The sequence below is a fragment of the Adiantum capillus-veneris genome, chromosome 30 (genome assembly GCF_014529385.1).
Source record: "Adiantum capillus-veneris isolate H3 chromosome 30, ASM1452938v2, whole genome shotgun sequence".
NCBI classification, from domain to species: domain Eukaryota; kingdom Viridiplantae; phylum Streptophyta; class Polypodiopsida; order Polypodiales; family Pteridaceae; genus Adiantum; species Adiantum capillus-veneris.
In genome coordinates, this window is record NC_140960.1 from 77,557,798 (window position 1) to 77,701,976 (window position 144,179).

At 39.5% G+C, this 144,179-nt stretch overlaps 1 protein-coding gene across 5 annotated transcripts; it reads left to right on the forward strand.

Moving 5' to 3' along the window:
- The first annotated feature begins 29,326 nt into the window (after positions 1-29,326).
- LOC147418249 (vesicle-associated membrane protein 721-like) lies at positions 29,327-91,621 on the forward strand. 5 transcript variants are annotated; one of them, XM_086507637.1, is made up of 7 exons: positions 29,484-29,621; positions 30,195-30,266; positions 56,535-56,685; positions 56,786-56,906; positions 82,643-82,723; positions 84,969-85,025; positions 85,133-85,411. In XM_086507637.1, exons 2-7 carry the CDS (start codon positions 30,233-30,235, stop codon positions 85,274-85,276), a joined length of 588 nt encoding a protein of 195 aa, XP_086363763.1. In that variant the 5' UTR covers positions 29,484-29,621; positions 30,195-30,232; the 3' UTR covers positions 85,277-85,411. The 5 variants fall into 5 exon arrangements, with proteins under 5 accessions (XP_086363759.1, XP_086363760.1, XP_086363764.1 ...); XM_086507633.1 differs by lacking the exon at positions 30,195-30,266 and having other exon boundaries at positions 29,327-29,621; XM_086507634.1 differs by lacking the exons at positions 30,195-30,266; positions 82,643-82,723 and having other exon boundaries at positions 29,327-29,621.
- The last annotated feature ends 52,558 nt before the right edge of the window (positions 91,622-144,179 follow it).

Below are 144,179 nucleotides of genomic sequence, written 5' to 3' on the forward strand. Positions count from 1 at the left end.
GATCTGCATCAGAGGAACGTCGTCGACTAGACTGTTCAAATTTTGCCATGATTCCACAATCTTGAGTAAAACGCTTTTTGTCGATTCGTTCCACCCTAAAATGTCGACCTTTACACCATGCTGCTGTGTATGACTTATACTACAACGAACAAAGATTATGAGTGGCCGTTCAAACGTTTATAAATAAAGTCACTTGCTAGTCGTACATTGCAAACTTACCTTGGTCGCGCAACCCCGAGAGTACTCCCACTCTTCTTCAGTCACTTCGTCACCGCATTGTTGTGCGCTTTTCAATTGGTTGTGCAACCATCTTAAGCTCATGAAGGTTGGTAGGCTCTCCAGAACCGCTGGATAGTGCATCGGTGGTCGTCTTCCCGTCTCCACTCGATCGATTCGTGCCCTTTGTCGCTCTTGCTTTGCATCCTCATATTGTGAAATCCACTTTTGCATCACTGGATTGTGAAGCATGCAAAATCGGTTGATTTTAGCCTCTAGATCTTCCGTCATCTTCTTCTCAACACCGAGATTGCACATGACAATCCCAGATATGCGCTCATCATCTATGGTTCGCCATAGCGTGTCCCGGGATTTATCAAATCCGTCTAGCCACTCTCCAATGTACACTAGGGACTCTGATACCAACCAACCTTCTGCCATGCTACCCTCCGGACGTGCCTTTTGACGCACATATCCCTTAAGCGTTTTCATGAAACGCTCTAAGAAGAACATCCATCTGGAATGAACTGTGCCAGCTATTTCCACCTCATCAACTATGTGAACAAGAAGATGCACCTGAATGGTTAGCATTGTAGTAGGAAAATGTTTCTCAAACATGCACACAAGCTCCGCAGCATTTAGTTTGGCGAATGGTATGGAGTCTACGTTGATCTCCTTTTGTGAGATCCATTGCACCAGCTTTGCAAGTTTGTAGATTGTGTTACGGATGTCGAGAGACAAACATCCCTCAATGGCAACCGGTAAAATAAACTGTAAAGTATGTGCAGCAATGATATTAAAGTCCACATTTTATGCAATGATATTAAAGTCCACTATGAACGTACCTGACACATTTTATGCCAATCGTGTGACTTCAAACCGGTAAGCTTTCCTTCTTTAGTAAAACACGTTCGGAGCGAGTGCATTACGCCAGTGGGGGTCCGCAAAGATCGAATGGCCTCTTTTACTTTGCGTTCTTGGGCTCCTGTGAAAATCCATGGTGCTTTAGGGAGTTTTATCGATCCATCAGACGCTGTTTGCGGCCAATATTGCTCCATACGATCCACATTTCTAAGGTCAACTCTGGCTCCCAAAGTATCTTTCTTGCCGGTCAAATGGTCCCATAGTAGATTACCCACATTCTTGAATATGTGCATTGGATCGAGCAAGTGATTGATCATGAGTCGGGGCCAGTATGGTAACTCGTACCATAGAGATAGTCTCTTCATCCCTGGAGGCAATCCGTCATCGCACATCTCCTTCTGCTCTAACCATGCTTGTGCAGACATCCTTGGTGGCTCTCTTCCCCAAAAAGCCGTCGCGTAACACATGATTCTCTGGAAGATACGCTTGATGACCTTCGTAGATTTGCTTCTTCAGTGAGGGTGCCCTACGTGCATTCAGTCTAGGTCCACATGTGACACATGCTCTGTATCCGCTTGTTTGAAGCCCTGCATGTATACACATGATAATAGATCAACTATGGGAAAAAACAAGATTTACAGTGTCTGAGTGAGGAGTGTCAATAGATCACCTGAGCATTCTGTTAGCCCGGGATAGTCATGCATGGTCCACATTAGAATGCCTCTGATCAAAGCATTCCGTCGTCCTGTGTGTCGGCTCATATCCACCACCTCTATGCCAATCCACAATTGTTGTAGCTCTTCCAATAGTGGACGAAGATACACATCCATATTCCCCACTTTATATCGCCCTGGCACAATCAAGCTTAGCCATAGGTGCCCCTTCTTCGTAGTCAACCACGGGGGAATGTTGTAGTTGACGATGACAACGGGCCATACACTGTAAGATGTTGATCTTTGACCAAATGGATTTACGCCATCCATAGCCAGGCCTAAGCGCAAATTTCGAGCTTCCCTGGCAAAATCCGACCATGTTCCATCTATATGTTTCCAGGCTGCGCAATCTGCAGGAATTCGTAGCACACCATCCGAAGATTTATTCTCCTCATGCCATGATGCTAGGGCGGCCATGGACTTACATTCGAAGAAATGCTTGATGCGAGGAAGCAGAGGAAAATGTCGCAAAACCTTTTGTGGAATTTTTGTCCCGTGGAGATCTACTCGATATCTTTCGGAATCACATTTCGGACACTTCTCCATGTCTGTGTATTCCCCTCTGAAAAAATGCAGTCATTAGGACAAGCGTGGATAGAATTGTAATCCATCCCCAAGTTTCGCAAAATCTTTCTTGCTTCATCTCGGGAATCTGGCATCACATTGTCAGCTGGTAGTATGTGCTCTTTCAGCAATCTACACAACATAAAAATATGATACAGTCGTGTAAAAATCTATCAGATCATTGTACATTTAAAGAGTTCTATTAAAGTAAACTAATTGTAATAGATCACCTGAAAAGCGCTGTGACGCTAGTGTCACTCCATCCAAACTTTGCCTGCATGTTGAGAAGAACCAGGAGTGCTTTCAATCTAGACATACGTGCTCCATTATACAATGGCGTATCGGCTTCACTTTTCATATCATCATAGATAAGCCTTTCTGAATCCATGATCGTCTCGATCATTTCATCAATCTCGGGCTCAAACATTGCCTCGTTGGGAATGTGCTCTGCATGATCATCCCCCGAGCTGTCAGAGGCTACATCTTGTGGCCTCACATATGCTGCTTGACCAAAGCGCCTGCGAACACGTCTATTGGGTTGCAAGATTGCTGCTTGTTGGCCAGCGTCAGAGTCCGACGAGTTATAATTGGCAACAACTCGATCTATAATAGATGGATCGAACTCGCCAAATTCGCGAACGTGCTGCAAAGAAACACGTCTTGTCCGTCGCACAGCATGCTTGCATTGATTACAAGGACATAAGACCCTCGTTGAGAGATAGGTGTTTCGGTTGGACGGTCCCACATCCTCGTCGCTACTCATAATGAGGATAAAAAACTTATAACCTGGACAACAAATTTAATATTCTATTGGCATTCTTCGTCTTATCTCTCTCTCTCTCTCTCTCTCTCTCTCTCTCTCTTTACCTCACATTCTCTAGTCATGTCCAATCCCCGCACACCTCGGTCTAGAGGTGCACGGAGATCAGAACCACCGGGTTATAATCTCGTCTTTATTGGTCAATACCTATATTTGTGGGTACAAGAAATCTACACACCCACGTCTACATGATACTGCATGTAGTGGACAAAACCCCTTTGCCTCTTCTCTAGCTGTAGCACTTCACTTCATCTTAACATCTTTTCACAGTAGATCTTTTCACTGTTCGTCTAACTCTAAACCCTAAACCGTAAGTAATTCTTGCGTGGACTCGATCTAACGTAAATAAGCGTAAATCTAAATAAACGTAAATCTAACTAAAAATAAAGCTAAATCTAATTTAACGTAAGTCTAATGACTAGAGGTTGTCTAGATGGTCATTGTGTCGGGGATGTAGTGACTCTTGCCGCCCTGAAGATCCACCTTCTTCCCTATCTTCTGAAGACATTTCACCAGTACTTTTGGATCGACGGAGCCCACCATGAGTGAAGGCAGCAATACCCTATATTCCATTGAGGGCTTTCTTCACCCGCTTCATGCAGGCATCGCAGTCTATGGAGACCTAAATCTAATCTAATATAACGTAAATCTAAATCTAGCTTAAATAAACGTAAATCTAGTTAAAAATAAACCTAAATCTAATTTAATGTAAGTCTACATATAACCTAATCTTTAACGTCTTTTAAGATAGTTTCCTACGACGTTATAACTCTCTTCTTCTTGTGTGTGTGCGCGTGTGTGGATGTGTGTGCCAATAAAAAGAGATAAATGGTATAACCTTTCTATCACCCATGCCAAGTATGATAGATTGATTATGCCATTTCCCTCTTGAATAATAGGTCTTGAGTTCAACTCCTCGTCGGCTAGATCTTTAGGTCTTTTAATTTTAATTAGTTTCCTACGACGTTAAATTAGTTTCTCTCTCTTTCTCTCTCAATGTGTGTGCGTTTTTTTGGATCGTATGCATGTTTTCTCTCTCTTTTCCTCTCTCAATGTGTGCGTTTTTTGTTTATGCATGTTCTCTCTCTCTTTTCCTCTCTCAATGCGTGCGTTTTTTGCTTATGCATGCTCTCTCTCTCTTTTTCTCTCTCAATGTGTGTGTGCATTCTTTGTTTATGTATGTGTGTGTGCGTTTTTGTTTTTGTTTGTACTCTCTCTCTCTCTCTCTCTCTCTCTCTCTCTCAAAAACACTATGTGTGTGTGTGTGTATGTGTGTGTGTGAGAGAGAGAGAGAAGGAGAGAGAAAGAGGGGAAGGGAACATGAGAATGAGGAGAGGGAAGGAGCATACCTGGCTCTCCTTCCTCTCCTCGTGTGTGTGTGTGTGTGTGTGTGTGTGTGGAGAAGAAAAAGAGAGAGAGAGAGAGAGAGAGAGAGAGAGAGAGTGAGGGAGAGCGTTACCTGCTCCTTGCTTGAGGGCGCCGAAAAACTCAGATCTGAGATCTGAGTTTTTGGGCGCGCTCGGTTATTTTTTTACCCCAGCCGGCGTCGCTATGAGCGTCGCAAATTTACAAAGAAATTTGCGACGCTCATAGCGACGCTTATAGCGACGCCGGGAAATTTTTTTTGGAGCGTCGTTGTGTGAGCGTCGCTAATATGAAGAGCCTCTTGTAGTGACTTACCTTACAAAAAGAAACATAGGATGACTTGAGCATTAAATAAAGGTCTAAAGCTCTTATTAATCTATCAATCTTACTTCACGCCTCAAACATGTGAAGAGGAAGTGATAAAAATCCAAGCCAAAGAAGAGTAGAAACAGAGGAAATGACAATTAGATAAATAGAGATTGAGCCAGAAGATAATATTTTCAAATATTGTCCTACTTTTTTTAAAAGTAAACTTTGATCTTTTAAATTTAGGAGGCAGTCTATCCATTGAAAACTTTTTTTTTTGTAGTGGATCAATATATAACAAACAATAAATATTTTGTTGATGATAAAATTTACTATATTGCGTACAAACACTTGCTCGGGTTTGTCTTTGCTCGGAAAAACTCGCTCGGAGCGTGGTAAGACTCCTCACACAACAAACGCTAACCCCAAAAGAAAGACACTTTAATCATATTTTTCTATACAGTTAGTGATATCTAACCATATACTCTCACATAAGTTTATGGTCATCTAATAGTTGAAATCAATTCACCAAAACAAACCTTAAAACATATAAAAACAGCTCGGTTAACTCATGACGTCATATGATACCCCCCTTGGTAGCACCCCTACACGTGTAGGTAAAACCAGTTATAGAACGATTAATAACTAACATTCTCGACGTGACAACGGAGACCTCAATTCATTATTCATCAAGTTTCATCAACCTTTTTCAATTGGTTAAGTCGTTTTTCCCATCTGGTGAATCTATTAGTGGTTCTCCAAGGAGACAAGAGTAAAAAAAGTTGGTTTTGTAGTGGGCAACAAACTGTTTTTTGACCATATCTCTTAGCTCCTGCAAGTTTTTCATATGACACCAAAGAGAGAAAATGTTCCAAATGATGTGTTTTATCTCTGGTATTGAGGATTTGGGCTGATTCATAGCGGTTTGTAATTTATGACCAAAACAGTGTTCCTACCGCCTCTATGACCTGAAACAAAAAGCGTTTTTTATGCACACACGTGACCATAAACGCATCATGTGCATAAATGAACGTGTTAAACATGATGAAATAATCATGGGGCAACTCCGTACGTACTCGATTGATCCATACATGCACTCGTATGCGAGAAAACAATCACCGAGAGGGTGAGTACTCAAAAGACCACATATATATGTATGTGTATATATATATATATATATATATATATATATATATATATATATATATATATATATATAGAGAGAGAGAGAGAGAGAGAGAGAGAGAGAGAGAGAGAGATGATGGCTATGGAGTTTAGAGATTCTCATCGTGCTTTCGAGTCGATTAGGAGCTATCAAAAGGCTTCTTCCTTTGCCACAAGAGAGCGGTGATCAGAGCTACGTGGAGGTATCTACCATGAAAGCTTTCAAAGAGTGCGTACACCGTGAAACAAGAGAGAAGATAGTAAGCAAGTAGAGAGAGAGAGAGTGTCCTTCTTCTTCTTCTCGAGAGAGAAGAGCTTATGGAGATGGTGATGAAGAGCTTGCACCACTCCGTATAATAGATACGAATAGCCTTACGGTAGTAGATGCAACAGATGGCACTGAAAACTGAGGCTTGCAGGTGAATTTATAGGCTCTACAGCTGGCTAGATTGAGTCCTAAGCTGAAAACTAGTACTAATTTTTGAACTAGGAATAGCTGTAAGCTTTTGGGGACTTTGCTAGAAAACATGCATTTGCTTTTGGTGGTGGTCAACTCTCTCACTTACCATTCAATTTTTACAACAAAATTGCCCAATTGAACAGTATCTGGTCGACTAATGGAAACCGTAGCTAGACTATGCCAGACGGTAATGTCCCAACATAATTATGACTTTCCCGTACTGCCCGGCGTATTCACGGTATCGCTTTTTATAAAAATAATTTTTGTAAAAATCCCGGCTGGTCCTGTTTTTGCTCCTGGTGATCATTTTTAAATCCGACGGAGACTAAAATTACTATTTTTATGTTTATTTAGGTCATCATAAAAAGCACATTGCTTTCAAAAACATTGAAAAGCACGAAAAGCTAAAAATAGCTTTTTTAAAAAAAGGAAAATTTTCTAAAATTGAACCACGGGTTCCTCTCGTCCACTGGAATAAGAAAGCGGACTCGCTTTTCATTAAAAAAACACTAAAAATCATGAAAATCTAAAAATAGAGTGAAAAGTACTCAAAAAGCAAATTTTTACAAAATTGAACCATAGCTTCCTTGGAACACGTAGATTAAGGATCCGGCCTTGCTTTTTGCAAAAAAAGCACGTACAAGCATAAAAGGCATGAAAAAGCTAAAAAATAGCGGATTTTTCCAAACTGAACCAAACGTCCGGTTAACCTACTGGAACATGGAAACGACCTTGTTTTTTACTTTAGAACCTTCCAATATTGTCAATCAAGCATCTTAAGTCAAAATTTGACAAAATAGATATTGAAAGCTAATTTTTTTTATTTTTAGAAGAGACCCAAAAATTGGGGATCTTACATCCTCACACTTGAAAATTCGAGGTGTCATCACCTCGACATGAAATCTAGTCTGATTACGTAGAGGCTTGGTTCTACTCTGAAGTATTACTTCGGGATATACTTCAAAAGAACCATCGGTAGAGGTAGATAATAGAGAATCGTCAAGAATATATTGTGGATCAGGTACATACTTCTTGAGTAAGCTGATGTGAAACATCATGTACCTTTATGTGTGGTGGTAACAAGAGTCTGTAAGCTTGATCATTAATACGCTCTGTGATTACAAAAGGTCCACAATGTCTAGCACTTAGCTTCTTACACTTATCCATTGAGACCTCAATTATTTTAGGATCGGTTAGTTGTGTTTGAGCAGTAGCTCCTACCTCCAAGAGACATAGATAATGGCAGGTGAGATGACTCCATCACTCATCTAGGTTGTCTTGAGCAAATGCTCTTTACCTCCTAATAGCCAGGAATGTCATATCCATCGGTGATTTTTCCTAAAATATTATCTTAACACTATTCATTCATCATTTTATATTAGCAAATCATATCTATAACCTTTCACCTTTCTCATTGCGCGATCATGGTGAGAAATTATAATCATAGTGTATCTATTGATTGTAGGATATATCTTGTTGAAGTAAGAAAGCACGGTACGAGGAAAAGAGTGTACATATGTGGAGGAAATAGAGAAAGGCAAAACAGTTTCGTTTGTGGAATGCACACATTATGGACATAAGTGACACGACAATGCAACTCACATCAAGGAACATTTATTTGGCACTAGCCCCAATGTGAAAGAATGTGGAGCACCGTCTAAATACATATGGGTCCATTTTGCAGGGTATGTAAAGCGATGCAAACATGCATGACTTCTTCCTAAGAGAAAAAAGGGTATGACAGGTGGGTCATCTATCAATGTAGAAGAAGTGAGTGTAGATCAAGAGGACGTGCGATCTAGCCAAGGACCTTCAATGGGAGCAACCCAAACACCTCAAATTCCTTATACTTTTTCAAATGGTGCCATGGGAGGGATGGATGCAAGTCCCGGGACATCCAGCAGAAGCGCTATGCTTGGGACTCTACAGGCAACATTCGCTTAGGACATGATTGAATTGCATCTAAAGTGGACACAAGCCTTCATGGCTTGTGGAATCCCATTCAATGTCATAAGAAATCCTATTTTCAAAGATGCACTAATGTTAATTGCAAAAAAAGGATTCATCTATCCTGATAAAAATAAAATGCAAACAGAGTATGCGGACAAAGTCAAGAGCAATACATAAGTGATTCTTAAGCGAATGGTGCTTGACTTTGTTCCAGCATTTGGCTATACCATAGTGCTCAACGGATGGACCAGTTGTCAAAAAATTCCATTGATTAATGTCATGGTAGTTTGTCTCGAAGGTGCAATGTTTTTGGAGGCCATTGATACCTCAATGAAAGAGAAGACAACTCTTTACTTGACAAAGGTATATGAGCAAGCTATCGCTCGATTGGATGGACCAAAGAATGTGACAGTTATTGTTACAAATAATGCTTCCAACTACACAGGAGCAGGTTTAGACATTATGGAAAAGTACTCAAAATTTACATGGCTTGGATGTGCAACACACACCCTAAATTTACTCCTAAAGGATATGGGCAGAGTATCATTCATAGAAAAGGTCCTTAATGACGTCAATCATGTAGTCAAGTTTATACGGGAACATTAGTTTACATATGCTTTATTTCGCTCCAAGTCTCCGTGTAAAGCACTTCAAATTTTTTGTGCCACAAGATTCGCTACAGCATACTATGTTTTGAATAATCTCATTGAAGTGCGAGTGACTCTTACAAAAACTGTTGTAGATCGCCGTTGTGAGGCTTGGCTCAGCAATAATTTGTCATTAGGTAAGGTCTTTGAATCATGTTTTAGGCATATCTTCAAAGCAAGAACTACAACCACTATAGTGCAAGGGAGAGAGCACAGATTGTCCAACTTGTGGAGAAACAATGGGCTCAAATGCACACACCATTGCATGGTGCTACATTTGTCTTGGATCCAAAGTTCCAGATGAATGGACAAGCTTCCAACAAAGAGGTACTGAGAGACTTTAGAAACGTCTGCTCGCAGTTGTTGCCAGAGGCACCGATGGCATGGATGCATTCTAGCAGAGGGTGGATTATACCAATAGGGAAGGAATTTTTGGAGATCCCTGTGTTATCAATAGTGTAAAAAGGTTTTTAGGCCCAGTACAGTGGAAAGAATATGGAGGGACGTAGTTGAGTTACAATACGTGGCGACCAAGGTGCTTTCGGTCGCGGCATCCAGTGGCAGCTATGAGCACAATTGGTCTTCTTATGACTTTGTGCACTTAGAGCACAAAAATTTCTTAAGTCCTGATCGTGCCGCAAACCTTGTGTACGTCTTTTGTAATACGTGTTTCATTCATGCACACAGGAAGATAGTCACACGAGAGACCAAAGTACACTTTGGAGTGCTTCAAACTCATGAAATGGTGGCAGAACAGAGGTGTAGTGATGATGAGATGGAGTGGGAAGTGGCTTTAGAATGTTCAGACAATGAAGATGATGATGACTTGCTGCCTGTGGATAGATGGCAAATGTAACATCTTTTCATGATAATGTATCTACTCTATCTCAATGTAGCTCACTATTGAGCTATATATCTCAGTTTTGTTGAATTAAGAGCAACATGCACACCTTTGGACAATGTATACGTCTTCTCCATTAAGGTTTTTTCAAGTATTGAGGAGAGTTTGCATAAACATAAGCATTAGGACATGATGTGGCAACCAAATAAACTAACTTTAACACATCCTAAACCAAATGACATCTACAAACCAAATCCTCAACAAAGTCATTAATTAGCAACTCCAAAACAAATTCATTACCATAAACATAGAGAGAATACAGTGCATCTCAAAAAAGGACGGGGTAATTTGCCATTAAAATTTCCAAATATAGTCTACAATGTCTTTAAGAAACTGTAATTTCTATTGCTTCTTCAAGATCTGCGTTCAATGCTTCCTCAACAATATCCACCGTTTCTTGAATATTTGCCTCATGACTTGGTCGTACCTCCTCAGGCAAGGGAGAGAGAGGACCATATCCTGCTTTGTGTCTGGCAAGTTTTTGTGATAAAACAACTACTTCTGCTTCTTTGACTGCCAACTTTTCTTGTAGCGAGAGAACGCTCTCTCCTTTGTTGGCTAGTGTAGCCCCTGAGACACAATATTAACAATTTGTTCATGCTCATCTGGTAGGCGCACCACCAGCTTCTTTCATGCAGGTGGATTTGCCTCCCTATGACATGCTTGTGCCCTTTCTTTAGCTCTTCCAAGTCCGACACCAGCGTTGAAAGGACGGTCTGTCCAAAGGATGCGCTTCTTCATTATATCTTGCACGAAGACTTGCTGGATGAAGAACATGGCAACTTGATTATTACTAGGTAGACTGTGCTCCTTTTGGATGAAGCGTAGAAGCAACATACACGTGAGCCCTTTGTGTTGCAGATATGAGATTTTTAATGGTGTCGTTGCCTTGGCACGACCTGACCTCCTGAACAATACATCTTTCAAAAAAAAGGAGGGACATCACTTGCGTACATCCTCCAATTTCATTGGTTCACCCTCCAAACCCTCGAGCTCCGCAGTTAAGACAAAGAATAAGGAGAGTTCTTGAGCCCCGCAATGTAGGCTCTCCTCTCTGAGGATGCGTTGAGACTCCACGTGGTCGAGCTCACCATCAACATTGGGAGGAGCGTATGGGGATGCCATTTCCTGTTTAATCACATGATAATAAAATATTAGATCAAAATGATAGATACACATTGATTAAAAAACTACAATCAATGGTAAAATCAATGTTCAATATACAAAATTTAAAAATTCACATATCTCTCATCACTTTGACAACACCAATTTAATAAAATAGTTGCATGAAATTTCAAGACAATGGAAATGAGACAAGACAAAAGTTTCATTGAAAAGTACAGAAACATTCTCAAATTACAAGGTATGATTTCAATCATTGAATGGCATCAAGTTTACGCTATTTGGGAGCGTGTGACCAACACGCTTAATGCCTTGTAGCACGCTGAGGAGATTATGTGAGGACTTGAGCTTGGTGGGATTGGGAGATACACAACTGCACAGGACTTCCTGAAAGCGTATGAGGAAAGCAATAGAATTAGTGTCATCATCCTTAGGTAAATATTTAAGCAGTTCTTGAATGAATTGACAAAGGGAGTAGATATCTTGGCTACGTGTGTAGACTTTAAAATTTGTGGATATACAAGCCACCCACCAATATCTCTTGCTCCAGGTTTTCCTTGTCAATGGGAGAGGATCTGGCAACTTTGGGAATGTGTTCTCTGTGGGAAACAAGGTTGGACTACCCCAATCACGTACACCCACATATACTCGAGCCCAACCAAAATGCAGCAAGATATTACATCCATGAACATCATTGTGAGTGATGTTATTCGGGTGCAAAATGATGAAGGTTCGGAGCAATCAATTAGTGATAGGCCATATATTCTGCTTGATGGCTTCAACAGTCCTCTTGACATCTTTGAAACCCTTGCTCATGGACACATTCTTCCCCTCCTTTTAAAGTCTCTCTAGCCAGTGGTCGAGGTTTACACCATTCCACATCTTGAAGATGAGGGTGGGAGCTCACGTGGCGTGTCTTGCCAATCCCAGAGCAGCAATGATTCCACTATGAGTGATATTCATAATTGTGGCCTCATGTAGCACTATGTCATTGGCACTCTTCTGGCCATCATCCTTGACTAGCTTGCCGGTGTAAAATTCATCTGTGAAGGTCTCATGATTGACTTTCACCTTTGTGACCATGCCGTATCTACCTTCTCTAATGCTTGCAATTTGTGGAAATTCAATGCAAGCCATGCGCATGATGACGAGGTTGCATGGGTCTAAACTTCCCATGTTGGGTGGCATTGGGACATTTCTAGAGATTGGTACTTCCGAAGCGGCAGGCACTTTGGGTACATCCTTGGACTCTTCTACATGTGGTCTCTTTCCCTGTTGCGTCATGCTTCTATAGAGGACCTCTACTTCTTTCATCATATCCATGAAGCCAGACTTCCCTTTAATTTGCTTGTCAAGGGTTTCTGCAACTCTGCATACTTGCCCTATGATTCGACTTACGTCGTGGCCCAACTGACCACCTGTAAGGACTTCAATCCCACTTGAATCACTATGGAATTTTGCAACTAGTACTGCATATGTAGCACTACATAACTCATCCAAAAATGATTTGTATGAGAACTCTTGCAAGACTTCCTGGAGGCGATCACTTCGTAATCCATAAAGATGAGTGCATACAAATTCTTTGACATATTTGCGCCCAACTTTCGTGATCTTGCCTATAGTACCCATGATGTGCGTAGAAGCTAAAACTAAGAAACAAAAAAACCATAACTTCTCATCAGTATAAGTGACATGTAATGCAACACATTCTAGTCATTCTTTGCAACCTATATAGGCAACACAACCATGAAGCAATCACCTTAAACCCTAAACCACAGGTCCACATGAATGTAATATATGATTAACATACACAAGAATGTCCACACAATTATGCATGATGTTAATTATGATTTTTCATATCTTAAAAAAACATGTTATGATATTTTGAATCAAAACCTCGCATGTATGAGATGCTATCAATAGGAATGTGAAGAAGTCATACAAATACACATTATTTTACAAACTACAAAGAACAATGTAAAGTATGGTGTCACGTGTGTATCCCTCTTATTGCAAGGATCTAAGAAAATCCTAAGCACCAGATGTAGTGGTTTTATTCCCGTTGTAAGAGCAAAGGATAAACGTTCAATCCAGACACCGAGAACGATCACATTTTAAAAATCAGTAGCTCATCAGATAATGGTTTTTTTTCCAGAAATTGTGTCTAAGAGAAACTCCTCCCATTGTAAGAACTGAAGATTGTGACACAGGGAGTAGTTTAAAGATTACACTTTTCTCATTATATAGATCTACAATGTAAATCTACGAATCATGTGGTCCATGAATACGTATATTGAAAAGTGTATAGCTTAATGACTCACTAGATAAAAAAATTATTTGCACATATCATGTCTAGGAGTAACTTCTTCGGTTGTAAGAACCAAGGCTTAGATGCAGGAAGAAGTATGATTTTTTGTAAGCTCACATTTCATTGGATATTATTTTACCTAAAGAATCATATAAAGTAAGAGTGTCGTGACACATATCAAACAAATGCACGTGCTATCTAATGGTCTCCTAAAACACCGTACAAAGTATGACTGCCGACAAGCATATCAAAACAATGTACGGTGTTATCTAAATTCCTAGATAATTGACTCAAGTAAGAGTGTTGTAAAGCATATCAGAACAAGAGTCAATGTTTTCTAAATTTTTTATAGATTTCTATGGGAGTAAGATATAAAATCAAACAACCCATAGTAATTTCTATACTCTAAATTAAAATGTTATGTGACTAAGAGGGCCTGAAGGCATATTAGAGACACATACAATTATATAATCACGTGAAAATTAAAATAAATATATTATTTATAAAAACATAAACGTGAAGAGAAAAGATGCTCACCAATACGTGAGGCTGACCTCCTGAAAAAACGACTACAACCTGTGTGAACTAAGAATAGAGAGAGAGAGAGAGAGAGAGAGAGAGAGAGAGAGAGAGAGAGAGAGAGAGAGAGAGAGAGAGAGAGATTAACAAGAGATCTCGATCAAAAACGTATTGAAGAGTGACGTTTAAAAAAAAATGATCTACCATATCGATCGATAATCTTTCGATCGATTTCCGTATCGAATGATATAGTGTTGATTGATATTGTTTTGATCAAAATACTATCGATTGAAAGAATAGAAATTATTCAAAAATACTACGTATTATATGAGAATACGCAAATAATAACGATTTATTCGGTATAAATTGCATTATTTGATCGAATAAATGCAACCCAGAACACTGTATGCTACACTACAATACTGCACATAAGAATACTGAAGAACACCATGAAAGAAGAAAAGAAGGTATTGTATTGCTCAATGATCATCATCAACACACGTTTACAAGTAGATCAAAAGCAGTCTGACTATAGGAAAAAGTGTCTAACTGCCCAACCATCAAGACTGCCTCAAGAACTGATCTGCACACCCCAAAATAACCCATCAACTTACACCCACATAAACACCAAACGTTTGTGTAAAGACACCCTTAAGGTTCAAAGTTCCAACCTCATTTACAAATAAAAAGTAAATAGACAGTCATTATCGACACTGATGAATCACCCGGTGGGCAATGTTTGCAAAAAATTGTGAGACCCCACAAAACCCTTGATAAAAACTTGAAACTCAAAATAAAGTCTTGCTTTAGGTTACTTCTTCTGAACACCTATATCTTCAATAAGAGCTGTTCCTCCTAAATGTGCATCCCCATGTACATCCACAATCATTTCCATCTTCAACCAATGTAAACTCAGTAATTGGATTTTTTGACATTGCTTCAACAATTTTCAATAATGGATCTTCAAGTTGTTGCCGATCACATGTATTATCAGTTTGTATAATTTCAGCTGTATCTGCATCCTAAACTTCAACTTGAACTGCATTCTGAACCTCATCCACTATTGCAGTATCCATTTGCACATCCATTTGTACCTGCTACTACAATTGTCCATACTGCTCCTTTAACTCATCATACTGTCTTTGCAATATCAGAATCTCCTCTTTTGTCTCCTCTTGTGAAAAATCTTGATAAGGTTTACTCACAACAGCATACATTTTGATCTTGATTTGTTCCCATACCCCTTCCATATATTCCATGACTTCATTTTTCATTTTGTCTATATCCTTTGAGCTGACATACCAACCATCCATAACCAACTCTTCATCTGACATTTGTCTGATCTTTTCTTCAACCTGCAAGGTGCAACCTTGCTCAACAACACCCTATTTATACTTTCCAAGGTAGCATTTACAATAGACATTTCAGTTAACTGTGATTGCAGAACCTGAAGCCATTCATCCTTCCATTGAGAAATCTTGTCTTTCTTTGGATGCCACCACCTATTTATAAGAATTCAATTCTTGTTGCATGAGTTCTTGAGTCCTAGTCATTTCTGAACCTTCTTGTCCAGAACTTCTATTTTAGTCTGTGCCTTTTTATCCTTTAGAGCTCCTTGCTTGATTTGTTTTAGTTCGGTATGCAAAACATTATTCTCTCTACCCAAGAATGTAAGGTCCATAGATTGCTGCTCCACATATTCCTTAATTAGATTTTGATGCAGTTTGCACTTCACCAAATGACACAGTAGAAAAATGATCCTTAGAACTTGTAGGCTTCTCCACACTAGGATCTCCAATCAATGCTACAGGTTCCTCCCATGCAAATTTTTCCTTCAACCTTCTAATCTTGAAGCCTATTTTAGTAGTTATAGACAAATTAGGTTTCTCAGTCAAGTCAATTGCATTGTCAATAAACAATTCCCCAAACTCTTTATCCATGTTGTCCTTTACTGCATCTAAAGACTCCTGTTTTGAATAGTCTGCAGATAAAAGGTCTTGTATATCTTTATTCATTTGCAAAGAATTGTGATCAAATTGAAGTTTTTTTCTTTTCATTAGGGCCAATTTGGATGAAAAAAGGGTTGTGTAAGGATCTAAGAAGGGGCAACCTGAAAAAGACCATGAAGATCTTACCAAAACTATTCAACATGGGTACTCATTGGATAGAGCTCATCAAGCGCCACCTATGGACCATTTGAGCACTAAATTTGGAGTTCATATGCAAAAGTTATGGCTAAAATAATGCAAAATATTCAAAAAGCAAGTGAAGGAGATCTTGACACGTGTACAAAAGTGCCATACTTTTGGAAATGTGGCTCCGCCTTGACCCTTAGATCAAGAAAAGAGAAACCCTAAACAGCCCTTATTTCATCCAAATTGGCCCTAATGTACCCTTTCTCAATGTAGATCTCACATCTTTAGTAATATGTCCAGGCATTTGCAACTATCACCCCTACAGAATAATCTTATTATTGACATACTAAAAGATATCAGCTAGATAAGGCCCAACTTTGGTAGTCCTGTCCTTCCTTCTGTGCTTTGTATAGATCTCAAATTTGATTCTATCGAATAGGATATTGGCCCATCCCATTTGTCTACCACTCTAAGCTACCAACAAAATGCCATAGTTTTCCCTACTGATGTATTCTGATTTCACCGACAAAAACACTCTCTCTATAAACCACTTCACTTGTTGCAGTTCTACTGAATTCTTCATGCCTGAGAGTTGATACTAATGTCTTTCCCCCTGAGACTGACCAAAGGCCTTGGTCATACCCTTTTAAGTTGCCTTATTGACTTCACTATCATCTGCAATAGAAAAATCAAATACCTGAGCAACTAACTCTTTTGTTAAGTACTCCTCTTTGAAAATCTGACCATCATTTGTGTGCAGGTGTTTCAGGTAGACTGTTGCCATCTAATTTTTTCTCCAACTTACCGAAGGCAATCTTGAGAAATCAAGCAATCCAATCCTTCTAAGCCATAACGTATTTGATTCACTATTCTCTAAATCATTTCCAAAGTTGATAAATTTGTAATTAGAGAATACTTCTTCCCTTGCAGGATGTAATATGTGGGTGGGAGTAGCCATTTCCGGCTCATCATCCGAACTCCGGTCTGATACCATAAGGCCTTGGTAGCGTGTCTTCCTTGCATAGCACATTAGTGCAAGTGTACCCTCATTCTCTGTTCTTGTATCCGGGCCAGCACTTGCAGAAGGATGTAATATGTGGGCAGGATGTAATATGTGGGTAGGAGTAGCCATTTCCGGCTCATCATCCGAAATTCGGTCTGATACCATAAGGCCTTGGTAGCGTGTCTTCCTTGCATAGCACATTAGTGCAGGTGTACCCTCATTCTCTGTTCTTGTATCCGGGCCAGCACTTGCAGAAGGATTACGGGATGTCAACATGGTAACCTCCATCATAAAACACAAAGGATTGTTGTACACAGTGTTATGACTACTTGTTACCACGTTGCATGCATAAGTAGTCACTATCCTAGGTTCATAAGGCATTATTAATATGATGCCCTCTTTGATTCCCAACAATTTGTCCATTAAATGGCTTGAGTCTAAATCCATTAATGGGTTTTTTAATTATTTTACCTTCCTGATCAGACAATATGAAAGTATTTGGTCCACTAGCCTGACTATTTGAAATGGCCCCACATATTTGAGTTTTGAGTTTACCAAGCCTCAATGCCCATTTGATGTTATACACCAACACCCAATCACTTGGAGAAAGAATTGTGAACTTGATATTTCTACTAAAGCGAGCTTGTCTTGTTTTTTGGATAATATCCGCAATGTACATGCTATGTATTCTGTCCTCTTCCAACCTCAGTAAAGCTTCCTTCCTGTAACTAACTGACTCAGGGGATAATTTTTCTTGAACTGCAACCCGGAGGTTTGGGACTAAAAATTCCATGGGAACTACTACTTCTAACCCATACACTAGCTTAAATGGTATCATGCCAGTAGTCACTTTATATGCTATCTTAAAAGCCCATAGTGCTGAGTCTAATTTCTCATCCCAGGCTGTCCTGTTTTGATTGACTAGCTTCCTGATAATCTTGATTAAAATCTTATTGGTACTCTCTGCTTGTCCATTGGCTTGAGGATAGTACACTGTTTAATTCTTATGCAATATCATATGCAGTTCAGCCAGCTTATTGATCATCTTATTAATAAAATGTCCTCTCTGATAAAAAACTAGCTGAATGGGACAACCAAACCTAGTCATAATGTTTTTGTCTAGAAATTTGGCTACACTTTTTGCTTTACTATCTCTTAAAGCCACTGCTTCTACCCACTTTGTATAGTAGTCAGTTGCAACTAATATATACGTGTTCTATGTAAATCTTGTAGGTGGTTTGATTGGACCAACAAAATCCAATCCCTACTTCTGGAATGACTCCAAAGGAAAAACTGGTTGCAATGGCACTATGTCTACATTCAGTGGCCTGCCATCCCTTTGGCACAACAAACAATTCTTACTGAACTCTTGAGCATCTTTGATTAGTGTTGGCCACCAAAGTCCTCCTTGAAATACTTTCCTTGCAGTTACCTCTCCTAAAAAACATCCTCCTACGTTACCTGCATGAGCTTTTGCCAATTTTGCTTTCTGCTCAAACTGAGGGATACATCTCCGTATCACCTGATCAATTCCTCTCTTATATAAGAGTCCTGCAATAACTATAAATGGTTTACTCCTCAATGCCATTATCTTCCTATGGTATTTGGACATTGTTTTAGGTAGCATCCCTTCAGTCAAAAATTGAAACATGTCATCATACCAACCCCCTAACTAGTTAGTCACCTGGACTAAAAACAGTTCTGCATCACGTAATTGATCAAGTACTCCTCAAGAATCATCCTCACCTGTTTCCAATCTACTGAGATAGTCCGTCAAGACATGAAGCCTCCCAAGAGTATGTATTACCACATATTCAAATTCTTGCAAGAGCAATATCCATCTGGCCAACCTTCTTGACAAATGTGGTTTGTTCACCAACAAATAGATAAGAGCCTGATGATCTACATGAAAGATTACCCTATTGGATGAAAGTTTATGTCTAAATTTTTGCAATGGCATAGATCATTACAAAGAATTGTCTCTCAGTCCTCACTGTATAATACTTCTCTGCAGGTGTCAGTACCCTGCTTGCGTAGTAAATTGGTCTAAACCAACCTCTTCTGGTTTCTTGCATCAATGCTTCACCCACTGCCACATGAGATGCATCCAAAAAAATATGGAATGATAATTTTCAATCAGGAACAATTAAAATTGGTGCTACGATCAAAATTTTCCTGAGAGTCCTAAATGCCTTGTTTTGCTCTTCTCCCTAGTTGAATACAACATCCTTCTTTGTTAGTTTTGTTAGTGGAGTGCATACATGAGCCAAATACCTCAAAAATCTGTTATGCCACTTCACTTGACCCAAAAATCCATCCAACTGCTTAATTATCCTTGGTTCTGGTGCTTTACCTCATTGCTTCCACCTTCCTTGGATCTATAGATACTCCTTCTTTAAAAATTACATGTCCCAAGAGAATTCCTCTCTTAACTGCAAAGGCACACTTCCCTGGGTTCAATGACAATATGAATTCCATGTATTTCTGAAAACACAACCTCAAGTGCTCAAGATGCTCCTGCTTCTTTCTAAAAACACTAAAATCATCCAGAAAAACTATAACATTTAATGTCCTAGTAACTTGCGTGTAGCGGAAAGTAGCATGAACATAGTGAGCATTTCTTTAGAATAGATTCCTAATGAAAATAACAAGAGTGCTTGGGTGGAGAGAGCAACAAAAAGTATAACACCTAGTTAGATAGCATGAACAATACTTCAAAAGAGAGAGAAATTAAGCTGTTGACAACAGTTGAGGACCGGATTTACATGGAGCCGGTCCCCCCTCCAAAAGGCTTTGTATTATGGTTTCTCCCATCAAGAGAGACATTTTACAATACAATTCTTTGTGTTACTTCAATACTAGCTAGTGCAATGAAGATAGAAAATTCAAGCACTAAGCAAAACACTTATTAAACACAACATCAATTCCCTCACGATCTCAAACCCAAGACCTCACACACCTTCGAAGATGCTGAGAGCTAGCGGGGTATGAGAGTAAATTGAGAGGAAGAAGGAGTAGTCTTACGAGAAAGATGTACATCTCATCACATAATCACTCATGTTAGCATAGATTAGCTTAGTAATTAGCATGGTAGAGGAGATGAGCATGCATTGAAGCTTGGCTCTTGGTTGGATTTGTATCACAAAGCCAAGATTTGTTGGTGTAGGCCTCCCTTGTCACTAGCTTGGAGTAGGTGATAAGCTTTCCATTAAAGCTTGATAATGAGAGAGAGAGAGTCTTATTACTCTACACATGGACTAGTGTGAGTGTGTATGCAATAATGCCTTTCAAAAATCAGCCCCTCTCTCTCTCTTGGTCGACCCTCTTTCTATTTGCTCATGCTCACACCCTATTGGCCCATGCCAGGCTTAGCCAATGAAATTTAAGCAGCATAAGTGATAGCCTTCTAACATGTATCCTCCTTTTCCCTTTTGTGAGATATTTAGGTAATTAATTAATGCAACTGAACTCTCATTGGACCCCTTTGTCTCCTGGCCAATAGGAATCAGGCAAGCCATTGGGGTGTTGAATGCTCATTGGACCCCTTGAGACTGTCCAATAGTCTTCTAGAGAGATTAATTCTTATTGGTTCTTTTATTAAGTGTTTTCAAATCAATTAAAGTAGATTTGATCTAGACTAATTCTCATTGGTCCACCTCCATGGCCATCCAATAGGATTTGAGTACACCTTGTGGGAATCTTGGCTAGGGAGCTGACATGTGTCCCTCTTTCCCTTTGTGTAAAGGAGCTTGTGAGTGTGTGTGTGTGTGTTTCTCTCTCATTTCCTACTTCTAGGGCTGGCACCTTCCTATGTAGGGATGCATGAAGACTTTTTGAGCACACACAAAGCATCCAATTTTCCTAGACTTTTGACCTTTGGACACAACCTTTGAATTTTGGAACCTTAGCATTTTGGAAGTCTTAATGGACTGAACCTTAAGGTCTTTTAAGTCCATTGTTGCACCTTGCTCTTTTGCAGATGGTCCCCCATTTGGATCCCTATTTTCCCTTCTTTGGATTCCTGTTGTGGCCGGCCTGCTAGGTTAACCAATATTCTAGCTTTTTCTCCCTAGGCACTTCCCCATATTAAATGATTATTTTAGCATGAGAAAATCATTTAGGAGAAATAGATATTAGTTATTATGACATTACCTCTCTCTTGAAATCATAGTCGTCCTTGACTATGAGGTAGACAAGATAAAGAATATTCATTAGTCCTTTTTCTAGCTGGTAGAGGATCCCTATGTTACCCTACGACATCGTTCCAGAATGGATGACTAGTCCATTTGGTGCTTGGGAGCCTAAGCTGCCGCAAGCATGTTTGCTCATTAGTCTTATCAATCTTCCATAGTAGAGTGACAAGCTCTACTTGGTGTTTGCAAGACGTCATCTCTGCAAACTTGATCTAAGCATTCATACTACTTCACATTTGTGCACATTAAATAAAAAGAGACTCTTATAAGACAAAAACTTTGTTCATTTTAAACATTTGTACATTTGCTTACTCTAGGGAAGCATTGTAAGCATTGACAAGGTTTAGGTTATCCTTTAATTGTATGCCTTGCATCCATCTAGCATCTTTAAAAGGATAATTCTCAAACTTAATAAGATATCATTGGATAGTCTTACCACCTCTTAGTACCTTGTCTTCATGTCGGAGAATGGAATCGGGATGCAACACCTCTTCTTGGTCCTTGATCTCCGGTGGGTCTTCAATAGTTGGTTCTTGTGGTCGCTCTCCTTTGTAAGGCTTTAGAAGGCTCACATGGAAAGCATTGTGTATGAGCCAATGGCTAGGCAACTTGAGTTGATAGGCCATCTCATTGATTGGCCTAAGAATATAGAAGGGACCATAGTACCTTTTTGCTAACTTAGCATAGTACTTTTGGTGTCCCGTAGGATTCTTTCCCGTCGTGTGCCTTAATCGAGCCTTGGGAAATTTAAGTAAGACCCAATCATTTTCTTTAAAGGCTTGTGCTCTTCTGTGCTTATCAGCAGCCGCCTTTTGCCTTTGGTGTGAGATAGAGATAGCATCCTTAATCTTTTGGAAAGATTCTTGTAGGTCTCGGCTATACTCATCTGCAGCGAAGATCTTCCCGTGTACCTTAAGTTGCAGGGGACTTTTGACCTTCCCTCTATTACCTCGAAAGGTGCTTTTCACATGGAAGTATGTACAATGTTATTGTAAGCATACTCCACTAAGGGTAAGTACCTCTCCCATTGGGATCTTTGATCTACTTCCATTACATAGGCTTTTAGTAGATCAAGAATTTTTAGGTTAGCTATTTCACTTTGGCCATCCGTTTTCGGGTGATAGGCCGAAGAGAAATTTAGCCTTGTCCCTAAATTCTCAAAGAGACCCTTCCAAAAATTACTGGTCATTCTAGGATCTATATCCAACACTATGGACATTGGCAAGCCATGGTACTTGAAGATTTGTGAAATGAAGAGGGTTGCCATTTGATGGGCTTTGATAGTCTTTTCGACAGATATAAAATGAGCTTTTTTATTGAACCTGTCTACTATCATCCATATTCCTGTATTCCCATGGATAGACTTAGGCAATCCAAAGATAAAATCCATGGATATGCTCTCCCATTGTGAATTAGGGATTGGCAATGGTTGAATCAATCTAGGTTGCTTCCCTCCATCAAACTTCGTCTTTTGGCATACCACACATTTTGAAACATACTCTTGTATGTTGGCTTTCATGATAGGCCAATAGAAATATGTTTCAATCCCTTTTGGGGTAGACTAAATCCCTCTATGCCCTGCATAAGGAGGAGCATGAGATTCATACATTACTTTCTCATGTAGAACGCATAGTCTATTCCCATAGAGAAGATAACCATCTTGTAAGGTAAATGGTTCCTCTTTCTTCCCTAATGTAAGGGCTGAAATCACATCTTTGAAATCAGGATCAATAGCATACTCATCTATCATAGAAGATAGATCATTGTGAGTTGCTATGGAAACCGCATTCACTCTCGATTGTCTTGAGAGTGCATCAACTACTTGATTATGATTGCCAGCAATGTGAGCAATATGAAAATGAACTTGCAAAAGAAAATTTTCCTACCTCATTTTTTTGTCGTAGAGCTTGGTCTAGGTCATGAAGTACTTAAGACTTTGGTGATCCGTTTGTAGAATGAAATGGGCCCCCAATAAATAGTGCTTCCATAAGTCTAAGGCATGTAGAATTGTGAGGAGTTCCTTTTCATATATGCCTAGAGATTGCTCAACAGGGTCAAGCCTTCGACTTTCATAGGCTATGTTGTGCCCTTCTTGGAGCAAAACAACTCCAAGGCAATCACCACAAGCATCACATTGGACCTCAAATGGCTTTGAGAGATCTGGTGGTGTAAGCACAGGTTGAGAGATAAGATTTTCTTTAAGCTTTTTAAAAGCATTGTTCTCCTTGGTAGAACATGTATACCTAACGTTTTTCTTTGTTAGGTCATGTACTGGTCCTGCAATTTGTGAGAACTTTTCTATGAAGCATCTATAGTATGCACACATGCCTATAAAGCTTCTTAGTTCATGAAGATTCCTTGGTTTAGGCCATCCTTTTATTACCTCTAATTTTTATGGATCCATTTGGATGCCATCTTGAGAGATAATGTGACCTAAATACTGAATCTCTTGTAAGAAAAATTCACCTTTCTTTTGATTAACATAAAGTTTATTCTCTCTTAGAACTTGAAATATTACATGGAGGTGTTGCTTGTGTTCGTCTAATGAATTAGAGTAGATGATGATATCATAAAAGAACACTCCAGTAAAGGAATAGCTTCTCCATCAAGCGATTGAATGTGGCTGGTGCATTGGTCAAGCCAAAAGGCATGACAATATATTTGTAAAGACCAAACATAGTGCGAAATACGGTCTTTACAATGTCTTGATCAACTATCCTTATTTGATGATAGACACTTTTTAGGTCAATTCTACTGAAGTATGTGGACCCTTGTAGCTTATCAAATAGGTCTTCTACCCGTGGAACGGGAAACCTATTCTTGATGGTGATCCTATTTAGTGCTCTATAGTCGACACACATACGATATGTGCCGTCTTTCTTTTGCACTAATAGCACAGGAGAACAAAATGGAGATGAGCTAGGCCTAACCATGCCCTTCTCAACTTACTCATGCACTTGCCGCATAATCTTCTCTTGTTGAGCTTCGGAAACTCTATAAGGAGGTTTATTAGGCGGTGAACTTCCTGGAAGAAGTTCAATTGCATGGTCATCATTGACTCATTTAGGAGGTAGCTCACAAGGGATGTCATCAATAAAGACATCTTGAAACCCCTTGAGAAAATTGGATAACCCTAATTCCTTGTGAGTGTGTATATTTTCTTTTGCTAAAACATTAGGTTCATTTTGAGAATCTTTAACAAACATCATGTACACGGAAATAGAGCTCTTTATTGACTTATTGAAAGCTTGCGTATGTACAATGGGTATGGCATCTATGTACATATCTTTTGCTTGGCATCTATGTACATATCTTTTTCCCTGAACCTAAAGTAGATTCTCCTTTCAGGGAATTTAACATTGGCAGCCATGCGATCAAACCATGGTGCTCCTAGGATTACATTCTCGTGCTTGAGAGGAGAGATAAAGAAGTCCTCTTTGTCCACATAGCTTTGGACATGGAGCCTCAATTTCTCGATTAAGGGAGTGACTGAAGCTTCTTGCCCCTTGAAAGCACCGTCCGCGGGTAGGACATCTCCCATCTCATAAGCTTGTATGCCTAGCTTGGTGGTCAACTCTATGGATATGAGATTGTGAGTATAACCAGGGTCAAAGAGAATAAAAGCATCATGTTCTCTTACCTTTCCCCAAGCATGGCATAAAGGAGATCCTTTGTGGTGAGTTTCCTCCTTTTGAATTTTGACCAAGGTAGCTCTAGGAGGGTCATGGCGGATGTTCTTTTGGGGACAAGCACGGTACGCATGCCCTTGCTCGTCGCACTTGAAACAACGGTTATACTTGCCATAATGCTCATGCTCTTCAGAAGAGAGTTTGTTTTTGCCTTTGTAAACTCCCTTCTCCTTAGCTTTGTTGGAATTGCCCTTAGGAGACTTTTGGACATTGTCCTTCCCCTTAGGCTCATTGGAACCCTTGTTTTTTGTGGGCTTAGAATTTCTTTTAGCCTCTGTTTGGAAATTGATTTGAGAAGCCACCATAGTATGGTGCATAACCATGGATATGGTGCATGGCCTTTGGGAGTTGACATACTCCACCATTTCTTCAGTTAAGCCCGCACAAAATTTTTGCTTTTAAACCAAATGGATAAAAAGCATAGGTACATCATTAGTAGACTGTTCATTAGCAAAATCGAAGTTATCAACATTAATTTCACTCTCTTTACTATTGTCAGCCATTCTAACAACTTGGGATCAAACTTCTATCATTGCACTCTCTAATGCCTTGTTCTCGCAAAAAAAAAACTCTCCTCCTACTTTTTCCTCTTCAACTACTTCTCTGAATGCAAACAAAATTTACAAAAACCTTCAAAGATATCTGGAGCTTTCCCATACCAATCAAGCATTCAATGCTCAGCTCGTTAGTGTTGCACCAGGGTCTATGGACAGGAAAGAGAGCCTTGACAACTGATATTGGCAATGGACAATGGTCAATGGTCAATGTCCTAGGTGTGGGGATCAAGAATATGTCATTCACCTCTTGATGAAGTGTGCAAAGCTAAAACCCCTATAGCTCAACCTCTTCAAAGCTTGCTGAACACACCATCCTCAACCCTTCTGTGTTTTGGAATTGTTGATTGGTGAATGCAAGTATCTTGATACTACATTGTGGAACTTTTGGAGAAATTCCTATATTTGGTTTTCTTGGATCCAAAGGTTGGATGCTCTGTACAATAGTTCTGAGTCTAACTCCTCTTATCTGTTCATAGCTGAGCTAAAGTTTTTAGATAATTACTTCCTTCATTACATTTGAGATGTACCACTACAACATGTTGCGCGAAACTCGACGTTTGTACCGACGCAAATAAATGTGGTCTAAAATTAAAATGCGTCGGAATAAGCATTCATTTACGCGTTGGAATCGTATCGTCGGTATAGGCATCGGTATAATCACTTTTTATACCGACATGTATACCGACGTCTATATCGACACTTATACAGACGCTCATATCGACGCCTGTACAGGTGCCTGTGCAGACGCTTATACCGACGCCTGTACAGACACACATAGCGATGTCTGCACCTACAATTTTTTTTTGAGCAGAGAGTAGTGCCATTTGTTGCTACATGTGCTGCAATAACAAAGGCACAATCTCTCTACTCAAAAGAAGAAGGAAAATGTAATCACACTTTGCATTAAGATAGATTGATAGTGCATCATAAAAAAATAAAGAACTGTTAAGCAATCGACCATTAATACGAAATTGAAAATTGCAATGATCAAAACCATGATAACCATAACTATTCCTATTGCCATAAATAAACACAAAACTATAAGTATAACCATAACGATAACCGTAAGATAAACCATAACCTTGAATTAAACATATTGCTTACCTTAACCATAAACAACAAATAACCTTAACCAATGTCAATGAAATAATCATAAAAAAAATCATGACCATTGTCACTATCATAACCATAAACATAAGCATAAGCATGACCATAAAAGGGTATCAAAATCATAACCATTGCCACTGACATAATATATAAATACATATCCAAAACCGTTGTTAACATCATAATCGTTGCCACTATCATAAGGATAAGCATAAGCATAAACATAACCATAACCATAACCATAAAAAGTTATCAAAACCATAACCATTGCTGCTAACAGGATAAAAAATAAAGAATAACCATTTTTAGTGACATAGCAAAAAATAAAGCATAACCATAAGCATAGACATAACAATAAAGGTATTGTTAGAACCATAAACATTTTCATTATATGCATTATTAGCTTAATCATAATCATAATTAGTGATTATGTGTGCAGTTATGCGTGTGTATTTATGCGTATGCATGTGTGTGCTTATGTGTGTGTGCATGAAAGTAAAAGAAGAAGCACTCACATTTAAAGAATGTGAGTGTGCGAAAAGTACGAAGAGTCAAACAAATACCTGCAAAAACAAAGCATAAACATTTTTACCCACACATAGAAACACAAATATCTATGTGTTCACTTACATTTAAAGAATGTCAGTGTGTTAGAAGTATGAAAGGTCAAGCAAATACCTACAAAAACAAATAAGCATTTTGTTATCGACACACCCAAACACAAATTTTCTCACACAAATACAACAAAAAAATATACCTTCTTTGTGTAGAAATGTGTGGATGCATAGATGAAAAATCGGAAGAGGCAACTCCATGAAGGTCTGCAAGGAGGGAGCAGGAGATGGGGAGGAGCTATGGAGGCGGCCGCAGTGTGGAGAAGAGAAAAAACACAGAAAATGAGCTCTTCGATATTGTAAAGCAGTAGGTCGTCGATATAGACGTCTATATAGATGCTGGTATAGATGTCGGTATACACATCGATACATGCTTTGATAAGAAAAACATTGGTATAGTTGTCGATATGGACATCGGTATATACGTTGGTAGTGGCGTCGATATAGGCGTTCGTATGAGCATCGATATAGATGTCGATATATGAGACGGAATTTAAAATTTGATTTTTGAATTGAGCAATGTCTCCCTCCATCTTTATCAACGCTTATATCGACATCCGCCATCGATGTTGGAAAATGACGTTGATAACCAAGTGATCCCTTGTAGTGTACCCTGTGAACCTCTTTATTTAGTCAAGAGATCTTTGTGCCATGTAACAAATAAAGACCTAAGCTTTTGTCCCTTTACTCCAAGGAGAGGTTTGATATGGAAAATTCATGTAGTCTATTGTAACCCCTCTTAATGGGCGTGCCTCTTTCCTTATCTTTGAGGCCATGTATTCTCTTGTCTCCTCTCTAAAGAACAAAATTTATGTTCTTTTCCAAAAAAAAAAAACAAACTATTTTGTTCCTTTACTAAACATTGAGTAGGAAAGGCTTGTAAACATTTCAATCATTGAACACCTTTTGTAGGTCATAACAATACATTCGACTCTCAAACAAGTTGAGAGAGAGAGAGAGAGATGTAAGCACTGCAATCAATGAAGACCCTTTGTAGGTCATAACAATATGCTCAATAATCAAACAAGTTGAGAGAGAGAGAGAGAGAGAGAGAGATAAGGGGTCTACTTGGAAGTTAAATAGTGACCTTCACTGTCGACATGAATCGCATCAAAAGAAGAAACCATTCTTTCCAAAGAGCAATGTTTGGGAAAAATCATTTCTCCACACATACAAAATTCTCTTTCTTGAATTTTTCGAGAGAAAATCTTAGAAAATTAGATTTATTTTTTAAGTTTTTACATTAATTTTTTTATTTTGGGGCAAAAGTTTTCCTTTTTCCCTTGTCTTCAACCTACATTTTTGAAATTGAAAACGGCACGATATTATGCTAAGACACATTTCTCCCGAACACTGCCAAACAGTGACCCTTTGTTATAAATATTGAAGTGAGTTTCCAGCACCCTTTTGCGACAGACTGTAAACCTTTTTTTTCCATTTTGTCAAGTTTTCGAGCCAATTAACTACTCTGTCTATTGATAAGATTAATACAATCTAACTCTATCTTTTGGAGAGAGAGAGAGAGAGAGAGAGAGAGAGAGAGAACTACACAAAAAACAAGGTGAAAATTCACTATGGCCTACATAAGGTTTTTTTGTGAGAGAAAAAATTAAAGTAGAAAGTGAGGCTGATATTTTTAAAACATGTGGTATCACGATAAAATAGTAAGTTTTTTTGAAAAAAAAAGCGTAATAATGGACTATTTTGTTTAAAATATATTTTAAAAGCATAAAAACACAATGCTCAATGCCCTTTTTAAAGAGAGAGGTACATTTTATAATTTTATCATTAACATGCCATCCAATGGTCCAAAGATGCACCCAAAATCCCAAAAAAAAAAGGGAAAAGTCCAATTCAGTTTTCTATTTGTCCTTGTAAAAGACACTGATTGGGAGAAAGGGTTTGAACAATGAGACAAACGGAATTAATAGTAGAAAATGACAAGCAAAAGAGAGAGAGAGAGAGAGAGAGAGAGAGACCACCTTTTATTCCAATGCTTTTGTTACAAATAGAAAATCCAACAATAAATTGACCTTTTCTTGAATAGAACTTGTGAGAGTGTAATCTTCAACCAAGGAGACTCGCTCACCAATACCTACATATGTAAGTTCTCTCTCTCTCTCTCTCTCTCTCTCTCTCTCTCTCTCTCTCTCTCTCTCTCTGAGTGGCATGGAGGGACGACATGAGCAATTGCTAGTTTACAACATGGTGGCACGAGAGAAGGTGGTGTTAGCAGAGTATACCCCCTTCTCCAATATGGCTTGTGCTGCCTTCTCCACCTTAGCCACCCATGCCTCCACCCTCGTCTCCTCCTCTACTCACACCCTACACAATCCCAATGGTTTCCTCTCCTTCACTTCTGACAATGTTCACACCTTTCACTTCCTCATTCAAGACGAGTTCAGTAAGTGTTAGCATTTCCCCCTTCATGCATGCATGTGTGTGTGTGTGTGTGTGTGAGAGAGAGAGAGAGAGAGAGAGAGAGAGAGAGAGAGAGAAGGGGGGGTGTTTGTGTGTTTGAGAGAGTGTGACAATGCAAGAGAGAGCTTGTGTGTGTGTGTGTGTGTGTGTGTGTGTGTGAGAGAGAGAGAGAGAGAGAGAGAGAGAGAGAGAGAGAGAGAATTGTGGTGCGAGTGTGTGTGTGTGTGTGTGTGAGAGAGAGAGAGAGAGAGAGAGAGAGAGAGAGGTTTCTTTGAAATTTTGAGATGAGAAGGAAGGCTTTTAGTGGTGGTTTTAAGAGGCGGGGCGGGGGGGGGGGGGGCGGGGCGGGGGCTCAATTTAAAAAAAAAAATCTACCTTTGATAAGGTCTGAGCTTTCTACAAGCAATGGGGTGCGTAGATGACCTTGTAAGTTGTGAGGCTTTAACACTAGTTCTATAATTGGACACTAGTTCTAAAGTGTCGTGTTTTTCAACAAAGTTTTGGCAATTTATTTGTCAAGCTAGAAAGAAGTTTTTACACCATGCTTCTACCATAGGTTGGTTATGAGGAAAAGAGAACATTGGATTTTTCTCCATGTCAAAATACAAGCCCTATGGAGAGAATTGTGGTAATTTCTAAGTGGTAAATTTTTGTAAAATTTCAAGCTGTCTTACCAAAAAAATTATAAAATTCTAATATCTTTTCGTAGAGATGAGCTTTTTTATGTTTTTAAAAGCCAATTGCTAGTAGTTAGTGTTACAAAACAATGGAATGAACTTCGAGAAATAGTTTCAAATTTAATTGCAAGTTATAAACATAATTACATACTTGAGTACGTGCTGACTAAAGCATAATTTTGGCCTTCCAAAGGTCCTCTCATATAATTGAAGCTATTCTAGTGAAATTTAACAACATCAAATGACTTTATAGGTTAAAGCCAAGAAACCACGTAATTTTTTGACTCCCTAACTTAAATCTTGTCGTCTATAGTCTATCTTTAAATTTTGATTGTGCAAAACTCTTGAAAATCTTGAGTCCTCCACAATAACATTGAAACTGAGGTGTTAGGTATCCCATTTATATTCATACCGTGCACTTTGATACATTTAGCTGATATGTGTGGAAAGTTTGAAGTTATTTGAGGTTTTGAATACTTATGTGTCAAGAATTAAAATATCAAAATTTTTGCATGTCCAATTTTGAATATTTGAAATGATTATTATTTTTTTCTTACCAAAGCACTTCTACTTGCCACCTTGAGTTCTCATTGGAGAGGGTAAGCAATGTATCGCATCTAAAACTGAAAAACACATCAAAAACATATTTTTTCTATGCATACAACGATGTTGAAATGGGCATATCAAACAAGTAGAACTTCCCATTATTTTATATACTCAAGTAATTTTTTTTGCACATGTAACTTGCAATTATCTATAGCACAATTGTAGAAAAGCTGTGTACAATTTTCCACAAGGTCGCTATATTTTTTCTTGAGCTTATAAAGTTGATGTCTTCAAAGCATCAATCACAGTCCTATGGGGGTCCACTTGTTCACTATATTTCTTGATCATGAAAGCTTCTAAAATGCAAGGTTATATTTATAAAAGACCCTCTAGCTAACATATTTAAGCATATCAAGAGGGTTTTCTTAAATGCACTGTATGATGCAAGTAGCATTTAATCTAAATTTGTAAAAAAAGGACACTTAAGTGTCCTTTTTTGGTACCAAACTAGTGTTAAGAGATAGAGGCACTCATTTCACGAGCCTTGGGGCAGTGCAGGTTCTAGGCGGGTCGGCGTAGATGGTAGAAGACCCCCCCTGCCTTGCCCTGCACTTAAGTATAGTTGGGGCCGAACTCTCCACCACCAACTTCTTGCATCTCGTGTCGCTCTGCCGCACGTACTGTTCGTGCTCGAAGGTACCAAATTTGCATGGTTTTGTTTTGCTCAGGGTACTCAGCACTTAGCAAACCCTCCACTTAGCATAGCAATAGAAATTCTCCCCTTTCTCTCTCGCTCTCTCTCTAGCTTTTTCATGATCCGGAAAGAAATTTCCCATCCGTCGACGCATGGTATCTCTCTCTCTCTCTCTCTCTCTCTCTCTCTCTCTCTCTCTCTCTCCCCCCCCCCCCCCCCCCCCCCTCCCATCAGTGCATCCCAGTAGATTTGCTTTGACGCACTGATAGTGTAGGGAATGGTCCGTGTAATATTGAGACCGCATGGCGATGGCGGATGGCAGGAGTAGTATTGCAGGGAATGATCCCTCAAGGGCCAACAAACGTCACTAAAGATAGGTTGCACCAACAGTGAGCCAGTGCACATATATTATAGGTGTTGAGCTGGATTTTTATGGAAGAAAAGCCTTATAGGTTTTTCACGAGGCGTGGAGGACAGAGACGCTTTGACTCGTGCCCGGTGATGCCAAAAGGAGGCACCTGGCCTTGCGAGGTGACAGATAAGGGAAAGCGATTAGAGAAAGAGACATGAGTTTTTTTCGCGTACTCGAGGAGTTGCCTTCTTAACAACGTAGGTAGCACAGTAGTGTTTGTCATGTGTGCTGCTCATGACACACTTTTAGTGGGGCCTGCATGGCTGTGGTAGAGTGGGTGGAGGAATCTAGCTAGCTTTTAGCTAATGAAATAGACGGGTCAGTATGTGCAAGTAACCGCAAGTAACCTATACTATTATAAAAGGGGGAGGGATTTTGGGCCTCCCCTTCGCACACGTGACAAGAGCTCTTGTCACAAATTGCTGACGTGTCAAAGACCTGAATAAGGGATCCAACTTGCAGATGCCGGTCGAGGGGCCTAAACCGTAAGAAGAACAACTAATTCAAAAGAAGAAGTCCTACCAACTCAGGGGACCCCGTCCGATGGGGTCCCAAGTGACATACATGATTAAAATAAAGCAGGACTCTCTCACATGCACAAAAGAGACTTGCGGTGGATTCCTGAAAATTGTGCTGGCATGATGACGTGGCAAGCTGTACAAAATTCCGCGTTTTGTGCTGGCTGAATGACGTGGTAGGCTGTACGGATTTTCATAAATTATGTTGGCAGCTTTTTGGCTTTGCTTTTGGACCCGATGCTTTTGTGTTTTGAAGGCTTTTCACTATAACTGCTTTTCTGGCCAAGGGCCTTTAAATATGAGGTTAGGGCTCATTCTCTGGCATGCTTCTTGGAGAAGGTGCAGAATCTGGTGTACCGGCTTGTACAATGTTGATGCAATATAGAGAAATTCCGAAAGGGGCACCAAGGTTTGGGGCCAATACTCTCTAGGGTGGAATTCCGCCACTTTGTGTGGCGTGTCGTCTCTCTCTTTCAGTTCAGTTGTTATTGAAGTGCTAAAAGTCTATTCAGTCTGTTCTTTTCTATCAGAATGTGGTGCCGGTATTGTAACAGTGGTATCAGAGCATCAGGCGTCTGCTTTTCTGAAAGCATACCGGTCCTACAAAAGAGAAGATAGAGCTATTGGAATTTAAATTGAAATATCTTCGGCCTCCGACCCCGAACTTATTAGCCACTCCCACCCTTACTTCATCACGCATCGAGCGCACTCCCATCTTCATCGCTGGTCTTACAGGGCATACGCCATAAAGAACCCAAGACTTGGAATTCATGGATTCAGTGAAATATTTTCAGTTTTCACTCAACGAACTCCACGACATTCTTTCACAGCATCCTCAGCAGAATCTTCCGATGCTACAAAGTTTTTTGAACTACATGTTACCCCCCTGATGCTCCAGGTGGTACCTCCTTCTCGGGCATCAGAAAGTACAAGAGCTTACAAGTGGAAAATTTCTCAGCCATCTTTTCCAATCGGAGGAGCTTTCAAGAATATTGTGTAACCATCTGACCTTGATCCAATGCAGCCGCCCTTGCCATCGCCATTGCCTCCACCTCCACCACCACCACCGCCACTAGGCTACAATGGTTGAAGCTCATATGGATACCCTTATTATCCATACCCGGGATATGTGCCTAACCAACCCAAATATTTCAAAGATGGCAGCATGACAATCAAATTTTTCACTTTTTGGAGGGTGAAAGATCGCAAGAAAGCATTACAGTTCCTAGAGCAATTTGACCACATCTATGCTTTAGGGAACTATACAGAAGAATCCAAGATTTCTCGAGTAGCGGGATTTCTTAAAGATAATTCTATGGAATGGTGGAGTTCAATCGCGACACAACTGCATGCTACAAGGACGTGGCAAGCTTTCATGAAAGTTTTTGCACGTAGTTAAATGACTTCTATGTTTGAGTGGGGCAACTTGAAAATGCTTGCCAACGAAACCATGGACGAATATAACCAAAGGTTTCTCGACGTGTACCTACCGATGTCCTTCTCCCTTGGAGGCCCAATGCGAGCGATACACCATTGGACTACCATCACCATTTGCAGGAATATTGTGTATCCAAGCAGGTCTCCACCATGCAAGAACTTATGGACCATGCCGCGGTCAGCTACAAACTGATGAAGGGAAAGCTAGAGTTTACCACAGAAGAATCTCCAGCCACTAACCACAACTCTCAGTAACAACGAACAAACTCTCGAGAGTCTCGTGAAAATCAACCGCAAAGAAGGTTGATGCTTTGGATGCTTTCAAAAAGGTCATTATCATTCTAATTGTACCAAACGCACTGATAGACCAGAGGAACCTACGCCCGCACCAACAGTCGACAGAACCTCAGTGCCACCTCCTGCTAAGAGAGCTAGACCCGCTATTGGACTAGTTCCTAATATTTATGGCATACGCCTTGAGAGTACAAATGAATTGTGTCGAGCATATGGCAAAGTCAATGGCTTCAAAGCCCTTATTTTGTTTGATCCCGGAGCTACAGAGAACTATAGTTCTTAAAGCAGATGATGCAGAGGGTGGAGAAATTGAAGCTGAGCTAGCCACAGGGCAAATTCAGAAAGTAGTACCGCTCATTGGTGCTCTTCCAGTGACTATTCAAGATTATCATGGAAAAGGTGATTTCAACATCATGAAGTTGGGCAATTGCGACGTTCTCTTGGGCATGCCTTGGCACGACAAGAATGATGTGACTCTCCAGGTTCGGAACCGAACCATCACCGTGATGCAGAAGGACAAGCCAGTCGTCCTCAAAGTTTGGTTGTCTGAACAAAACCCCGAATAAAATCTCTCTACTTGTTTTTCTTTATAGCTAGAAATTATTGTTTGTGAAAACTTGTTTGACATTTGTTTGAAATGGATGGTATCTGTTTTGAACTTGTTTTGGTGCCGATTTAAAATGTTGGACTCTGGTTTTAATACCGATTTCAATGATTGGTGATTTTACTCCCGGGTGGAGTAGTGAGAAATGATGATTGGAAAATGTTGTTTTTACTCATGGCCCAGACCCTTGTGGTTATTAGAGGGGGAGTATTGTTGTTGTGACTCCCGGCCCGGACCTGCGGCCCGGACCTAGATGGTTATGCGGGAGGAGTATTAAGAAGTCTGAGCAGTGGTTACTCTCAACACCTCCAGACGATGCAGGCTGCGGTCTGGGGGATGTTTGGTTGTAAAAGGCCTCTATATCTCCCGGCCCGGACCTTTTTAGTTTATGCGGGAGGAGTGACGAGGGAGTCGTTGAATATCTCCCAGCCCGGACCTTTTTAGGTTATGCGGGAGGAGTGTTCATCGTCGGCGGCTTTATGTTTCTATGTCTTCTAACGTGCATATGTGAGCATTTGTGTTGCATTGTGATGTGCCAACCATTGAATATTACTAATTGGATGAGATTGCCTGGGTATGAACTTGTAGTGCATCAAGACACCTGTGGATCAGGACGGTCTGGGTGTGATGGATAATTTTACTACGCTGGAATATCGAGAGTTCCGATTTGGACGAAAGGAGAAGCTAACTCCTTGATCAAAAGAGCCGAAAAGAGAAGCTAACTCCTTAACAAAAAGAGCAAACTGATTGTCCCTCCAAATGACCCTCGGAAATTTTTGAGCTAACCTGAGTTGTTTTGAAGATATGTTGTAATCACGGACGATTACTCTCTTTCAAGAAGGGGAGATGGCACAAATTGCTGACGTGTCAAATCCCTGAAGAAGGGAGCCAACTTGTAGATGCCGGTCGAGGGACCTAAACCCTAAGAAGGACAAGTAACAAAAGAAGAAGTCCTACCAACTCAGGGGACCCGGTTTGATGGGGCCCAAAGTGACATAAGGGATTAAAATAAAGCAAGACTCTCAGACACACACAAAAGAGACTTGCGGCAAATTTCCAAAAACTACATTGGCATGATGACATGGCAAGTTGTACGGAATTTCGTGTTTTGTGTTGGCTGATGACGTGGCAGGCTGTATGGATTTTTGTAAATTATGCTGGTAGCTGTTTGGCTTTGCTTTTGGACCAGATGCTTTTGACTGAAGGATTTTCACTGTAACTGCTTTTCAGATCAAGGGCCTTTAAATGTGAGGTTAGGGCTCATTCTCTAGCATGCTTCCTGGAGAAGGTGCAAACTCTGGAGTACTAGCTTGTACTGTGCTGATGCAATATAAAGAAATACCAAAGGGGTACCAAGGTTTGGGGCCAATATTCTCTAGTGTGGAATTCCGCCACTCCGTCTCGCATGTCGTCTCTCTCTTTCAGTTTAGTTGTTATTGAAGTGCTAAAAGTCTGTTGAGTCTGTTCTTTTCTATCGGCACGTGGTGCCCGTCTTGTGACAGATCTTGCCTTTGACAAGTGAACACTAGGCCTTGAAGAGAGAGAGAGAGAGAGAGAGAGAGAGAGAGAGAGAGAGAGAGAGAGAGAGAGAGAGAGAGAGAGAGAGAGAGAGAGAGAGAGAGAATTCAAAGATCGGATGTCGCTAGTAGTGTCTATGAATCCCTCTGCACACACAGGCTCACGATGTACGTCTTCAATTGCTTCGGGAAATGAGTTTAAACGATTGTTTCACCAACGTATCGCTTGACTCCTCAAGGGTTGAGTGAAGAAATTATTCAGATATACATCCTCCAACTATCCCACTCATGTGTGGACTCTTAATTACTGCTAGCGGGCTATGGGAACTTTGCAAGGTGATAGTGGAGAATGATGGAAAGTCACAAGGAGCTACTATTATAAAATGGGGAGGGATCCCCCCCCCCGGAACACGTGGTGGCAGCTCTTACCTCCGGCGAGTGAGCACTAGGCCTTGAAGAGAGAGAGAGAGAGAGAGAGAGAGAGAGAGAGAGAGAGAGAGAGAGAGAGAGAGAGAGAGAGAGAGATAATTCAAAGGTTGGATGTCATCGGTAGTGTCTCTGAATCCCTTTGCACACACAGACTCACGACGCTCGTCTTCAATTGCTTCGAGAAATGAGTTTAAATGATTGTTTCTCTAACGTTGATGGGGCTTGGAACAACACCACCCATACCACCACGTCCACCCTACCCAAAAGCCTAAAAGCCTCTTTCTCTCTCTCTCTCTCTCTCTCTCTCTCTCACACACACACACACACACACACACACACACACACACACACACACACACACACACACACACACACACACACACACAAAGTCCACAACCAACGTTACCACGGATAAACCGCTCGAGACGAGAAGCAGACAAGGTTAAGGATGAGCCAAACAAAACCATAAATCACAAAAAAAAACTAGATACAATGGTGGCATCTATCATATGCGAGTCTTTAGAGCACCCTTGCGTCCTTATTCTTGACTACCAAACCCCGTGGTAGCTACTGCCCTTAGGAACGGCTTCCCAAAAGCTTACATGGGCAATGCCCCTCCTAAATCCATGCAAGCCGTCACACCTGGTTGTCTTTGTCAATGAGGGCCACAATTCTCTTCCTGGCTTCACCACCCTTGAGAGGACTCCTTATTGAGCTTATCTCTGATCTCCCTTTCTCTTTGCTCCTCTGTGCTGCCCAGCCTGGCCTTGTGTTGTAATTTAAATATATATAAACTAGCAAGCACTGAAATGGTACGTGCCGCCACAATTTTATAAATAAAAGGCTCGCTCACACAATTGTGAGCGCTTGTGAATTGAACACCAGTGTGTCGTCTCTCTCTCTCTCTCTTCTTCTCTTGTCTTATTTTGTCTCTCTCTCTCTCTCTCTCTCTCTCTCTCTCTCTCTCTCTGCTTCAATACATTCAAATTAAAGTTATCTCCCTACTCTAAATTACAACATGCTATCATTTTCCTATGTAACTTTCCTCCTGCCGTGCATTTTTCTTTGCTACCCTTGTATGCTCCTTCCTGTAAATGAGAACCATTACCATGCATTATCTCTTATGTATTATTCCATTATCATAATATCCCGCTTCGCATAACAAGAGGTTCTCGCGCTTCTTGTCTTGATATTCTTTAATACGATGACAAAGAGGACCAACACCAACACGGCTCCAACAAAATCACCTAAGCATTTTAAACTCCTTAATTGTTTTTGTTTTTGACTTAAATAAAACACAAACACAAACACTAACGCATACGCATACGCCTCAGTTGGAACTGCCATAATTTCAAGGCTATCCAAGCGACAAAGCCACCAAAATTTTAGCCTATTTGTCGTAGGAGTTTCACCTCGTTAATTCGTCATCATGGCGGCAAGTGCATCTCAAAATCATTCACAACATATAAACTTGATCGCCTCACCAACACTAATTACCGTTCTTGGGCGATACACATGCAAATGTTTCTCGTTCATGAAGAACTTTGGGATGTGGTAAATGACACCACTTTATACCCGGCTCCTATAATTCTTGCAGGTGCTGCCCCAAATACTCATGCTACTAATGCAGCTGACATTGCCGCGTGGCAAAAACTAGATAATAAATCCATGTCCAACATCATGTTATAAATAGGTGATACACAAATTCAATTAGTACATTGTTTACCGACTGCTAATGCAATCTGGGAGCGTTTAAAAATGCTATATACTCACATGGACATTGCTTCACAAGTCACCGCCCATCGCAGATTAGTAAATTGCTTGCTTCTTGAAGACGGCAACATTCCCACCTTCTTGAATGAGTGGAAATGTCTACTTGATGAGGCTACTACTACAGGCCTTAGTTTTATTGATTCACAGAATGCTACGATGTAGTTTAGTGCTCTACGATCCACTTGGACAACATTTGTAACTACTCAAAGTAGTATCATTTGTCTCACACTACCGGTTCTTATTGGTCGAATCCTCCAAGAGGATACTATGGCAAAAAATGCAATTTCAGCTAGCCCTAGTACGACTACACCACTAGTCATGTTCTCCAAAAGCATGATATTTTCTACACCATCCTTCCGCAAGAGAAATGTTACCTGCAAAGAAACGCATCAAGCTCTTTTAGAATTCCAAGTCCCTCTACCTCAAGAAGTTGAACACCTACTCCCCGCTCATGTGATATAACTTGCGCATACTGTTATAACAAGGTCACCGGCATGGTGAAGACTGTTGGAAACGTGCTTTCAATAAGTAGAAAGCACGAGAGAATCAATCTAACCTTGCGGAACCGGAAGGGGAAGAGAATAATAGTGATATTGATGAGCTAACTTACGACTTGGTCTTCTAAAAAAACTAAGCTTCTATATTGGTTCTTAGTAGGTATACAAGCTTGGATGAAAGATGTAGCCATACCCCTAGTGCTTGAAGGTTGAACTTACCACTCACTTATGGAATGCATCAGTTGAGAGAAATTTGCGATCTATCATCTTTGCCCAACCCCTTAGTTGAGCATTAATGCTCCAAAAAACACCATCAGTGAGCCAAAAGCTTGATAAAAAAACATGGTGCAATTTGACTTTGCTTGAAGACAAACACACCATTATGATCACGAGCAGTAACCTTAAAGAGGCACTGAAAAACATGCATCCCTACAAAGAGGCATATGAAGCCCTTAAAGATGTTAGAGGCATCCACACAAGCCAAAGACTCCCTTGCAATAGCTGTGGCCAACTCTCGGAGCGTCCACTAGGAAATATGTAAGGTAGTACGTGCGAACAAAATAAGGGATTTATAATTGGGTACATTTACAGATAAATGTACTTATGTAAAGGGTTTTTTAATTGAAAAAGGGAAATTTTTTATACGTAAGGATTAGGTTTTTTACAAAAAATTCATACATAATGGATACATATAATTGAAAAAATACAGGTAAGGGATTATTTAAATACCTCTTGTTCGCACGTGCTATATGAAATTTTTACATAGTGGACTCCCTGGGGGCCAACTCAAGAGGCACTCCCTTATCAAGTAAATGATCTAGATACTCACAGGTGACATCTTCAAGCATATCAGTGTCAAAGGAAGAAGAAAGAGGTACATAACCACCTACTTCTGATAAGAGATTATAAAAAAACCCAATATCATCATCTTCAAAAGCACAATCTCCCTGAGAGTGCATATCTTGCACAAGAGAGACCTCCTTCCGATTGACCTCCTTAGCCTCCCAAGTGCCCAGAGCAGTATCATTTAACACTAGCTGTTGCATCTCTTGCCTCTCTGCTCATGAACATGAGACATGTTTCTCATAGCCTTGATCCTCTGAAGTTCCTTATCGACATAAACCTACTAGGAGGGATCCATCGCACCTTCGCTTGCTGTTGATCATGGCAAGGTTGTCCACCCTCTTGCTTTGGCAAACCGGATTCTGATACCTCCTGGAAATCTTCCACTGAATTGGATACACTATCTAGATATAGACCATCCATTCATTGTCTTGCTCTCCTGCGGTATGCACTCCATCAAGTACTACATCCAAAATCCTGCTCAAGATCCCAAAATCTTCTACACTATCTAAGCTTCTGCCACTACCATTGTCCTCAGATTCACTCATATATCCACGGCTGCTCGTAGAACTCAATAGCTCTTCATGATCAAGATAGACTCTCCACCAGTGGTCGATCCCATAAACCTCTTTTGATCTTCGCAGAAGGCTATAAGTAGAGTCAATTTTATCTGGTGCCGACTTCTTTGCTCTGTTGCTGAAAGGTTGAAGTAGAGCCTCCATGAAGCCCTTTCCATGCATAATCTGCCATAGCTTCATCGTCGTCGATTTGCAACTCTTCCATCTCTAGCTCTACGAGCCATATCCAAGGTCGAATTCTTTGGCTTGGCGCTCCACTAAACCACCTTTCAATCCTTGGGTACGGAATTTGCATCCACTTAGAAGCTTCAAGGATTCAACGCAATTGAAATTATCCTAGTAATTGCCCTTGAGATTCACAACATAAAAAACAACGCGCTTCCTAGCAGGATTGCCAGAAGATGAAGGGGCTCGGGACAACACCATCCAAACCACCACATCCACCTACCCAATGGTATTTCCGATGGGAAAGCGCACAACCTTGCCATAGGCCCACCACACCCTTGTGTACATTCACTGTTTTCCCCACCGCCTAGCATTGTGTGAATCGGAACGTGAGAAGGTAGTGCAGCAACGTTCACCTGCATTCTTCACCGTTGGAGTGGCGGGAGGAACTCTCAATGGTAGATAGGCTCTGCATCTTCTGAAAAGCAATAATTTGTCATGTTGACCTTGTTGCCCCCGGCTGTATATATACGCTGCATGTGCGCAACCTAGCCTGGGTCAGGCGTTCGCTCACCCCTCGTCGGATTTTGGCCGTCGATGCATGCACGCACTCTCTCTCTCTCTCTCTCTCTCACTCACACACACACACACACACACACACACACACACACACACACACACACACACACACACACACAAAGTCCGGAGCCAACGTTACCACGGCTGAACCGCTTTAGACGATAAGCGGACAAGATTTTGTATCTGGTTTTTTTTGTGATTTATGCTTTTGTGTGGCTCAACCTTCAATGTGGCATCTATCATATGCGAGCACCCTTGCGTCCTTCTGCTTGACTACCAAGCCCCGTGGCAGCTACTGCCGAGGTACGGCAGGTCTCTGCGCTCACAACGAGCAGCCGAGCTTGGAGAGAGGGACGACGGCAAGCGGGAGCTTTAACGCAAGGGTTGTGCTTGCATGGGTTTGAGGTAAGGTGGGGCATGATGAACAGCGCAAACCAGTGAGCCGAGGAAAGGAGGAGGCCACCATCAAAGGTCAGACGAGAGCAAGAGCTGCAGAGTGTCAAAGCAAGCACGGTGGGAGCAATCGGGCAAGAAGGGCACCATCCTGGGAAACCTCAGACTAGGGGGCGGCACACAGAACGCTGTAGAGGGGGTGCCGCAGGTTGGAGCTCCGAGCTCTGAGTAAGAGGAAGGTGGCCAGGTGTGCAAGGCCGCAACGCGGAGGAGCGCAGGTGTGGCCGTCAAGCGGCAGCCAGAGAGAGGATAAGGAGCTGCAGGCAGGAAGGGGGGAAATCCATCAGACGAGCTCAGTATAAGGAGGATCTCATTGAGGCCAGGCGGGGCGGCACAGAGGAGCAGAGAGAGAGAGAGAGATCAGAGACGAGCTCAGTAGGGAGTCCTCAAGGGTGGTGAAGACAGGGGAAGAGGGTGTTTCCCTTATTGACAAAGATAGCCAGGTCTGACGGCTTGCATGAGTCTACGAGGGGCACTGCCCGGTCTGATGCCCCTTACTCTCGGGTCTTCCCACTCTCACACACACGAGGACCTTCCCCTCCTTTGCAGAATGGTATCAGCCCTGTCAAGATAGCTTTCTCTGGTTCTCCCATACACGGGCTCAGCGGCTTCTCTCACTCGCTCCCTAATCCTCCTTACTCTGCAGCGCCCCCCTAGCTTCTCTGGTTCCAGGCGAGCTGAGCTCCTTCCTTGAGCATGGAAGCTTCTCTTGGTTGCCGCGGTGGGCTTCCAGCTGCATGGAGGCCCATGCTCTGTATGCTCTCTCTTCTACTCTGTTCGACCCTCTCTCCATGGCGGCTCCGCACGTCCCGGCCATGCCTCGCTATGTCTGCAACAATGATTTCAGACGACTTGCATTTTTATCATATTACCTTCAAAAAAGCTTTAAATCAAAGGCGGGTTCCCACCAAGTGATGGTTATAGGCCTAGGTTATCAGCTATGGAGCCAATATTCTCGAGTATGCATTGGACAAGATATAAGTCACCATTAGAGATGGCAACTCCGACTATCCATAGGACCATAACACCAAAGGCATACGATATATAAACAAGACACCCCTTTCACTTGATTGATATCTCAAATCCTCCTCCTACCATTGGAGCTTTGATTTCGATGATGAGATGAGAGTCTTTGATTGAGCATCACCAGCTTGATAGCTTGCTAGATTTTGGCCAAGAAGTGCCAGGCCGATTGCTATCTTGAAAATTCAGAAAACCGTCTTGAGCGCGCTCGTTCTTTGAAGTTTACATGTAGCTGCAGCTCATATCCGCTCTAGCACTGGCATAACCATACTTCTAGTGCTTGAAGGTTGAACCGCTCACTTATGGAATGCATCGATTGAGAGCAATGTGAGATTTATCAACGTATCACTCGAGGGATGAGAGGAGAACACATCTAGATATACATCCTCTAGCTATCCCACTCACATTGGACTCTTACCAGTAGCTGTTAGCTAGTGAGTTATGGACACTCTGCAAGGCGATAGTGGAGAGTGATGGAAAGTTGCAAGGAGCTACAGAAAAGCAGAAGCTGAACGAGGTTGATGTAGCTAGGCAAGGTGGATGGACGGAGTTAGTGTGATGCGTGTGCAGCAGTCGAGCGTGGTTGCAAGGGAAGGAATTACGTAGACGATGCCTAGAGCAGAGGGTACATGCTGGGAAAGGACAGTGCAAGATCCAATGCTAGAAGCTTTTGCAAATAGGTCGGGGGTTTTGGTTCGGTTATTGATCTATAGGTTCTAAGGAACCGGAGCGGGGTGTGGTCACAATTAGGGATGAAGTTAGGGAGAGGACCCAATGCTGCAAGTTGATTGGAGATGTCAAGCAAGACGGAGAAGTGATGTGGGCATTTACGTAAGGAAATCGTGAGTAATGAATGCCCGGGGAGTCCACTATGTAAAAATTGCATATAGCACATGTAAAACAGAGGTATTTAAATAATCCCTTCCCTATATATTTTTCAGTATTATATGTACCCCTTACGTATGCATTTTTGAGGGAAAAAATTACGCATTGCACACTCCCTGTATCGCAACTTCAAGTCTCATATATGAGAGAGTAGAAGAAGATATGTGTGCTACATAACAAGAGAGAGAGAGAGAGAGAGAGAGAGAGAGAGAGAGAGAGAGAGAGAGAGAGAGAGAGAGAGAGAGAGAGGCTCTCAAGAGGGGCTGCATACAAAATGCAATGTATGTATGTCGCAAGATAGTTTTGGAGGCAAGAATGAGCAAGAATTGAGGGTTTAACACTAGTTCTGCAATTGGACACTTAAGTGTCCTGAGACACTAAAGTGTCATGTTCTCTTTCCAAGTTTTGGCAATTTATTTGTCAAGGTAGAAAGAAGTTTTTTACAACTTGCTTTCCCCATAGGTTGATTATGAGGGAAAAAAAGCATTGGATTTTTCTCCATGTCAAAATACAATCCCTATAGAGAGAATTATGGTAAGTTCTAAATCATAAATTTTAGTAAAATTTCAAGCTATTTTACCGAAAAATCATAAAATTCTTATATCTTTCTGTAGAGATGGCCTTTTTAATGTTTATAAAATCCATGTGTTAGTACTTAGTGTTGCAAAACAATGGAATGCCCTTCGCAGACTAGTTTCCAAGTCACACGCAAGTTATAGACATAATTTCAAACTTGAGCAGGTGCTGAATCAGAGCATAATTTTGCTCTTCCAAAGGTCCCCGACCTCATGGAATTGGGGCTATTCTAGTACAGTTTGACAACTACAAATGACTTTATATGCTAAAACCAAGAAACTGCGTATTTTTGCGGTTGATCTCTAATGCAATTAAATATTGTTGCTTGAACTCTATTTCGACTTTTTCATTATGCAAAAACTCTTGAAAATCTTGAGTTCTCCATAATAACATTGAAACCAAGGTTTTAGGCACCCCAATTCTGTATGCATCACTTACTTTGATACATTTGGTTGATCCACGTGGAAAGTTTGATATTATTTGAGGTTTTGTATGCTTATATCTCAAGAATGAAAATATCAAAGTTTTCTCTTACTCAATTTTTAATATTTAAAATGATGCAATAATGTTGCATACCAAAGCCCTTCTACTTGCCACCTTGATTCCTCAATGGAGAGGGTAAGCAATGTATCACTTTGTAAAACTCACAAATACACCAAAAACATGTTCTTGTTTGTATAGAATGATATTCTTGAAATGGCAATATCAAACAGTACGTAGAATTTTCTATTATTTTATATACTCTTAAGTGATTTTTTTTGCACATGAAACTTTCAGCTATCTATAGCACAATTGTTGAAAAGTCACCTTAAAATTTCTACAAGGTCGCTTCGTTTTTTCTTGAGCTTATGAAGTTGATTTTTTCAAAGCATCAATTGCAATCTTACGAGGGTCAACTTGAAGAGTATAGTTCTTGATCATGGTAGATTCTAAAATGCAAGTTCATACTTTCAAAAGACCCTCTAGCTAACATATTTAAGCATATCAAGAGGGTTTTCGTAAATACATTGTCTAATACAAGTAGCATTTAATTTAAATTTGTTAAAAAAGGACACTTAAGTGTCCTGTTTTGGTATCAAATAGTGTTAAACAAGGGAAGAAGTAAGGGACCTAATTATGTACAAAGAATATATACTCGAGAAGAGAGGATGCTATAGCGGGGCGGAGATCGACAGGGGCAGTGACAAAGAGAATGATTGATGAGTAGAAAGAAGGATATGTAAAACTTTAACCTGGCATGTGAGAGAGAGAGAGAGAGAGAGAGAGAGAGAGAGAGAGAGAGGGGGGGGGGACTAGGGAGGTGTCTTCCATTGCTATTGTTGTTTCCCCTTCCCCCACATGGAGAAAATAATATGCTAACGGGGGTGACATAGGCTTGTAGCCAGTAAAACACAGAGTGAACTCGAGTTTAAAAACTAAGAGGAGGAGGAATTGAGGCATTTTTATGCAGCTCCATCATCAATAGAGAAGTAGGAGAATAAAGGGGGAAAGAGAACCTTAGATGCATTGTTTTAAGTTGATACGTGGCTCTACCAATGGTGAGACCAAAGCTTGAAAAAAAACGAGCTTCAATGTAATCCCACCTAGAAATTTTGAGATTTATCTCTAAGTTTTAAATTTGAAGGTGAGAAAACCTACATCATGGAGAGAAATTTAGTGTAAAAACCCTTCAGCCCTTATCTATATTAATAGTATATATAAAAAGAGGAAGGGATTCTCTCCGCCACCCCCATCCCCACCTACCACGTATCACAAACTACTTGCTCTTTCCAATGAGCTATATAGCCTGACGACATTGGGACACACACAACACGCACCTGAGAGAGAGAGAGAGAGAGAGAGAGAGAGAGAGAGAGAGGTGCCTACAACTACCACCATTGGTTCCTTTCTTGCCGTGTGGTGAAATTTTTTTTAGGAGGGGTGACCTCGCTTGGAGCCATGAAAATGCAAAGCAATCTTGTCTTTCAAAACTAGGAGGAGGAGGAGGAATCAAGGCATCATTATATAGCTTAATCATCAATAGAAAAATAGGTGAATAAAGAGGGGGGAAAGAGAAGTTCAGATGTGTTTTTCCACATCGATACGGAGCTTTGTTGATGGTGAAAGTCCACATAGCACCACTGGATACATGAAGTCAAAGCCCATAGTGAAAGCTAGCTAGCCTAGGCACATGGGCTTTATGACAACCATGTCTTTCATGGCAGCTTCTCTGGCTTGCCCAGAGGAATCGCATGTAGATAGTGTTGGCATGTCCAGTCTAAGAAAATCCACATAGCACCATCGGACATGATGCCGCCGTTGTGCTTTGCATTGTCTTGGTCAACATTTATGCCAAATGTGCTTCACTTCTAAAGCACAAAAAGTGCTTGAGAAGCTTCTTATCTGGGATGTCGTTTCCAGAAATACACAGATTGCACGATACGCCCAACTTGGGTAGGGCCAAGGAGCTTTGGAAATTTTTTATCAGATGTGAAATGAGAGTACGTGTCTCTTCACATGCAATCACATACACTCTAGGATGTTTTTACCTGATGTGAAGCAAGGGTGTCTCTCCAGATGCAATGCTGTCTCAAGGAGTGCATTGATTACTAGATATGACCAACATGGTCAGGTCAGCAAGAGAGAGTTGTTTTCAATAGATGGGGGGAGAGAGTATCTCTCCAAATGCAATCATGTACACTTGCACCTTGAAGGCATATGGCGTTTCAGAAGATGTTGATATGGGAAAAATAATTCACTATGACATTGTTTGATATTGGTTATTAAAATAAAACATCGTGCTTGGCACTGTCTTGGTCAACACTTCTTCCAAATGCGGTGAACTTCATAAAGCACAAAAAGTGCTCAACGAGCTTCCTATCTTGGATGTCGTCTCTTGAAATGCACTCATTGTGGGATATCCCTAACTTGGGTAGGGCCAAGGAGCTCTTAGCTGCATTCAACGAGTGCGGCATTGTGCTTAGCATTGCCTTAACAAGCATTTTTTTTCCCCAAAGTGGTGCAATTGTAGGCTAACACATATTTTTCTCAAATACTGGTGAGCAGCCTTTGGAAACTAGGTAAAGCTATGGAGCTCTGGGCACTTGAGGGGCTAGTTGAGGTAGTGGAGAGAGAGAGAGAGAGAGAGAGAGAGAGAGAGAGAGAGAGAGAGAGAGAGAGAGAGAGAGAGAGAGAGAGAGAGAGAGAGAGAGAGAGAGAGAGAGAGAGTCATGTGTTGTGTGGTTTGCAGGCCGAGGCACAAAGAGATAGAGAGAGCGATTGGCATATTGTGTTTTAGAGTGTTGCTTACCAACTCACCAGCCTGAGGTGTTGCATGGTGTGCATATCAAGCCACATAGAGATAGAGAAAGTGATTGACCATCGTCTAAGGCCTTACAGTTGTACCATTGGTAAGAGCGAGTGAGACTTGTTGTAGGCGGTTCACACGAGCCAGTATGTAATATGTGCCAACGATTTTCATAAAGCTGGAGAGAGGGGAATTTTGTAAGATCTTCAATTTCTAATGAAATGTTCAAACATGTCGCACGAGGAAAGGAGGGCATTAAATAAGGTTTCGCAAGTGAGCCGCAAGATCTGCAAGGCGGATGATTTGGGGGTGCCTTTGAAGTCCTGCACTTCTAGCCTATACTCAAAGTGTCAGATTTTGTTTCTTCAGTAAGATCTGGAAGGTCAGGAACTGTCGTGTCTTTGATAGAGACCTCTTTGTGTCTAGATTCTAAGAGATTATACAAGAAAGTAAGGAGTTAATATGATTGGCTTAGGGTGACTCTCGTCATCCAATAGAGCCTTGCTATGTAAAGGATTGGACTTTTAATAATAGGTACTTCTAACTAGGCTCTGATGTAGCTACCTACCCCTCAAGGCTCGGCATGAGCTTTAAGGCTGTTTTGTATAATTCCTGGTCTCATACTGTTTTTTTCCATACTCACAATTGTGAGTTAAAAGACTTAATATTAACACTAGAATGGTAACAGGACACTTTTATGTCCTTGGACACTTTTGTGTCCTGTTAAGTGACCATTTTTCTTGAATTATTTGAAGAATATGAAAATGAATTTCTAGGTGCTATATATCCACAAAGTTGCCTTATGAGCTGAAAAAAACTTAACATTTTTTTTGGAGCATCGATCTCACCATTAACCTTACTCTTGCACAACATTTTTGAACCTAAACTGTGTGAAAAAACGGGTCCTGTTTTTGATTTTTTTTCAATTTTTGGAAACTATACCACTCTAAACTTCATGTTTGTGAGGTTTAGATGGCTAGAGGTTAGGCCTTCATAGTTCTCAACATGTTTTGATGCTTGTAGGGAGAGCTAAGTGTTAAAATTGAAAGTTGTGACCAATTTACAAGAATTACATAATCCTGTTTTTTTGGGCAAAATTAGCACTTTTATGATTTTTTGGGTGGCTTTCTTGATATCCAAATTCAATTTTGATTGTGCAAGTGTAATGTATAACATAAAGCTAATCTTCCTTGAGTTTTGGGGGACCTAATATTCTATATAGCATAGTATATGATGATGGTTGAGTTTTTCGATTGCTGAAGAATACGATACATTTTAGAGTAGCAAGTATAACTTTCTCAATATTGCTAGTTTCTTAGGCAAATTGTGTGTATTTGGTAGGTAGTAACCATATCTAATCATAGACTACAAACTTGGCTAGATATTGAGTAGTTTCTATGGGTTTCTAGAGGTCATAATGCTAAACCCAGTTTTTTCATGTTTGCTGTATTTAGCACTTTATCATTGCCCCCAAGGTTCCAATTGTAAGAGATCCATTATCCTTTTTCCATGATCCATGGCTACGTTTGAATCCAAAGGCCCAAAGGGAACTAAGAAAACATGTATATAGTATCTGTATTGAGCGTGACTATAGAAACTTTGATGATAGGTCCGCAGAATGGCAAAAATGTAACTTTTTTGTACCTATTTTTTTGCCCAAAAAAAATTTAGTGAGGTAAAATCAACCATATATTTTGGTCACCAACCCGTTGAAGTTAACATGGCATTTTATCTCATGTCCTACAAAAATCCCCACTCTTATTTATAAGCAATCAACCGTAAGAAATTGCTGTTTTGAGCAAAATGCATTGGTCCATCAACTTTGGAGGCTTGTAGTGACCAAGGGATGAGAAAAATTACAAGTTTCTCATTTTTTCCATATGTAGTAGTTATTGAACTATAAGCTCATGAAAGGATTTTTCAAAATGAGTGGATCTACTATGGTTTTGGAATTTTTTCCCAAAACCCTGAGAGGACACTTTTATGTCCTGTTAGGTTACCATTCTAGTGTTAACAAAAATAATACAATTTCCTCAAGCACTACATGTGCCTTGAGAGGCTAGGATTCCATTAGAGGCTTGTACATAGAAAAATATACCCTTACCCTCTTAGTCTTCTAAGAAGCTCAATATAGACCTCCATTCTTAACCCTTTTCAGTTGCCTCTCTTGCTCCTCACCATGCATGAGCTCAATGCTTTGACACACAATATTGTCAAAATGAGCTACATCCAATTTGCCCTAAAAAACTTGAAGGTTACTAGTCTTCCAAGGTAACAATATCTGATAATTTGCATGCACACCAACACGAATTGGTTTTGGATACCACACCCTCCCAAGATCAGGTCATCCGTATAGAAAATGATCTTCCAAGTCCTTCTTACCCATTTGCAAACCCTAGCGGCTAGCCCTCACGAAGCAGGGCACTGACCAAATAGATGCAGGGGGTCTTTAGGCTTCCCTGCAGCCAGAGCAAGTGTCAGAGTCAATCCCTCTCGTGTGCACAATAATCCCAGGTGGCAAGGCTCCCCATAACACTTTCCAAAGGAATATCTTTATGTATTTTGGACCTTTAATCTCCCAAATGGTACTAACAGTCCTCTACCAGCATTCTTCTGACCAATTTTTCTTCCAAATTTTGTTGAATGTGGCAAACCAATCTGTTTTGTATACTGGCACCTTATATGTACTCGTGGTCTTGGGGAGCATGAACACCTTGTCTTTCCTCCAATGTCAGGCTCTCCAATCCAATTGTGCTATGCCGACATCTGAAAATGAAGATGACAACACTTCTAATACTCGACTAATCAGAATCCTTTTGTACAACCCCAACTTAAGTTGCAACACCATGAGCTCTGCATCCTTCCACCAAAAGCTTATGTCATCCCAAAGATGTGAGACTTTAGAAATTCCTTTGTTGTTAACCAGCCATGTAACTTCCCTCTAAAAGGGTTTCAAGGAGTCCCTTCCAAGTTTGGAGAGCTTGGGGGACCAATTGCGGGAATAATCCTTGAAATATATGAAGTTCTCCCCCCATTCTAGGGTTTAAGCTCCTTTTTTACACTTTTGTGCTAGTTCCCCTGTGCAACCACCAAGCTTTAGGGATGTCCCAAAAGGTGCCAAAATCTTATCTGGCACAGAGGCCTTCTTCCATATACCCTCGTTTGAGGCAACCTTTGCGTTGTTTATCATATCCCATGCCATGATAGCTCATTCCTATTTTTGATATGTCAAAAAGACAAGAATTTTGGCACACAGGGCTTCTGCATGCACCACGGGTCCATAATCCCGATTTCGCCTTGATTCTTAGGTCTCGCTACCCATTCCTATTTTTCCCATTGGCAAGGGATTGTGGCTTTCATACTGCTTTTCCACAAAAACGTTTGATAGGCTTCAAGAATTCTCTCCAATTGGATTTACTCAATTTTAGCAGCGGTGACACAAATGCAATGTATGGTATTATGAAGGCATTAATCATCATGGCTCTGCCATGGAAGGGGAGTAGCACAAACTTCCATCTTCTCATTTTACTGTTTATTTTGGGCAATAGCCAGTCAAAACTCTGATTATCCGTAATGCCCACCCTAATTGGAGCGCCAAGGTGCCCGAACACAGTGCCCTTGCTTATAACTTCTGCTGACCAACGCGCGAGATCGAACGAGTCGCTTTTTGAGAGAGATAAATCTTGATTTCTCAATACTACACATTGAGCTGGAGGCAGAGGCAAAGAGCTGAAAAATCTGAAGGGCTCTTTTTAGCGTTCTAAACTGGATTGAAGAAAGAGCAATGAGTCATCCACAAAAAGCTTCGCAATTAGTTGTTTACCTCCAGGCAGTTAGAGACCTTGAATTTCCCCTTCTGCCACACTGTCCTCAATTGAAGTCACCAACGGGTGAGAGCCAATAGCAAATAGCAATAGCAAGGGGGCTAGGGGACAACCTTGCTTGATCGAACGTCTGACCTCAAAGCCTCCCACTGTCTTGCTATTGAAGAGGAGCTCATAGTGAATTCCTTCCTCCAATAGAAAATAGCAATAGCAACGGGTGAGAGCCAATAGAAAAAAGTAACGGGGCTATGGGACAATCTTGCTTGATCGAACGTTTGACCTCAAACCCTCCCACTGTTTTGTTGTTGAAGAGGAGCTCAGAGTGAATTCCCTCCCCCAATGTGCGAACTATCGCACACCCTATGGGTCCAAAGCTTCAAGCCTTCTTGGTGCCATTCTAATACAATCACTCACGATTGTGAGTTTTGCAAAAAAGAAAAAAGAAAAAAAGACTAGAGGTCTCTTTTAATATCTAATACACACTTATATGGCATTATACATTTACATTATATGATAGAGGGAATATGAGAAATCCCTTGGGGCACGAGAAAAGGAAAACAAGAAGGTCGAGTTTTTAGTTCACAACGAAAGTTTTGCTTTGATATCAAATTAGGGCAAAGGGGCCACTAGGGAATGCCTAAACCGTGGAGCTTCGATCTTCTTCCATGCAGCTCACTTTTTGAGCATAGAGCAGATCATTGTATTCGTCTTTCCATGAGGTTTTAGGAAAATAATTTTTGAGTTTGTCGACTTCCGGATCCAAAATTATGGCACCATTTTTGAAATTGCGTGTAACAAAAATTGGGGCCAAAGAGAACACCCACAAGGGCCAAAAACAATGCGACGCAACCACAGAGAACCCACGCCAACCCAATACGATGGCACTATTTCAAACGAACTAGGTGTTCAACCTTCATTTTTTTGTGCAATAATTCATAGCACTGGGGGACCATAACACTACCGGCCCCTTTACCCTAAAGATAGAGTTTTGAGTTTGCAAGGAAAGTTTTGCTTGCATCGAAAATTTGGTTTCGACAACAAATTAATTAAAAACTGAAAAATGTGTGGCTATGATTTTGGAACGTGGAGACATGGTGGCTTGTGACATGTGGCTCTATTTTGGAGGCAAAAAATCTCTTTGGGTTCTGTTAGCATGTGTGGGGAGTGTCAGCTGGTTTGTATGGTTTGGGTAGCACAAGACGCAAACGAGGGGCTACAGGGAAGATCCCTGCAAGCAAGAAAGTTCCTCCCTCTTACTCTCTATTTGTCTATTACGAGCCCGAAATTAGCATTGCAAGGAGCACGACACGACTTGAGTTACATATCAGACTGCTCTAGCATGGTAACGGTTGTGTAGCCAATTACATGGGTGATTAATTGAGGTGGTAATTAATCAAGGTTAAGCTTAAGCAAAACAATTGATTGTTCCCCTTGTGAAAGCAACACTACTACTTTCCTTGTGAACGAGAAGCTATTGCACTTATGGCATGTTTCCTTCCTGTCTTTAGTATTAGCAAACACCTTTTGAACGATCTCCTTACCTCTTTCCCAATCTGTATCTAATGCATGCACGAATTTCCTTTTGATCATCACCATTCTTGGCTACCAACCTAGTCAGGTGGGTAGTTGATCCACAACCACGAGTTTAGGACCATGGATCATATACCCATGCACACTTGTTTAAAAATAAAACTCACAATGGTGAGTAAAATATATTGACAACCTTAAAAAAATATTATCCTTGCCATGCTCGTTGTGAGACATGGCATCTCCAAGAGACCATAGATACATCACTTGATAGGGGAGCGACCCTGTGGCAAGGTAGGGCTCATGTCCTTATCCATGAGGATTGATACCAACTATGTTGTTCCATTCCTTAGAGCTCTTATGTTTCCCAAAGGCTAAGATCACAAGATCCGTGATTTCTTGTATAGTTGGCTAACTCTAAGGTGTTATCGAACACCCGACAATTCCTAGCCTCCAAACCTGTTTGAAGTAGAAAAATGTAACTATTTGTGTTGCAATAAGCAGTTCCTGGCACTTGAAAACCTTCTATCCCAGAAGAAGATCGTTCTTAAAGAAACCTAATCTTCCAGGTCCTATGAACCCATTTGCATACCTTATCAGCCAGACCGCTAATCACATGGAATTTCTTAAAGAGGTGGGAGAGGTCTTCGCTAGTCGTTCTATATTGAGAGAATCTATCTGGGCCAATCCTCCTGGCTAGAGTCTTCATCCCAGTTGGTAGGGCTCCCCATAGTACCTTCCACAAAAAGACATTCATATCATAAGGCCACTAAGGGAACTAGATATTCTTGGTGACCGCCTCCCGTCTTAAGTTTGGTGAGTTCATACCCCACTCTTTGTTCAATGGAGAGAACCACTCCATCAATTCCATAAATGTGTGGTACACCTGTTTGGTTTGAGGCTTAACACTAGAATGGTAACATGACACTTTTATGTCCTTGGACACTTTTGTGCCCTGTTAAGTGACCATTTTGCTTGAATTATTTGAAGAGTATGAAAATGAATTTCTAGGTGCTATATATCCACAAAGTTGCCTTATGAGCTGAAAAAAACTTGACATTTTTTCTGGAGTATTGATTTCACCACTAACTTTACTCTTGCACAACATTTTTGAACATAAACTGTGTGAACAAACGGGTCCTATTTTTGGCTTTTTTTTCGATTTTTTGCAACTATACCACTCTAAGCTTCATATTTGTGAGGTTTAGATTGCTAGAGGATACGCTTTCATAGTTCTCAACGTGTTTTGATGCTTGTAGGGAGAGCTAAGTGTTAAAATTGAAAGTTATGACCAACTTACAAGAATTGCATAATCCTATTTTTGGCCAAAATTAGCACTTTTATGATTTTTTTGGTGGCTTTCTTGATATCCAAATTGAATTTTGATCGTGTAAGTGTAATGTATAACAGAAATCTAATCTTCCTTGAGTTTTGGGGGACCTAATATGCTATATAGCATAGTATATGATGATGGTTGAGTTTTTTGATTGTTGAAGAATACAAAATATTTTAGAGTAGCAAGTATAACTTTCTCAATATTGCTAGTTTCTTAGGCCAATTATGTGTATTTTGTAGGTAGTAACCATATCTAATCATAAACTACAAACTTGGCTAGATATTGAGTAGTTTCTATGGGTTTCTAGAGGTCATAACGCTAAACCCAATTTTTTCACGTTTGCTGTATTTAGCACTTTATCATTGCCCCCAAGGTTCCACATAGTAAGAGATCCATTATCCTTTTGACATGCTCCATGGCTCCTTTTGGATCCAAAGGCCCAAAGGGAGCTAAGAAAACATGTATATAGTATCTGTATTGAGCATGACTATAGAAACTTTGATGATAGGTCCGCAGAATGGCAAGAATGCAACTTTTTTGTACCTATTTTTTTGCCCAAAAACAAAATGGTGAGGTCTATGTTTCGATCACCAACCCATTGAAGACAACGAGGCATTTTATCTCATGTCCTACAAAAATCCCTACTCTTATTTATATGCAATCAACCGTAAGAAATTGTTTTTTTGGGCAAAATGCACTGGTCCATCAACTTTAGAGGCTTGTAGTGACAAAGGGATGAGAAATCTTACAAGTTTCTCATTTTTCCCATATGTAGTAGTCCTTGAATTATAAGCTTATGAAAGGATTTTTCCAAATGGGTGGATCTACTATGGTTTTGGAAAATTTTTCCAAAACCCTGAAAGGACACTTTTATGTCCTGTTAGGTTACCAGTCTAGTGTTAAGGAAGTGACTGTCCTTAGGCCACCACCATGCTTTCCACTAAAACTATAACTCACACCACCAACTGTCAAGCCATTCTAGGCTTTTGCTTATTAGCAGTCTCTCAGTCCTTTAAAGGTTGAGCTGGAGATGAGCTGGAGATCCATTTGGTATGTCCTTTTCCAATGGTTACTATTGTAATCCCACATTTGGCCTAGACGTGAGATTCTTTTGTTATTAGTCTTTCTAGCAACTTCCCTTCAAAAAGGGTTCAAAAGGATGCTCCTTGCCTTTGATAGTGAAGGGGACCAATGAGTTGCAGAATTGTGACAATATCTAGCAAGTTCACCCCACTCTAAATACTATGTTTCTTTGTTGCTTTGGATGACTCCATGTACATATGATTACATAATACATTGGCTCTTTGTACAAACATGCTATCCTCTCACCACAAGGATGATGACCTATCACTCAAAAGGCACCTCTCCCTTGATTTATTCTATTTAATAATATAAATGTGGGTGCCTTTGAAGTAAAAATAACAATTAAACACGGATGCCCGCTTGCCATGCTGTTATTTTCCATCGGTTCTCATCCCCCTAGTCACCATGCTAGAAGCCAGTGCTGCAAGAGGGGAGATACAAGGGTTTTCTTACTAGGTAATAAACAACTTCTCTTCACTGTTGACTTGTTGTTCTTGAAAACCAACCCTCAGATGCTACAAAAGGCTCTAAAGATTGTTCAAATCTTTGGAACAACCTTAGGGTCAAAGTGCAACATTGAGAGATCAAAATTGATCTTGCTCTCAGAAAATGATTCATTCAACCCATTTGAATGGTTGAGAGAGATTGCTTCTAAAGGAAAGGTCACCTTGTGGCTCTGCTTGGGGCCGACCTCGCTCCCAAGCAAAGGTCCTCTTGGCCTTGCACAAAGTAAGGACCAAAATGCATCGGTGGGAGTATGTGCTCCTCCCGTTGCATGTCAAGGTGAAAGTGATTAATTCGTTTATGATCCCATACATATCTTTCATTGGTCCACTCCTAAAAATAGCTAAATGTAATTATAAGGAATTTCTAAAACCGGTGCAATATTACCTCTAGAAAGATAACACCAAAGATTTAATTCTCTAGCATTGAGCCATATGGGAGTATGTTGCTAGACCCAATCCGGATAATGTCAAGGGAGCCGCCCTATCAAGCACAACAAGTTAAAGCATTCAAAACAAACATACCGGCTAAAAAGGGAGCCACCCTATCGAGTGAAGGGAGAGGAAACAAAGTGTACTTGGCAGGTACGGGGATGCCACCATACGTGGGAGGCTGCAACCCCACCCCACCCTTGCATATCCACTGCACCACCCAAAGAGTATCGCTGAATGACAACAAGAATACTAAAATACCAAATACATGATTCCCCCTTCCCCGAATACTTGTTGGAACACCCCCCCAAATGGCAAATAAAAAACTAAAAATAGAATATTCATACAACAAAAGAATTAGAGAAGCATTGATCAAATGCACTAACTGCCATGTTCATTTGATAGGGTTTGTGGTTATCTCAGACCATCTGACAGAAAGGAAAATTGCTTTCACGTGTTTGGAACGCATGAAAAGTGATTTCTATAAGTGCTACATGTCTCCACCAAACAACGATAGCTCTTCACTTACGACACATGCCCTTCAAAAGGAATTTAGGTACGTTAAGTTTGTGAGTCAAGTTTATTGATTCCTAGCTAAAAATTATTTAATTGCATATACATACTCTACAAAACCATACTTTTCCTTTTTGCTGCAGGCCTAAGCTAAAACACCATATGGAATATTGCCTTGACCACTTTCAAAAATTACAAAAGCTTCCAAGTTTACGAGAGCAAGTTCAAGAAGTAAAGGAAGGCGTTTTAGAGAATATAAACAAGGTAAAAACAAGGTTGCAACGTTTTTTGTTCTAATAAATTGAGCAATTATTAGAACACATTTGATATGTTAATGTGTGTTTGTTTTGGTGGGGGGGTGGGGGGGGGGGGGAGAGAGAGAGAGAGAGAGAGAGAGAGAGAGAGAGAGGTGTGAAAAAAAGAATTGCATGTTTTCTCTGCCACTCGCCTATGGCCTTCTTGGTCAAAGAGGTAAGTCTCATTTTTATCCAACTGATAAGAATGTTTTTTTTTTAACCATAGGCTTGCAGTTTCTAAAGTGCTTTGTTTGACTAAATTTCTTTCAATATCCCCATTCTCGTTCCGTCCTGAGCTTCCCAATGTGTAGGTCCTTTATAACTATTTCCTTGATCCACCTAATTTTCTTTCAATTTTCCTATTGACCGAGCGATTGCTAGGCTTTCCACGTCAAGAGGTTTCTCCAAAACTTCTTCAATCGCAATACTTGAACACATAGTCAAACTGAAAAGAATGTAATAAGTGTCCTCACCTACTTGTTTCAAATCTATTTCTCTAGTATTAGAACATTGATTCAAATGGTCCTCCTTAGGCTGTGTTTTCTTATCATTAACATCCAAGGGGATTTCCTCCAATAGTATTGCATTCAACCAATGAGCAAGTTTCTTCATCCTTTCCTCATTGGACAAACTAACTCCTACATCAATGGTTGTGAAATTAACAATTGGGATATCTCTTTCATTCCTATGCTTGCACCACAGTTCACATGTAGATCCATGCATTTGTCCCAAAGTTCTAGAATAGGTGCATGGCTGAAGTGGGTTATCTTTGTTGTGGATATCTTTGGATATTATTCCAATTTCCTTGTTGAAATATCCTTGGTGGACTTGTGTTCTAGAACCTGGTGTCCTGAAGGGTCGTTGTGCCACCACATTTGCTCTTGAGTCAATCTTGGCCAGAATATGTGGTGGTCTCCTTCTCCTAAAATTAGGGTTGTAATATAAATTATCATAATCATGCCCAATACTTTGGCATGCGTGACAAAGTGATAGTTTGAAGGGATTTGCAAATGGTGAGGGTTGAATCTCCTGCAAGTTCTTTAGGAATCATTTTGTTGATACTGGAAGAAACATGAAAATTTGATTGCTCTTTTTATTTTCCTTGATCTTTTGTTCCTTTGGCATGATTTATTTATTCTTCTTCTTTGCCTTCTCTTTCTTCTTTGCACTCCATGTGTTCTCCTCATTTTTATCAATATCTAAAATCTGAGTCTTCTTCTTCTTCATCATCAAAAGTTGAATCCTCTTTGGATTTATTCTTCTTGTTGCTCTTCTGTTTACTTGTGCAATATCGTCTTTTAGCTCTCATTGCTGCATCTACCAAGAGGTTGGATAAGAGGTGCATGTGATGCAACAAAACTTTTGAGTTTCTTCCTCATTCCCTTACAAATGTAGTCACCCAATTGCTCACAAGATGGCCTTTCATATTCTTGCAACCTATTCATCAGGTTCCTGAATTGCTAGGTATAATGTTCTACCAACAATTCCTTTTTCTTCGAATCTTCCTAATATTCTAAAATACATATTCAAGCGTCTTTTTTGCTTGAATCTTGTCAAAAATCTGATTTTCAAGTTATCATAATCTGAAAAAGTTACTATGCCATATTGCATAAACCATGCGATGGTTTTTCCTTGCAATGGTGCTGCAAAGTGCTCCTTCTTGATAGAATCATGTAACGTATCCACTTGCAGACCACCTGGTTTCAAATTTCCCCACATGATTGTCAACATCATGGGATTCCTTCCCATTGAATTTTGATGCCCCTACTTTAGGGTTTGATGGTGGTAATTGAGCCTCTGGTGGTGGTTGAGGGGGTAATGGGCCTCTTAATGAATTAAATATTACTGGTGGAAATGGTGGTAATAGAAGTGTTTTGAGCTACAACTATCTTCTTGTCGTCAAGAATTGGTGGACTTCTTGGACCCCAACCAATTGGTGGATCACCCTTTCAGGAACTTGTAGGTTTTCTCTCTCCTCTTATATCCTAGGTGAAGAACTCTCCCCTCTCCCCTGTTCTGGGTTTCCCCTTGTGAGGTTGGACTCTTTTGACTTTGTCCCCTCAACTATTGGTGGAAAGCTAGTGAAAACTGCTACTTCAAGAGTTTCATCCCCCTAAATCCTTCCCTAGTCTCTGAAAGTGTGCTTCAAGCCAAGAGTTCCAACTTCTTTTCTAAAACCTGGTGCCATAAGTGGTTATTGGGTGGTTGCTCCCCTAAATCACTCATGTACTTTTTCTTCTTTTGTGGAGCCTTGAAAAGTGGATGACTTGTCTTTTGTAGTAAAAGGCTTTGAAGCATTGTACACCCCCCAAGGCATAGGATTGACCCAGTATTGATGTATATTCAAAGAAATACTCAATCTCAAATCATCTAGAATAAAATGAAATTATGTATTCAAGTAATATTTATTGTATTCTTCCCTTTCCTCTTCTTTAGTTACCCAATTGGCCAATTCCCTCAAGAACTCATCCAATTCTTGCTCCACTATTCCTGATCACTCCCATTGCCCGATTGACCTTACTGAATACATTCCACAATCAACAAGATTTCCATGTGTTATGGGGTTCCATAAAAGAAGATAATATGCTGAATAAATAAGACTCATTTTGTCCCTTAATTCACAGAAAGCTCCACCTTTACCCGATTAAGGCAAGAAATAGATACTTCGGGGAAGACGTAGGTTAGTGCATATTTACTCAAGGTACTAAACAAAAATGGAAAAGGTGAAAACTCATAAATAGGTCAATACACACAACTTGTGTCTCCTTCTCCATTCATGCCTCGTACACTTAACAATGCCTATAAAAAATGTTTCCTTCTCCCACATGACGAGACATGACCATCTACTGAAAAAACAACAATAATAATTTGCAAAATTTAAAAACCTAGTAGACTTTAGGTTTAACATGAGATGCTTGAAAATTGAGAATGTAATCTTGGGAGTCTATCACTAGGAAAATGTGGACTCTAATAGAATCTTATGGGTGAAAAATACAAGACCAATAGCCCTAATTGATAGCAAAATAATATATATCTTTCAGAAGGATGATGGAACCATGCCCGCCTTTAGATTTCAAGATACAACAATGGGTTTACATCCATGATGCCAAAAGATATAGATACCACATTGTATCAAGGATACTCTCAGTGATGCACTACAAGCATAGAGCAGGTGCTCCACAACCTTCTCTTTGATAGTATGCACAATCAGAGAGGTTCCACCATAAGAAAACATAGGTAAGAGAAATTAGATAAATTGATTCCATAAGATTGGATCAATGGAGGATCCCAAGAAACACGTGATGCAAATACACATGGTGACACTATAAGAAACTGCAAGTTTAGTGAGCCACATGTTCTATGATCTTGGAACAATTGCACTAATAAATGAGAAGAACATGATCAGTGCATCAAAGGCAAGTGAAGTCTACAGATTTCTTGAAAAGGATATAGAAGTACGAAGATCCTTATAATCACTTGGCTACATTTAGATAGTTTCTTAGAGATGAGAAAGTTTATAATTACCATACATAATATGAGGGATTGGGATTAATTCTTGAAGAGAAATCTTTGATCTAGTCTCAAAACATAGAGAATGGAACAATCACCGATTTTACCCATGTTAGCTATTAGATTTGTGGTAGTATTTCTAAAAATAGGGATCAAACATAATTCAAATGCTCATATTTATAGATTTAAAGAGAAAACATGCAAGACTATACGAGAACATTTGAACAACATGTTGCATGTCCTAGGAGATAAATGCTAGTATTATTGTTTTTGAAGGGATTTCTCAACAAAAACTTACATGCTAGCCTACACATTATAAGATATACGACATTGGATGCTTTCATACACAATGGTGATAGGATTAGGGGACAATTGTGAGATCTCTGTTGAGAAAAAAGAGGGATCTAATAGAAGGAATGAGTGGAACATAGCGACACTGTTACACACCATTAGTAATTTGAGTCTGTAGGAAGTTCTTAAGACTGTTATGCAATCTCTGGCACAATTAGAGAAATAGATGCCTATAAAAGAACAAGGTTAAGGACTACGCCGTGTTTCATCAACTAGCTCAACCTATGGCCCCTAGACAAAACAAAAAATAGTGTGACTAATCATGAGACATGAGGGGGCTTTCAAACCAATGTATGATGGGAACCATAAATACATGCCTATGAGACAACAAGGATAGTCTTTCTACTAGTATCCACCAAACACAAAGGTAAAGACCAACATAAGGAATGGAGAGCTCAACAACAATCTCCACTACCATGTGGCAATGCTATTGTAGGTAAAATGATTCAATCAAAAGAAAAGAGAGAAGATTATGCAGTAGTGCATGTGACCCCTTATGAATAAGGAAGCTCTTCATCAGCGATAGAGGAAGGAGGAACCATAACTAGTTCCTCTATATGAGCTAGTGTACTACACACAACTTGAGAGCCATCCAGTTTACTTAATTGCAAACTAGGTACTAGACTACCAATGATGAGAGATCCTCCACCTTAGCAAAGAACTGGTGGGGGATGTCATACATGTAGAGCACATGACTATTGGAAAATGAGTGCCCATAAGAACAAGAAGGATTGTTACCACCACGAGTCTATTTTACAACATGTAGCAAAAAGGGACATTTCCTTGAAAACTACCAAAAAATTCTAATAGAAAGGAAAAGATGCCTATGAACTGGTAGAAGTGATTCTATCATGTTCATCAAAGGATGAACCATACCCATCAAGGTAGTAACAAGGAAAAAGGAAAAATTGCAAGAATGAGTAACAAAGAATTCATGTGAGAGTGTCAAATCTTTAAAAAAAAACCAATTCGACAAAGAGTCAAAGAGAGATAATGAAAATTGAATGCACAAGCATAGGATAAATACCAATAGATCTTGGATATTAAAAAAATCCGAGTCTAAAATGATAGTGGACTTGTCACGCTAATCCGCAAGATCTATCTTGGTAGACATGATTTATGAACTAGTAAATATACCCCTAGAGTCATGTCAAGTGGGCTTACAAGGAAAAACATGGAAAATTAATGGGAAAATTATCCACATCCTAAGGTTGAAGCAAAAAAACTTGAAGCGCCTAAGAGACTGGTCAAAATCACCCAAGAACCGATGTTGAGAGAGGTGGAGTATACCAATACATACCATATCCAACCAAGGCGTAGAGTTGACAACAAGGTGGAATTTCATTATAGGGTTCATCACTCATATCCCTAGCTTGGGGGGTCACTATAATTAAAAAATGCCTATCATGTGGATTCAATAGTAGGAATTATTTTATTCTATATTTTCGCACATTTTCACATACAGAGGATCATTGGAAAAATGAGTTTTGGAGAAAAATCTACAGACTGAATAGGAAAAGGGTCCCTTTTATTAGTGAAAAATTCACAACTAAGTGGGTTTATAAATAGTCCTTGAACATGCATGATATATGGGTTTTACATATAGTGACACCCCCAAGATCTCTAGGCTCATGGGGGGGCATCATTCTTTTGCTCCATTAAGGAATTTTGGATTCCTTTAGGTGTTGCATCTCTCAGCAATTTTTTTCAAGAGGCTTATGGTAGCCATATGCGTCTTGGTTCATGACATGTATGGATATTGTTTAGAAAGACTGATCAGTCTTTTCTCCTTGGACACTGTTTATAAAGGTAGAATTGGATACAAGTTACAAGTTTACTTTCACAATGATTTTTGCTTTAGCTTATAGTTTTGTGTGGGGATTATGCATTTACTATGTGAATTGTGCGCCTTGTTGAGTCTTGTGTGCTCCTTTGAGAGAAATATCCCCAAAGGGATTCTAGTATACTGGTTTCATTCTTTGATGCCTATTTGTGCATAGATCCTGCTATATAGAGTAGTAACTATGCGCTTCATGTACATTGTGCTGCGGATATTTCTTTGTAGAAATGTTTGGGAGCCATTTCTTGCCATCCCAGGTATTCCCATTCATTTTTGAAACTGGGTTCACAAGATGATTTTTTTCTTGAGCCTTTTAAGGATCATGGTGAAGATCTATTGAGTTGGGGGATTCTCAAATGTTGAGTTTGTTTTAGTGTTATACTAATTGCTAGAGTTCTCCTTTTGAGATGAGGCTTCACCATAGGATATGTATAGAGAGGACTAGGTGCTTTTGATGCCATGTTGGCAGTCTCTTTTGGGTCATTTGTGATCAATGGTAGATGAACCCATAGTCATTTAGCATCATTTTTTCTCATTTGGGTTTGACATTTTGCTTGAGTGACAGAGGATAAATTCCTATTTTCCTTAGGATTATCACCATAATTTTGGTTTTCTCACCATGCTTTTGTTACTTCGAGATTATGGCTTTTGGCTTGGACAAGGATATATTTAACATTCAAGAGTTTGATGGCACAAGCTTTAATATAGAAAGGTCAATTGGAGCCATTGTTTAAGCATCAAAAGGGTGATGGTTACACAAATTCTCAATGGAAATCCCTTGATGCTAAAGCTAGATCCACTAGTTGTATACATCTTGCAAAGTGAGTGTATTTCACTATCATTAGTGAAGCTAATTCTAAAGGGTTAAGGGCTACATTATGCAACACCTATGAGAACAAGAGTTCATGCAATAAGGTCTACTTGATGAAGCTGTTTGAGCTTTTTATGAAAGAAGGTAGCACCATTTCTAGATAATACTTGAGCAAGCTCAATGCTATCTTGAGTCAATTCATGTCACTAGGGATAAATTTTGATAAAGAGGTGAAGTTTATCTTTTTATTAGTATGCTCTCTACCTTCCTCATGGGATACTTTTTGCATAGCCATAAGTAACTCTATGCCTAAGAGCATGTTGATCTATAATGATGTAGCTATTAGTAGTTTGATCACCAAACAGATTTGTTAGAAATATTTTAATCCTACCAAAATTGGTGATACATATGTTTCTAGCTCATAGAAGTAGTGAGGTTTCACTCATGATCATGCCAAGAGCAAAGATCATAGGAACTCAATAGTAAATCTAGGGTTCTATGCATAATGTTAAGTGCTATCATTGCGATAATAAAGGGACTACAAAGAAGGATTGTAGATCATGGAAAAAAGACAAATAAAACGTCTCAAGATGAGAAGAGTTCTAAAATTGATTCCAAAGAAAAAGGTAAGGCTGATGAGTCCAATGTTGTTGAGCATCCTATGATTCCTACTATGTTTGAGCTACATGATCCTCAAATGATGTATTGGTTATCACTTCTGATGTGAATGTAGCTATGCTTGCTGCACAAGATGCGATTTTAGCACAAAATTGGGTAATTGATTTTGGTTCTAGCTAACATGTTTCATGGCAAAGTGAGTGGTTTACCTCATGCAAGTATTCAAGGCATTGTGAAGGTCAAATATTTTTATGCACTTGACATCATGGGTGTTGGATGCAATAAACTATTCTTGCTGAATGACAAAGAGTTTATGCTTAGTGGTGAGATGCATGTCCCCACATTGACTAAGAGTTTGATATATGTAGGACAACTTGATAGTTTGGGTGACATAAAAGTTTTTGAGAACAGAGCATGGATGAGTCACAAAGTAAATCTTGTTGCTCTCAAGGGGGGAAAGCCATGGGAAATGCTATTATATGTATGTGTCCTAAAAATCTTAGCACATTTGGGATATTTTCTATGTTAAGTTATTTTGATTTTTTTTAATGTGAGCATTGCATCTAAGGAAAACAAGGTAGGAGAAAATCTTTTCCATTAGATAAGCTAGAACTTGTGCATAGTGATTCATGTGGTCCTATGTAGACCATGTCTCTAGGGGAAAACTATTTTGTGCATTATAGATGACTCTACAAGAAATGTGTGGGTTTGTCCAATGAAGCACAAAGATGACATATTCCCAACTTTTTAGAAGTTTCTTGTGAAGTTAGAGGACCACTCTGGTAGTCAGCTCAAAGGCTTAAGGACTAAAAATGGTGGATTTGTAAAACAGTGTTGTTGAGAAAATAAATTGAAGGATTCAAAAGAGAGTTTATGCTATCTTTTCTATGGAAAATCTGATTCAAGAGTGACAAGTTTTTTATGTGACTAAGAAAACACCTAAAGATTTTATGGATGCTTTCCAATTTGTGGAAGGGAGTCACATATTTATATTCCATTTACAGACTTGAGCATGCTCAACAGGGATTTCATTAACATGATCACGGATACGTGATCACGTTAATAACATTGAGTGACTACACTTCAAAATACATGATCACGTTAAATACTCATGTGACTTTCCTTTAACCTATAGAGATTGTCCAATTCAAAACACCCACTGAGGTTTTTTCATTTCTTGGTGGGCTTGATTTAGCGTTCTTATAGTTTTCCGATGGGCTTGCCGACAAAAAATACATACCCTGATGGGGTTTTGATGGGCTGCCACATCACCACTTATCGACTTTTTTGTGATCACGTTAATTGTGATTATGTGAATGTCATTAAAAACATTGTGATCACAAGAAATTTCACGTAATAACGTAAATAATAAATGCCTGATGCACTAAACCAAGGTCGCCGTTATGTACATATCCCCTCAAGGATTGGACCCTTGTTTGTGACATCATAGTTTTCTAGAATTTCTTGTACATGATATAAATATGCTTTCTAGTCTCAATATAACAAGTGGAAGTATAGAGAATGCTCTCTCATGTGCAAAAACATGATCTCTGTAGTCGCCCCTTCACCTCAGCTGTATCGAGGCTGTATTCTTGCAAATTTTATCCAAATCATGTGCATTGTGTATAGAAACTAATGGAATATGAAATGGAGTGCTTTCAACCGATTTCACAAATCATTGTGACAAATTTGGTATTTTTTTGTAAAAATGGTCAAATTTGGTCCAAATTGGGCAATTTTTGACACAACATCTCACATGCCATTGATAAAGAAGGGGGGACTGCTTGCTAAAGAAAAAAAAAGATAATCCACTACTCTGAGAGAGGGAGCCAAGAGGATTCATGGTGGTGTGTGTGCAGTCCCGCACTTGTTTGTCTCGTTATTTATCTTCTTTACACCTTTAAAGAGTGGATTGCACATTTCGCTTATCAATTTGATGTTTAGGGATCATCTTGGCTGATCTGTGATTAGTTGCTTTTCATGGAAGAAAAGATAGAATCCTTTTCTACATAGTCTGCGGGTGTGTGTGTGTGCCATTGGGACTAAGTGTGTAAGGAAGACTGGGAGAGATTTGGGAATTGAGTTGAGTGTGAGAGGATATGAGTATGTGTCTTTTTTTCTTGAACTTTTGATCACCTTGGGATGAACTTCACATCGGCTTGGTTGGCATCTGTTGTGATCCCAAGCCTCATCGTCATTGTCTCTCTACATGCATCTTGTTGGGTTGACGGGAGCTTGTAATCCCCACGATTTGCCTCTTGATTCGAGTTAAGAAGGACCTTTTTGGGTGAGTTTTCTCTACCATTTGGGTGTGTGATTCAGGGGATTCACTCTATATACAAAACGGGATGCCACCTACGAGCGGACAACTTGATGAGTTCTACATGGACTTGGCTACAAAAGGGTGGTCACACATGGGAATATAGAGGCTCCTTTATCTATATATATATATATATATATATATATATATATATATTGAAATTGGAGCTAATCTCTTTAGATAGCTGATTCTAGTGCTAGAATCTAAAGCTACTGGATAGGTTGTCAGTTCAGATAGTGAGACTGGAACAGAACATTGATTGAACTGAAATAGATAACTGAACTGGAATATGATACTGGAACAAGAGACATAGCTGGAAAACTAAGAAGAATAATTGCCAGTTCATATTAATAGTTCAAGGTCAATCAGTACAGTGTAACGGTTTAAGCTTAGATGATTATAGAATTGATAATTACAAAGTGAGTCTAGAGGCGAAGAGCTTGAAAGTGTTAAGGAAGCTAAAGCCAAATACAAACATTTTAGGGACCATATTACAATGTAATGGGCCCTATTTATAGCTCTCCTGAGTTACTACAGTAACTGTCCGTGGTAGTTACCGCCAGTCTGATTGCCTCCTGCTGGTCCAACATCTAAGTGACGGTTAATGCCTTCTAGGACTGTCTTCGCCTTCTACATCCTTCCCTCCTTTCTTGAATTTTGATATGATTACCAAAATTTCTGAAAAATCCACGGCCTGAAGTCATCAGTTTGGCCCTTCTCTCCACTGCCTGGCTCTGCTGATCCTCAGACCGCTAGCTGCCCGACTACTGGTCTTACTGGTCTCTGCTGGGTTGACTGCCCCCTGTAGCAGACCCATCAGCTCCAGATCTTGAAGGTGGAGAAGGAGGAAAATTGTCATCCTCACCATCTGGCTTGTCTGCCTAGTTGTCCTCTCCTTCTTCATCCTTTCCTTCTTCCCTCTCAGAAACCTCATCACGATTATTCTGTGTTTCAATGTAATGCATGATGGCTTGATTCGCCAATGTTGTATTGTATTCTAAGAGCTTATCCTGTAGATCACGTTGAATATCTCCATCAGGGCTTTCAGATTATCCATATTCAGAGTGACATTTCCCTTTGAACTCAGAATATCAACAAGATTATTGTAGACATATCTCTCTGTCAGAGAAGCATTAATCGCAGTGTAAGTTGTAATCAGCTCTTTATAATATGTCCGCTTCATTCGCAGTAGAGTCTGAAAGCAATCAGCATCCCTTAAAGCTGCTGCCTTGTCTTCCTTTAACTTCCAATTTTCTATTTCTATTTTTAGCAGCTTTGTTTGTAGATTAGTGATTGTCCTTACTGACTGATTCTCAACAATAGTGTACCTGAGTCTTTAAGCAGCTACATCTTGATGAAGTTTCTTAACCTACTGCTTACTGCTTTCCAGTTCTTCTGTTAACTTAGCCAGATGCTCATTATGAACTCATGCCTCCATCATCTGTCCTAAAGCGTTGACAATGGTATTCCATGATGATTGGATAATCTTGAGCAGCCATCAGCTACTGTTGCTTGGTCAGACTGGACTGGATCATAAGTCATAATAGGAGCCATGTATGGTAAGTGCTGCAAATTGGATGTTTGAAAAATTAATTGGCCTTTGAGAGGGTGACGTTGTAAGTGATTCAGTTTGTCCTTCTTTGTTATGGAAAGAGCCAAATCACTGAAAGGAATTCTATTGGCGGAATTGTCAGGTATTGGGCCCTTTCCCTTGTCTCTGACCATCGCCTGTTCAGCACTTGTCATTGTTTCTTGGCCCTTCCCAGTGCTGCTGTCTGCTGCAATTTGCTCTACTGGTTGGTTCTTCTCAACACTGGTCTGTGCTGGAGTCTGTTCTGCTAAAGTCTGGCTTGCTGAAAATTTTGTAGTAGGAAAGGAATTAATCTGACTTTCTATTTGCTTTAAGAAAGCACAGCTTTTAGCCAATGTAGCCTTTGTTTTTTTTTGAACTACTAGCTTCCACCTGCGTGGCCTTCCTCTTTTGTCCAGTTACACTCAACTAAGTGCCTGCAACTTCTTCATCTGAAAATAATTTAACATTGTTAGTGTCTGGGATGGGCTTCTAACTCCAAGCCATCCGTACTTGATAATGAGCATCTGGAGAAGTTGCTCAATAAAGAATTTGCGAGACATACCAAGCTTTGAAAACGTGCTAGGATTTTAACTTGGTAGTCTGCTGGAGCACATTATGAGATAAGATTTGGCATAAGTTGATTTTGGCTCTAGCATCCAATTTCTTTGCAAGAAACATGGCAAAAAAAAATTCTGACACATACATGGGGTTGTTTTTCAGACTCACCGCTTCAGCAACAAGCCTGTAAGCGGCAGGGACGTCTAGACCTGCTATGTACTGGAACCCCTTGTGCACTAGCATTGCATTTTTCTTAGCTGCTTCATCTTCTCCGAGAGCGGAACTTATCTGTTCTGCAATTGCTATGATCGGCTTAGGCTCATTAGGAATTTTGAAAGTATACACGATATCATCAAGAGTTGCTTCATCTTCTCTGAGAGCGGAACTTATCTGTTCTGCAATTGCTATGATCGGCTTAGGCTCATTAGGAATTTTGAAAGTATACAAAATATCATCAAGAGTTGCTGTAAACTTCATACCATTAACAACAGCACTGCCATCTTACTCATTAAAGGAATCAAGAACTTGCTTGATTACAGATGTGTCAAAATCTATTATGGTGGCTTGCACCACTACATGCAAGACCCACAGCCAGAGCAACGCTTTGTCTTGCTCAGTAAACACATATCACTGTATCTTGCTATGGGGAATAAGTGGAAGAGAGGCTTTAATAGAGGTAATGAGTGCCTAAGTCTCTTCTATGATATGTTGCATCTTCTCCGACATCTTCTTCCTACCCATACACTGTGAGGACGATACGTCTGTAGAGGAAGAAGACTTACTTGGATAGTCAAAACCGTAGCCAGGTGTGTCGAGTAGAGATTGGTAGTGTTCAATAGAGTTTGTAGACGAGGAAGTTTGTGGTTGTAGTGAAGACTCCTCAGAACTTGGCAATGTAGAATGTGTAGCAGCAGGGAGATGTCGAGCAGGAGATTTATGAGGAAGAATGCCCACCTGCCTTACTGTTATACGTGTCCGTGCCATAAAATCTCCACTACTTACTGTTCCTAGAGTTCTGTGTACCACCGGTGACGTGACAAATATGCATTGGCTAATTCTCCCCATAGTCCCTTTAATAATGACCACATGAACTTCCACTAGCCCTTGTGTCCATAAGAACTCGTACTCACCTGTACACTTTATTGACTCAGCTACTGGCACTGATTTATAACACTAAGAATTTCCTAATGTCATTGGTTCTGGTATTGGTTGTACATGCAAGAGTTTCATAATAGCTGGATCTAAAAATTCATAGTCCTCAGTACCCTAAAAACTAATATCCTTTTCTTTGGAAATCTCTTTTTCATTAGAATAGTATAGCTTGATTTTGGCCCTACTATAAACACCAAGCAATAGTAATCCAGATAAATCCTTCAACCTTACTGTTCCGTTAGAAAATACCCAATCAAATTCATATGGACCAGCCCAAGCTATCTTTAAGTTCGGCTTTTTGGGACCCAGTTTGGATTGATAAAGTAGCACTAGATCTCCCTTCTGGAACTCCCTGACTTTGATTCTTTTGTCATGCTAGTGCTTTCTTCTTTACTGAACAATTTCCTGTTCTAGCATAGACCTTTGTCTTAATTCATCCAATTATGCTAACTCCTCCAGTCTTCGCTTAAGATTATGATTGAAATCCAATCCATATTCCATTGTCATCTTGATACTGGGAATTACAAATTCCATAAGCACTACAACTTCAGTCCCATACACCATTCAGAAAGGTGTCATTCTCATAGTGACTTTGTAAGTTGTCCTATAGGCCCATAAAGTAGTTTGAAGCTTCAAAAATCATCTTGAAGCTTCAAATCCCAGTGATGTGGCAAGAAATCTGTGCAGGAATTCACTGAATATTTCCATCATACACCATTGGAAAGTTGCTAGAGCATTACAAAGACCAAATGGCATCACCAGATACATGAATGTACCCCATTCAGTGATAAAAGTGGTTTTACTCTGATCTTCAGGATCAATGTGTAGATGATTATAACCATTATAGCCATCCATGAAGCTATACATCTCATGGCCTACAATCTCATCAAGAAGCATGTCTGTAAAAGGTAATGGAAAAGTACCCTTGATTGTTTGAGCATTCAGCTTTTGATAATCCACACACACCCTAAGATTTCCATTCTTCTTGGGCACAACCACAATTGGAAACAACAGTCACTACTGAGTACCTCTATGATGAATCCAGCCTTCAAAAGGTTGTTGATTTCTTCTTTGACCTTCTTGGCATAATTTGGATTCATACTGGCCTGGCATCTGGCTTCAAAGGTATTCTATATTGATAGACCTCTGGATCTACACCTTTTAGATCGGTATGTTCCCATCATGCGAATACATCTTTTGTACTTTTGGAGCACGTGTCGAGCTTTTGCTTTCATTTCTGGATTCAGATGCTTGTTTAACTTGATCAGTCAAGGATTTTCTTCAGAACCCAGATTCCACTCTTCGATTTCTTGATCATCTGGAAGCAACCAGTTGGGCCCACCTCCCTTCCTTTTGGTTGACTCCTCATCATAATTCCAAAACGGTCTTTGTAGTTTTGAATTGTCATTACGAACTTTAGAAACATTTTTAGAGTGCATTTCTTCAATAGTCCCTGGTATATCTAAAAGCTCTTCTTTGGAGTCAACTAGGTTCTCTGGCCATTCAGTTAGATGAATTGGCCTTTCTCTAGGATTCAGTTTAGTGAACTGATTTAGATATTGCTTCCTTTGCTTTTCAGCCTAGCCCTTCTCAAATAATACTGCATTCATATCTATCTCAGCCAATGGAAAAATATTCATTGTTGCCAGCATTCTCTCAATTTTCTTTACCCCATACTTTTGGAAAAGCTCTTCTAGTCGCAATGCCTTCTTCCAATTTCTAGTGTTGTTTGTATGGACTTGAATTCTTCTACTAGAATCGTGGATTGTTAGAGTTTGATTAGCATGGTCGTGAATAGCCTGGGCTATTTGTAGCCATGGCCATCCCAGTAACATCCTGTATACGCCTTGCACATCTAGAACTAAGAAACTGGGTTTGAACTTTTCTTCTCCTGCCCTTATCTGCATATTCTCGATCATCCCAGTTGCTTGCACAACTCTATGATTGGCCATCCAAATCTTGAACGGTGCTGATTTCAAGTTTGTGATTCCCATTCTTTGTTGAAGGTGTACCCCCAAGATGTTAGCACCTACCCCTCCATCTAGTATAACAACAGATAGTGGTTCCCATTGTTTTCTAACTTTGTAGTCTACCTGGATCATCGGCACTTCATCATCCCTAACAGTTGCAAGGTCAACTTCTCTAGCATCGGTCTCAGCTTTTCTTTGTTGTTTGATGAACTTTGCTACTTCAGGCAAAGTCTTTCTGATGTCTTCTATCTCAACTGTCAGTTTATGAATTCTCTCACAAATCTTTACATGTATTTCTCTCTCTCTCTCTCTCTCTCTCTCTCTCTCTCTCTCTCTCTCTCTCTCTCTCTCGTTCAGAGGTATCCTCATGACTTGTGGAAACTAAACCATCTGCATAGTGCCAATCGTCCGCTCTGATGTCATCTTTACCTTCTACATTGTTTCCTATTCTAGTTATATCTAATTTGATATTTTCTAGATCCCGTGCCAGTCCTTGGACTGCAGCCAACACGGTCTCAGAAAGTCCAGATCCTAATTGTTCTGACTATCCTTACTCAAAAGACTGGGTTGGTATCTTTTGAATGACTCGATTATCAAAACTTTATGGCTGCTCTGGTAGCTTCTTGGCTAGATCTTCAATGATCTTAGCCGCCAGTTCTCTCTTCTCCTACGATTCGATGACTACCTTCTCTTTGGACTTTGCCTTCTATATTTCTCTCTACTAAGCCCATTTTCTACTTTCAGAACTGATTGGTTTTGTCGAGGTTTTGCCGAGTCTTCTGGGATTTCTTCAATGACCGCACCTTTACTACGTGTAACAGCTCTCACTAGAACTGGCTCTAGGACTTTTGCCTCAAAAGCCGTAGTAGTAGGCGTCTTTGGACATTGACCCGCAAAGTGCCCTTGCCACAAGTATAACAATTCAATCTTCAGTTTTGAAAACTACCACGACCCCGGCCCCAACCAGTACCACCCTGGTATCTGCCACGCCCAGTACTAGTACTACTGGTACCTGATTTCTCTTCTTGGGGTACACTGGTTATTTCTACTCTGGCTGGTTCAGCATTGGTAAATGCTTCTACTGATAAATCCTTTCCCTTCTTGAAGTGATGAATGCGAATGCCACAATTGTTACATAAATGACCATACACTTTGCAATAGGTACACTGTAGATACTCATTGGAAACATGATCTTTAGATTTGCACTTTGAACACCAAGTTTCCATTCTTCTCATTGATTGTCTGGTCTGGCTGATTTTAGCAATCTGGCAGGCCATTTCATCAATCTTTCTGGACCAATACCCCATTTTAGTTTTATCCTTTCTTTTCTCATCTGAACGTTGTCAGATCTGCTAGAGATTGCACCTGAATTAGAATTCTCAACGGCAGAACTGCTGCTATTGGACCTCCTCTTCTTATGGCTTCTCTCTTTTTTTGCTTGCTGTTCAAGTTTCAAAGCTCTCTACACTAAATCATTGAATTTCTTGCTTGGTGGAGGTACTTCTTGTTCTTTGAGCTTCTTACTACGGAACCCATTTAGGAACCATGCGTGTAGCCTCTTTTCTGATGGTGGTTCTTGAAACTGCCTGATTAACTCCTTGATTTTTTCAACATAACTTCTCACTGATAGATTCCCTTGTCTAATCTTATCTAGCTTGCAGAGAATATCTTCATCACCCCAATTATCTGAATATTCCAATCTGAAAGCTTTGAGCAATTTGTTGTATGATCTGAGTTGGCAGGCTAGGTAATGGTAGTACCATTTCTTTGCTGCATCTTTGAGTGTCTAAGGAAAATATTCCCCCCAGTAATCTTCATCAATGTTCTTCAACTCACCATACTACTCAAAAGCCTGAATATGAACATCTGGGTCATCTTTCTTCCCTCCTTTGAACACTGGGGAAGAGATTTTCAAGGAAGAAGTATAATCATGCCGGACAATATCATCCCTACTTCTTTTGCCTTTAGAAACCTGACTTCGGCGAGAAGACTTTTGGTAATGATTTATATCAGCTTCCCAGTCAACTTCTTCTTCAGTCTCAGTCGCCGTCTCTTCTCTCGCTTTTCAACTGGAACTATGACGACTACTCTTACTACCTTTGGCCCCATCTGACTTATGCGTGGGTTGAGAACCCCTGGTTTTGCGTTCTTTCCACTCAGCCCTTCTCCTTCTAGAATGATTGGAGTGCTGAGAGTCCTTGGTCTCATCAACACTCTGCTCCTCCTGAGCCTCAGTCCTGCTCTCCGGGTCTTTCTGATGCTCAGACTCTTCTTCTAAGACCTCAAGAATAGGGTCAGCGCAATCGAAATCATTGCCTAACTGGGTTCCAACCGGGTTGACTTCTTACAACCACAAATGACTTTGGGGGCCATCAATGCAACTGAAAAATTATAACTGGAAGATAAGAGTTTTTTGTCGAAGAGTAAATAGCTCTAACCACCGTGATCATCAAAATGGAATTGGAGCTTATCTCTTCGGACAACTGATTCCAGTGCTAGAATCTAAAGCTACTGGATATGCCGTCAGTTCAGATAGTGAGACTGGAATAGAACATTGACTGAACTGAAATAGATAAATGTACTGGAATATGCCAATACTGGAACAAGATACATAGTTGGAAAACTAGGAAGAGTAATTGGCTAAAAGCATGCTTTGGTGGTACAAAAAGGATTGTCCTTGATAGCACCTTTGACAAATCTTCGAGCTACAATTTCTACATGTCACATGAAAAACTACCTATCATACTATATATCAATGGATAGATCTTCAAAAGAAGAATCTAAAAACACAAGGTCCGAAAAGTTTTGACCTAAACTACAAAAATTTTACCAGTCCCCACTTTTTCATTGGTAGAAGTAAAATAGGTTCTTTTTTTGTACCACCAAACCACGCTTGAAACCAATTGCCAGTTCAGATTAATAGTTCAAGGTCAATCGGTACAGTGTAACGGTTTAAGCTCAGATGATTATAGAATTGATGATTACAAAGTGAGTCTAGAGGCAAAGAGCTCAAAAGGGTTAAGGAATCTAAAGCCAAATAAAAACAGTTCAGGGACCCGATTACAATGTAGTGGGCCCTATTTATAGCTCTCCGGAGTTACTACAGTAATTGTTTGTGGTAATTACCGCCAGTCTGATTGCCTCCCGCTGGTCCAACTTCTAAGGGACGGTTATCGCCTGCTAGGATTGTCTTCGCCTTCTACACACACACACATATATATATATATGTGTGTGTGTGTGTGTGTATATATATATATGTATATATACATATATGTGTGTGTGTGTGTGTGTGTGTATATATATATATATATATATATATATATATATATATATATATATATATATATATATATATATATATATATATTATATGTGTATGTGTGTGTGTGTATATATATATATATATGTGTTTGTGTGTGTATATACACACACACACACACACACACATATATAAACAGACCTTCTCTATGATCCATTTACGAACACACACACATCCTTATTGAAGGATAGCCAACCCCTTGTATTCCTAATTTATCTAGTTGTCTAAATTGCCATTTGATCTCTTCCTTCAGAGTGCATGTGAGGATGACTTCATCCATTTGTACAAGAGTCCTAATCTAAATTTTTGATTTTCCACTAATCTTTCGTGCATCGTATGTCTAAGGTTACGTATCTCTCAATAGTGGGTACTCTCGTGTATGCTATGGTGGCTACAAGGTCAATCATTGCATTACTGGGAGTGGTGAATTGTTATAAACCACCCTAGCAAGAAACATTAGGATGCAGTGAAGTATATTCTTAGGTACTTGAAAGGAACAACAAGCACGTGCTTATCCCTTGCAAATAGTGATGCATCAATTGTTGGATACATGTTTCATTCCAAAACAAACATTTTGAGGTGAGGTATTATTTCATACAAGATAAGTGGATGAATCTAGCCAAATTCCATACTAATGACAACATTGTGGATTCTCTTACAAAGAGCTTAGCTTTAGAGAAATTTTCACATCACATAGAGTTGGTGTGGGTGTGGGGAAGCCATTGTCATGATCCATAACTGTATAAGTTTTTGTACATAGTTTTGTTTTACTCCACTTAGGGAACATTGACCATTAAATGGGAGTTTTTTGGGGAAATGGCCAATGGGTAGCTAGAAACCACACCCATATCTACTGTTCCTTATCTAAACAAATAAAGAGTCTTGATAAGTAATTAACGATATAGTTACTCCGCTTGGGAACGCGTGAGATTTGAAAAAATGTCACATGAGGTACGAGTGTTTTGTTCTAGCATTGAAGACAGTCTTTGACAAATGAATGAACAACACTCCTCATGGTTGGCCCAAATACTCCAAGTCTCAGGATCCGTTGCATAGTTTGTTCTTTTGCAAAGTGAAATCCTACTACGATTAGGTGTGCCTGATTTACCTATTGAGTTTTCTCTTAGGGTTAATACACAAAAGCAATATTGCATCTTGATTTATTTTGTATAGGCTTCCAGCTAGTAATTAATACATATCCAATTTTCCAATTAATCGTGGTGTAATAGGAAGTGATATTTGAGAATCCACTTGTGCTATAGTCATCAATGAAACCATATTTTTTGACCAAGGAGGTATCATTTCCACGGAGCACAGATATGCATCTGGTAGATCAGCGTCTACCCCTTTGGGTAGTTCTCTTGAATTAATCCTTGATAAATGATCTTCTCTTTGGTGTGTGGTGCCCTTTTTTACAACGACAATGAAATCAAATTCCAAAAGAATGATGAACCATCTCACTATTCTCCCTGCATTGCATGGCTTATTGACCAAATATAATAAAGCTTGGTGGTCCACAAAGAGCACAAATTTTTTGGCTAATAGGTAATGTCTATACTTTTTCACGGCATTGATAATCCCTAATCCTTCTCTTTCTGTGGTTGTATAGTTTTTCTTTGCCACATTCAATTGTCTACTAGTATAAGAAATGGGAGAATCAATTTTTCCATCTCCTAGTTGATCTAATACATTAGGAAGAGAATGGGGTCTAGGAGGGCCTCTTTATTTGGCAGTTTAAGGAAGTCAAACCTTTAGTATTAAGAAAGTAATCAAAGGAAAACTTTTGAATTCAAACATGCAAAATGGTTAATTTATTTGAATTCAAAGTTTCCCCCCAAAATGGAATTTAAAATCTAACGGGTAAAACCATATCATGTAGCATTTCTATGGAAAGAGCTCGATGCGTAGATTGTAGATCTATGATCTCCGCTCAAATCGGAGATCATATGCGGAAGTTATGGAAAACCAAAAATCGTAAAATTATCCACCTCTTTTTTGGGGGGAAAGTGCATCCTTTGACCTCTCTTACACATCTCTTACACACCCACCATTCTTGCACACATGGCATGCACTTATTTGTCAAATTGTTAATCACCTCCATAAGCTCAAGGCAAATAAAGAGACCCTCCTACACCCCATCCTCTTCCTAATGATACACCAAATGGAAAAATTGGAAGCATCAGCATGTACATGTAGTATCTTATTCGAGTTTGGTGCTTTCAATATGGGGCTGTAGTGAGAGTTTGTTTAAGCTTCATGAAGGATTGTTCACACTCATCAGTCCATACAAAGAGTTTAATCAGGACATACATGGGTTTTGCGATTATAGCATATATATAAATGAATCATCTATAATATTCACAATGTCCGATGAAAGCCTAAACCCCTTTGACTATTTTCGGTCTAGGCCATTCAACAATGGATAAAATGAATTTTATCCATATCGATCACTATGCCGTTTTTAGACACTATATGTCCAAGAATTTTTCCTTGTCTGTCTATAAGTGTGCACTTTTCAGGATTTAAGCAAATCCTATAAAGTCTAAATTTTAGTATCAAATAGAGGTCTGAAAAGACTTGTTGAGCTTTCAGTAAGTCCTTTTAACTTCATCTTCAATTTGAAGGGTTGAGATCATTTGTATGGGAATTATGTTGTAACCATCCTCATTACAAAATTAATTGAGTAGGCATAGACTATTCACACACACATCCATTGTTGCCAAAATTTGAGTCCATTCAAATGGCTCAAACAAATGCTCCGGAAAGGGTTCATGTATATATGCTTCCTCTATCCTTTCTAAGATACATTCTTCTCATTTTAAACTTCCCTTTTTTTAGGCTCCACATATCCAAATAGGTGTGTCTTTGTTTAACGAAGATGACAACTTTGATTCAGCTGAAGAGACTGAGTCAAAGTCTTGAATAGGTGTTTTCATTACATCTCTATAAGTGTGATCTTTCAAATTAACCCTTTTGATCCCACTTGCTTCAAGTACAAGTAATTGTTTTCCCAATCTTGAATGAGTTGTACTTGCTGCATGAATGGACTTCTCAAGATGATTTCATGATTAAGTCTCTGTCCAAAGTCCACTATCACAAAAGTATGTTGATAATCAATTCCACATGAACTAAGTATCACTTTTTCAAGCAATCTTAAGGGTTTTTCTATGTAATTTCATTGGAGTTTGTCTACTAACTGGTTTTTTCCATGATTCTCATACTGCTTTTGTGGCTATGGCTATGCCAGCCCCACTGTCCAATATCTCCATGGTTTCTACATTATTATATCTCACCAAAAGGGTTGTGTTTCCTTCTTCCCCCTCGTGGTATTCTCTAAATTTTTTCATAGAGATGCATCTAGTCTCCTTGTTATCCAATTCATGTTTCAATTTACCCAAATTCTTTGTGATTAACCCTATTATCTCTACTTTTTCTAGAGTTTGTTTCGTAAATCATTCCATAAATATGGTCTAATTTTCAATAGTTCTCCCAAGATAAGAGTACATGAATGGGTGTTGACATGATTGAATGTATGTTGTCTACCTCTAGGGTCCGTTCCACTCTTTTTACCCCCTTTTTACCTAAGTGGTTTTGCACACTATTGACTCATCTTTGTTGTCTCCTAAGTAAGAGGGTAGTGTTTTTAGAGACAATGGTTTAGACATTGCTAATGCTTCAGAACCACAATCCCCATACAAGGATTGTATATCCATGTCCATATCATGAGTTAATTTGTCTAACTAGACTTTCTTTATAGGAGCTGATTTCAAAATTATGCTCCCATCATTAATTTCTCTCACTTTTTCTTATAAATTTCATGGCCAGTCTTCCTCCACAAATGGAATTCCATCTAAAGCATCTTCACTGTCAGGCACTATGAGTTTTGGCTCTTTAGTTTCAAGGTGGGGTTCGACCACCACTTTGAATTTCTGTTTATTGGTTTCTACCACAAGCTCCTCGGGTTTTTCTATACTCTAAAGTTTGGGTTTTTGTTTTTCCAGCATTTCTTGACTAATTCTTACCAAATTTTAATAAGCTTCAAGCTTAGTTGCTTCCATATCTGGAGAAGGATAGTTTTTCCATCTGTTTTTCATATTTTGGCTTGCTTTAAGTTCCCCTTGAAAAGCTTCCAACGTTGCATTGATTGGCTCAAAAAATTTGATTGGATTTTTGTTTTTTCAGCATTTCGTGAGTAATTCTTACCAAATTTTGATAAGCTTCAAGCTTAGCTGCTTCCATATCTAGAGAAGGATAGTTTTTCCATTTGTTTTCCATATTTTTGGCCTGCTTTAAGTCCCTCTTGAAAAGCTTTCAATGCTACATTGATTGGCTCAAAACTTTTGTCTACCAAAATTGGTCCTCCAGATTTTATTGTGATTTCCTTGATTTCACTCTCAGATTCTTTCACTTTTTTCCTAGAATAGGTTTTTGGCTTTTTCCGCGATTTCCTCCTTTTGTTTCTGTTTTCTCATCTCATATCTTTGTCTTCTTTTCTTGGTCTTTTACGAGGAATTTTTAGTCTTCTTTGATTTGTCAAAGGAGTTATTTTTCTTAGCTTGGGCTCTAGTGATCATCTTGATTGAAACAATAGGTTCACTTCCCAAAGAGCTACTAGGTGTCACTTGAACTAGATTCACCACTGCTTTCCCCTTGTTTAATGGATTTTTTGGACAGTCTTCAGGGAAGTGTCCTCCTTTTTGCAAAATTGTGTACAAAAAGCTTCAACTGGATTAATGTTCTTGTCAGGTTCTGGAAATTCATTTTTCAAATGATCATCAACACCACAATTATGGTAGTTTCCAATCTTTGACTTAATCATGGGTCTTACGATTGGAGGTCTAACACCTTGATTAGCTACAAAGCACAACCGTGTAAGCTCTGTTGTAGCATAAGACATAGGCTCTTCCATTGAAGGTAGATGCGAATTATACCACTCTCCTTCTACCATTACGATAGATGGACTAGGCTCAACATAAGGTGTAATAGGCACTAATGCTTGTTCATCTATGACTCTTTCTAAATGCATGTACTTTAGAGGCACTGCATTATATCCAGGAAATGGAGGTTGTTGACCCAATAGTGGTTGTGGTCTTTCCATACCCATCAATGGTCTTTATACTGGGGCCATATTAGGTTGATATGTATACATGGGTTGTCCTTGTGGTCTCATAGACACATATTGAACATTTCCATCCTACTTTGGTCGGTAATAGCACTCATTGGTCTCATGGTTTGTCCATTTATCCTCAATGAAACACCATTCTTGCATCCTAATTGGTTGTCCCTGTTGAGGTATCCCTTGGCCAGGTCCTCTCATAGGAGCTTTCAGCATATTATTCATCATTTTGGTCATCCTTTTGAGCATGTTTTCTATGGTTGTAAGTGGTGATCCATCACATGTTCCCACTTGTGTTGGTTTTGTGGATGTTGTTCTCTCACTCTAATATCCTTAGGGACATCTCCTTCATTGAAAATATCACAATTGTCTCCCAAGTCAATAGCATTTGATTACACTCTTCTAGGGTTGTATGCTTCTTGCTATACAGTATAACATGAAGCTCTTTGTTGAGAAATCCTTCTAGAAATTATGACACTAACCTTTCTTCTGCTTGTATTTCTAATTATGGGCATCTTGCAATATATTGCTTCATCCTAGTTGCACAATCCCTAACAGACTCACCTTGTTTCTGTCTGAAGCTATAGATTTGAGCTACCGTGTTATCTTTGATCCAAATTTTGGAACATGCGGCTATGAATCCCTGAGCCAGTGTATTTAAATCCATGATTGACCTTGGTGGAATGTTTTGGAACCATGACAAATCTTTTCCTTCTAAATTAATTCCAAATCCCTCAAATTGAGTGTGGAAATCAAATAGGCATTTTGCTCTTAGCACTTGCTTGAAGCTAGCTAAGTGGTCATATGGATCCCCACATCTACTGTATTTTTTTATCCATCTTTGAAAATCAGTTGGTATGACATGTCTGTTTGGCGCAGCCCCAACTCTTCTGGCAGTTGGTCCTGTCTCGAGTCCTTCAAATCAATCTGTTGGAAATAGTGACTCATGTAGCCCTGCACTAGCTCTAATGTCACTCGGTTTTTTTCGTGATGAGGTAGGCTTGGGTTTTTTTAATATTTCTCCCTAAATATATCTCCTGAAGTTCCTCTCTTGGAGTAGGATCGGGTCCTTGCCCCAACATTCAAACTCCTATAGAGTACCCTTGGTATTTGGTCTGCTCTACCTCCTCAGGACTCATCATAACAAAGTTATTGTTATAACAATCCCTATATAGGTAAGATGGTAGACCTTCTGAACCCTTGTCCTTGATCTTGAAGATATAGATGATCTTCATGGATGCTAACTACCTCGCTTGGCATGCAAGGTCTATAATGATCCTTGACATTCCTATCCTCCCATCAATAGACTCAAATCCTAGGCTTATGAGTGCTAAGCCGTTTCAAAGCTTTCGGATCAACTTGATTGTATCCCTTGATATCTAAAGTTGGTGGACCTTCTTTTATTACCATATCTAGAATTATTGTATTCACTTCTAACCCCATTTGTCTATCACATATGAATTTTTTTCTTTTACATACTGAGTCCCGTTTTTATCCATATACATTTCTCCTTGTTTGTTTTCTCTTATTTCCTCTTCAAACTCTATGTCATGGTCATCAATGCGAATGGTATACTCTTCATTAGGATCCAAGTAAACCTGAGCTCCATGGATGTTTTTCTTACAAAAGGTGAGTATGTGCTTATATCGCACTGTTGCTCCAGCTCCTGACTGAGTCAAATAGGAAGACATTTTAGATGTTGAGTTGGAATAAGTGTTTGGGACCTCTTCAAAGATAGTGCCCAATTGATCACCTTAATTCACACTCTCTACGGTGGATATCCTACTAGTGGTCTCTCCAAGTAGGCATTGATTTGCTAGTGCACAACCAGATCTAAGGTTCATATACGCTTGTTAAGATCTGGATAGAGTACTTACCGATGGATTGGAATGTCATCCATTTTTCCACTTGACTTGAATTCAACTCCTGTCAGCTCCCAATTCTTTGCCTGCAGCCTCGTTCTTGTGTCAGTTTTAAGCAAGCTAACTGTTTTCTCTCAAAGAATGTACAATTTTTGCTATTTATTGTGATTGGTTTGTGTATATGACTTCAATCTGAGCTGAGTCAATAAATGAGACTTCCAGATTCTACCCTTGTAGAACCTAGAAACTGAGTTAACATGTATTAATTTGGATCCAATGGAATCCAAACTTGCCCAGTGACCTTGTATTATGTTCCTCTAACACTGTACAAGCTCAAAAGTCCAAAATATTGACTTTGGGACTCGGAAGTAAATAATCATGATTATTTACTTTTCTCAATTTTTACACTTTTTAGGCTTGTTTTTCCACATAAACATCTTGTTGTAGTTGCTGTAAAAGTTTCATTGAGTTTGAACAAGATTTGTCCAAGTTATCAATCGTTAAGTGTCCGTAGACTTGATTTTCAAGAATATGGCTTAAGTCTCACTTTTGTGATCCAAATTTTATATTAGTCTACTTATATGCTTGACCTTGTGGTATACTTAGTTGTGAAAAAAACTCAAATCTGCGAAAGATGTAAATAATCATGATTATTTACTTATGGGACTTTTTAGCTTTTTTTTCTTACCAAGATGATGATACAGCCAACAGGTAAAGAAACTCAACTTAAGCTCCCTAGCAAAGTTTCACCAAGTCTGGATAAACCCTTCTCAATTTGTCAACAGGTTTGTGTCCGCAGACTGTCTTTAGAAAACTGGCCACAATTTGCACTTTAAAGATCCAAATTTTACCAAATTTGATATGAGTGGTCAACACAACATGATAAAACCTGTGGAATGCTTGGTTGGCCAAAAATACTTGAAAATTGGATAAAAGTAAATAAACATAACTATTTACTATTGTCAAATTTTAGCATTTTTTATTATCTGAGTATACACACATATTAAACAATTTAAACTAAGCCTCTACGCCAAGTCACACAAATTTAAACAAGATTTATCAAGTCATACTAAATTTCTCGACAATCAATGCATATTTCAAAATTTTATCAAGTTTTTTGTCTGTTTTGTGATCCAAACTCTATGAGCCTTCACAAAAGATATTTGTAATCGTGTATAGAGTCTCTGGTATTAATCTTGATCAATTTTGAGCCAAATGTAAATAATCACGATTATTTACTTGTGGCCCAAAATAAACATTTTTTCAACTTTTTCAATACTTAGTCTTTTGTGACATGTTTTAAGCCTCTCAGTCAAGTCAAAACTTAATTTGGCCTTAGTTCTCAAGAAAATGTAAATAATCTGAGTTTTTTGTCAACTCTTAAAAATTTACCTCAAATGCATCCTTATGCTTACCCATTGGTTCATACAACTTTTATGAGCATAATCTCAAGCCGGTTTCAGTGGGTTGATAGTTTCTTGATGTTGTTTCAAGCCGTAGACCTGAAATTCTGTAACTTTACAAAAACAACTCACAGATGATTCTTTTGGAGTGAGCAATGATTTGAGATCCCACTTTGGATTCTACTTACCCTACTTCTAGGTTCTGCTACAATTGGGTTGTGGAAGATGTCCACAAAAACGTTTTTCTTGTTTTTTATGGTTTACTGAGCATTGAACCTAAAACTTGTTTTGTCCATCAATCATTCTCAAAATCCCAACCTAATCCTAAAATCCTACAACGTACTTAGCAAGTACAATTTACTCCCAAGCTACCTCTACATAGCAAAAGACAACACTCTTAAGCTATGCGGTTTTAAAGAGGAAGTTTAACTATAGATGATCCTAAAGGAAGTTTAAAAGACAAATACACTAGATACTCTTGTTTTCCCTAGTTTAGGTCTACTCGTCCCCGACAGCGGCGCCAAATGTGGATGGGTTTCCTAACCTCACTCTTATCTTATTGCAGACATAGCAAGAACCAGGAAAATAATTGTTAATCCATGGGACCAATATGACTCGACTAGTGCAGAGAGGCTACAAGAGGGTGTCAATCTCTTGGAAAAAAATAGACAACTCTCATCTAACACAAGCTACACTCAAATGACCTAAGTCATCAAAAGCTAGTGGCTAATTACAAGCAAACCATGATCGTTACAGCATCAAATGACATCCGAATGCTATGAAACTTCAAAACAAGTATATAAAACCTAAGCACACATGCTTATGGTCTCAAATCTCACTTTTGATGAGTTGCAAAAAATGTGATCATTAACAGAGTGAGATTTTGACCTAGTCGTTTCTGACCCCGAACACATCTAAATGCTTAGCAATGATGCCCCAATATCCCGCCTAAACTTACTTTGTGATTTTTTAGATTAAAATTCTACTTATGATGAAATTAGGCTGCAGGTTGGTGACGTCAAATGCTACAATTTATCATGATGTGTTTACGTTAATGCGTAGAGCTCTTACCCTGGTTGCAATGCAACATATGGAACTACAATGTGACAAGCAACAAGGGATATAGAAGCACAGAGAAGGAGAGAGGAGAGCACCGTAAGCCCACACTGTGTATTTCGTATCCCAAAAAGCTTAATAATAACTTTACAAAATTGGCTTTTATACTTTAGCCAAGGTTTCTTAGGCAAAAACCTAATCACCTAGGAGATTTAACTAAGGATAAATTGATACAATCTGGAAGCTTATAGCTCTGGCTCATAGATTACAATATCCGCTCGTTCAATAAGAGTTACAATATTCCCCATTTATCAAAAGAATAAGTGTTTTTACAATGAAGCTCCTTAAAAATGTTACATGAGTTAGATTGCTGCTAACATGATCTTATGCTAATATATATACACTCCACTCACATTTTCAAGTATGGATTAATAATAAAAAATCCATTCCAAAATACAAGGAATGATATTATGAATGTCTGCAAAACATTTCACTTGTTATGTTTTCCCTCTATTTGTGTATATCTAGTTCACTGAAAAAAAAAAAAAGTTTGATCTGAATTTTTGTGTAGGTTCATGAAAGCCAAATAAGACTACAAATTGATGAACTTGAGGTCTTACAAGCACAAGTATGTGTCAATAGAGTTTCCCACATCAGAATTATAGTCACAACAATAATGTGCTACTTCTACTTCACAATATGTATTTCTAACATAATTTTTTCTCTACTCTATAGGCGGAAAATTTTGTGCGACAAGGGGAGAAGCTGCATGATAAAATGTGGAAAAAACAAGCGAGAATAAAACTAGTAGTTGTAATGTCTTGTATCCTTGTGGCATTTATTATATGGGTTGGTATCTGTCATGGAATAACATGCTAGCACATAAATCATTGCTTTTCAACAATGAACTTGATTCACTTTTAAATGACCTACATGTTGTTGAAAAAAAAAATGGTATGATAGAACAAACATTGCTTCCAAGGGTGAAATATCAATGTCATGTTTGTCTTCCAATTATGTAACACCAATGGTGGATGTTCCATTAATGTATATAGTTATTTTTTAATTCATTTATACATTTTGAATTTATCTAATTACTTTAACACCAACTCATTGAAGAAAATATGGTGGACCTAAAAATCGTTGCATGTGATCATGTACACTTTAGGGTCTCCATTGATCAAGATATTACCCAAGAACAAAAATAGAGCAAAGTAGAATATTGAACGAAGATGACCAAAACTTTGATATTGAATCATAATAAAAGAGATAGAAGACATATGATTCTTGAAAACAAAGACTTTTCAAAGTCAATTTTTCTCTACAAGAAAATTTATTTTCAAGTAGTTACATCCTTGATGCTATGTCTCTAGTCTCTCTAGCCTCATGCCAGTTGTAAAGATTCCCCTTGCATGAATGCATCCTTCCAAGCTATGTGCACTACGAGTCCACTACTAGTGCCCAAACATCCATGCGGTACCTTTTACTCATTATTTTGCAATAAAATAAAAAGGGAATCTAGTGACATTCCCAATAAAAAAACCCATCCATAATCTCGACCACCTTCTTGACAGATACCAAATTAATTTTGCCAATGAAATACTGTATTTGATAATATTCTCATGTTATTTGTTTAACACACAAAATTTAACATCCGTAAACAATCCCAAGAGACTATCAAACTGTATCAGTGAGCAAGTGATATCAAAACTTCAAGTGACAACGTGGTGGTGAAGGAGTGGAAAGCTCCAAGTGTTTTAGAATAGACACTACAACAAGTGGATGTGATGCAATAAAATGGAGTTTGTTGTGCAACCAATGCCCAACTTTCATTGATATGAGACCAAAAATTCATGTTGGCAAGTGTAACTTGAGCAAGGGATGAGACCCTAACGTTATTTTGTGATCAAAATATTATATTTAAGGATTTTATATGTATATATTAGGAGGGAGGAAAAATTCTCCTTTTTTCTCCTTCTCTCTCTCTCTCTCTCTCTCTCTCTCTCTAGCTCGTTCTTAAATAGATACATATATATGCACGTGGGTGTTTGGGTGGAGCCGCGGGGGGGGGGGGGGGGGGGGGGGGGGGGGGGGGGGGGGGGTAATGTATGTTGGAGCTATATATACCAACCCCTATGCTATATATAGATAGGAGTCCCCATTATATATCTACACACAATGTGTAGAGTCTACATACTTTTGGGGTTTGCAGATATGGAGTCGTCTTGCTCTCTCTCTCTCTCTCTCTCTCTCTCTCTCTCTCTCATCTCAGTTTTCCTCCCTCATCAACATGGTATCAGAGCGGTGGTCGCATGGGCACACTCGACAATCTTGAAGATCTTCAGTACAAAAAAGATGAGTTATTTTAATTTATTTTTTAAAATTTAGTTTTGTTCTCGCTGCTCTTTTGTATGGACAAAGAAAAAGTGTTCAAGCGGATTTGTAGACAGCATAGCTTTCATGATTGTTTTTGTAGAAAGTTGAGAAAGCTGGACATGGTTAATCCAACAGAGGCAAGGTGGCTTGTATTTGATCTTGTGCTACGTTGATTTTGAGAGAATATCCTCAACATGATCGCCCTCCTCTGGTTTGTCAGGTTGTGTGGTGTCGCGGTTCAATTATTTAGAAGTTCTTTGTTGGTGTGCACAAACCAACAACCTTGGAGAGTGTCAAGAGGTTAAGACAGAGTGATTATATATATGTATATACAATAGATGCTGTGTGGCAACGTGTTAGGAGGTTCAAACAAAGTTTTGGGAGATTCAGTACAAGAAGCAATACTGCAGCAGTGCTGCTGTGCCTCGTGTGGACTATTGAAACCGTTGGCTATTTTTACCATGCCCCAACCTTTGCAACTATAGTTTCTCGTGAGGGCTACTAACCCCAACAATCTATTTTTTTGTGCCCCAATTGGAAACATATATTAAGAAAATTCTTGTTATTTTGTTATACTTTTTAAGAATAGGATATTGCGTTATTCTGAGCCGAGTGCCTATGCAAGGCACGTAGAACACGGAGGACTTTTTTAGAGGCAATAATGCTAGCCCGGATGTTTAGAGGGTTTATTAAATGACAATGGTGCCAACATAGATTTTATCTTCCAGCCAGACTATCGTGTTTAGCAGCAATCTTGCTAGTGTAGATTGTATAATTTAGCTACATTAGAAAATTTGGACTCACAAAGGGGCCTTATAAAGAGTTTGACTTCCTCTCTCATGTCCAAAACGGGCGTGCGGTAATATTTTTGCAAATCAACTCTAAACTCGGTGGAAATTTGGCAGTTAGAATCTACTCTTCAAGCTCTTTCTATTGATATATAGCACGTCACGAGATTCCTCATATTTTGAAAGATTCTATTTTTGATTCTCTAGATTCTAGACGGAGTTGTCACATCACAAGAGAATAAAAAATAAAATCTTTCAAAATATGAGGAATCTCATGGCGTGCTATATATCAATAGAAAGAGATTAAAGAGTAGATTCTACTTGTCAAATCTCCGCCAAGTTTAGAGCTGATTTGCAAACATTTTACCGCACGCCCGTTTTGGACATGAGAGAGGAAGTCAAACTCCTTATAAGGCCCTTTTGTGAGTCCAAATTTTCCCTAATGGGATGTTGTGTCTAGGGTCTGCTTAGCAGCAATAATGCTAGTGTTGATTGTATAAACTAGCCAGCCTATCATGTCTAATCTCTAAATGCAAACTTTCTCTATAGTCCGCAAGCTCTCTTGTGAATCCTCTATGTTCCCTCTCTACACGCTCGAGTCTCGAGAGTCGGAATGCAACTTGTCCAGTTGGCCATCATATTCAACTAGCTCTAGCTAAATATGACAGAAAGGCTCCTTCTAAATATTTCACATTGGGAGATGCGGCACATCCAAGAGTCCACCGCATATTACTCTCAACAACCGGCTTCATCGGTTGATGGTAAATTTTCATGCCTTGGAAAATTTTCAAGGAAGCGGGTGAGAGGGGGGTGCTTAAACCAAAAAGGGATTAAACACAAGAGAGGATTTGGACCCAGATGCATGCACATAGACTCAATTGCTAAGCTAAGGTTGTGGGGTGCTCAGATGTTTCCTGTTAACAACTATACTTTGAACTCTTTGTGCAAGAGTTTAAAGAGATGCATCTAGTGTGTGTGTGTGTGCTGGGGGGGTGGGGGTTCTATGTGTATAGGCACCCTGGGTTATCGGTAGCACATGTATGCATAGAGTTTAATATCTACATCAAGGCCATGAGGGCTAGGCAGGGATTGTGCAAGGATGACAAAACGTGGGTGATGCTGGTTATAATTGGGTATGAATATCGAGGTAGTGACATAAATTTTTAGCTAAGGTAAACGACTACAATGTGCTCAAGGCAAGTAGTGCTAGCAATGGCAAGCTTAGAACTTGTTTGTGAGCGTGTTGAATGCACCATCCAAGGCAAGTGAATGCAAAGGGGCCTTAGTGGGTCAATGGCTATAGCTTTGAGACTGAAAGGAGAGTGTGTGTAGGGAGGCCACATGGCGACAAGAATATGTGTGTGTAGTAGCTTGTGAGGAACTGGGCTAGAAAAACACATTTTTCATAACAAGTGAAAATAATGGCAAGCTTGAAACTCTTTCGGTTTTTAGGTCAAAATTTGTAGCTTTTATGAGTAATTACACTAAAACTTGTGTAAAATTTTATGTTTTCTTAAAGGCAAGCTCAAAATCTAAATGGGATTTTACAATTTTTAGTCGATTGAAATGCATTGGACCCAGTTTTTTTCAAACACTCATGAGGAGAAAAATGAGGGCAGGTTATGTTGACTAGCGCAATTTCTTTCTTATAAAAAATTCATTTTGAAAGCTTGTTTCCATGGCAAGGCAAGTAAAACGATGATGTATGTATGGTGTGTGGCTCAAGAATGACCGTGGAGAGCGAAGAGAGTATTGTTTGGCTTATGAAAAAAGGAGAAAGCTATATATGCATGCTTATTTTGTAGAATCACCGAAGAAATCACACATTGATGTTCTGTACTATACTCAAACATGCAACCAATCTAGGCTTCTATTGCAATAGAACACACATATTCAATTGAAAAAAATTCCACATACTCTAGTGATAATTGCAATCCATAAATTCATTTCAAGCCAACTTTAGTGCACACATATCATGCCACAAGCCGATTATTGCAGAAAACTTAAGCCATCAAAAATTTAAAAACTCTAATCCCTTTGTGCACATCATGAGCCCATTCCCTTGCCGTATTGCTTTCAATTGGAGTTCAAGCACTTGAGATGAAAGAATTTAATATGCACAAAGATTGGTTTCAAATCCATCAATTGAGGATGCACACATAAAAAATGAGTGAGCACATTCTTTTGGTCTAACTCAATCTTGATTATCAATCATTGCGAAACCAATATCTCATATCTCAAAGACCTAGTCATCCTAACCCAAATGGATTTGTCATCTCAGTTTGCATGGCTACACATGAGTGAAGATCGGTTACAATTAGGCACACAAATGAATGCAGCATTGCCATGTTCATCACATTAATCAATTACTAGAATGTTAATACATTTAAAATATCCACAATATAGCTTAAATTGAGTTATCTATCTCAATCTTCAACCCATTTTTTGATACACATATCAACCATTTGGGTAATGCATCACCGTAATTGGTAGAGACTACCAATTACTCATTCATTCACTCAAGAGTTGATTGTGCATGCCATTGATTGACACACACACCCAAATTCAGACCAAAAGTTTATGCAGTTAATTCGTCAATGTCCAATGAATTTCTTTATTTGCATACCCGATTAAGCATAGATGGATGCACACATGCTCAATTTATAAAAATTTAGCCTTAATTTGACCTAATCAAGCAATGCACACACTCTAGAATTAAGCACATATCCAATTTGGCTCAGTTGAAAATGCAATTAGGCTTACACCTAATGATTACACACACATTTGCAACAATCGACAAGCATTTAGCTGACCCACTCAACCATCAAATCATTGAAAATCAAGTGGTCTTGAATGGACACACACTCTCAAATTTTGCCCAATCTTTTGGCTAATAGACATATCCAATGATTGGAATTACCTAGAATACACATCAATTACATGGTTTTATATTAACATATCATCAATCTTCCAAATTCTATGCATGAACACACTCAAAATTAGGTGCACACTCCTAAATTTTATGGAAAAATCTTTTGGTGCCCTACACACACATGAATTCTTGTTGGAAACTAAGCCACACACATGAATTATCAACCAAAATTGACCATAAGTTTCACTGCAATTCAATCAAATTAAGCACAAAGTGTAGGTGACTTCATTTACACACATAACTTTAGCAAATGATTAGCACACAATGGAGACTCATTAAGCAATCAAGAATTCAGTTGAGCAAGTTAGTGCACTTACATTATCAACACATTTCAAGTCATTCCTTGCTCCACATGCATGATGATGTATCATTGCACACACAAGTGTGTGCACCACCAAATTGAATCCAAAATTGACCAATGTAGGTTTTAAATCAATCACTCAAAATAAAGTATTAGGCATCTATATATATCAAATTCTATATATATCAAAAGTAGGATGCTTTTAGGATTGAACATGTTGTGTATAGTGCGGTTAACACAAAAAGTTGATTAATTGATCAAATCATCCTCTAATTAGGAAATTATTTTAAAATTATACTTCAAAGGTTAGTGGTTAGGGTAGTGAAATTAGTCAAAAGTAGTGAAAACTAGCATGAAATTAGTAAAATTAGCATGAAAATGAAGCAAAATTAGTAATGGTTAGTGTGAAACCAATGAAATTGGGGGTTTGAGATACTCATAACTAAAAAATTAGCTTCAATTACACTAAAATTGTGCTTCACATACTCAAAAGTTGATGATATTAAAGGTGAAAATACTCTATTCTAAACATTTTCTTCTCACTGGCTTAGGTCATCTATCCTCATAAATGGAGTCAAATGTTGGGGTCATCGTGGCATTGTCCTAATCAAAATTGATGATTAAAAAAACAATCCATGAATCGGTACCCCAGCTATCACTTGGAGACATGAGCATCATCGGATGCATCAAAATAAAGGATTCAAAGGATCCTTTTACCTATCATAGAGACACTACAAGAGGCTCTTTAGCGTAGCAACACTCGTAGTGCCATGCTGAAATGTGGAAAATTATCGATGTCACTACAAGATGTTGCTATGACCGTTGCTATATTCTTTCTTACATAGCCACGTTGACTCTGTAAAAATAATGCGAGATCGCAAAAATACTCATTTCTGTAGATCTGAGAAAAAAACTCATTTTTGTAGATTTGAGTTTTCGTGATCTCTACGAATAGGTATACTCGCCCCTCCCCCATCTCTCTCTCTCTCTCTCTCTCTCTCTCTCACACACACACACACACACACACACACACACAAGGAGAGGAGGGAGATCCAAGTATGCTCCTTCCCTCTCCTCTCTTGCATTTTCCCTTCCCCCCTTTCTTTCTCTCCCTCCCACACACACACACACACACACACTCACACACACACACACAAGGAGAGGAGGAAGATCCAAGTATGCTCCTTCCCTCTCCTCTCTTGCATTTTCCCTTCCCCCCTTTCTTTCTCTCCCTCCCACGCACACACACACACACACACACACACACACACACACACACACACACACACACACACACACACACACATTGTGTTTGTTTGTGTGTGTGTGTGTGGTTGTCTTAGAGAGAGAGAGAGAGAGAGAGAGAGAGAGAGAGAGAGAGAGAGATGAAATGAAATGTTATATCAAATATAACGTCTTCAAAATGACAAAACTATGTATGGACCAACCTGATGAATTCCTCGTGGATCTAGTCTAATGTCTGTGTTGTTCAAGAAAGTAGTGCATCAATCGGTGAAGATCTTTGTCAATGTCCGTGTTTGTAAATAGACATATTGGGTGTCTCCCATATTGCACTAGAGTAGTCCCGATCCTCTGATGGAGCCTCAGTCAATGTCATGGACATCTAGCTCTCCCAAGCTCGATGGCTCTGTCAACTAATATATCTTTAATGTGTGTGTGTGTGTGTGTGTGTGTGTGTGTGAGAGAGAGAGAGAGAGAGAGAGAGAGAGAGATAAATAGACACACGTAGACATGAACACACATACATTAAGAGAGAAAATGAGAGATAGAGAGTAATATATAGATAAAGAGAGATAGAGAGAGGGAGAGTCATAGGCTTAGGATTTAGTTTTTATATGTAAGTTAGAGTTTATGTTTAGATCTAATGTTAGAGCTTTGGGTTTAGGTTTAGGATTTAACTCTATATTTAAGGTTTAGAGCATAATTAGGCATATTTAAAGGTAGTTAGTGATTAGAGCTTAGGCTTAGATTTAAGATTAGATTTTTTGGATTTAGTTTTTATATTTAAGTTTAACTTCAAGATTATGGTTTAAATTTAGGTTAGGTTTATGGTTATGTTCGCAGTAGTTTGCATGTAGCTCACATGTGCAAATGGCTCGCAGACAAGCCCTTTGAGTATGTGACCATGCAGCTAAGTAAAGAGCAAAGATTGTAATTGAAGCCACCGTTTTGTGGGTTGCGCAATGCGAGAGTGCAAAGGATTCTATAGAGTGCTTTGAAAAAGATCTTTTTTATGCCCCAAGATGGAGTTTAGAAATGACTTTCTACGCTCTTCTCTCTCTCTCTCTCTACCTCTCTATTTCTCCCTCTCTTATTCTCTACGGATGTGGCACTAGGTTGAAAATATTTCAACAACACAATACCGCAGAATGGAGGCAGTCATGTACTATGCACAATAATCCCTTGAACAAGGAACTTCTTTGAAGAGATGTTGAGCAAGAAGCATTATAAAGAATCTTTTCTTCAAAGCACTCTAGAGAAGGGGAGCACTCTCGCACTGCACACACCACCAAACGGTGGCTTAACTTACAACCATAGCTCTTCATGTAGTTTACATTAGAGAATGGCTATAGCTCAACAAGAGGAAAACGGGTTTTGTCCACTTCATGCATTGTCATGTAGACGTGGATATCTTCTCCTACGGTCATAAATATAGGCATTGACCAATAAAGAAGAGATTATAACCTGGTTGTTCTGATCTTCGTGCACCTCTAGACCGAGGTGTGCGGGGATCAGACATGGCAAGAGAATGTGAGGTAGTTTATAGTGTGATCTATGGTTTCTTGATTGCAAGGGCGATTGAGAGAGAGAGAGAGAGAGAGAGAGAGAGAGAGAGAGAGAGAGAGAGAGTAAGAGAAGATTAAATTTATGATCAGGGTTCATGGTTTTTACATTCATTCTGAGTAGTGACAATGATGTGGTCCATCCAACCAAAACACCTATCTCTCAACAAGGATATTATGTCCTCGTAGTCAATGCAAACATGATGTGTGACGGACAAGATGCATTTCTTTGCAACACGTTAGCAAATTTGGCGAGTTTGACCCATCTATTATAGATTTGTTGTCAATTAAAAATCGTCAGACTTTAACGTTGGCCAACAGGCAGCAATCTTGAAACCCAATAGACGTGTTCGCAGACGCTTTACTCAAGTAGCATACATGAGGCCACAATATAAAACCTCTAATAGCTTAGAGGGTGATTATGCAGAGCACATTCCCAATGAGGCTATGTATGAGCCCAAGATTGAAAAAATGATCAAGACAATCATGGATTAGAAAGGCTTATCTATGATGACATGAAAGTGAGACGAATCCACCATTGTATTGTGGAGCATGAGTGTCTAGATTGAGGGTGGTTCTACTTCTTCTCAACATGCATGCAGAGTTTGGATGGAGTGACAGTACTGTCACAACAATTTTCAGATGATCTGTTACAATGTGTCTACTTCAATGTTTCACTAAATGTATAATGTACCAAATTACGTACACAAGTGTTTTGCATTTTTTCTCTATGTAGATTGTTTAAAGGACACACACTACCAAACGGTAATGTGATGTCAGATTCTAGAGAGGAAGCAAGAAATATGTTGCAAAACTTGGGGATGGATTACAATCTCGTTCATGCTGTTGTATGACTATGTACTTTTTCACAGGGGAATACATGGACATGGAGAAGTGTGAGGTCCCCACCCCGTCGTCTCAGACGACGGATCTGATGGTAAACCTGGTGGCCACTAGATCTACAACGGAAGCAAACAAAGTGGTTTATGGTTCATCTAGCGGACGATCTCTCATCACAAAGTGAGTTGAGTTGGAGCCTACTAGCATCGAGATCTAGTTCCACCCCGTAGGGGAAGCGTGATTAACTTATCTAGCGATCCTAAGACCCACCTTCCAAGAGGAGAGAAGTCCGAGTGCCTTTTTCCCCATGTTTCTGAGGCACACACGCTTGAGGCTTTGCCGCTCTTGGGGCAATGAGTAATACTAGCATCGATTTATGACACTATGGGGACGGAGAGTTCCCCACCAATAGGGACCACCCTTCTCATAGGCATTGGCAACCCGAGCCAAGCCCCCACTTTTCACCCCATACTCGCACTTCCTTTGTTACCTAATTACTACCACAATGGTTGTTCAACAAATAAGTTCTTTGTTTATTTTTCCGATTCACAAGTTCTTTTATACAGCCCTTCAACCAGTATTGCAAAGCGGCACCAAGACAATAATTCTAGTAAAAATTCACTCAAAAACTCATTCATTTAAAGTTCCAAAGCTTTGGAGGAACGAAATCCCCCAGCGAGTGTTTACTCCACCCGTTGCCACCTAGTTGCCCATACAACTAGGTTGTCCACCTTTTCGCTTAAGCAGCACTCGTGGACTTCCACTGCTTAACCAGCATTCGTGGATATCCACCGCTTAACCAGCAGTCATGGATTCAAGAGCCCTTGACCAGGAACTCTAGCTCCTGCGAATAACTTCGCGAGCTGCCTCCTGTGAATCAAGAGGGGGTTCGGACTAGATCAACATTGGAATTGAAAATGAACTAGCTGAGCTAAATTTTCCCAAGCAACCAATCTTTCCTACTTCAAACAGTATATTCCGAAAGAATTCTTTCCTACTTGAATATAAAATACAATTAATTTAAATGTTGTGGTTTTCGTTGATTTCCAACATGTTGGTAAATGTGTTTTTCATCCTACCTTATCGAATGCAATGTTGCTTTAACAAACTTGAATTAAAACTTGACCTACCTCCATAATTTCCTCGTCATTGCTCCGTGAGATGGCCGGTACTTGGTCGACCATGGGAGCTTTTCCCTTTCCATTAGTGTTGCTTGTCCCTGCCTTGTGGTCGTGGGAACCACCGAAACGAGTTCTCTTTACCGGGGACATTTTATACTCACTACTTAATTGACAACTTGAAAAAAGAGAGCTAACATTCGAGAGTAACATACAACCATGATGACGGATTAGTTTGAATAAGCAAATCCCCTTGTATGAGAGGTTAGACTTCCTTCAAGACATAGAGAATCTCGATAGCACCATACTTGTTCTATGGGAATAGGCCCTAAGGTTAATTACTTGACCTAGATAATTATGAAATTCAGATTTTTACTTAATCAGTTCCTAGAGATGAAATAGACGTGCTTAATCACTTCTTAATGCAAGTAGAGAATTGCAGGTTTACTGTATGCATAGATGAGAGGATTTCTCCCTTCCTAATGATTAATGATGGATTAATTTTCCCTAATTAAATCCTAATCCCTGAGCAATTGATTCTAATTTAATTATTTACACATTATGGAGTAATAGAATGCAATGGACCATTCCCACCTCAAAGCTGACTTGATTTTTAATCACAACGGTGACTAGTGGACGATTCCTTAAACACGCATTAAACTATGATTAAGAGTGACTAATTGCTTGCATGATTACTAATTAGACTAAGATTTATGCAATAGATCATGGATACGGAGAATTAGAGAGTATTTTGACTATGATTATGCATACTAGATGCAAAATTAAGAGGATATTAGAGAGGGAATTACAACAAGCATGAATTAAATCAAAAATTACCGAGGTTATGGCTGAATTCCTCTCAAAATTCTGGTGCAAGGGCCTCCTTGAGACGAGAAACGGGCAGCACCTTCCCTCCTAGCTCCTCTTCCAAAGACTATGTCTACCGGCAGCACCTCCTCAAGGTGTGTGTGTGTGTGTGTGTGTGTGTGTAGGAGTGTGTGTGTATGAGCATATATGTGTGCTTGTGTGTGTGTGAGCATGCTTTTATATAGGCTCACAAGCTGAAAAATTTGAATTTGCCTGCTATATGCATATGGAGGAGTACTCACTTCATGCATGGCAACTCTAGTTGCATACTTACCAAGTGTCCCAACTTGCTCAAGAGCTTACTTAGTCTCTCTCTCTCTCTCTCTCTCTCTCTCTCTCTCTCTCTCTCTCTCTCTCTCTCTCTCTCTCTCTCTCTCTCTTGCATGGAAAGTAGCCCACGAGCCCTATGAGTGTGCGAGGGTGCCCTCTTACTGCCAAAATCAGTTTGCAGTGGCCTGGAGCCAGTTCCCACATAGCCCCCGAGTCCCGGTGCCTCCCCGCCCAACTTTAGGAAAATTTAATTTTAACCTAAGATGGGCAATACGAATTAGAATTTAATGCCGGAAATTGTTATACTAAGCTCTAACTAAGGTGCGTTAACCTGGGTATGTGCCATATTTGGCAATCCCCTCGACGTTCGAAATTGCACTTTTTTCAAATTTGAGGTACGGGTGCACTTTTTCGAGACGGTCAAAACTAACGCGTCGGGTGACCAAAAACTTACTATTTTTAGAAAATTTCCACAAAACTTATTTTAATTCACTTTTGGAAGCTTTATGAAATTCTAAACATCATGGCATCGAGATAGATTTTGGAAAACTGCTAAAAATAGTAACTTTTTCCATTATGATTGTTTCATGGTACAATGGTGTTCTTTTAGCTCGGGGTCAGAGACCTTACAAGAAGTGTGTCCAAAAATGTAATTCCAAGAGATATCAAATAGATCTCCGCGGACAAAAAGTGCCACAGAAGGTGTTGCGACACTTTTCTCTACTACATTGCATCAAGCATTTCTTCGAATGCTAGTCCATGGATGCTCTGTCATCATGGCATGAGGGGAATAGATCTTCGGACAGTGTGCTACGGATTTTCACAGATTGCACGACATGGAAGCATATAGAGACACATGGCCCAATTTTTCCTGGGAAGCTCAAAATTTGTGCCTTGTCTTGGCTATGGTTGGCGTAAATCCATTTGATGAGAGGTTAACATCTTACAATGTATGGCCAGTTTTTATTGTTAACTACAACATTCCTTTGTGGTTGACGAACAAGAAGGGGCACCTATTTGTAAGCTTGATTGTATCGGGGTGGTATAAAGTGAAGAATATGGATGTGTATTTTTGTCCACTATTGGAAAAGCTACAACAATTGTGGATTGTCATAGAAGTGGTGGATATGAGCCGATACACAGGTCGACATGATGCCTTGATCGTAGCATTCTATTGTGGACCATGCATGACTATCCCAGACTAACAAAATTCTCAAGTGATACTCAAACTCACACATTAAACCTTTGTTTTTCTCATGTGGATTTATTATTATGTGTATACATGCAGGCCTCCAGAAAGTGGATAGAGAGAATGTGTCACATGTGGCCCTAGACTTAATGCACGACAGACAATCTCACTCAAGCAACAAATCTACGAAGTTCATCAAGCGCATCTTTTAGAGAATCATGAGTTATGCGACGGTCTTTTGGAAAGATAACTGCCAAGGATTCCTACTTGAGCATAGTTACAACAAAAGGAGATGTGTGATGACAGTTTGTCTCCAGGGATGAAGAGATTCTCTCTATGGTACGAGTTGTCATATTGGCCTGGCCAGACTCATGATCAATCACTTGCTCAATTCAATGCATATATTCAAGAATGTGGGTAATCTTTTGTGGGACCATCTCATCGGAAAGAAAGATACTTTGGAAGCGAGAATTGACCTTAGGAATGCAGATCGTATGAGCAATAATGTCCGCAGATAGCACGCAATGGATTGATAAAGCTCCCTAAAGCACCATGGATTTTGATATGAGTCCAGGAACACAAAGTAAAATAGATCATTCGATCCATGTGTACGCCCACTGGCATAATGCACCCACTCCAAACATGTTTCACTAAAGAAGGGAAGTTTTTCTGATTTGAAGTGTTAGGTATATTTGAAGTGAAATAGATCATAGTGGAAATTGTGTGGCATATTCATGTGTGGACTTTAATACCATTGCTATACTAGTTTCATAGTTTATTTTACCAGTGAAAATTGAGGGTTGTTTGTCCCCTAGCGTCTGGACCACAATCTACAAACTTGCGAAGTTGGTGCAATGGACCTCCTAAAAAGAGATTGATGTAGTTTCCATACCATCTACCAAACACTTTCATGTTCGAGAAACACTTTCCTACTACCATGCTAACCATTCAAGTGCATATTATTGTTCACATAGTTGATGAGGTGGAAATACTAGGCACACTGCATTCCAAATGTATGTTCTTTTTAGAATGTTTTATGAAAATGCTCAAGGGATATGTGCGTCTAAAGGCCGGAGGTTTGGTTGTTTTCAGAGTCCCTTGTTTACAATGGAGAGTGGCTCTCTGAAGTTGATCGTGCCCAAGATAAGCTTTGGTGCACCATAGATGATGAGCGCATATCTACGATTGTGATGTGCAATCTCAATGTTGAAAAGAAAGTGACTAAATATCTAGAGGTTAAGATCGATCGATTTTGCATGCTTCACAATCCAGTGATACAAAAGTGGATTTCACAATACGAGGATGCAAAGAAAGAGTGGCAAAGGGCATGAATCAAGTGGAGATGAGGAAGATGACCACCGATTATCTCGCAACCCTTGAGAGTCTACCAAGAATCATGAGCTTAATATGGTTGCAAAAACAATTGAAAAGTGTACAATTGTCCAAGGAACAGGTGACTGAGGAGGAGAGGGAGTACTCACGGGGGTGTTACCACTTATGGCTTTCTAGATGTTAGGACAGCCACTCATAATTGTTATTGATTTTAGTATAAGACATACACGACAGCATGGTGTAAAGGTTGACATTTCAGGGGTGGAATGGATTGACAAAAAGTGTTTTACACAAGATTGTGCATTCGTGAAAAAATTCAAATAATCTAGCCGACGGTGGTCCTCTGATGCAAATCCTGTGGTGGAAAAGCTCACTTACTTCGGTCTGCTATAAGAAATTTTGAGGATAGACTATAGAGGATTCTTTGTGGACTTGTTCAACGTACAATAGAGGATTTGTGGCTACTATGCACAAAGGAGATCCCGGCTTGCCGTACTCGACCGACATCATCGAAAACATCATCTTAGATGATGACAACAAGAAGGTGATCTCCCGCATGCACGGCCTTTGATCTCAATTGTTTTGGCACTACATAATAAACACCTGGAGTAAAGTGCCAAATGAATTAAAAGACAAAGACATTAGCATGTTTGCACAACAAGTTTCCCGTGTCAAATCGGGACGAGCACTTCAATGAAGACTTGATGAAGGTGCAAATGCGTGAGTACTACAAGCACAAGCACTCTAAAGTGCAGAAGCAATAAAGCATGGGTGGAACAGGACAAATTAGCTAGCCAAAGAAGATTGAAAGAATTCAAAGCAAGAAGCACATAAGAATCCCGACAATTAGTGGACGCAACAAAAAGAGGTAGCCAGAGCGCGAATAGAAGTAGGGACCTCGCACCACTTGGGAAGCTGCGGATGGGCGTCATTTGAGGTCAACTTTGTAAGTGTTTCTGCTTGCCCTTAAGGTTTGGTAGTTATGGGTATTTGTAATATTAAATTCGAACATATCATTTCTTTCTATGTTTTGAAGAGTGGTCAATGACTGGATGTGACCCCACATCGTACGAGCGAGATTATGCGGGCAAAAAGGGCTTCAACGCCCTTATGAATATTTTGAGTTCTCGCTCCACTTGGTTAGTACTTAGCTTTACCCTCTTATATTTATTGTATTTTCATAATAAGCTAAAAATAAGACTTTTTTGTAATTATATATTTATACTTACATAACGTCTTATTGTTTGTTTTTTTCTCAAAATCCAATAGATACACCACTGGGATGCGAGAGAACATCCCAAATCTCAAGTTGAGCTAAAAATATCTTTTGGAGACCAAGATACAAGCCAAAGTTTCTGTGTTGTGGTCTTGAAGCTGTTTTGAGTGTTGTTTCAAGTGCAGTTCACCAAAATTGATCTAACTTTTGATAGACAACTCCAAATTGAGTCAGGTATAGCCAAGAAGAAAGCTTGCAAGACACACTCTTAAGAAGACGGATATTTTTCTTGGGGACGACCTCACACTCTCATAGATTGCTTATATGAAGGAGGTAATGCCAGAGATTAGAGTGGCAAGGAAACAAGGGAAGACTGCTTTTTATAGAGATGGGAGGGTCGTGATAATGGAGCGACGCTCCCCTTGATGGTGCACAATCACCTATGGGACTAAATTAAAGGTGGCCTCTTGGAACTGTAATGGATCTCTATGCCTTGATGTAGGTGCCTTTGAGGATAGTTTCACTAGGAGGGACATCATTTTCTATTCTGAGACACATCAGGTTCCTGGGAGTCCATGCCACAGGTGAAAGGATATAGATGGGAGATAGCTTGCAGACAGGAAACCCGATCAGAGCATCAAGGACAAGGCTTAGGGGGAGTGGCGTGAGGATGATGTACTTCTCATTGTGGTTCTTTATGTAGATGATTTTCTGATCACTGGACCAAATGAGAGACATATTACTGAATTTAAGGCTGATTTGAATTCTACTTTCAAGATGAAAGATTTGGGGATGTTGCATCATTACTTGGGTATAGAGTTTAAGCAGTGCGATGGTGGTATTGCCTTGTGTCAGAAAAATTACATAGAGACATTGCTATGTAAGTTTGGACTTGAGGCAAACCTATTACCACTCCCATGGAAACAAGTTTGAAATTGAGTCTTCATGATGCTAGTGATCCTACTGATGTCACCCTTTACCAAACTACTGTTGGATGTCTCATTTATGTATGCAACACGAGGCCAGATATTCAATTTGCAGTCTCACATGTCAACAAATTTATGCATAGCCCAAGGTCTAAGCATTTGCACACTGTCAAGAGGATTTTCTGGTACCTTAGTGGCACTTTACATCTTGGCTTGTTTTATCCCAAGGGGGAATCATCGCCGCTAGACTTACATGCTTTTTCAGACTCAAATTGGGCTGGTTATTTGACACTTGAGTGTCCGGAAGTGGTTTTTGTTTCATGCTTGGCAGTTCATGTATATCATGGTTGAGCAAGAAGCAACCTATTGTGGCCACTTCAAGTTGTGAGGCTGAGTACAGGACAGTCTTCACAGCTACGGTTGAGTGTATATGGCTCAGACGCCTTAGGCTAATTTGGGTGTTGGACATGACACTACCAACACTATCTACACTGATAGTCATAGTGCATTGGCAGTTGCAAGGAACCCAGTTTTTCATGCTCGCACAAAACACATTAGGGTGCATTACCACTATGTTTGGGAGAGATCACCTTGGCTTATGTGCCAGCACAGGACAACCTTGCAGATCTTTTCACAAAGGCATTGTCTCATGAGAAGCTCAAAGCTTTGGGCTTACTCCCCTTTGTGGGCTGATCATGTCCTCAGGGCATGGCACTTCCCTTTACTCATGTGCCAACTCTTGTTCACCGCATCCCTCTAGGGGGAATTTGTTACCATATACATGTGGTAGTGATGTGTGTGAACACACTACGACCGCCGAGGCATTTTTTCCCTCTTTAGGAGGTTTTTCCCCTCGTGCATTGTATATACGCCCATCACTCTAGGGCTATCTATCTTTCCATTGGGCACTAAGTAGCACACTCTCTATTGTGTGCCTTGAGCTTTCTTCGTCTTCTCCAATATGTGTGTGTTTCTCTGCAACCCTAATTCCAACAATAAGTGCTTCGTATCCAAAACGTCGTGCTCTTGGAACGCACTGATTGTAGGATTTTCCCAGGGCAAGGCTTATAAAAGAAGCTCTTGGTTGTTTTCAATGATGAGAAGCAAGGAAATCTCTACAAACGCAGTCACTGATGCTTGCATTTTTAGGGCATATGGCACTATGCAATACGCTGATATGCCCTCTCTCTCTCTCTCTACTCTCTCACATTGATTTCAATATAGAGTTGATGACAGTGTGGCAGGATTCTTCAACAGAAAAAATTGCCCCGCTCCTGCCACGTGATGATAGCGCTCTTAACTTTGCTCCTGCTCGCTGACCAGAAAAGTGCCAATTTGCAAGCTCGCTGACCATTTGCATGCGCATCGACCACCAACAAGCTCCCATTGTGTTTTTTGTTTGTAATGAAAAGCCCGTTTTTAAAGCTGCTTTGTCACAATTATAAGCCAAAAAATTAAAGACTTTATGAAGTTTATCATGCAGACACTTTGAAAATCAATTTAGAAGCACGTTGACTGTCCGTGCACTGTTGACTATAAACAAGCTCTCACTGCAGTTTTTGTTTGTAATGAAAAGACTCACTTTTTAAGTTAGCTTTGTCACAATATAAGCCAAAAAAATGAGGACTTTACGTAGTTTATCATGCACACGCCTTTGAAAATTGACATCACGAGCTCGCAGTCCGTCTGTGCACATGCGGACGGTCAACGAGCTCCTAATCTCTTTCTTTGAACTCAAAATTTAGAGTTAGCTGATGATCCACATGTGAAAGGAAGATTAGCAAGCTCCTAATCCTTTACTCGAACTCAACATTCAAGAGTTCGCTGATCATTTGCATGTGCATCACTACTACCAAGCTCCCAATCTCCTTGTTTTATCTCAAAATTCAAGAGTTTGTTGATGATCCATGTGTACAAGATTGTTTTCAAACTCCTAATCTTTTTGTATGTTCTAAAAACTCAAGAGCTCACTAAACCATCTCCATGCACATGGACGACCAGTGAGCTCTTGACTCACTTTTTCCTTGAGGCCCCTAAAAACTTTAATGTAAAAATGAAAAATGTTATCTCGTCCTTTGTTGAGTTCCTTACCCCTTCTTTGTTATAAGAAAACAATATTCATGTGTTCCATGTTCTTGTTTTGTTCTATGAAAAATATTGTCTTCCAAAGATCTTCTTACAAGAACCTTTACTAAGAGCTTGCCTGATACTACTTGGAGTTCAAGGTTGGTGGCTTCTCTTAGTGCTTGGTATCCTCATAAAGGGAAAAATGTGGAAGATGACTCAGGTCCAAGAGCTCCTTCATCATCCCCATATGCAAAATTTTTTGGGGAATCTTGAGTCTTATAAGATTTCCGCATCGATATTGGTGCCTATAGTTTCTAGTGCATATAGCGATGCCTTAAATACTGACATCTATTTCAATGGTACCATTCCTATGCCTATAATGTTGCTCATGTTGACGTTTTTAGATTTTAAAACATGTTTATTTTCGTTGGTATAAGCATCGGATATTGCGTGACGTGTTGTAGTGAGAGTTAAATTTTTATGATAGTTAATTATACTTATTGACTTTGTGTGTTATAAGAAAAAAAATAAACAATGGAGTACTTAAAGATATCATAAACAATGTTTGTACACTCAGAGAAGAAGGAGAATATTCTAAAGCTCAAATGGGCTAATTATCAAAACTAGATCAAACAATAGGCCATATTTAGCTACTCACAAAGCTGAAGTAGCAACCATTATAGGGGACGAGAGAACCATTGATCATCTTGATATTTTAATCAAACTTCATGATGGAAGCTAAGAAAATATCAAAATTACATAGATCATGCATGCACTACAAGAGATCAATTGATATCGATGCCAAAATACCAACATTTGCAAGTGGGCATTGGTATATGTATTGATAAGATTATAAGAAGTCTAAAGTTGAATAGAAATAAAACTTTAGATTTCAACATCAATACCAACACTTATACCAACATGTATACCAATTCCCATACTAGCCTCGTGCTGTAAATCAAAACCCGCAGGCTCATTTTTTGCATTTTGCCTCTCATTTATCTCCTCTCCGCTTCTCTCCCACCGAATCCCATCGACTCCATACTTGCTGAGTGAAGGTGTGTCTGTACCCGTGTGTAGATTGAAGTTGTGTTTCTTCGTGTGTGTATAACAAAGTGTTTGTTTGTTAGTTATGCAGGTTTTTATCCAATCTTTTGGGCTATTTGCGCTCTTGCACTATTCAAATGTGAGTGCTCTTTTCTTTGTTTCATGCATGCACACAAACACACACATATATATTTACACACACACACACACACACACACACACACACACACACACACACACACACAAACATACACATAAATATGTACACACACACGCACACACATTTGCACATAAATATGCACATTATGTGCACACACATAAAATATTGTAATTAACAATGAATTTTTAAATTAGGTTCCTCATTTGCTAGTCTTAACATGAATGTGTAGTTAAGCAAAGTAATTTAAACTTATTTAACATGAATGTTTAGTTACACAAAGAATATTTGTTAATTTTGTTTATGTTATATTTAGACTTAGTTAATTTAAATTTTGCTATTTCATTTTAAGTTTAAGTTTGGGTAGAGAAATCATTAGTTATGTTAGCTATAGGTTTATGTTAGGACTCAATTTTAAGATTAATGTACACCATATGTTGACTTAAATGTTAATATTAAGATCAGGGTGCTCTAAATAAGTGTAGACTAGAGAGTTTTAGGTTAGAGTATTAGGGTTAAAGTGTTTAAGGATTTAGGGTTAGAGTGACTAAATTAGTATGTCATGTTGCTTATAATAGTTATAGGGTTATAGTGATTTAGGCTAGAATGCTAGTGTTAGATGTAATCATTAGAGTGCTTTAAGTTAGAATATTAGGGTTAAATTGTTTTAGGATAGAGTACTCTAAATTACAGTGTTTTAGTTTAGACTACTTTAGCTTAAAGTGTTTTAAGTCAAAATGTTTTAGGTTAGAGTAATCTACTTTAGAGTGTTCTTTTCTATGGTTTAGGATTAGAGTGAGCTACGTTAGCGTATCATGTTGCTCTAGAGTTGTAGAATTATAGTACTTTAGGTTAGCATGTTAGAGTTAGAATGCTCTAGGTTTAAAGTGTAAGGGTTAGAATGCTCTAGGTTAGTAGTAATTTAGACTGTGTAATTGTTAGAGTGTTTTAGGTTAGAGTGATCTGAGTTATTGTTAGGTTAGAGTGCTCTAGGTTTCTTAATATTACGATAAGTTTTTAATTACTTTATGATCATGATTTACCCTAAAGAAACTTGCTAGTGCTTTAAGCTTAAACCATTCGTGTTTTGAAGGACTACGTAAGAGTCTGAAAGTCCAAAGAGGTCTTGAGTATGTTAGGGTTTTGAATCTTTTCAACTTAGAGTACATTAGGTTTTTGAGTCTAAAACGATATCAAATTGTTAGGAGTAGATTAAGAAAGTTCAAAAGTAGATTTCAGATCCTTTTTATTCTCCAAGAATCATTAGTGAAATTGTTTTCTCTATTTTTAAAATTTTAGGTTCCAAAGTTTAAGGTAGGGTTGAATGACCATCAAATAGTGATTTACACTATGTTTTTTTCTTTATTTTCATACTTTTAGGCTACAAAGTTTTAGGATTGATGACCACCAAATAGTGGTTCAGACCAAGTTTGGTCATTGAAATATTGAGGCGGTCTGGGCAGGCAACAAGAGAGGCGACCTCTAAATACCCCCCAAAGCTCTTGTGCTACTTAGTTGGGACTGGGGCAACCACAAGCAAGAAACAACAACAACAAACCCACAGCCAAACAAGTGAAGGGGCACCATATAGTTATGGTATGCGAACTACGACGCAAGAAGATAGATTTTTTCACACCCAAGAAGATGCGCCACAAAACACACACAAGCAATCTCATACCAAGACACACACCAAATGGAGAAGAGAGAGCTAGAGAAAAGGGAAAAGAGAGAGAGGAATGAAACTTGTGTAATACCTTGTTTCTGACTTTCAAATGGAGATGGTTCATTATGATGCTATTGTAAAGCTTGTAGCTAGCTCAATGCTTAGTGAATGCTAAACATTGCCAACACACACACACACTGTCTTAGGATGTAGGAGACCTCTCACCACAATACCCTCTTACAATAGGCACAAAATTGGCAATGAAAACACACTAACACAAGATCAAATGATAAAAACTTAAAGTGCACAAGTCACCTTGAATTCACCAAATTGAATTGCACAAGTAGAAAGACAAAGATTTGAACATCGATTCACGCCTTTGATACACCAAACCTCATTTTATTGATGATGGAGGAGAATATACAATAGTGTTTCTGAGATTTTGAACTCACACTCTCTCACGTGTAATGTGTAGCTTGAAAGCTTCTCTCACACCAAAAGTAAATCTCAGAACGTGGTTGCTACGTCTAAGTCTATCCTTACGCATACAGTGTTTGGGTGCTATGTGAGATACTGAGGGCTGTTTTACAAGAAGAAGAGGGGCCTATTTGTAGGTTGGAGACCCTCATTAAGATTATTTGGAAATCCTAATTTACAAACTAACAAATCAGGATTATGATTTTTTCTAAATATCAAAACATTGCTGGCCTTCTTTGTCTGCTTGATTCATGGATGTTTGCTCAAAAGAGAGCATTATTGATGGTAGATAAGGTGAAAGTATAGTTTTAAGGAAGGGGAGAGAGAGAGAGAGAGAGAGAGAGAGAGAGAGAGAGAGAGAGAGAGAGTTACTATGCACATGTCTTGAGGTGAGGTGTCTTTTATGGTTAGGTCAATGGCTATTTTGCGTTAGTATGTTAGTGGTTAATGTTAGTAATCACTAGAAAGTTAATGATATATATTTACAATGGGTAGAATGAGGTGGATGGTTGAAGTAAGATGGTTGAAGGAAGTATAAAATCTTTGTGATGGTGAAGCTTGAAGAAGTTCTGGACTTACTTGTGTAGGTTCTCAAAATGACTATCGATCCTCTTCTTCTTCTTCTCTTCTTTATGCCACCGCTGTCAAGGTTGATTACCGCGATGAAAATGACAATTTGGTTGATGAGATCCTTCAATTTATAGAGGTTGAACATGGTTTACATGCTGAATTTTATGTATATAGACAAGGGGTAAGATCGAATTGTACTTTTGAAGTAACAGAGAGAGGCATAGAGATGGTGTATGTACATGTACAGCTCATATGAGAGCTATGGAAGTAAGAGGGGAGGTTAATGGTGAAGAAGACCATGGAAGGCACAGGTTTGAGTGAGGAATTGAGAGGAATGTGTGTGTGTGTGTGTGTGTGTGTGTGTGTGTGTGTAAAAGTGTGGAAAGAGGTGAGAGAAGACTATGGGCTACTTGTGAGAAAAGTGGGCAGATTAGGGTCCAATAAAAAAATCATACCTCACCGGTGGTAGTTCCAAAAATTATGAAAATATTTGAGGTAATTATTCAGCTCCTGGTCCACATTTTTTCTTCTAATCACTACTCAAATTCGGAGTGGAGATGAATATAAAAAATCTCCCCAAAAAGCCTATTTTTCTTCACAAAAAAAGTCTTCAGTGGTCCTCTTCTTGTTGAATTTTCATAAGCCTCCAAAGGTGAGCCCCTCCTTGCTTTAGAGCATGACCTAATTGATTATTAGTGGTTGGAAAATATGGATGGTTGCCAATTATGCATAAATATAATATATGGATATGATGGAAAAAAAACAGGCTAGTATACATAAACAATTCATGGAATCTAGAATAGTGTTGGCTATATATATATATATAATAAATATATGAAAATATAGAGAATCAAATGAGGATGACCCTCATTTGTTTTTATTGATGTATATATATTTACAAGAGGTAAGAAATAATACCTATAGGAAATAGGAATTTAGTGAAAGGCAATGACTGATGGTGAAAGGTATTCTTGAGGTTTTTTCCTAGGAGTGGATCCCGGGGCGGTCACTTATCAAAAGCTTCCTATATCACGTGCGTTCAAGCGGTTATTAATAATACCTCAATATACATACTATATTTACACTACGTGCCTATTTAAAAACCCCCCACCCCCCTCTGTATGTATACATTTTGATCTTTTAATAATCCTCTCCAGTTAACTCACGTGATAACATACACATTCTAAAAAGTGACCGCCTCGGGGAGTGGATTCACAAAAAAAAGAGAGAGCTTGCATGAAAATCTTTCTATATGGAATAAAGAGTATGGAAAATGATAAGAGAAAGTGTGGTAATAATGGTGAGTCAATGTACATAGCATACATAGGCAAATAATGCACACGTAAGTAAAAATATTTAAATAAATACCAAAATAATTATGAAAATTTCTTATATTTAGACCCTATATACAATGAAATATTTACACAAAAATGGGCCATAATATATTTTATTTTATTATTTTATTTACTTTTTTGGCTCAACTAACCCAATGACTAGCTAGTTGAGAGTTTTAAGGAGATATGGGAAAAGTCCCCTAACGGACACACGCCTACGTACAATGAAAATGTAGGGATAGACACAATGTTTAGGTGATTTTGGTAGGGTGAGGTAGCTCACTATGGAAATTACAGAGAGCCAAAAAATGGCTATCATTAGCCCTCCCCCAGGATGATGGTATATTCATGTAGCATCATAAAGCATCTTTTTCAAAGAGAGTGCTTTTGAGTCCTCTATGATATTTGGTCCCTTGACAGGATTTTTATTGTGTGACTTTTTGAAATTCAGACTCATGCTTCATGCAACAAAACTTACATGAGATATTCGCTGTTTGACAGTTCTTCGGTAGATTCTTTGGTAGAAGGCGACTCCAATAGGGCTTCAAGCGATACCCATTTACCTTCTTGGAGTGCTCTTTACCATTCAAGTCCATAAGCTGATAGTAACTTGAATTGAAAACTTTCTTGACTATGTATGGCCCCTGCTACCTAGCTTCAAACTTGGCATCAAAATGATGGTCGAGTCAATTGTCATAATTTAGCACAAGCTCTCCTTCCTTGATGCCTTTGTCCTTGAGTTTCTTGTCAAGCTTCTCCTTTGCTTGTATCTTGTAGCACTCATAAGCTGCTTCTCTTTTCCACTCAAGCTCCAGTAGTGTAAGAAGTCGATCCATCCATACCTCTTGATCATCTTGTGTACCTCTACCATGAAGCCGTGTTGTTCGGATGTTCAGCTCAATAGGCTGCAAAGCCTCTTGACCATACACCAAGTGAAATAGTGTGAACTCTGTTGCCTCTCTATATATGGTTCAATATGCCCACAAGGCACCATCCAAGAAGTAATCCCATAACTTTGTTTTGTTTTGCACCGTCTTTCTAATGATACTTGCAATGACACCATTAGGTTTCTCCACCAAACCATTTGGTTGTGGGTAGTAGGGTATGCTATGACGATGTAGAATGTGAAGCTCTTCACAAACTTCTGTGAGTAAACCCTTATTGAACCCTGGACCATTATTCAAAACAATCTCTAGAGGTGTGCCAAATCTACAACAAACATGAGTGTAGACAAACCTGCTCACTGTTTTTCCATTTATCCTTGACACACTTTGAGCCTCTACCCACCTAGTCATTTTGTCTACAGCCACTAGAATGTAGAGTTTATACCATTCTTTGTTCTAGGGAGAGGACCCATAGCATCAATGCCCCATTTTTCAAAGGGTCCATTTGCAAGCACTATTTGCCTCAGACCATGCATCAGCCTTCTATTTCCATTTACCTGACAATTGTGACAGCTTTTACACCAATGTTGGACATACACATGCAAGCTTGGCCAAACATATCCAGCAAGCAAAATCTTATTCACGGTTAATTCTCGGGCAAAATGACCGCCACATGCCTCTTTATGTAAACCTTTTAGAATGACTGGAATTTCCTCGATAGTTGGTACTCTTCTGCACACTTGATCCTTCCCTCTTTGATAGAGGGAGCCTTCTAGGAAGAAATAGAAACTTGCCTTCTTCATGAGTCTCCTCTTTTGAGATTTTGTGAAGTCTTGTGGAAACTCGCCCTCTAAAATGTAGCCAACAATGGGAGCCAATGACTCCAATCCCTGGTATCTTGGTTTCTTGACAACTATTGCCACCATGATGACATACACTTCTTTCTCAACACATGTAACTGCTTGTTGTGAAAGTAAATCGGCATCTTAATTTTGTTTCCTAGGAATATGATATAGTTTCACTTCTTCAAACTAATTAAACACCCTACGAATGGCATGAATTTTTGTCCTTAAGCTTTCATTCTTGGATGCCCAAATTCGTAAAATCTGCTTCACAATGAGAGGTGCATCCCCCCTTACCATGAGACGTTGTATACCTTGGCCAATGCATATCTTTAAACCATGAAGTAGTGTGTCGTATTCTACTTCATTGTTTCTAGTTAAACCTGGTAGATTAACCTTCTCTTTCATGACCACCTCTCCACTTGGGTTGAGCAACACTAGCCCTCCCTCTGCTTTTCTTGTGGCTCGTTGAAAAGCTCCATCAAAGAACAAGGTAAAAGCATTAGGAATTTTTTTAGGCGGTGGCAATGGTAGGGTCTTTACTTCAAGCACCTTAATTTCCTTCTCATGTACCCTATAAGTGAGAATCTCTGCCAATTGTGCACGCACATTATCTTCTACCTTGAAAGAGTATTGAAACTCTTGCAACTCCATAATCCACTTTGAGATCCTAGTACTAAGATTCATTTGAGATGACACCCAAGGGAACAAATTTTTTGCAATGAGAATTATAAAAGTTTTTTGTAGCAAGTAGGATCTAAACTTTCTCACTGAAAACATGAGAGAAAGCATCATGAGTTCTCCTTTCGTATAGCCTCTCTCCAAATCATTCATGACCCTACTAGCAAAGTAGATGGGTCGCATCCTCGTACTGTGGGGATCTTGTTGTAGCAAAATAAAACCAATTGTTTCTTTCCGAACACTAGAGCTAACAAAGAATTTGTACTCCCAACAAAGAGGCATAAGTGTTAGTAGTTATGACAGAATGACTTTGATGTTACAAAAATATTCTTCAAGCTCATCAAACCAAACAAAATTGACTTGTTGTGTCAATTTCTGCAAGGGGTGAAGTAAGTCCGAGGCTGAGTGAATGAAGCGTGACATCTACTTCACCTTTTGAATGAATGAGATGACCACCTGAAGACTCTTGGGTGATGGTAACTCAATAAGAGCCTTTGCCTTTGAAGGATCTACCTCAATACCTTTATAGGAAACCTTATGACCAAGCAAGATCACTTCATCCTCACCTATGTGGAATTTGTCGGGGTTGAGTTGACAACCCATGTCATAGAGTTTCTTCAAACATGATTTTGAGCTATAAATGCAAAAATCATCAATAAAAACCCTTATGGAATTTCCAAAGAATGCTTGAAATGCCATGTTCATGAAGCATTGGAAAGTTTCAGGAGCATTTGTAAGGCCAAATGGAATGACTCTGAAAGCATAACAACCCCACAGAGTGATGAAGGTTGTTTTTAATTGATCCTCTAATGCGATACCTATTTGAAAGTAGCCCAAGTAGTCGTCACACACAGTGTACTTCTCATGACCAGCTACCTCATCTAGTATCTCATCTTGAAATGGGAGAGGAAAGTGATCTCTTTTTGTTGCCTCATTCAGTGGATGGTAATCCACACACACCCTCCACTTGCCATTTTTCTTGGGAGTGACAACAACAGGAGAGCCCCACTCTGAATTTTCACTGGATAAATGAAACCTATTGCTATAAGCTTTCTTACCTCCTTGAGTAAAGCATTCTCCTTGATGACTCCTTGCCTTCGTAGCTTTGGAGCCTTAGGTGTGGCCTCTGGCTTTAACTCGATCTTGTGTTGAACATCATCTACTCCACGCACGTCGGTGTAGTCTTTAGAAAAAATCTTAGGAAACTTTCTCAGCACACACTTCAATTCCTATCTTTTTTCCTTTACCTTCTTCTTCTGAAGTGCTATCAGCCCAATCTTACTCCATCTCACTTTGGGATGATTCTTTATGGAGCTCCTCTTGACGTTTCTCCTTTATGTCAAAGACAACCTTCTTACGACTGCTATTCCTGCAGATCAACTTTCCACTTTTCCAACCCTCCAAAGCTCGCATTTTAATTAGCCATGGTCTTCCTAGGATAAATGGATAGCCACTTCCCTTGGTAGACATGACATAGAAATCCACTGCCTTCTTAATGCCAAAGGCCTCTACAAAAACATTTTTACAAACGCCTACACACCTAGCCTTGCTATTGTTTCTCATCTTCACTTTGATTTCAGGTGTCTCATGGATGTGCATGCCTAGTCTTTGCATGAGTCCCTCTGTCCGGATGCAGATTTGTGCACCCCCATCCACTAGACCTTTCCTAACCAATCTTCCTTTGATGTAAAAATCTAGCACATATGTTATATTCTCATTCGTTTCAGCTTGCGCAATTTTTACAACAGGCACACTCTCTTTTACCTTTCTCCTAGTGCTAACTGCCTTTGTTAAATCCCTCCTAACTTGTGGACATAATACAAGAAATAGAGTCCATGAGATATGGGGACCCTTTCCTCTCATGTCTTCCAACAAGTTGTATGGAGCCATACCATGTCCAAGAGGGAAGTCTTGGAGGTTGATACGACGTCGAGTCCTCTTGGTTTCTTTGGTCTCCTTTGCCTTCTTTTCTTGTCCATGATCACTTTGTGATGTGACTCCTTCTTTCTCCTTACCCTTTCCACGGCCATGCTTAATGCCATTTTTTTCCATGTCCACCTCATTGGAATTTATCACCTCTACCACATGCACATTTGGATCTGGCAAAGGTGGAACTCCTTCCACTCCTCGTGGAGGTGGTCTTGCGCCTTTTGGTCTTTGCAGAAGCCGTGGTTGTTGACTAGTTCCTTCACCTGCATTCATCATTGGGTAATTCAAGTTAGGTCTCCTTGGCTCCCCACGGGTCCAAGGACAATTATACATCCCATGTCCAGACTCTCCGCAATTCCAACATTGCAAGACTCTCCTAGAGCATGGATTTTGCTCTTCAAATTTCTTTGCTTGTCACTTTGGACCTACATCTTGTGCAAGGTGAATTGACATGCTGCTTAAGGATTCATTAAAGTTCTCAATCACTTATGCCATTACCTCAGGAAGCTCCCTAGATGCTGATACTTGTGACTTACCTTTGGGTCTAAGAACTTTTATTGGAACCTCTCCCATTAGGCACTTGAGTTTCCTATACTTCTTGGAAGCTCTAATTTCAGCTGCATCATAGGTGGCAGGCGCATCTGTCTCCACCTTTACATTAAGATCAGGAAAGAGTCCAGCTATGAACCTCTCCTTCTTTAGAAATTCTGCACCATCAAAAGGGTTAGTAGCATTTCATATCCATACAGCCCAAAGATGTAGAAGCTCTTGCTTGTATAAGTAGTAGTCATCTAAATGTTTTTGCTTATGAGAAACAATGTCTTGCCATGGTTTTTGAGTGTTTTGGGATCAAATAAGTACCTCTTGAAACAGTTTAAAACTTCTGTGTAGTCCCCCTTAACTTCCTCAGGCAAAGAGTCAAACCAAGTGCTAGCATCTTTCCTAAGGACCACCTCAAACATTTCTACACGTTCTTGATCAATTACTATCCTCTTGATACGGCAAGACATCTTGAAATTTTCTAAAAATAATTCTGCTTCCTCTCTAAGCTCTCGAAAGAAAAGAGGATATCCAAACATTTGGTGTTGGCTTTCCATTGAATTGATCTCAAAGTGACGCACGTTTTTTTCTTTCTTTCTTAAAAATATTTACACAATAATGTTTTCTAAATTGCAATCTGTTCTACAACAAAATAAAAATATGCACATCAAATGATCTATGATAGTCAACAAGAAGCAGGATGACAAGGTTTGGTGATGCAAGAATCTTTCCTACTCTTTGGGCACCAAATATGAACACCATATGTTGTTGAAAATGGATCTTTCTACTAATTGCAACGTTTATTCTAATGTGTGGAGTGAAATGGAAGGGGGAAACCTCTATTCCTGAGCCATTATCCATGGTCTATGCATGACCTAATGCTTAAAACAAAACAAAAATATAGACGTCCAAACTAAGGTTGTACCTAATGAGAGGCAATATAAAAGGATTTACTGAAGTGTTTATCTCGGCCAACCTAAGGGGACCTAAAATTCTATGAATTACACGTTGAAATTGCAACTTAGTACTAACAATGATGTGTACCTTTTGCCTTGCAATGGGAATGAAAGGATCATAAAAATTCTCCTGATTCATGCAATTTACTTTACTATGCTAAAAGATAAACATTCAGGCAATATGTAACAACAATAGACACAAGTCCTTCAGTGGGGGCACCAAAATTGAGGCGGTCCGAGGTAGACAACAAGAGAGGAGACCTCTAAACACCCCTCAAGGCTCCCATGCTACCTCAATTGGGACTGGGGAAACCACAAGCAAGAAACAACAACAACAAAACCACAACCAAACAAGTGAAGGGGCACCATCATTTATGGTATGCGAACTAGGACGCAAGAAGAGAGATTTTTTCACACCCAAGAAGATGCGGCACAAAACATACACAAGCAATCTCACACCAAGACACACACCATATGGAGCAGAGAGAGAGAGAGGGGAATGAAACGTGTGTAGTACCTTGTTTCTGACTTGCAAATGGAGATGGTTCGTTATGATGCTATCGTAGATCTTGTACAAAGCTAACTCAATGCCTAGCGAATGCTAAACATTGCCAACACACACATACACTGTCTTAGGGTGTGGGAGACCTCTCACCACATACCCTCTTACAATGGGCACAAAATTGGCAATGAAAGCACACTAACACAAGATCAAACGATAAAAACTTAAAATGCACAAGTCACCTTGAGTTTACCAAACCGTATTGCACAAGTAGAAGGACGAAGCTTTGAACGTCGATTCACGCCTTTGATACACCAAACCTCATTTTACTGATCATGGAGGAACATATACAATAGTGTTTTTGAGATTTTGAACTCACATTCTCTCACTTGTAATGTGTAGCTTGAAAGCTTCTCTCACACCAAAAGTGAAGCTCACAAGGTGGTTGCTACACCTAAGTCTCTCCTGACGCATAGAGTGTTGGGGTGCTATGTGATATATTGGGGGTTGTTTTACAAAAAGGAAAGGTACCTATTTATAGGTTGGAGACCCTCATTAAGACTATTTGGAAATTCTAATTTACAAGCTAACAAATCACGATTATGATTTTTTTTTAATTTCAAAACATTGTGGGCCTTCTTTGTCTGCTTAAGTCATGGATGTGGGCTCAAAAGAGAGAATTACTGATGGTAGATAAGGTGAAAGTAGAGTTTTAAGGAAGGAGAGAGATAGAGAGAGAGAGAGAGAGTTACTATGCACATGCCTTGAGGTGAGGTGTCTTTTATGGTTAGGTCAATGGCTGTTTTGTGCTAGTATGTTAGTGGTTAGTGTTAGTAATCACTAGAAAGTTAATGATATATTTACAATGGGTAGAATGAGGTGGATGGTTGAAGTAGACTGGTTGAATGAAGTGAGAAAATCCTCCTGATGGTGAAGTTTGAAGAAGTTTTGGACTTACTTTTGTAGGTTCTCAAAATGACTATCGATCCTCTTCTTCTTATTCTCTTCTTTATGCCACCGCTGTCAAGGTTGATTACCGCGATGAAAATGGAAATTCGGTTGATGAGATCTCTCAATTTGCAGAGGTTAAGCATTGTTTACATGCTATATTTAATGTATATAAAGAAGGGGTAAAATGTAATTGTACCTTGGAAGTAACAGAGAGAGGCATAGAGATTGTGTATGTACATGTAGAGCTCATATGAGAGCTATGGAAGGAAGAGGGGAGGTTAAGGTGGAAGAGAATGGGGTTTAGGAGGTTTTTTTATTTGCCATGCAATTATGGAGGTGATTAAAATTTTGACCAATAGGTGCATGCCATGCATGCAAGAATGGTGGGCATGTAAGAGAGGTGTAAGAGTATTTAGGGTATGTACCTATTTATCCAAAAAGGAGGTGGATAGGTTTAGGATTTCTAACCTTCCATAACTCCTAGTATATGATCTTTGACTTGACCAGAGATCATAGATCTATGATTTACCCATCGAGCTCTTTCAATAGATATTCTCATGATATGGTTTTATTCACAAGATTTTAAATTTTAATTTGAGGAGAAATTTTTAATTCACATAAACTAGCCACCTTGCCTGTTTGAATTCAAAAACTATCCTATGATTTTTTCCTTAATACTAAAGATTTGACTTCCTTAAACTACCAAATAAAGAGGTCCTTCTAGACCCATTATCTTCGTAATGATTGTTTGTAAAGGCGATAAGTTGAATGAGGAGTTTTGTATCTTAAGTGATTGTGTTTACTCTATTTGCAAGGATAATTGTGATGCAACGGGAATGTTACAAAGTGATGCTGAGTGGATGATGTGATTAGAAGAGGCTTCTTCTTTATAAAATAGTAGGGCACAATTATGTCAACTATTTGCGATAATATTGGTGTATTGCATGCCAACATCTCTTGAACAAATATGAGAGATGTTTTTAGGAGACTATTTGTATGTCTTAGGCATACTCAAGAACATGATTTCAAGAATTTGTAGTGATATGGTAGAGAAAAAAGCACTGGAAGTCGATGTGGCTCAACTTTTGAGAGCATGCGAAAAGTCTTTGAGGGATTTCTACGCATGCCTTAGGCTTCTTGGTCAGATATACAATTTTTTGAAAATTATTTTCGTTCTGAAGAGACAAAGTTTGATGTGGATGAACTACTAAATGTTGCCTTTAATATGAAAACACAGCTAAATCCCGGTAAAAAAAAGGTTATTGAACACAAAAAAGGAGTTGTGCTCTTTTTTGAAAGACCTGACATGTCTTATAAAATTTTTATTTACAATACATTACTTTCTAGATTTTTGGAACACCAAAGAATTTTTCTTGCATGTGAATCTTTAGGCATCAGATCATTGCTTCTTAAAATGGTAGAGCTGCACACTCACAATTCAAAATACCAACCAAAATTCATAGCAAATTAACATGTAATATAACAGTTAATAGTAGCCATATAGAGCTAATATGAAAAATGTGCTTCATTGTTTTGGGATGAAGCTCCTATGGTTCATAGACATTCTTTTGAGCCCTTGGATAGGACTTTGACATAATGAAGCAAGATAGTTTTCTTGGTGAAAAGATTATATTATTTGGAGGTGATTCTAGACAAGTTTTACATGTTGTTCCCAAGGTACATAATGAGCTTAGGGGGGTCACTCAATAATTATGAGACCGTCATGTGAGTGTAGTAGAAGAAGTTATTATTTTTTTTTCTCACATTTGCACATACACGAGGGTGCTCTAAAATGGAATTGGGAAAAACATACAAACTGAATAGGAAAATATTGTACTTTATTCATTAAAAATTCATAGATAAGGAGTTTCAAAAATAGCCCTCAAACGGATGTGAGATACACAATTTAAACATGTCCCCCCCTCCCAAGGTTGTGAGGATATAGTGAATGAATCATTATGCGATTCGTACATTTGGAACCATATCAAGGTTTTTCACCTCACGCATAATATGCATTTGAAAAATTGTACATTTGTTGATAACAATATATTGTATGCAAAATGGATAGTTGATATTGTACATATGATGAAGCGATATTTCCTTTGACAATGATTCTTGAAGAATTTTGTTGCAGATATAGTTGATTACATAAATTTAGATTATGTAGGGATACATAACTTTGTTATGTTCTTCAAAGAGCATGGTATTATTGTGCCTAAAATCAAGGATGTTGATCTTATGAATAGTTTAGCATTGAGTAAACTACAAGGCCCGTGCAAAGAATTTCTAAATGGGAAATCATTTTATTCCATTGACTATCAAATTCACCAAACTTATATACTATATATTGAGATCTCAAATATCATAGAACTTGGTGATGGTTTTCCAGCTCATGTACTATATCCAAAAGAAAGTGCCCCCATCATGCTATTGTGCACTCTCAATCCCAAGCATGACCTATGTAATGAAAAAAGAATTATTAACAACGTGATTCACAACAAGGAACCATAGATGCAAAAATTCTCATTGATAACAATGATGTAAATAGATTTCTTTAAACCAAGAGTTCATTTCATTTTGTCAGGCTCTTTGGGACTACCATTTGAGGTAGTCCCAAAGGTATGGTGTAGGTAGTTCCCTATCAAGCTTGCATTTGAAATGCCAATCAGCAAGTCACAAGGACAAACTATTGGAGTTTTTAAACTTTCTTCCGCATTGTCTGTGTTTAGTCATGGACAAATCTATGTGGTAATGTCACGTGTGGGATCTTTGAATGTTTTCAAAGTTGTGGTTGATGATAAGAAAATAAATCAGCAACAACAAGGCACTACAATAGCTACAAAAAAGTAATGCAAAGGGTAAATGGAAGATCTTGAAGTTGTCGCTAAGGGAAAATGGATTTGAGACCTTGAAGAATATGATGTCTTCTACTACTTGGATATGTAGCTTTTGATGCTCATCGACTTTTTTTTGTATAGTGCTAAACTTGTTTGTAGGGGTAGATGAATCACTATTGTGCTATTTGCAATATTGTTGGTGAGCAAATACACTAATACAACTTCACACAATATAATCAATGCTAAGTGGATTAATAAAAAATAGTGAATTGATGAAGAAGAATCAAGAGTTCAAGGGCATGGAAAGCCCAAGAACCTCATGACCATCCATTCTACAAAGAGTAAAGCTTACCCAAGAATGCCTTATCATTTAACATAGGCTCCTATTATGGGCATGGACTCCAAGTCTTTTACCAATAGAACTAAATTGAGCCCTTCAATCTAAAGTGGAACTCAAGTGATCCCAAGATCTATACAAAATAAATAGAAAACATTATGGTGCACATCCCTTGCACAATCATTGAAGTGTTAGCCACTGCTAACACAAGATCTCTTTGAGGTGCTTTTTGATAATTGTAAGGATCAAAAGACATTTTTGTCAATCTGCTCTATGCTATTATGTAATCAAGTTTGTTGATATGTCAAACTCAACATGTCCTACTCCTAGATGACTATCGCTAATAGTCATCATCACTAGCGCATCTTCGTGAATACACATATCTTTGCTAGTGATACTATAACTGGACTACAATGACTTTGTAAGGTCACTCCCTAAACCCTAGAGCCATTCAAAAAAAAATTCAGCATAGAAAATAATTTAGAAAAAGCAAGACCGACAAAGAAGTCATGCGGACAATGAGACTTTACTCCAGAATGAAAAGACAAGAATATTTTGGATAAGAAATTACGTCATCCCTATATTTTTCCAAAAAGATTAAGATTATTTTAATACTTCTTCGTGAAGATCCGCGTGGGAACTGATCTCGATCGAGAACTGGCAGAAAAAGGGACTAACTTGATTGAAAGATAAAGTTAAGAGATAAGAACTAAGAAGAAAACTGGGGTCCAATAGGAAGTAAGAAGAGAATTGGGGTCCAATAAGGTTTGAGAAGAGAAATAGGGTCCAATAGCATTTGAGAAGAGAATTTGGGGTCCAATAGGAATTGAGAAAAGAATTGGGGTCCAATAGGAATTGAGAAGAGAATTCCACCCACCATTTCCTATATAAACACCCCCTCTCTTTTGTATTTTTAGACATATATTGCTAAGCTACTTGCATACTTGCCATGCTCAAGAATATGCTTAAGTAAATCAAGGTTTCCATTAAACCTTGCTCTTGCTCTCTCCCTCTCTTGAAGGCCAAACCCTTGAGGGTTTTGTGAAGAAGCTCCTCTTTTCTTTCTCTTCACTATAAATCCCTTTTCTTCCTCCTTGAAAAGTTTATGTTAAAACGAAGGGAACTCTGCCGAAATTTCAGCGGGAGCACGGTTGATTTTGGTGCTGTTCGCTTTCTTGGGTAGAGGATAGGCAGTCTGGCTATGGCTGTGTCCATCTTTTCACTAGGCACAGGCCAGGCTGCCTGTCCTCTGCCCAAGATTTTTTTTTTTGTTATGGTCGTCGCAATCTGCGTTGCTAAGCCCGTCGAAATATGCATTGATAATAGTACCTTTCGACGCGTAAATCGACGCATATAGCGACCTTTTTGTAGGGACGCGTATATCGACGGTTTTTTCGACGGGGTGCGTCGAAACCTATGTCGGCGGCCCCCTTTTTTGTTGTAGTGCAACTCATGAAGATCCTCTAATATATGGTCACATAACCAAGTATCACAAGCGCCGCACATGTTAGGACGCTCAACCTCTGGAATGGCTCTACGAGAAACACCTTGAGCAATTTCTTGGGTATGAGCTGAGAAAAGAAAAGGCCCTCTAAGAGGAAGACTCCAGATGGTATCGAAGAAAATCTTGGAATGGGGAATAAACTGCAGAAGCAAGAACAACCTTGCGGAGAACCCACGATCTCGTGTCCTTTTGACGCAGTAGTATCAAGAGCCAAGTCCTAGAGCCTCTGTTACCATAGCAAGTCGGGTATTGTTGCAGAAATGGTCTCTATCCTAGAGAGTCACTCTTGTGAGATGTCGCCATGTCTTCCATATCGTCTGGCCGACACAAGAATTTGGCCGAGGAAAGAGGATATCTTTGTATTGCTCTAAGAACTATCTTTTAGTTGCCTCGTCTGCACTCTGCAAGTGAGAGATGCATACATGAAGAACCAAGTCTTTTTGCCAAGACGCCATCAGATAACAAAATGACTAAGTTACAAGAGAGTGAAGATCACAAAAAAAAGAGGATAACAAGTGCTGATAAAGAAGAGATTACTAGCCAGCTTATAAAGAAGAAGTAGCGTATCGAAGAAGCCACAAACGCGATGACTTATTCAAGAAGATGGCTTATTAAGAAAGATTTTTCATGACTCTCATATTATATTATCAAATTTTTGGGGATGAAGAAGTGTAAGAGAAAAGTCAAGTTGAAAGCGTTAACAAGCAGTTAAGTTGCAAGACGTATCCAAGAAGCTTCATCAATTACGTATTTTATTCGAGCTCAGGACAGCTCTTTCTTTTTGTTGGGGAGTTTGTAAGGTCCCTCCCTAAACCCTAGAGCCATTCAGAAATTTTTTCAGCGTAGAAAATAATTTAGAAGAAGCAAGACCTAGAAAGAAGTCATGCAGACAACGAGACTTTACTCCAGAATGAAAAGACAAGGATATTTTGGATAAGAAATTACGTCATCCCTATATTTTTCCAAAAAGACTAAGATAATTTTTATACTTCTTCATGAAGATCCGCATGGGAACTGATCTAGATCGGGAACTAGGACAAAAAGGGACTAACTTGATTGAAAGATAAAGTTAAGAGATAAGAACTACGAAGAAAATTGGGGTCCAATAGAAATTAAGAAGAGAATTGGGGTCCAATAGCATTTGAGAAGAGAAATAGAGTCCAATAGCATTTGAGAAGAAAATTTGGGGTCCAATAGGAATTGAGAAGAGAATTGGGGTCCAATAGGAATTGAGAAGAGAATTCCACCCATCATTTCCCATGTAAACACCCCCTCTCCTTTCTATTTTCAGACATATATTGCTAAGCTACTTGCATACTTGCCATGCTCAAGACTATGCTTAATTAACACTAGAATGGTAACAGGACACTTTTATGTCCTTGGACACTTTTGTGTCCTGTTAAGTGACAATTTTGCTTGAATTATTTGAAGAGTATGAGAATGAATTTCTAGGTGCTATATATCCACAACGTTGCCTTATCAGCTGAAAAAAACTTAGCATTTTTTTATGAGTATCGATCTCACCATTAACCTTACTCTTGCACAACATTTTTGAACCTAAACTGTGTGAAAAAACGGGTCCTGTTTTTGGCTTTTTTTCAATTTTTGGCAACAATACCACTCTAAACTTCATGTTTGTGCGGTTTAGATGGCTAGAGGTTAGGCCTTCATAGTTCTCAAAATGTTTTGATGCTTGTAGGGAGAGCTAAGTGTTAAAATTGAAAGTTATGACCAATTTACCAGAATTGCATAATCCTGTTTTTTGGGCAAAATTAGCACTTTTATGATTTTTTTGGTGGATTTCTTGATATCCGAATTCAATTTTGATTGTGTAAGTGTAATGTATAATATAAAGCTAATCTTCCTTGAGTTTTGGGGAACCTAATATGCTATATAGTATAGTATATGATGATGGTTGAGTTTTTTGATTGCTGAAGAATAGGATACATTTTAGAGTAGCAAGTATAACTTTCTCAATATTGCTAGTTTCTTAGGCCAATTGTGTGTATTTTGTAGGTAGTAACCATATCTAATCATAGACTAAAAACTTGGCTAGATATTGAGTAGTTTCTATGGGTTTCTAGAGGTCATAATGCTAAACCCAGTTTTTTCATGTTTGCTGTATTTAGCACTTTATCATTGCCCCCAAGGTTCCAACTGTAAGAGATCCATTATCCTTTTGACATGCTCCATGGCTCCTTTTGAATCTAGAGGCCCAAAGGCAAACTTTGATGATAGGTCCGCAGAATGGCAAAAATTGAACTTTTTTGTACCCTTTTTTTTGCCCAAAAAAGAATTAGTGAGGTAAAATCAACCATATGTTTTGGTCACCAACCCATTGAAGTTAATGGGGCATTTTATCTCATGTCCTACAAAAATCTCCACTCTTATTTATATGCAATCAACCGTAAGAAATTGTTGTTTTGGGCAAAATGCACTGGTCCATCAACTTTGGAGGCTTGTAGTGACCAAGGGATGAGAAAAATTACAAGTTTCTCATTTTTTCCATATGTAGTAGTTATTGAAATATAAGCTCATGAAAGGATTTTTCAAAATGAGTGGATCTACTATGGTTTTGGAATTTTTTTCCAAAACCCTGAAAGGACACTTTTATGTCCTGTTAGGTTACCATTCTAGTGTATCAAGGTTTCAATTAAACCTTGCTCTTGCTCTCTCCCTCTCTTGAAGGCCAAACCCTTGAGGGTTTTGTGAAGAAGCTCCTCTTTCCTTCCTCTTCACCATAAATCCTTTTTCTTCCTCCTTGAGCCTCACATCTCTTCAAGAAGGACTTCAACCCCACTCCCCTCTTGTTTAGAAGAGGTAATCTTCATTTCTAGTAGGATTAATTAATCCATGTGTTTTAATACTAGAAAGGTTTATGTGCATCATTTTAGGTTTAAGCTTTAATGGTAACCTTGGAATTAGGGTTAAGTATTAATGGTAGCTATGCATCATTAAGTTAAATTTGAAAGAAAGATTTGCACTTTTAAGCTAAGCATTAATGGTAACTTTGCACTTAGGTGTAAGATTTAGTGACTACCTTGTATTTTTAGGTGTAAGATTTAGTGACTACCTTGTATTTTTAGGTTTAAGCTTTAATGGAAAACTTGCAATTAGGGTCAAATGATAAGAGTATCTATGCATCATAAAGTTAAGCTTAAAAGGTAGATTTACTTTCGTAAGCTAAGCTTTAATGATCACTTTCCACTTAGGTGTAGGCTTTAGTGACTACCTTGTATTTTTAGGTTTAAGCTTTAATGGAAACTTTGCAATTAGGGTCAAATGATAAGAGTATCTATGCATCATAAAGTTAAGCTTCAAAGGTAGATTTACTCTCGTAAGCTAAGCTTTAATGGTAACTTTGCACTTAGGTGTAAGCTTTAGTGACTACCTTGTATTTTTAGGTTTAAGCTTTAATGGAAACCTTGCAATTAGGGTCAAATGATAAGAGTATCTATGCATCATAAAGTTAAGCTTCAAAGGTAGATTTACTCTCGTAAGCTAAGCTTTAATGGTAACTTTGCACCTAGGTGTAAGCTTTAGTGACTACCTTGTATTTTTAGGTTTAACTTTAATGAAAACCTTGCAATTAGGGTCAAATGATAAGTGTATCTATGCATCATAAAGTTAAGTTTCAAAGGTAGATTTACTCTCATTAGCTAAGCTTTAATGGTAACTTTGCACTTATGTGTAAGCTTTAGTGGACTACCTTGTACTTTTAGGTTTTAAGCTTTAATGGAAACCTTGCAATGAGGGTCAAGTTATAAGAGTATCTATGCATCATAAAGTTAAGTTTCAAAGGTAGATTTTCTCTCATAAGCTAAGATTTAATGGTAACTTTGCACTTAGGTGTAAGCTTTAGTGACTACTTTGCATTTTTAGGTTTAAGCTTTTTAATGGAAACCTCGCAATTAGGTTAAGTGCTAAGAGTATCTATACATCATTAAGTTAAGTTTCAAAGGTAGAGTTGCACTTTTAAACTAAGCATTAATGGTAAATTTGTACTTAGGTGTAAGCTTTAGTAACTACCTTGTATTTTAGGTTCAAGCTTTAATGGAAAGCTCCAAAACTCATAAATTATAGGATGACCTTCTAGCTTCCTAAAATGGAGAGATAGGTACCATAAGAAAAGAGTAGTTGTCTAAGCTTGATAGAAGTAGTTCAAGTTTTGGTATTGAAGAGTATTTCTAAAGTTTTCAATTGCAAGTTTGTTTGCAAATACAGAATGGGGGAGATAGGGGATAACTTCGCGGAATTGATCTCCCTGTTGTTTGAACCGAAAACTCTACAAGCTTCCATGGAGATGCTCCATGGATGGCAAAGGATTGCAAAAACCTGAGAATCGACAAAACGGAGATTGAACTTAAAAAATTTGGCATTTCCGAAGAGACATTAACCATCAAATGCTTATGGAAAAAACTCGCTTGTATTTTCTAAATAAACTTGGCTGGTAGATAATTAATGAAAGTAGGAATTAAGGTTGATAAATAAATGAACCTGGAAATTACCAACTAGGAGTTAAAAAGGAATCTTGAGAGGTGATAGGGATAGCCCATTGCAAAATAAGATTTAACTAGGAGTTTTGAAGATTGTCTGGAAATGACTGGGAACCAAGATGGATCTTCTTGGGGTCAATTTGATTGAAAAGCCGGCCCATTGAGAGGATTCTCTTGGGGAACTTGTTGAAGATTGACACTTTTCGGTTAGTAAAGCATAACCAGCAAGTTTTGATACCTAGGTCATTCATACCCGAGGGATAAGGGATGAATGGGTTTGTTTTATTTTTGCCCGATCGGGTGAAGTACCCGCGGTATCTTATTGGAAATCGGTCATAATCTGGGTATGGCCTGATGCCAATAGTTGGATGAGAATGTTATACTCAGGGAGTATGATGTGAATTTAATTAAGGAAATTTGTTCGACTAATTGGTTGCTTAAAAAAGACCTGGAAAGGCTAGGAATATAGGGGCTATCCTGTGCATCTGTCACCAGATGGTGCTATACCTCTCGAAATAAAATGCTTAGCTGGAAGAAATGATTAAATTACTTGATGAGCCTTTCCCAAACACTTAATTCTTGGAAATATTGTGAAGGTGCTGCCATTTTGATGGCTTGTAATCGATTATCTTGGCCTGAATGGGGAGGCAAGATGAATTGGTTGAAACTGAATGTGCTGCATGATTAGTTAGGCAACTAATTACAAGCTAATTATAGCAGATAAAGGAAAGAAAATGAATTAAAAGTTTCTAAATAAAGATTTGGTGGAAACAACCAGATGAATTTCCCTGAACAAGGGTATGCAACAGATTGCATGCTGTTTGTTGTTTATGATGTCTGGTAGACTGTTGTCTTCCAGATTTTGTAGTAGTTAAGTACTACCTCGGGAAGGGATTTTCATGAAACGGTTCGGTGGGTGGGAGGATCCGGAGGGTTAGATGGCCGGATGTTGATTTAAAATTTTTATGTTAAATGCTAGGACTGCGTGGGATAAAACTGGGTAATCGGGAACAAGCGAGACCAGGTAGGATTGCAAGATCCCTCTTCTTAGGGGAAAGTGATAATTGACGTGCCTGCTTGTCAGGAAAAAGGGGTTATCGCCATGAACCAAGGGAGAACAAGAAAGCAAGAGCAGATCCTCAAGTTAAAGATCAAGAGAATCAAGACTAAGGACCACGATTTTGGGTGCGGAAAGCTGTCAAGGATAGATGAGAATTAGATAGAATCATTGAATGAAGGGCACTATGGGAGAATGTTGTTGTTACCGCACAGCATTACCGCATAAGAGGAGAGAGAGAGCTTCAAGAAAGAGAGAGATTGTATGTTGCAGCCCCGCCGGTGCGTTTTTCAATTTTTCCGCGAGCATTACTGCAATTATTACCGCACATATTATCGCAATGGAAAAAGAATCCACGCGGCCCATTCCTCTCCCACTTTTCCCTTTCTATAAATCCTATTCTATTTTGTTACTTTTCAGAAATTGGTACCCCCTTTTTGCATGGAGTGTAAGAAATCCCATTCTCATTGGGATTTTTAGTACCTCTCTTCTCTTTGCTTGCCTCATCTATTGGTATAATTCTCCTACTCTACTCATTTGTACTCCATGAGATTCTATATCAAAAAATATTTTGTTTCCACCTCAAAATCTTATGTCAACTATGCATTCATATGGAAATGGCAAGCGAACGATGATCAAGATTGTATTGTCACCCCCTTTTTGCATGGAGTGTAAGAAATCCCATTCTCATTGGGATTTTTAGTACCTCTCTTCTCTTTGCTTGCCTCATCTATTGGTATGATTCTCCTACTCTACTCATTTGTACTCCATGAGATTCTATAGACAGAAAAATATTTTGTTTCCACCTCAAAATCATATGTCAACTATGCATTCATATGAAAATAGCAAGCGAACGATGATCAAAATTGTATTGTCTTGCGTTCATAAACAAATAGCCCTTTTGTACAGCATAAGTAGAGAAAGATGACAAAATCCAAAAGATATTTATTAATTTTCATCCTCCAAGAGATCTCTACAAGTGCTTACATCCATGTCCAACCCCATGGTAGCTAAAGCAAAAAATAAATCTATTGATTCATTCTCTACAGTCTCTCCTATTGAATCATCATCATCCTCTCCATCCTCCTCCTCCTCCTCACTATGGTTGGTTATTGGGAATGGTTGGTTCTCCTCGACCTCAACTGCGTCATCGTCATTGGCGTCTTCTTGAGATGGTATGGTGGGATCTATCAAAGTCTCTATGTTCGTATCTGCAAAGATAGATCTGCTCCGTGGTGTGACTAGAATAACATACCAAAGTCGTCTTCGATACATACAAGGCACATAAAACACCTGTAGGTCATAGAGCAAACAACAACATGAATGTAGTTTTATATGTATCATATAATGTTTTAGTGAGTTGCACATAGACTTTACCTACTCACAACTACTAGGTTGCACCAAGTTTTCGGTCTTCCCGCGATGAAATTGCCCGGAGTCTACCATATAGAGCCCATTCTCATGTCTCTTAACCTCACCCGCAAACCATCGGCAGTCAAAGAGATATTTGTGAAATGTATTGAAATCCACTTTGATTATCCTCTCTATTGTTCCACATTCCCTCACCTCTTGTGTTGTCGTGTCAAAGTTTCCCATAACTCCACTATCGTGAGTGGTTCGACGCTCATCTATCTTGCGGGTTCGAAAATGACGTCCATCGGACCAATAGAGTTGAATGTGAAGGCCTACAAAAACCAATCAAGATAGATGAGAGAGAGAGAGAGAGAGAGATGACACACACACACACACACACGCACGCACGCACCCACACATACACACACTCGCACACACACACTAAACACATTTAGTATATTACCCTTGGTAGACATCCTCACGCGTACTCCCATTCTTTAGGGCTTATTTGTTCTCCTTGTGCCTTGGACTTGGTCATGGCATTGTCTATCCACCCAACTGGAATTAGATCAGGGTATTTGGAAAGCTCTTTAGGAAAGGGAGGTGCTCGCCTACCACCATGCGGCCTCTTCCATGCTTCCCTCTCCCTTTCTCTCGTTGTAATCACCTCCACATACATATCCACCCATTTGCCCATGATGGGAGCATTGAGTAGACAATGGTTGTTGACTATGGCTTGAAATTCCCTATCCAAAATCAAGAGAGAACCTTTCCCACTTGGAATGTTTGCGTGTTTTTTTGGATCCTCTTCCTCCGTCTTTAAACGAGGCAATGATGGGTCTATTGTGAAAAGATATTGAGAGACATACACAAAAGCCTCTTGTACAATCCAACCCTCTGCCATGCTTGCCTGAACACATGAAACCATTAATGATTAAAGTAACCAATAAAAAGCGTTGCGAATACAATCCAATCCTAATAAGGTTTAAGGCTTAAGATCGATGAATACCTCTGGTTGTGATCGTAGCCTTACAAAGTCTTTCAAGGTCTTTAGGAACCTCTCAAGAAAGAACATCCACCTGGAGTGAACCACACCAGAAATGGCTATCTCCTCAACAAGATGGAGCAATAGGTGAACTTGGCTAACAAGGATAGAACTTGGGAATGCATCCTCAATAGCACAAGTTTCTTCAATCTCTAGAAGTCGAGATATTGGAATGGCTGAAACTTCGATTTCTTTGGAACTCACAAACCTGTAACCAAAAAACCCTTCATAATCTTCATAGTAAAGTTAGTCTTCAAAGTAAAGTTTAGGAGGGAGGATCAAATGTGCTATACCTGAAAACTTCTCCCACCTTGAATATTGCAGTCTTATTGCAGTCTTTACCTTTGTGTCCACAAATCCACTAATGCTAATTGGAAGCACAAACTATTGCACAAACAAAAATACTTATTAGTATCCAGAACCCTAAACCACATACACACACACTCACATACACACAGACACACACACACACACACACACACACATTACCTGAAGAATCTTGTGCCAATCATGGGATTTGAGCCCATACAGTTGTTTGGATCCCCCTTTATTAGTTTTAGTGAAATGACCCTTGAGCGAACGCATATAACCTGTTGAAGTACGGATGGATGCAATGAATTGTTTCATCCGCTCTTGATCCACCCTTGATAGAATCCAAGGTGCCTTTGGAAGAACCATCTTCCCCCGAAGCCCCATGTGAGGTGTGGTCGAAGGAGGGAGCCTCCTCATGGCCCTCATGTCCTCTCTAGACCCCAATGAATCTTTCTTGCCTACTATGTGATCCCATATAGCTTGCCCAACATTTTTGAACACATGCATTGGATCCAATAGGTGTTGGATTTTCAATAAGGCCCAATAGGGTAGTGATAAGAAAATAGAGTACCTAGACATACCCCTAGGTGGATCATTGGGAGGAGGCAATGTGTTGTGATGCTCGTTTCAATGTCTTGCCCAATCGGCCATGGTCCAATGGAGTGGCTCCATACCATTGCACGGTGGAGCATAAGATTGATGTGTGGGAGGCAAGAAGCGATGGTGAATGGGGTAGATCACCTTACCAAGTAGAGCGGGTCTCTCTGTCACGAGTGAGGGTCCACAAGTTGGGCATGCCCTATGTCCAGATGTCGATAGTCCTACAAAAACAAAAGACATAACCGCATATAAGTGACCAATGCAAAGACATTAAAGACGTCACAAAGTATAAGCTTACAAGAAATCTCTCCAAGCCCGGGGTAATCATGCATGGTCCACATGAGAATGCACTTGATCATTGTGCGCCGATCACGAAGTGGTCTTGATACATCAAAAACATCTATGTTGTTCCATAGCTCTTGAAGCTCTTCAATCAAAGGTGCTAAATATACATCCATGTTCTTCACCTTGTGTTTTCCTGGGACTAGAAGAGAGAGCAAAATGTTCCCCTTCTTGGTTGACTCCCATGGTGGAATGTTGTAGTTCACAACAACCACTGGCCAAGTACTCCATGAGGTAGACCAATGCCCAAATGGGTTTACCCCATCACTAGCCAGACCAAGCCTCAAGTGACAAGGCTCTTCTCTAAACTCCGGCCATGTCTGCTCAATGTGTTGCCATGCCAGCGAGTCAGCCGGCACTCTCATAACCCCATCGGTGGAGTGATTTGTCATATGCCATGTAAGAAGCTTGCTTGTTCCTTTGATGTTGAACATGTGCTTGATGCGGGAAATGAGGGGGAAATGACGAAGAACCTTGCGAGGTATTGTGGTTCCTTGCATTCCCTCTTTGTACATTGATTCTCCACACTCGGGGCAAGCATCAAGCCCTGCATGTTCATTGCGGAATAGCACGCAATCATTGACACATGCATGTATGCGATCATAGTCCATCCCAAGCCCTGTCACCACCTGTCATGCCTTGCTTCGATTTTCTGGAAGATGATTGCCTTTAGGCATAATCTTGCCTAATAGCCTATGACATAATTAAAGAACACTCGTTATTGCACACAACCACGAAAAAAACTCACAACTAACACTTATTACACTTAAACGTACCTCAATAGTGCATCGACCCCTGCATTGCTCCATCCAAACATTGATGGAATATTCAAGATCTCAAGAGACGCTCGTAATATGGAGTAGGAGCATCCCTCGTAAAGAGCGGTGTGTGCTACCTCTAGCAATGAATCTTTGGTTTTTTGGGTGGCTTCTTCACATGCACACTCAGGCTCACACTCATTCGCCGCCTCACGTGCAAGAAGATCCTCAACCATATTGTGCAAATGATCTTCCTCCACCTCCATGTGGGGCGGGGTGGTGGGGAGATCCCCATATGTGGTGGATGTAGGATGCGCATGTGCTTGTGTGGACCCACCCACATCGGACGGCGGGTGTGACCCCCCTCCCATGACTGCTTCCTGGCGCAATCACTCTTCCGTCCTCCTTCCGCCTCCGCCCCCGATCACGCTCCAATGGGGAGCGACATCAATGGATGCCAAAACCCTCGGATCGCTAGTTTCCATTCGAGCACGTTTTCTCGGATCGTCCCATAGTCCATAATCATTCACGTGAGCCAAGCATATACGCCGAAGCCGTGCAATCACACGGTTACATCGTGTACATGGACATGGTAGTCGCTCGCTCAACCATCGAGTTCGTTCCGCGCCAACCGGCGGACCCATGTCATCCCAATCGACCTGCATACACGACCACACACTAAATAAGAAAAAGAAAAATCAAGAATGTTGGTACTGACATGACTGACACTCATTAAAGATAGAGGGGCGGTGGGTACAAGAGGTCATGCAGTCGGCATAACCTTAATGTTTCATCAGAGATTTTTGCGGTAATACACGCGGTAATACCGGCGGGAACAGGCGCGGTAATACCCGCGGTAAAATCTCAAGCAAAATTTTTTATATAAAGGGGGCACCTGCGTGCCCCCGCAAAATTGAATGCCAAAAATTCAAAAACGAGCTCCTCTTCTGCGCCGTCCTGTTTCCCTCTCCATCTCCAACCTCTATTACTCTCTTCATCTCCATCCCCACCATATCCAAGCGATCGAGGTCACGACTGTAAGTGCTCGAAATCTCTCTCTTCTCGTTCTCGAACTCTCTCTCTTTCTTCTCGTGCTTGCATTAGTGTGTGCATGCATTATACACACACTAATGCCCGCATTAGTGCGTACATGTGTTACAAGCACACACTAATGCTTGCATTAGGGTGTGCTTGTGCATGAATTAGTGTGTAAACACACTAATGCATGCACAAGAACACCCTAATGCAAGCATTAATGTGTGCAAGCGTTATACACACACACACACACTAATGCTTGCATCAGGGTGTGCATGCATTATACACACACTAATGCTTGCATTAGTGTGTGATTGTGCGCACAAAATAGTGTGTTTTCACACACTGTTTTGTGCACAATCACACACTAATGTCCGCATTAGTGTGTGCATGCATTATACACACACACACACACTAATGCAAGCATTAGTGTGTGTATAATGCATGCACACACTAATGCAAGCATTAGTGTGTGTATAATGCATGCACACACTAATGCAAGCATTAGTGTGTGCTTGGGCACAAATTAGTGTGTAAAAACTAACTAATGTATGCACACACTAATGCAAGCATTAGTGTGTGCTTGGGCACAAATTAGTGTGTAAAAATAACTAATGCATGCACACACCTAATGCTTGCATTAGTGTGTGATTGTGCACAAATTAGTGTGTTTTCACACACTATTTTGTGCACAATCACACACTAATGCCCGTATTAGTGTGTGCATGCATTATACACACACTAATGCTTGCATTAGTGTGTGATTGTGCACAAATTAGTGTGTTTTCACACACTATTTTGTGCACAATGCATGCATTATACACACACACACACACACACACTAATGCAAGCATTAGTGTGTTTCCACACATTAATTTGTGCCCAAGCACACACTAATGCAAGCGTTAGTGTGTGCATACCTATCTAGCACACAGTAATGCTTGCATTAGTGTGTTCTTGTTCACTAATTAGTGTGTATACACACTAATTTGTGCACAAGCACACACTATTGTGAGCATTGGTGTGTGGAAAAATTGCACACACTAATGCTCACATTAGTGTGTGCGTACCTCTCTAGTACACACTAATGCTTGCATTAGTGTGTGCTTGTGCACTAATTAGTGTGTCTACACACTAATTTGTGCACAAGCACACACTATTGTGAGCATTGGTGTGTGAAAAAATTGCACACACTAACACACTAATGCAAGCATTAGTGTGTGTGTGTGTGCATGCATTGGTGTGTTTTCACACACTAATTTGTGCACAAGCACACACTAATGTAAGCATTAGTGTGTGCATGCGTTACAAGAACACACTAACGCTAGAATTAGTGTGTGCTTGGGCATGCATTAGTATACCAAAACATACCTCCATTAGCATTAGCATACCAAAACATACCTCCATGTGGGTGTGCGATGAAGTTGATTGAGACCCCAATGGTCACCGAGAAGCCCAACGGTAGATTAAGGTCCAACACACACACACTAGATTAATTTCTTTGCCACACACTAACGCACACACACAATAGATTAATTAGAAGCACACACACACACACACTAAATGGATGAAAAAAAAATAAGCACACAAACCATTTCTTAAATAGGAGATAAAAGGAATCCTATGCAGGGAGGAATCCTATGCAAGGAGGAATCCTATGCAATAAAGAATCTCACTTTGACTAGAATCCAATGTTAATTAGGGTCCCTTTTTTTGTGAAATTGTAGGATATGGCATCCTCTTCCACGCCCGGCTATCGATCCATAGAGGACTTTCTCACCGAGGGCCTCTCTTACAAGGACGCTTGTGATGCTTACTACTCGCAGTCTTCCTCCCACCAGTCACAATCCACCTTCGGCTTTCGATGGTTCCGAGATGCAGTACACGACCCCGACCTCGAGAGGGCATACCGCGCCTAGGCAGAGTGGCTATCCTCGCAGTAGAGTCTTCGTGGGTGGTACACACCAGCACAGTTGGCTGCCTATGGGCTCTCACCGCTTGCAACACCGAGCGCCGGCACTCTGATAATGCAGAGTGTGCCTCCCAGTGGGCCTCCCTCCACCTTACCCTCGACTTTCCCATCACCCACAACTCCCTCCACCTTGCATTCACAGCGATCCACGCCCGCACCGTCGAGTTATCCATCGCCTACACCACCTAGCGGTTCAGGCTCGGGCCAACACTCTTCAGGTGGCCAGCGCTCTTCCTGTAGTGGTGGCTCACACTCTCGTCAAGGTAGTGGCTCGTGCTGCTATGGTGGTGGAGGGGGCAGTGCTACAGATTCACCTCCTCCTACACCCCGACCTCCTCGCTCACCCCTTGGAGCTCCACATGAGGATGAGGAACGCGATGCGCCCGCCCCGGACGCTCGTGGCTACTACTATTATATACATCAAGGGGGGGAGGTGGATCTAGGTTCCTCTTTGGGGAGGACATTTCGAGGGCACCTTAACCAGCTGATCCACTCTACATACCAAGATTGCTTTAAATCTTTCAAAGATCAGGACCCACCAGCCGACTTGACGTACATTCACACGACATTGCTCATGCGGTTCCCTAATCCGGAAGTGGAAGAGTTCTCCAAGCAGTGGCTCGAGGAGTACGTCAAGAATTTCTTGAAAAATAAGAAGTACAGTGTGTGGAGGGCGGCAAAGCGAACATTTGAATCTGAGGTTCACAACTATCACCCTGGAATTGATTTAATTTGTGGTAATAAGGTTAGGTTTGTGATATTTTTTAATTGATATACAACAAAATATTACTATGACCCGCCCAAGCCGAGAGATCCAGAGATACAGAGAGAGCCACTCCGAATATCAGACATGGTGCTGGCTGTATGAAAACAACAAAATCAATCGCGAAGAATTTGAAAATGCATGTCGTACACTACAGCCTGTAAGTGTGAACTTTTTTTTAAAAATGAGTGCATGCAGAATTATGTATCCATTTGTATTAATTAAAGGTTTTGTTGTTTTTTTCTTTTCCAGAGTCAAGGAATTCCTTGAGAGGTCCCAGGATCCAAGTAGTTCAATCCTCCAAGTGTTTTTGGGCGTCTTCTTTTGGCCACAGTTGTATCGCACCCATGTATCGCCTATTTGGGCAATTTTGTAATATCCAATATAATTAAACACTTGATTTTGGCCCAAAGTCTTCTTTTGGCCATAGTTGTATAGCCGCCATGCATCGCCTATTTGGGCAATTTTGTAATGAACAGTTTCTCCAATATAATTAAACATTTGATTTTGGTCCAAAGTTTTTGTGCAATGAAATTGTTGTTTTTTTATTTATTAAATGTATAGGAAAAAAAAGGCAAATGACCATTTGGATGGGTCCTACCAAGGACCATCCAAATGGTCATCTGCTTTTTTTTAAAAAATACTTGCGTATGCGGTAATGGTCGCGCTAATACTGGCGGTAAGTTTCACGGAAATCAGCGCGGAAATATAGCCGGACCTATTATCGCGTGCATTGCTGAAGGACCATTACCGCGAGCATTGACTTGAGCATTACCGCTCCCGAGATTTTTTGGCTTGAACTTTTCCTTTGTTTTTGTGCGTCTATCTGAGCGATAATGTGCTCCAAATTTCATAGTGGGGATGTACACCCTTGGGTTGGCATTCGAGATATACCGGAGTCCTATCTGAATGTCGGTCTCAAGTGGGAGGGATACCTGCAGATAGATCTACGTCATCCCTCGAGCGGTCTGGAGGACTGAGGGATGTGAGTAGGGTCGAGTCTGGGTACGGCCCTCACAGACTTGGTCTATCTCTAGCAAATTGATAGCATGATACTTATACAACTCACTTATTAGATATTCACACTCAACCGTTGTTCTAGTTTCCCTTTATGTTGTATTTTCCTTTTATGCATTTTAGACTTATTTTCTTGTGCTAGTGAAGAAAGAGAAGTTTTTTTTCATACAAGTTTTTTTTGTGTGCATGTGTGTGTGTATGTGTGTGTGTGTGTGTGTGCTTGCAAGAGCTCCATCTCTCTCCCTCTCTTATATCTCTTAACATGGTATCAGAGCCTGGTTATGTCTCAAGAGCTTTGAGTAGCAAGGTAGAGCATAAAAAAGACGGGTCTTGATTTTCTTGGGAGCCATTGATGGAGGTGTTTCTTTTTTAAGATTGTGTGTCTCCAATTATTTTTAGTCCTATTGATTGTATCTGTGTAGCCAGATTTCCGTTCTAGGTGCATTCAACCCTTGTTTTGGAGTAACAATGTATTTTTTATATTATGGAGATCTATATTTTGGTGGTGCAAAATTTTTTTTTGGGCTATAGTGATCATACAAATCGTTTAGTATTGTGAAACATGTGTATGTATGTATATTATGGTTATAGATGGTAACTAACTATTTCTAGTAATCTACTTAAGGACTTGGTGAAGTGTTGAAAAAATGTCATCACAAATGATGGACTTAACTAGACTATCAACAATAAGCTAGACAAGGATAAATTCCATGCATTGGAAGTTCAAAATAACCAGTTTCCTTATGAATAAAGGTTATTGGGATTACAAAGATGGAGAGTGCGAGACAACACCAACGTTACCAAAGGAGGGTACAATTACTGTGTAGATAAAGGCATTGAAAGATAGGAATCAGTGAGGTGGAAGATTTTTGTACTAACTTTCAATGATTGTGTAGGGCACTGTGATTGGGCCCACACAAAATTCTCACATCCTAAGGAGTCTTGGGACATCTTATTACCATTGGATGTGACCAACACAGGAAGCTACAATCAAAGAAAAAGCTGAATACGATACACAAGAAAAACTTATCTATGAATGAATAATAGCTAAAGATAAATAAATTATGTGAGTCCCTCGCATCAATTGGGGTTATAGTTAATGATAATAATAACGTGCTACTCAGGTTTGGGTCCAAAATACAAATAGGTTAAGGCTAGTTACTAGCTTATAAAATTTGGTGTCCTTACGGATTGTGAAAGAGAAAGAACTTGAGGAAGACTCCTCTAAGCATGGTAAAAGTAACTTGCAACGGGTCATCTTTAACAACAACAAACGAAGAGGAAGAGGAAATTATACATGGAGGTGGTCAAAGAAAGAGGCAACCTCTAAGTACAACAACAAAATAATGCTTAGAGATAGAACACATGTAGACAAGGAAATTTTTTAGGTAGGAGGGGGAGTCCAAGAGTTTGTTGTGGAACATAAGAATACACATCAATATGGGAATGTTGGAGATTGTGGTTGTGGGACACAAGGTCACTATGAACTTCACAAGGTAGGACAAAAATAAGCACCTATTAGCAAGAATGTAGATGAGCCTAATAGGCTCTTGGTGGTGTAACATATGTTAAATACTATGTCTCCAAATGTAGCAAAATTTGGTGATAATGTGTGGTATGTGAATTCAGGTGGGTCAAAACACATGACCAATCATGGTGAGTGGTTCAAGGAAATGTAGACTTTCCAATGTCTTGATTATGCAAATCCTGGGGATGATATTTCACATCTGGTCATGCATACATAAAGTATACCACTGTAAATGGTATAATAAAGGATCTCACTGATGTACTACATGTACCCAATGTTACAAAGGATTGGTTTTTGTTGGCAAGATGGTTGAGCAAGGTTTGTAGGTCAACTTTAACTTGGATGGTCTCCTTGTTGAAGAGCTCAAGAAGTGTTACCATATACATGTGGTAGTGATGTGTGTGAACACACATCACTACCACATGTGGTCCTAGTGTGTGAACACACTAGGACCGCCGGGGCATTTTTTCCCTCTTTAGGAGGTTTTTTCCCCCGAGCATTGTATATACGCCCATCACTCTAGGGCTATCTATCTTTCCATTGTATACTAAGTAACACACTCTCTATTGTGTGCCTTGAGCTTCCTTCATCTTCTCCAAGCTGTGTGCGTTTCTCTGCAACCCGAATTACAACAATTGGTACCAGAGAAGGTTACTTCCTCTCGGGCTTCGTCGCCAGCTTCTCCAGCACACGCCTGCTCACTTTCTTTGATCTTAGGGAGGTTGGTGAGCATTCTCAAGTCGACAAATATTTCGGGATAGATCGTAGAGCTTGGTCTGCTCAGATTTTTGATTCGGGGTCATTTCGGCCTCCGTCTCTATTACAGACAGGTCTGCACAGGCAATTTTGTCATTTTGTACAGAATGTTTGTCAGTGCCGTTTTCTGCATAATAGGTGCCTTACGGTCTTCTACGTTTTGTGCTATATAGCACGTATTGTTCCCGCTCCGTTTCTCCTATTTTTGGGTAGTTTTCACATTAGGTGCAACATTTACCATGGCTGACAACAACACAGATGTGTTCAAGATGTTTGCTATTGAGAACAGGTTGGATGGGGACAACTACCCTATGTGGGATTATATGATGCAACATGTTCTTGTGTCAAAGGGAATCTGGAACATTGTGCAGGGAATTGATGTACGTCCTGTTCCTAATGCTTCTACTGGCAACACATTGTCTGGCAATTCTGGTGATAAGGGCAAAAAGAAGATGTGTTGCCATTATTGTAAATCTAATGATCACTTGATCAAGTCGTGTCCTAAGTTGAAGGCCAAAGAGGCTGAGAAGAAAGAGGGTGGTTCAAATGCTGGTTCCACTACAAATGAAGCCATTGTTGAGTCTTCTGTAAAAGGAGACTGTAATGCTGATGTTGATGTAGAATGGGCTTTTAGCGCATAGTGCACTTACAATCCTATTGTCCATGATGTATGCTTGTCAGTTGCTACAGATTCACATGTGTGGTATTTTGACAGTGGTGCTACAAAGCACATTACCTCACATCGTGAATTGTTCACCTCTCTTGAGTCTGTCCCTCATGGAAATTCAGTCACTTGTGCCAACAATGCCTCTTATCCGGTTCAGGGAGTTGGAAAGATTGTGCTTACTACTGCAAATGGCAGTTCTTTCACACTTGTTGATGCACTATATGTACCTAGGATCAAGAAGAATCTCTTGTCTGTATCTGCACTTGCTAGACTTGGACTTGTAGTCAAATTTGTGGATGACAGATGTACAGTTCATGATCTAAGTTTTGGTGATGAAATTGTTGCATCTGGCCTTTTGTGTTGTGGGCTGTGTAAGCTCACTTTGTATGATAAGTGTGGACAAAATTTTGCAAATGCTATGGCAGATTCAAGGGCTATTTCATATGCAAAATGTTGGCATGCACATTTTGGTCATCTGAATTTTGTCAGTTTGCTGCGTTTGCAAAAATCTGATATGGTTGCTTCTTTGCCGCCTCTTGAAGCACCTGTTAAACATGTTTGTGAAGGCTGTATATTGGGTAAGATGCAGCGTTCTAAATTTCCAAAGCATTGTTCAGTTCGGGCCACATGCAGGTTGCAGCTTGTACATAGTGATGTTTGTGGGCCCATGCAAACTCCGTCCTTGGGCAATTACCTGTACTTCGTGACTTTCATTGATGATTCCTCCAGGCATGCATGGGTATTTCAGCTTAAAGAGAAGTCCAAAGTTTTTATGTGCTTCAAACAATTTCTGGCTATAGCTGAAAATGTCTCGAAATGTACTATGGGCACCCTCCGTTCCGATCGAAGGGGGGAGTATATGTCTCATGAATTTAATGCATTTCTGGCTAGTTGTGGGTAAAACACTAATGTACAGTGCCTTATACACCTCAGCAAAATGGTGTTGCTGAGAGGAAAAATAGGTCACTGACGGAAATGGCACGATGTATGGTCAAAAGTCAAGCTTTGCCGCATTCTTTTTAACTTGCCGCCTTCTATTGAGCACATGCGTGTTTTTGGCTGTTTGGCATATGCTTTGGTGCCACAAGTGCAGCGCAGAAAATTGGATGATAAGGTTGTCAAATGTATTTTTGTTGGTTATAGTGCTGAAAGCAAAGGTTACAGGTTATATCATCCGCAAACAAAGCGTATTCTGGTTTCACGGGATGTAGTGTTTGTGGAAGATTCTATTCAGCTCTTGCTGTCATGTAGTAGAGACAGTAATGTAAGCTCACAAGACATTTATGACACTTTGTTGCCTCTTTTCAATGGTGGAAATACGAATGTAAGTTCCAATGAGGCAAATGTACAGCCTATGGGGATTTCTGAAAATGTAGCAGATCAGCCTATTATTGATGCACATGTACATGATGTACTTGATGAGGAAAGCGCTGAAAATGAGCAGGCTCGAGGTATGCCAAAATGGCTGGTGCACACTTTGCGTGACAATAAATTGGATGCACCTTTGTCTAGTCATACTCATTCAGGCTCTCGCCATGCATCTTATGCATCAAATTGTTATGCTTTGGTTGTGTCTAGCTTACATGATGTTGAGGAGCCTCTGTCTTTTGATGAAGCACAAAATTCCAAAAATTGGATGGCTGCCATGCAATCAGAATATGATGCACTTATATCTCTTGCACTTGACTCAAGCTTGTTTTTCAACCATAGCCTTGAAATTCTGAAAGTGCATAAACACCTCATTTTTTGCATCATGGAATAGACCCATACCTTTCTTATATTGTCATCAATGAGGCACACATAGCATTTGTGTCTACCCATAGATGCAGTGTTTGCCAAACCCCATGCATATGTATGTACTAACTCATGTATTCTTGCTTACATGCTTGCTATGAGGAAATGATGCTTTTTCCTGATTTTCAAACTAAAAAGATTCACAATTAACTTCTTGTATTTTAGAAAATTTTTGAAGATTGGCAAAGAACATGTTTTTAGTTTGCAGCATCTGCAACCTTTGCAGATGAGCATGATAGGTACATTTGTGATAGATCTCAAAATCTGCAACAAATCATGCACCTTGTGCAAGCATGGAAGTATTCATCTTGGGCAAATTTAAATCCAACGTAAACATTATATGCCCACTTTCTTTCCATATGCAACCAACCTTCCATTCTTCTTGTTGTAATTAGGGTTGTAGAGAAACGCACAAAGCGTGGAGAAGACGAAGGAAGCTCAAGGCACACAATAGAGAGTGTGTTACTTAGTATGCAATGGAAAGATAGATAGCCCTAGAGTGATGGGCGTATATACAATGCTCGGGGGAAAAAACCTCCTAAAGAGGGAAAACATGCCCCGGTGGTCCTAGTGTGTTCACACACATCACTACCACATGTATATGGTAACAAATCCCCCCTTAGTGATGCAGAGAACGAGAGCTGGCACATGAGTAAAGGGAAGTGCCATGCCCTCAGCACATGATCAGTCCACAAAGGGGAGTAAGCCCAAAGCTTTGCGGAAAGCTTCAAGATTCTCACGAGACAATGCCTTTGTGAAAAGATCTGCAAGGTTGTCCTGTGTTGGCACATAAGCCAAGCTGGTCTCTCCTCTTGAGAGCCTCTCCCTGACATAGTAGTAATGCACCTCAATGTGCTTTGTGCAAGCATGAAAAACTCGGTTCCTCGCAACTCCGAATGCACTCTGACTGTCAGTGTAGATAGTGTTGGCAGTGTCCTGTCCAACACCCAAATCAGCCATAAGGCGTCTGAGCCATACACACTCAACCGTAGCTATGAAGAGTGCCCTGTACTCATCCTCACAACTCAAAGTGGCCACATTAGGTTGCTTCTTGCTCAACCATGATATACACGAACTACCAAGCATGAAACAAAAGCCACTTGTGGACACTCGCGTGACAAAACAAACAGCCCAATTGGAGTATGAAAAAGCATGTCAGTCTGGCGGAAATGATCCCCCCTTGGGATAAAACAAACCAAGATGTAAAGTGCCACTAAGGTAGCAGAAAATCCTCTTGACAGCCTACCAATGCTTAGACCCTGGGCTATGCATAAATCTGCTGACCTGTGAGACTGAAATCTGAGTATCTGGCCTTATGTTGCATACATAAATGAGGCAGCCAACAACAGTTTGGTAAAGAGTGACATCATCACGATCGCCAGCATCATGTAGACTCAACTTTAAACCTGTTTCCCTGGGAGTGGCAATAGGTTTGCAATCCTCAAGTCCAAACTTACATAGCAATGTCTCTATGTACCTTTTCTGACACAAGGCAATACGACCATCACACTGCTTAAATTGTATACCCAAGTAATGATGCAGCAGCCCCAAATCTTTCATCTTGAAAGTAGCATTCAAATCAGCCTTAAATTCAGCAATATGTCTCTCATTTGGTCCAATGATAAGCAAATCATTGACATAAAGAACCACAATGAGAAGTACATCACCCTCACGCTTTACATACAATGTGCTTTCTGTTGGACTGCTACAAAAGCCTCGTTTAACTAAATGAGTGTCAGCTTTCTCATACCAATCACGAGGAGATTGCTTCAACCCATACAAAGCCTTCTTACATCTGCACACTTTCTCCTCTTGTCCTTTTATGATAAAACCGCGAGGCTGTGTGACATAAACTTCCTCAAATATGTTACCATTCAAGAAACCAGTAACAATGTCTGATTGATGTACATCCCAACCAAAATGAGCTGCCAATGCACATAGAAAATGCATAGTAGTCATACGACAAGTGGGAGCAAAAGTCTCTTCATAATCTATGCCTTCGCTAACCCTTTGCAACAAGTCGAGCCTTATGGCGATTGATCTCACCATCCGGCTTGCGTTTCAACTTGTAAACGCATGGAGGGGGAGAATACTTCTCCAGTGAGTTCAAGTAGGTATACTCAACAACAAAGTGGTGTTCTCAAGTGGAAGCATGTATGATCACATGTCTACCAATAGACTAACAGATGGAGTAGCAAGTTTCTCTATCAAGAATGGAGGCATAGTACAAGGGTGTTGTTGTGGCAACATGTGAGGTAGCATGGTTGGGATTGCTACTTGAAGACTTTGGAATATAGGTACAAAGACTAGTTGTCATCTACTATGACAATGTCAGCAACATACACTTGGCTTGAAACCCACTGTTTTATTAAGGACAAAAGCACATTGAGGTGTATTACCACTTCATTAAAGAGATAGTTTTGGAAATAAACATCAACTTTCAGTACGTTGTCGGGATGTGTGCGGTTTAGCTGGAAAGGTGCGAGACATATGACTGTGAGAGTTCCTGATGAGAGTCACAAACACTTTGTGAAATTTTTTTAATCGAGAATCACCAACCCTCTTCCTAAAGATGGTAAATTTCTAAGATCGTTCGTGACAAGACAATCACAAACCCTCTCCCCTATTGTTCTTGTAAATTGCTTGCTTTGGTGGACGAGTTCATGATGAAAGATTCACCGATTCACATCCAATTCTACTTAGACAGATAAATTAAGAACAATAAACTTTCAGCCATGAAACGTCAAATCTCATAGAAGCAAAATCCAAATCAAAACCCAAACCTCTTTCATGGAATCATGTAGCCTCGCCCCCAATTACATAGTCGTAACTTAAAACAGATGAAAATACACAAGCTTCCACCTTCATGAAGACCATTTTATGGTTTTGTAGAGATTTAAGAGCTTCTTTATTGAAGTCTACACAACATTTTGATAAGTGGAAACCCTAATTCACTCCCTCACATGCTCAAATACAAGATTGCGAAGAGGCGGGACTGTCCTACACATAGATTGCGCAACCATGGAAGCAATTGCACAGTAGAGAAAAATTGCAGGTTTTTTCACTAAAAAGAAACTTCTGGGCCATTTTTGCCACTTTGGACCAAAACTAGGTCATTTTTAGTTCATTTTTTATCCAAAAAATGCCATTTTTGATGCGAAAAATCCCAAAGGGAGTCTCACAAATCCCTAGATTTGTGGGATCACTTGCATAAGCATAAAAATCATATATATGCATTTGATTTTTATCAATATACCATTTGGGTCACTTTCCATGCAATTCTCCAATGGTGCTTGTTAGCTGCCTATTTTCAACAGTTTTTGTCGGCATCAACCAGCTTTGTAGGCGAGATGAGTGTGTCACTATGAAACACATGGAGTATGTACATTTTCAAACCAAATTAAGCATCTTTTCAAGTGGAAAAAAATGCAAAGGAGCCACATCTAGGGCCAAGACTCCCTGGATAGGTATGTACATGATAGCGACCGTAGTAGCCGCTTCAACATATATCAAAATATGTACTATATTTCTTTTATCTACATTCAGAGAAGTATCAAAAGTGAGGTGAATGTTTTATTTCACACTATGTAAGTGCCACGGCACAACATCCACCCCCTCTGCATTTAGACATCCTCTGATATGTGCCAGAACATCATTTGTTAAGCATCCAAACTCATGTTGAAACACTATATCTTCACTTTCATCCTTGATTTACATATAGTTGGATCCATCATCCTCTTCACTTGATAGTGCATCAAATGGATCATCATACTCTCTTCTTTTGAGAAATTTATCTTTTTTTTTTTGCAATGGGAATTTTCATTTATGTCCCATCTAATTCACGCAAGGTGTAAGTTGCATTTCCATGCATATGTCTGCCAACATAAGGACCAAACCATCTCTTTGCAAGATTCCTTATAGAGTGTTTCTTTTCAAGGCTACTATCATACACCAACATCCAATCACCTTCTTCAATGGATTTGTGTCTGAGCCTATCCCTCTTGTCAAATCTGTCTTTGTTTTCCAACCTTGCATCCTTTACTCGAGCTT

Bases quoted from the DNA above. Each gene is read 5' to 3' on its own strand.
- LOC147418249 (XM_086507633.1), top strand. From the start codon at position 29,387: ATGGAGGGACGACATGAGCAATTGCTAGTTTACAACATGGTGGCACGA. The intron at 56,686-56,785 runs GTACGTTAAGTT...TTTTTGCTGCAG, and splicing joins GCCCTTCAAAAGGAATTTAG to GCCTAAGCTAAAACACCATA. The intron at 56,907-82,642 runs GTAAAAACAAGG...ATGATGATACAG, and splicing joins TTTTAGAGAATATAAACAAG to CCAACAGGTAAAGAAACTCA.